This window comes from Heteronotia binoei, chromosome 11 (genome assembly GCF_032191835.1).
Source record: "Heteronotia binoei isolate CCM8104 ecotype False Entrance Well chromosome 11, APGP_CSIRO_Hbin_v1, whole genome shotgun sequence".
Lineage (NCBI taxonomy): Eukaryota > Metazoa > Chordata > Lepidosauria > Squamata > Gekkonidae > Heteronotia > Heteronotia binoei.
Genome location: NC_083233.1, coordinates 442,953 through 587,131, shown reverse-complemented (window position 1 = coordinate 587,131; position 144,179 = coordinate 442,953). Strand labels below are relative to the sequence as shown.

The 144,179-nt window shown below is 46.2% G+C and overlaps 1 protein-coding gene across 1 annotated transcript; it reads left to right on the top strand.

Annotated features, from left to right (window-relative positions):
* The first annotated feature begins 32,134 nt into the window (after window positions 1-32,134).
* Window positions 32,135-132,134, top strand: LOC132579549 (diacylglycerol O-acyltransferase 2-like). The gene is made up of 8 exons (XM_060249997.1): window positions 32,135-32,288; window positions 47,529-47,657; window positions 94,922-95,029; window positions 97,868-97,938; window positions 107,104-107,308; window positions 118,429-118,603; window positions 118,927-119,129; window positions 130,984-132,134. Exons 1-8 carry the CDS (start codon window positions 32,249-32,251, stop codon window positions 131,136-131,138), a joined length of 1,086 nt encoding a protein of 361 aa, XP_060105980.1. The 5' UTR covers window positions 32,135-32,248; the 3' UTR covers window positions 131,139-132,134.
* Window positions 132,135-144,179: the final 12,045 nt, after the last annotated feature.

Below are 144,179 nucleotides of genomic sequence, written 5' to 3'. Positions count from 1 at the left end.
GTTAGACAATATGTTAATAACAATACAGCAGACTTGACAGTAGTGGCCAAGTTTGCAGATGACACTAAATTGTTCAGGGTGGTGAGAACCAGAGAGGATTGTGAGGCACTCCAAAGGGATCTGTTGAGGCTGGGTGAATGGGCATCAACGTGGCAGATGAGGTTCAATGTAGCTAAGTGCAAAGTAATGCATATTGAGGCCAAAATATCCCAGCTACAACATAAGAACATAAGAGAAGCCATGTTAGTTCAGGCCAATGGCCCATCCAGTCCAACACTCTGTATCACACAGTGGCGAAAAATGTTATATACACACATACACTGTGGCTAATAGCCACTGATGGACCTCTGCTACATATTTTTATCTAAACCCCTCTTGAATCTGGCTATGCTTGTGGCTGCCACCACCTCCTGTGGCAGTGAATTCCACATGTTAATCACCCTTTGGGTAAAGAAGTACTTCCTTTTATCCGTTTTAACCTGTCAAGCAATGTTTTATCTTACTATGACTATGTTTATCAGAATATAACTGCCATGTTGTAACTATTACTAACCCGAAAACAAAGCTGTGGCATATCAAAGTAGAGAGTTAGCCGGCGCCTCCCTCCTGCGCCTCTTTCGCTTTTACTAACAAATGCAGGAATTTGTTCTTTGAAGATAAAGCCTCCAGGGACATTTTCCCAGGGCAGGCCTGGGCCCAGGAAGAATAACCGCAGGGAGATAAAGAAAGTAGTGTGTGAATTTTCACATGTGAATACAGGAGTGTTTAGTAATTGTAGCTTTGTTGATAGAACCTTTGATGTGCCATCTTTAAGTATGCCTTCTGCTATTACTCTGTATCAGTTCCAATTCTTGGCTCAATAGAAGCACATGGATTATCAATAAACCTATACTTTGTTTCAACTCAAGGACTGGTTACTTTGAGATCTGCTTGCTTGACATTTTGGAACTGATCCCACTAATAGGGTTTATCTGCACTGGCAACTTTTAAGCTGGATGGCTGAAAAGGTTCCAGATAGCAGAAAACCTACTGATCTCTGGGAAGGAGTAGAAAGACGCCCCCCCCCCCGGCACATCGTCGACGCCTGGAGAGTCGGGGGACGCGGGTCCTCATTACACATCCAGGAGCTGTTCATCACCCCTTGGAAGTGGGAGCCCCGCACCTCTACCACCCTGATGGACGAGGCTCTGGCATGGCACAAGACCTTCCTGATGAGGCCCGTGAAGGGGGGGAAGAGCGGGAACCCCAGAGACCACAGGGACGAAGGCTCCAGCCGAGATGAGGAAGAACGGAGAGGGCTGCGATCCGATGAGGACCGCCGCATGAGTTCCGACTCAGAGGAGGAGAATGGGAGCCCCCGAAGGAAAAGGGGGTCCTAAAAACTGTAAAGGGAGAGATGGCAACCATGGCTCGGGAGCTGCGGGATGAAATCCAAGTGAACGCCACCTTCATGGCACAAGAAATGCAGAGGCAAATCGACCGGCTGTTATTGCGTGAGTTCGGAAGGGCTCCACCGGCACCACCAGCTCTGCCGGCGCCGTCAGCGGCTCCAGCCCCACCAGCAGCTCTTGCAGCCCCAGCAATCCCAGCCCCGCCTGGGGTTTTAGCGCTGACGCTCCCCGGGCGGCGAGACTACGGGAGAGGCCGGGAGCTAGATGCCACCTTTGATGGCGACCCTGAAGAGGTGGAATATTTCACCATCCAAGTCAATAGTTACATGCACTATTGGGGGAACACATTCCCAGACGACTTCAGCCGAGTGGACTATCTCGGGTTCAAGTTAAAGGGGGCTGCTAGACGCTGGTATGTGAGTCTGTACAAAACGCGGGGTCCGGAACTCGACAGCGTAGCCGGGTTCCTACAAGCCCTACTAGTCCATTATGAGGACCCCTTCCAGGAGACCTGGGCCATCACCACCCTGCGAGACATGCACTAGGGGTCGAAATTGGTACACAAATACATGGCCGACTTCCGAGCGTAATGCGCCAAAATTCGAGGCTGGAGTGAGATAATGAATATCGAGACTTACCAGAGGGGCCTGAATGCCAGGCCCTTCAACAAGCCCGCCCCACAACTCTCGTGGGATGGGTACAACTAGCCGGTGAGGTGGAAACCAACATGAAGCAAGTGGCTCTCCAGAGCCAACTGCAGCCAGGGGGGCGGTCCTTGTGTTCTGTATTTTACTAGTAATAAACTCCAGCTGAATTATGAGAAGTCCAAAATCTTAGTTTTCTCAAAAAAGTGGAGACTTTCCAATCGGTTACTGATGGTAAAGAGATAGAGCAAGTTAAATGTTTTAAATACTTAGGTGTTTATTTTCAATATAATGCGACTTGGTTTAATGCGCAAGTATACAGTGAAGACAGCTAACATCAGTGCATCTACCATAGCATGCCTTTTTTATGGCAGAGGTAACCAATTTGTGCCAGCTGCCATAAAAATATTTAAAGCCAGAGTGATTTCACAATTTATGTATGGTTTCCCAATCTGTATTGGATCTTTTGAATGTGCTATCGAACATGCCCAATCCAAATTATTGTGTAAAATTCTGAGCATGCTGAAATGTGTCCCATATGCAGCTATCTGCTTAGAAACTGGCATGTCTTTAATGATTACTAGTGCATGGCTCATGACCCTCAAATTCTGGCTACGCTTGCACTATAAATCTGAACCGGGGAGCTATATCTATTAAATGCTCTCTGAACTTAACTTGTCAAATTGGTCAGCACATACTGAGGAAAAAAAGCAATGGATTTATCTCTAGAACTACTGTCCATGCTGTCCTTCACCACCGCAGTCCAACAAATTAAAAACAGGTTGCTAGATACTGAGCACCGAGACCTATACAGTCTGGCTAAGAAACCTTGTTCCTCACTGAGCTTTGAGATCACTCTTAGTACTGGGGAAATGGCCTCATATCTATCTGTCTTGCAGGTGCCACAGCAGCATAGAGCCTTTTCCCTTGCCGGATGCAACACCATACCCTCTGCCATTCTTTACGGCAGATTCAACAAGACAGCCTACTCAGTCAGATACTGCCTCTGTAAACAAAAATGTGTTGAGTCAGTTACTCATATTCTTCTGATTTTTAAAAAAGTTTTATTGATTTAAACTACAATAAAGAAGCATTGCAGATGATATATAAAAAGAGGGGAAAAGAGAGAAAAGGGAACTTTAAAGAGTGGGAGAAAAAGAAACAGAAGCCAGTACAAATATATCAGTTATAATTCCACCTCCCAATATATTACTCAATTCCTCCTACCCACAAGTATAAAAATCTCCTTAAGTATTACATCCTTTATTCTCTCACTAGTGTAAAAGGGAAAAAAAGTAATTCTTATAATAAACGAGTAAAGCAATGTAAGACCAAACAATTCTTCTTAACCACAAATTAAACATAAGACTGTCTCAACATCAAATTTCCTGATTTAACTTAAACCTATAATAGACACAGATTAGTTTATTAATTTAGCAAAATCATGAATTTTTAATAAAAAACCACATAAAAATTATTTATTTGTTCATAGCAAATTACATAAGATGCATCAAATACAACTGTATCTCCATCTAAACCATTTCTCCTGCTAACATATTAACAGCAAATCTACCATATTACCAAAACTATCAAATTCTGCAGCCTTTATACTGTTTGCTTCTAACCCGGTCCTATTCTCACATCATTAGAAGCAGTCTCTCTAAATATGCAAACTGTGAGTAGATCTACTATCTAGAAAGTTATGCTGATAAGCCTCATTAACATCATTTCTTCAAGATCTCTCTTAATCTTTTAAATTTTAACATCTGTTCATTAATATTAGTTACATGTTTGCTTATTCAGCAGGAAGAGAGAAAGGAGAAAAAACAAAAGAAAAAAAACTAAAAGGAAAACCCAAAATTCCAAAGTCCTTCCCAATTTTTTTAAAAAAAAAACCTTTTAAGTTCCTTTGCTTTCTACATCCGAATTGTATCTGAGGCAGTCCCTTTGTCCACAGCTTATCTTTTAAGTAACACATAAGAACATAAGAGAAGCCATGTTGGATCAGGCCCATCCAGTCCAACACTCTGTGTCAAACAGTGGCCAAAAGAATTTATACACACACACACACACTGTGGCTAATAGCCACTGATGGACCTCTGCTCCATATTTTTATCTAACCCCCTCTTGAAGCTGGCTATGCTTGTAGTCGCCACCACCTCCTGTGGCAGTGAATTCCACATGTTACTCACCCTTTGGGTGAAGAAGTACCTCCTTTTATCCGTTCTAACCCGACTGCTCAGCAATTTCATTGAATGCCCACGAGTTCTTGTATTGTGAGAAAGGAAGAAAAGTACTTCTTTCTCTACCTTCTCCATCCCATGCATAATCTTGTAAACCGCTATGATGTCACCCCACAGTCGACATTTCTCCAAGCTAAAGAGCCCTAAGCGTTTTAACTTTTCTTCATAGGGAAAGTGTTCCAAACCTTTAATCATTCTAGCTGCCCTTTTCTGCACCTTTTCCAAAGCTATGATATCCTTTTTGAGGTGCGGTGACCAGAATTGCACACAGTATCTCCATTGAGACCGCACCATGCATTTATACAGGGGCATTACGATACTGGCTGATTTGTTTTCAAGTCCCTTCCTAATAATTCCCAGCATGGCGTTGGCCTTTTTTATTGCAATCGCACACTGTCTTGACATTTTCAGTGAGTTATCTACCACGACCCCAAGATTTCTCTCTTGGTCAGTCTCTTCCAGTTCACACCCCATCAACTTCTATTTGTAGCTGGGATTCTTGGCCCCAATGTGCATTACTTTGCACTTGGCCACATTGAACCTCATCTGCTACATTGACGCCCACTCACCCACCCTTAACAGATCCCTTTGGAGTTCCTCACAATCCTCTCTGGTTCTCACTACCCTGAACAATTTAGTGTCATCTGCAAACTTGGCCACTTCACTGCTTACTCTCAACTCCAAATCATTTATGAACAAGTTAAAGAGCATGGGACCCAGTACTGAGCCCTGCAGCACTCCACTGCTTACCGTCCTCCACTGCGAAGACTGCCCATTTATACTCACTCTGCTTCCTATTAATTAGCCAGTTTTTGATCCACAAGAGGACCTGTCCTTTTACTCCATGACTCTCGAGCTTACTAAGGAGCCTTTGATGAGAAACTTTATCAAAAGCTTTCTGGAAGTCAAGGTTTCTGGAAGTCAATTTCTATCGGGTCTCCCTTGTCCACATGTTTGTTCACCCCCTCAAAAAAATGTAACAGGTTAGTGAGGCAAGATCTTCCCTTACAGAACCCATGCTGAGTCTTCCTCAATAACTCGTGTTCATCAATGTGCCTACTCATTCTGTCCTTGATAATAGTTTCTACCAACTCTCTCAGTATTGAAGTCAGACTGACTGGCCTGTAGTTTCCCGGATCTCCTCTGGAACCCTTTTTAAAGATGGGGGTGACATTTGCTACCTTCCAGTCCTCAGGAACGGAGGCAGATTTCAATGAAAGATTACATATTTTTATCAGAAGATCCACAAGTTCAACTTTGAGTTCTTTTAGAACTCTTGGATGTATGTCATCTGGACCTGGTGACTTATTAGTTTTTAATACGTCAATCAGTTGTAGGACCTCCTCTCTTGTCACCTCAATCTGACTCAGGTCTTTCAACACCCCTTCCAATATAAGTGGTTCCGGAGCAGGCAAACATTTGTCATCTTCCACAGTGAAGAAGGAAGCAAAAAATGCATTCAGCTTCTCAGCCATTTCCCTATCCTCCTTCAGTAATCCTTTGACCCCTTGGTCATGCAAGGGCCCCACTGCCTCCCTGGCTGGTTTCCGGCTTCTAATATTTTTGAAGAAATTTTTATTGTTGGTCTTTATGATTTTTGCAATATGTTCCTCATAGTCCCTTTTTGCCTGCCTGATCACAGTCTTGCATTTGATTTGCCACTGCCTGTGTTCCCTTTTATTCATCTCACTTGGACTAGCTTTCCACTGTTTTAACGAGTCCTTCTTACCTTTTACAGTTTCCATTACTTTGTTTGTTAACAATGCAGGCCTTTTCTTATTCCTGTTTGTGCCTTTCATACCTTTTAATTTTATTTTATTTTATCTGAGCTTCTAGGATTGTAATTTAAATAGCCTCCAAGCTTCCCCAAGGGTTTTGACTGTATTTACCTTTCCTTTCAGTTTCCTCTTCACATGCCTCCTCATCTCAGAGAATTTACCCCTTTTAAAGTTAAACGTGGTTGTGCTGGCCTTTTAGAGCAACTCTCTATTTATACAAAAGGTGAAATCAATAACATTATGGTCACTGCTCCCAAGTGGTGCGATCACTTCTACATCTCTCACCAAGTCTTGGGCATTACTTAGGACCAAATCCAGGATTGCTCCACCCCTGGTAGGTTCTGAGACCATCTGCTCCATAGCACAGTCAGTGAGAGCATCAAGAAACTCAATCTCTTTCTCTCGACCAGAACACATATTGACCCAATCAATCTGCGAGTAGCTAAGATCACCTATGATGACACAGTTTTTACGTCTAGCCACTATCTTTAAGCCTTCCATCATATTATAGTCGTCCTCTATCTTTCGATTTGGTGGGCGATAACGAACTCCCATAGTTACATTTCCTTTTGGGCCCTCTATTTCAACCCAAAGCATTTCTAGAAGGGGATCTAATTCTCTGACCTCAGTCTTACTGGACCGTATGCCCTCTCTGACATACAGAGCCATCCCACCTCCAACCCTTCCCTCCCTATCCTTCCAATATAACTTATAGCCAGGAATCACTGTGTCCCACTGATTCTCCTCATTCCACCACGTTTCTGAAATTCCGACGTCTATGTTTTCTCCCAACACAAAACATTCCAACTCACCAATTTTACTTTGAAGACTTCTAGCATTTGTGTACAAACATCTATAATTTCCCAGGCAAGCTAGGCCCACCACCTTCCTCCTGCCGTCTCGAGACTCTGGTAGGCAGTCCATTCTGTTTGTCACCATCTCAGTGGAGAACTCTGGTCCATTACCCGGTAGAAAAGTAACAACTAACCCTTCATCTCTTTGAGATGAGTTCTCCCGAACCAGAGACATTTCATCTCCTGTCGGTTTCCCCCCAATATTTAGTTTAAAAACTGCTCTGCCACCTTTTTGATTTTAAGCTCCAGCAGCCTGGTTCCATCCTGGGACAAGTGGAGGCCATTTTTTTTTTACAGCTCCCGCTTGTTCCAGAAAGCATCCCAGTGCCTAACAAACTTAAACCCTTCCTCCTTACACCATGGTCTCATCCACACATTGAGACTTCTAATTTGTGCCTGTTTCTCCAGCCCTGCACGTGGAACAGGTAGTACTTCTGAGAAGGCTACCTTGGAGGTCCTGGCCTTAAGTCTCCCTCCTACCAGCCTAATTTTTTCCTCCAGGACCTCACGACTGCATTTCCCCACATCGTTGGTGCCAACATGCACCACGACCACTGGCTCCTCCCCGGCACTGTCTATCAACCTATCTACTACACATGTAATGTCCTCTACCTTCGCACCAGGCAGGCAAGTCACCATACAGTCAGTACACGGTTTTGCCACCCAGCTGTCTACTTGCCTAAGGATTGAATCACCAACTACCAAGACCCCTCCTCTCTCCCTGCCCAGGGATGGTTCCTTGGCGTGAAAGGATTTCCACTCACCAACTGAAGAAAAGGTCCCTTCTGAGGGCATATTCCCCTTACCCTCAGCCCAGTGCCCTGTTCCCTCTCAACCCTCATGCTCCCTGGCAGCAACAGGCCTGCCGCTTTCAGAGCGGGGCTCATCTAACACGTCCCTGAGAGTCTTCTCTGAGTGCCTAACTGCTTCTCCAGGTTAGTCACCTCAGCCTCAAGGGTATGAACTCGTTCCCTGAGGACCAGGAGCTTCTTGCATCGAGCACACACCCAAGACTTCTGTCCTGTGGGCAGATAGTCATACATGTTACACTCAATGCAAAACACTGGAAAGCCCCCACCCCCCTGCTGGCATTCTACCTTCATGATAACTTTTTAAAAATATACAGTCCCCTTTTAAACCCTGTTTGTTTATGTGGCTCCCTGCCTGGAGAGTCTACTTACCTTATTGGGAACACAAGGAATCTGGGTTCCTGCTCCTTACACAGCCACCAGGCTAAGAGCCACAGGCCAAGAGCCCTTTATTTTTCTGGCAAGGGAACACCTTTCACTTCTTAGTCAAAGTTCTTTATTCAGCCATTCACCAAAGCAGAAGCAGAAAAACCAAAAACCTTTTTTACGGATAGTTTTCCAAATGCAGATGCGTTGCTCAAAGTGCAGCTTTACTCTTCTCAACATATCCTGCCCCCTCAACCACAGGAAGAAGAATTCGACATGTTACAATATTAAAGAGAACTGTTTCAAAATGTTGTATAGATGGTACATAACACCTAAGAAACTAGCAAAAATGAATAATCAAATATCAGATAGGTGTTGGAAATTTAAAAAACATGAAGGTTCTTTCTTCCTTATGTGGTGGACTTGTGAAACAGTTTTGGCAAATGATCCAACAAGAGGCCTCGAAAATTTTGGGTTATGACATTAAGAAAGCACCAGATATCTTTCTGGTGGGATTACAAATGGAAAAATTTCCGAAACAAGACAGGACATTGTTGTGGTACTTGCTTTCAGCTGCAAGAACATTATATGCGCAAATGTGGAAGCAAGATAAAATTCCAGAGAAATGGGACTGGATCTTAAAAGTGCTACACTGGAGTGAAATGGACAAACTTACTAGAATCTTAAAAGACTGTAATTCAGAAAAATTTAAGGATGATTGGAAGAAGTTTCAAGAATATGTTGAAAAACAATGGAAAATCAAGAGACACTTAGTGGTCTTTGATAATATTACATGAACTTTTAATGGGAAGATAAAGTTGTCAATATGGTTTTCTGATCTGATATACAATTTTATAGGTGGTTAGATTATGAGAAAAATAGAAAGTTAATTTTAATAATTACTAACGCATAGTCTTGGTTTATTTTGTGTTACGATAACTGGAAATGTAAGTGAAGATTCTATGCTTGTGAATTTTACCTTTTTTTCTTTTTTAATTATTTTAAGCACCGGTGGAGGTCAAGAAACTGAGGGTTGGGGGGAGGAGGAGATTTGTAATGTATTGGTTAAAATCTTAAAGTATGTGTTTAAATATATTTCAATATTTTGCAAAATAAAAATTTGTTATACAGGAAGAAGAATCAGTAGCTATTTTCCCTTCTCTGCTTGAGTGGTTTTAAAAGTGTGTCATAAGAGACCATCTTCTTTCGCCTTTGTTTGTTTCGCATAACAATTTCCCCTTCTGCTTTCACTGCCATCGATTCACTCTCCTTAATGCTGAACCCCTGTAGATTAGCTATTTCACTAGTTGTCGGATCTTCTTCACTCAAATCATTAGCAATGAGCATAAAGTAATCTCTAAGAAGCTGCATAAGTGAAATCAAATCTTCCTTTAAAGATCTGAGATTTGAGCAAATATCTTTTTCATGTGCCATTTTGTTAGAAAATGCCATACTCAGCTTATACATTCAAAAGTCAGTCTCTCAAGTCAGATTGTATTTTCACTTCCCTTCTGCTGAAGGTATTCTTTCAGTTAAAGTCAAATAAAAGAGACAGAGTTCTTTTTCTTTTGTTTTTTGTATATCTCCTTTGTGTTCAAATCATATTGCAAATTCTTGATAATCTCTGTAATATGTATCCAATTAAAGTCCGGGTCAATTTTAGTAATTATATTCAGTCCAATTCAAAAGGCTAAGACTGCTCCTGTCGGTCCGAGGCTGCTTGGAATCATCCATGAGCTAGTCTTTTGTAATTATGCAAAGTGACCCATCAGGGGGTAAAATTAGGAAAAAACACCTACTTGTTAAGTAGAATCATCGCTTTAGAAGTGGAAAGATATTGATTTGTAGATGTACTGGAGAAAAAGAAAGCATAAAAGCGATTGGGAGTTCTTTTTCTGCTGATAAGCAGCTTTCATAGCTGCGGAGCCTCAGGACACACAACAAGCATAGGGGGCAGTTGCCACTAACCCACCATGGGTGGCAGTTGCCACTAACCCACCATGGGATTCCCATGCCGAGAGAAAGCCCTCCAGGCCTTCCCTCCAATGACCAGACTCAGAGATGCCACAGAGAGAGCTCTGCAGGCAGCTCTGAAGCCAAGATGATGGATCCCGGAAGTCCATATTCTTCTTTACTGTAATCTGTATACAGATCTTCGTCACAAGTATTTACATCCTTTTTTAGTTAGCATGGTTGATTGTTCTGATGCACTTAAGGTCTATAGACTTTTGAACAATTCTTCATCTAGTGTCACTGAGAAGGTGGCTAAGTTTCTTTACTCTGTTTTAAAGGCATGTCAGAGGATCTCATAGAAACAGTTTATGCTTACTCTGATGCATATGTATGCAATTGTTCCTTTTTATCTCTTTTAACCAATTTATTTATATATTTTATCTATATATTTTATGCCAATAAAGACTAACTTGATTTGACTTGCCTCCAGAATCCAGCAACAGTTTCATTCAAAGGGTTCCTCCAAAGCATGTGGAGTCTCTCTATTCTGCTTTCAAAAATGTACAATTTTGTCACAAAACCATGAAATCTGATTCGCATGGGCAACACTTATTTATAAAAAAGCCATATAGAGGGTCGAATGTTCACTCTGGCATCAATGTATGGCCCAAATGAGAACCAGTTGTCATTTCTAGGAGATACCATTCCCTTGCTGCCCACATTTCACAAAGGTGAACTACTCCTGGGAGGAGATCTGAATTACATTGTTCCTAATGCACTCAACCACTCTTAGCCTTTGCAATCTAGATGTCCCAACAGGATTCAAGCCACAAAATTAGCCTCATTACTGGAGACCATCTTCTTGATGTCTGGCATAACATGCATCCAGGTGAAAAAACCTACACATACTACTCATCATGCCACAAAGTTTACACCAGAATTGACTTTATTTTAATCCGAAATACCTTGGCAAACAAAATTGTGAATTTGGACATTGGCAACATCACTTAATCTGATCATGGCTGGGTATCTTGTGTAATTTCATTGGACCACACTACACCTCAATCTAGTTCCTGGCCTCTGAACAAGTCACTTCTTTACTCAGCACTTTATACAGCAGAACTGGAAACTACTATTAATATTTATTGGACAACAAAAAGGAAGGTACTGATTTATCTGTCTGGTGGGATGCTCTTAAAGTGGTCATGAGAGGACATCTGATATCCATGACTTCTCATCTGAAAAAAAACAAAAGCAAGCAGTTATTACTGAACTTAAAAACTAGATTGCCCATCTTGAATCTATCCACAAAGAAAATGGAAGCAAAAAAATATCAATTATTACATCATCGCAAACTTTTAGAAATAATGGAGTGCTCAAGAATACAAAAGAACCTTGTCTTTCTGAAACAGAAAATTTGGAGTAATTCCCAAAAATGTTGATGGCGCCTCTCATGGAAGGTGAAGGATAAACGTTCTGCCACAATGATTACATCTATTAAGAACAACAATAACAAAATCAGTCACATCCAGTCACAAGACATAGCCAACACATTTGCTGAATTTTATCACACTATATACTTCTAAATGTCCTGCTCTGTCCAAGATAGAAGAATATCTAATCAGCATATTAAAAAGCTCTCAGAAACTCATCATCAATAGAAAAATTGAACCTCAGGAAATTGTACAGGCTACACAATTACTGGAAAATAACAAAACACCTGGTCTGGATGGATATCCGCCTGAATTCTACAAAAAATCTCTCCACTAGTAGATACCTGCAATGAGATCCTGTCTACAGGGTACTTGACATCTTCCTGAAAAGATGTTGTGAATGTGATGTTACCTAAACAGAGTAAGGACAACTCTCTTCCTGCTTCATATCAACCAATCTTGCTTCTGCATCAGGGCTACGACATTTTATCTCTCTTATGGCCAGGCGTTTATCCAATTTATCACCGAGTACATGCATCCTAATCAAGCAGGCTTCATGCCAGGTCATGATTTAACAAATAACATTTATAAGATGATCAGCATAATCTCTTCCTGTTCCAAACATATCCCAGAAACACTGCTGCTCTCTCTGGATATTGAGAAAGCATTCGACACTTTGGAAACAACTTATTAGCAACAACTACTTCTTCATATGGGCTTTGGGGATAACTTCATCAGACTGGTAACTGCTATATATGGCTCTCCTTTGGCTCAAGTCAGAATAAATGGGTTAACATCCAACTTGTTCAGTCTACAACATGGTATTCGTCAGGGCTGCCCGTTGTCACCTATATTGTTTGCTCTGACCCTGGAACCTCTAGCTTCAGAAATCAGACATAAAGACTCTATCCAGGGAGTTCAGATCAGCAACAAGACATTCACACTAAGCATGTTTGTAGATGGTATGCTGTTATATATTACAAATCCAAAATCCTCTCTCACCATCTATAAGAGGTACTACAGAACTTCAGTTAAATCTCTGAACTGAGAATTAACACATCAAAGTTTTGCCACTTAACCCCTCCTCTTCCATGACATCAAGACTCAAACAATGTTTCCCTTTTCATAGGTAAGTGGATTCTCTCCCTTACTTGGGAATTATCCTTTCACCTTCAATCAAAGATATTCTGAAAGTTAATTATTTGGCTAAAATTCAAGATATTAAATCAGACCTCCAAAAATAGAGTAAATTATCATTCAACTGGTTTTACTGTTACCATCTCATCAAGACTTGTTTTTCAAAAACTATTCTTCCTTTTCCAAACTCTGCCAATCATTATACTCAAGACTTTACTGTTGCAGTAGCATCCTCATTCTCAATAACTTCTTACGGGACTGCAAGAGACCAAGAACTGGTTTAAAATTCTATGCTTACACTTCACCCAAGGAGGTTTGAATTACCCAGATACAGTGATTTGAAGGGTGGACTCTATGGCATTATATTCAGCTGAAGCATCTCCCCTCCCCAAACTCTGGCTTCTGTAGATTCCACAACAAATCCTCCAGGAATTTCCCAACCTGGAGCTGGCAACCCTAGTTAGGACAGTGTCAAGCATGAGATTTCAACATAACCAGTCCTTGGGTTTTGAAACAAAGTTTGGTTTATTGATAATCCATGTGGCTCAGTTGAGCTAGGTATTGGAACTGATACTTAGTAACAACAGAATACATGCTTTAAAATGGCACATCAAAGGTTCTATAAACAATTTTACATTCACGTGTGAAATTCACACTCTAACTTCCTTATCTCTATTGCAGTTGGTGCATCCTGGGTCCAGGCCTCACCGGGCCTGGGAATGAGTCCCAGGAGGTCTTATCTTCAAAAAGGACATTCCTGCATTTGTTAGTGAAAGCGATAGAAGCAATAGAGGGGGTTTGCTACTTTGATGTGCCTGAATATAATTCATGGTTAGTAACAATTCTATGATCTGACAATTATAACAAATAGAAAATTCACAATGCTTGACAGACAGGCCCCAATGAGTTTTTCCTCAAAGCCAAAATAGGCCTAGAAAGAGCCTCATCCCCCCACCTTTTACTGACAGAACAAATCTTGGAATACTATGGTTGCCTAGCAACAGCCACTAAAGGAAAATGGAGGACCAGGCAGGCTGGGCCAATAGGATGTGAAGGCAGCTTCCCCAGTGGCCCAATTCTTGTCTATCTTGGGGCTGGAGGGATTGAGTGACATGCAGCTCAGCCAAAGGGAGGGCAGGTGAGTTGTCACCTGTAAGGCTTGGCTTTTTATATCTACAGGTTCTTTTCTCCTAATAACCCCACATAGAGTCATTTTCCTTTTTTTCACTTTTTCACTTTTTTCATTTTCCTTTTTTATCTTTGATTACGTTTTCTACTAATTTGCCTGGGACAGATGCTAGGCTGACTGCCCTGTATTTTCCTGGTTTCCCTCTGGACCACTTTTTAAGGTAAGGTAAGGTAAGGTAAATTTATTTTTGTATCCCACCCTCCCCCGCTGAAGGCAGGCTCAGGGCAGCTCATTTTTGGTGCAATATTTGCTACTCTCCTGGTTTTTGGTACGTTATTTAGTGATAGGTTACATATACAAGTAATCTATTGAAGTCTATTGTAATTGATAGGTTTATGTTGCAGACATGCTTATACACAGAGAACTTAGTGGCTAAATGCCATAAGCACCAGTCTTAATAGCCCACTAGTCTTAATAGCCCACATTGAACACATGATATACATAAACGAACGTGGAGAGAACATGCAGTACATCGATCTCTTTGTGTTGCAATTATAAAAGCCATTTATTAAAAATCTTTTACCATTAGAAAGATCTATGTGTGTAGTTACGTTGGCCAACCCACAGGCAGTGCAACTGCCACACCTAAACTGACTAAAAAAAAAAAAAAACAATTTTTTTTGTTAATAACATATGGTAACAATGTCTGTTTATATCATTACTATCCCTAACCCATATGATATTTTCTAATCCCCCCTTCCTCTGTTACTAGACTCCCGCCGGTTATATACTTGAGTTCACTTATAAAGGTACCCTTAACCAAACAAAGTTCAATTTCTCCCTTTTCTCATGTCCAATGCCTTTTTACATTCCATTCTTCCTCTATATATCCTCTAAATTTCTTCCTTTTAAACACTTCCAAATCATAGACTCTTAAAGATCTTCTTCGTGCTCTGTGCATCACACTGATGGGAGTAGGTGCCAGCGCCGATCTCGATCGGTAAACTTCAAAGCTGCAGATTTCCACATCACCGACCCAGTGCGCATGCCCAGAAGCCCCCACCGCGCATGCCCACTGGGACGGGAGCGAACATCCCACCAGTTCTCTTCTGACCGCCGCACTGATCAGTTGATTGCTCTGCTACGGTCGGTGAACTTCGTTATTTCTAGCTTTTTGCATAGTTAGCATAGTATAGTTAGTTGTAGAATAGTTGTATATAGTTGTTAGTATAGTTAGTGTTAGATTGTCTAGCTGCGGAAGAGCGGGGTTGTTGTTTTCCGCCCCTCGCCCCCCCCTTCTTCATTTTTCCCACCGGTGTCTTCTTCCTCGCATGGAAAGACGGTGGGGATTTTTTCGCCACTGCTCCTCGTGTGGGAGTAAAATTGCCCCCACCAGACGGACACTCGCTGTGCTTGTTGTGCCTGGGAGAGCGGCACCGGCCTGATTCCTGCGTGCACTGTGCCAAGTTTTCAAAACAAACTAGGAAGAACGGCGGCATCGCTCGCGGCGGCGCTGATGGAGCAGGCACTCTCCCCGTGCAGAACTTCCTCTGAACCGGCTGAACCTCCGACCGGTCAGGTGGACCAGTCGGTGTCGAAGTCGATTGATACCAATCACCCTCCTTCCAATGTCGATCGCCCTCGGAAGCGTTCGGGCTCGGCTGTGGCTTCAGAATCCTCAGTGCCGACAAAGAGGCATAAGGAGGATAAAGGGGTGCCTTCGGAGAAGGGGAAGAAGCAAAAGAAACCTGAGAAGCCAAGACGTAGCCAATCGGCAACTCAGTCGTCCCCTGCATCCCTGTCGGATCCGACGGCACCAGTCGACCCGCCACTGAAGCTCTTCGCCTCGCCCATCCGGCGGCCGAGTCCTCCATTGGCATCGATGTCGACTCAATTGGTCATTTCGAACTCGGACTCCGAGATCGAGCCCGCCCAACGTTTCAGCACCGACGGAAGTCCACATGGTCGACTTACTCCTTGCGCCCGAAGCCCCTCTTTTTGGCGGCGAGACCAGCATCGGGATCGATCCTCTAGTAGCCGCTCCCCTCGCTACAGGGAAGGAGATCGCTCGCCACGTCACTCGGCAGCCCAGATCCCATGGGACCAGAGGCAGTGGCAGTACTTATATGGGGCCTACCCCATGCAGCCTCCCTTCCCGTGGCTTCCACCGAGGCAGATGGACTGGGATCAGGCCTCAGAAACATCGTATCGGTCCTGAACATCTTATCGGACCCAGAAGCGCGCTCCATCGATGTCGAAGCCTCCCAAGGAAGAACGTCTTTGCCATCAGAAAGAGCCTGAACAGCGCACCCCTTCGGTGAAAGCGTCGGCTGCAGCGGAGGTTCACGGGGTCTCCACGGCTGCAGTGTCAATCCGAGCTCTCCGACTCCCCAGGGGCATCTCCAAGGTCCTTTGACGGCTCCTCGCCCGACAGAGAAGCATCTTCGCATGGAGAACCTTCCCCTCCATTGAAGACATTTGAGGAGCAGCCTATCTCGCCTTCGGAAGACCTCAAGTCTTATGGCGACCTTATCAGAAGGATGGCTCAAACGCTCTCGCTCCCCACGGTGCAGCTGCAGCCAGTGGTAACGGACACTGTTTTTGACATTGTCCAACAGGACACTTCCACGGGTGTAGCTTTGCCGCTCACTAATGTGATGTTGCAGACTGCTAAGTCCTCCTGGGACAAGCCAGCGTCCACGCCTGTGTCCTCATGCAGGCTGGACCATATGTACTGGATCCAAAACACCTCGGCAGAGTTTCTTTACGTCCATCCCAAGCCCAACTCTGTGGTAGTGTCATCGTCCTCCAAGGCAAAGAAAACACACTCCACACCACCAGATAAAGAGGGCAGAAAGCTGGATGCGATGGGCAGGAGGCTGTACTCTGCAGGGTCCCTGGGAGTCAAGATCACGAATTACGCAGCATGCATGGGCAGGTACCAGTATGCCCTGTGGGACCAAGTATCGGCCATCTTGAGTTCCCTTCCTGAGCAGAGCCGGACTGCTCTCAAGAAACTCCAAAGAGAAGGCATGACTGTGGCGAAGCAGCAGCTGAACTCTGCAAAACACTCAGGAGATATGTGTGCGAAAGCCCTAACTACTGCCATCTCCTTGCGAAGGCACTCCTGGTTGAGATTCACAGCTCTTCAGCCAGACACACAGGCCTACGTGGAAGATCTCCCGTTTGACGGCATAGGCCTCTTTAGCTCGAACATGGACTCGGTCCTTCAGGAGCTGGATAAAAGCATCAAGACATCCAGGAACCTGGGGGTTTCCGGGCCGCGTCAACAAGCCAAGCGACAATGGCCAAAGACATGGCAGAAGAAACCCTATTCAAAGTCCCCAGACAGGCCCTGGCGCTCTAAGCCTGCAACCTTATCAGGCCAAGCCAAAGTATTCTCCCCCTTCCACCCAGACGTCTCACCAGAAGGGTTCCAAGCAGCACAAACAGGGCCTTTGACTGCCTACCATCTTTGAGTAGCCCTGTGGACTCGGACCTTATCTGCCTTTCCAAGTTCTTCCCTGCGTGGTCCCGTATTACTTCGGATCACTGGGTGCTATCCATAATCCGTCTGGGCTATGGAATAGAGTTTTGCCATCCTCCACCCACCCCGAGGTTTGTCTCCACCGCACCCTCGCAGACCCTCTGGAAGAGGTCCAGTCCCTCCTCCTCAAGCAGGCTATCGAATGGGTCCCGACGAACCAGCGGGGTCTCGGATTTTATTCCTGATACTTTGCGGTTCTAAAAAGGGACGGCGGCCTTCGGCCCATTATGGACTTGCGGGCCCTGAACGTCTTTGTGAGATGCGACAAGTTCCGGATGGCTTCACCGCCCTACATTCTTCCTCTTCTGGGGCACGGGGATTGGATGGCAACGCTAGATCTGAAGGACGCTTACTTTCACATCTCTATCCATCCCTGCCATCAGAAGTTCTTGCGCTTCACAGTTGGAGACGATCACTTCCAATACCGGGCCCTACCCTTCGGGTTGTGCACAGCTCCAAGAGTATTCACCAAAACCATGGTGGTCATCGCCGCCCACCTGTGGCTGCAGGGAATAACACTCTTCCCGTACATTGATGATTGGCTCCTGGTTGTGGAGTCAAGGGAGACGCTGTTGCGGCACATCACCACCACCCTGGCTTTGGTGGACGAGTTGGGGCTTCAGATCAACCAAAAAAAGTCCCATCTTCAGCCTTCCCAGAGGATACAATTCATTGGGGCGATCCTGGATACACGCGCATGCAGGGCGTTTCTTCCTCCAGATCGGGCAGACGCCATTGTTCAGATGGTTTCCTCGTTTCAGCGGAATCCGACGGTCTCCGCCCGGAAGGTGCAGCACCTCTTAGGGCTCATGGCGGCGACAACCTCTGTTCTCACCTTTGCAAGGCTGCATATGCGAATCCTGCAGCTCTGGTTCCTCCGGAGCTTCAGGTGCAACCTCAAATCGCCTTCTCGTCTGCTGACGGTGCCGCCGGAGGTACTGTCGTCTCTTGTCTGGTGGGGGCAGAAGCATCGCTTGAAGGAAGGGGCACCCTTTCACAAACCAGAGCCCTCTCTCATGCTCACCACGGACGCGTTCCTTTGGGTCTGGGGAGCCCACATGGGAGGCCTGTGTGTGGGAGACCGTTGGCCCAGCCATCATGCCCACCAGCACATAAATTTTCTGGAGTTGCTGGCCATCTTCCATGCGATTCATTCCTTTCAGCCTCTCCTGGAAGGCAGGTCGGTGGCAGTGATGACAGACAACACCACCGCCATGGCGTACATCAACAAACAAGGGGGCACAGTGTCCCGCAGGCTTTGCCAACTGGCTGTGCTGATTTGGGAGATGTGCAAGACTCTGAGGGTCTTCCTGTTGGCGACCCACCTCCCAGGGGACCAGAACGTGCAGGCAGACTTCCTCAGTCGAGGGGGAGCCCTGCTCCACGAGTGGGAGCTCAATTGGGAGTTCCTGCGACCGGTTTTTCTCCGCTGGGGGACCCCGGAGCTGGACGTCTTCGCCATGAGGCACGATGCGAAGTGTGAGCTGTTTTGCTGCAGGGGGGGGCGGACCCCTTGGCCCTCGGGGACGGGCTCCTAGTGCCGTGGAGGTACCACACAGTGTACCTTTTTCCTCCCACACCACTGCTCACCAAGGTGGTGCAGAAGCTCTTGCGGGAATGACCGCAGGGAATCCTGGTGACGCCGTGGTGGCCGCGACAACACTGGTTCCCCCTGGACCTGCGTCTCTCCAATGGGACTTACCACCAATTTCTTCAGGTCCCGAATCTCCTGCTCTTTCATCAGGGGCAGGTCCTGCACCATGACGTTCTGCGTCTGCGCCTGACCACCTGGTGTCTGGAGCCTCCCAGATCTCAGGGAGGGCTCAGTTCGTCATGTTGAATTGCAGAAAGTCTTCTACAAGGTGGTCGTACGCGTCTAAGTGGGCGAAGTTTGCCAGTTTTGCCGCGGACCATACCTCGGAGCCTGCGACAGCGGGCTTACCTGTGATTTTTGACTTTCTGATTACTTTGCTGGACAAGGGCCTGGCACCTTCTTCGGTGCGGATTTACTTAGCCGCCATCTCATCGGAACATGCTCAGATAGATGGCCACTCAGCCTTTACCCATCCGGACACTAAGAGATTCCTCAAGGGTATGGCGAGGCTGTACCCGGCGGTGCGGGCGCCTGCTCCAGCATGGGATCTACCGTTGGTGCTTAAGGCTTTGGCGGGGAAGCTGTTTGAGCCGATGGCTACTTGCTCCTCTCAGCTCTTGGCGTGGAAGATGGCTTTTCTGGTGGCTATTACCTCCGCCAGGCGGGTCGGGGAGCTGGCAGCGCTTAGATGCGATGCCCCGTACCTGGTCTTCTCCGCTGAGGGGGTGATGCTCCGCCCTGACATCACCTTTTTGCCTAAGGTGATCTCGCCTTTCCATCTTAACACGGAAATTTATTTGCCAGTATATTTTCCTTCTCCGGCTAACGACTCCGAACGCTGTCTACTTGCCCTGGACATGAAGAGGGCGCTATCCTTCTATCTGCATCGTACCAGCCCTTCGAGGAAGGACTCCAGGTTGTTCATGTCCTATGCTACGTCCTCGCTGGGACAGCGCATCTCTTCTCAACGGTTGTCCAAGTGGATTACAGGGACTATCCGTCTGTGCTACCTCCTGTATAAAACGCCTCTTCCTGGTCCGCTGAGGGCCCATTCAACGAGGGCGGTGGTGACCTCAGAGGCATTTATGAAGGGAGTTCCTCTGCAGAACATCTGCAAGGCGGCCACGTTGTCCTCAGCACACACCTTCGTGGCGCACTACGCACTGGACCTGAGGCGCAGACATGCTTCTTTTGTGGGCTGTGCTGTGCTGCAGTTGGTTTCTTCTTGATGGACCGCCGCACCCTCCGCCAGGTAGGCCTTGAGCTTGTTAATCTCCCATCAGTGTGATGCACAGAGACCACGAAGAAGATAAACAGATTTCCTACCTGTAACTGATGATCTTCGAGTGGTCATCTGTGCAGTCACACTACCCGCCCTCCTTCCCCGCTGCTGATGGTCCCTCTGTGGGGCTAACACGGCGGCCAGAAGGAACTGGCGGGATGTCCGCTCCTGTCCCAGTGGGCATGCGCGGTGGGGGCTTCTGGGCATGCGCACTGGGGCGGTGACGCGGAAATCCGCAGCTTTGAAGTTTACCGATCGAGATCGGTGCTGGCGCCTACTCCCATCAGTGTGACTGCACAGATGACCACTCAAAGATCATCAGTTACAGGTAGGAAACCTGTTTTTCTTGTTAGTTTGTCCATCTCACTCCACGATAAAACTTTTACGATCCATTTCTCTGGTATTTTTTCTTGCTTCCACAACTGCGCATACAGTGTCCTAGCAGCTGAGAGCAAGTACCAAATTAGAGTTCTATCTTCTTTTGGAAATTTTTCCATTTGTAATCCCAACAGAAAAGTCTCTGCAACTTTCTTAAAATCATATCCCAAAATTTTAGATATTTCTTGTTGTATCATCTGCCAAAACTTTTTCGCTTTTCCACAAGTCCACCACATATGATAAAAAGAACCTTCATGTTTCTTACATTTCCAACATCTATCCGACATCTTTTTACTCATCTTTGCCAGTTTTTTCGGAGTCATATACCACCTATACATCATCTTGAAACAGTTTTCTTTAATGCTCTGACTGACTTTTTGGAAGGGTAAATTCCTCAGCAGGAGAAAATTGACATACACCCAACTTAACTAATGTGTCTTTTGAATTTCTAGTTTTCCTGTAATCAATTTATAATTGTCAGTTCCTGAGCAGTCCTCAATAATTAGGCCTCTTGCTGAGAATCAGAAAAGGTTTATTGATAGACACATTACAACAGGTATGACTCTTTTGTGTCAGATCTGGCTTTGACCCTTGAAGCCAAGGAAGAGTGAGTGAGTTGGAAGCAGAGGAAGAGAACATTTAGTTAGTTGTATCGGGGCTGTTATATTCTTTGCACCACCTTTTACTGTTTTTCCAGTTTTACTGTTGCCTTAATAATTAAAACCACTTGTTTGTTTCTGAGCACTTACAATAAAATTGCCGTCGTTCTGCTGCCTGGGTCCTCACATCTTTTTGGCCATGGGCAGAAGGTGTTCGGAAGGGAGACCCGGAGGTTGGGTGAGGGCTCTGGGCCCTCCCGGACAGACCCTCCCTTTCCAGAGCAGTGGCAGCCAGTAGAAGACCCTCCCTGGTCCCCTGCTAGGTGACAATTTGATTCACATCATTAAAAATAACAAGTCATCCATAAAATTCTTATAGTGTAAGAAATGTTTGAAAAAAAGGATTAGCAGCTGAATTCAGTAGCCACCTAACCTCAAAATTCTCCTTGAATAAGTTAGCAATGTTTGGGCAAACAGACTGCCCCGGCTGTCCCTTTAATTTGTAAATAGAACTGCTCCTGGTACTGAAAATAGTGGGACTGGAGGATCAAGTCAGCTAATGTGAAGGTGGAAAAGAATCAGATTTTGCCTCAAATATATTTTCTAATGTGGATCTTACTTCAGGATAATAACCTGTTTTTAAATAATATGTAATTTTGATAAGTATAATGAGCTGGTACGAATGGTGCAGAGTGGTAAAGCTGCAGTACTGCAGTCCTAAACTCTGCTCATGACCTGAGTTCGATCCCGGCAGAAGCTGGGTTCAGGTAGCTGGCTCTAGATTAACTCAGCCTTCCATCCTTCCAAGGTAAAATGAGTACCCAGGTGTAGATGACTGGGGAAGGCAGTGGCAAACCACCCCATTAAAAAAGTCTGCCTTGAAAACATTATGAAAGCAGCGTCACCCCAGAGTTGGAAAAGGCTGGTGCTTGCACAGGGGACCTTTCCTTGACCTTTTTACGATATACATATTTGATTTGTCCCTTTAAAACTCAGAACTCAGGAGACTGCCAAGAGCATCAGACCTGATCAGGTGTTGACCGTTGTGTCAAGAAAATGTGAAGAGGTGTTTGTGCTCCTATAGACTGTTTGTACCTAGTAGTATTGCTACTATATTTGTGTCAGGGCTAATGCAACTCCCATTTTTCAAACAGACATTTTATACAAGATCCCCTGATGAAACAATTAGTGAAACACTTAGGGATCTAGAAGAGTAGTAATATTCTCAACCTTACATCTTGTTCTTTTTTCTTCCTACTCACTGGTGTAGCCTTCACTTCTTTCAACCTGGAGTTGGTAAGCCTGTCTCCTTCCCACACAACAGCCAGTGTAACTTTGTCTGCAGCCTGTCTTCAGCTTTCTCTCCCCTTCCCTTCCTTGCAACCTGTCAAGTGCACTTATTTCTGTAACATAATTGTTTTTTAGACAAAAGGCAGGTCACCAGCTCTCTACTGCTCCCCCCTTATTTACAACCATTGGGCAAGTAATAAATCCATTTGGCCCAAGGATGTTTATGCTACAGCCTGGCTGGTATCACTTTCAAGTCACCTCTCCCACAGGTTCACACAGATAACTCTTATCTTCTGCTACAGAAGTGTGAGAATGGGAGATGTTTTTAATAGCCTAAATTCCTTAGTAATAAAAGAGATAGTTTTAGTAACCTTTGAACCCGTGACTCAAGTATGCATCTGTATGGTAACCTTTTAAGATATCCTATATAGCAACTGTGTAACCCTGTATACGTTATTACTCCCGAGGCTTGTGTCCTTGGTACAGCTTCTGAGTTTGTAACAATAAAACAGCTTTGATTTAAAACAAAAGACTGCTTATTGAGAAATATTGATGCTTGAAACAGCCTCTCTCGAGGGAAATGACTATTTCTCCACAGTGAGGGGGACCAAAGCATCTTATATTATTATTATTTCTTTTTTATTTGCACAACAGTCCTATGAGGCAGGTCACACTAAGTATGTGACTCACCCCTGATCACTGGTGAGCTTCCCTAGTAAAACAGGGATCTGAGTGGGGGCCTCCCAGGCCCTGACCTGAATCTCTCACTGCCTCCCCCACCATGGCTTTCCAGCCAGCCCTAGCTCAGTCAGGCATGTCAGGTAGTATCTAGTCACCCAGAGGGTGCTGCCAGGACTAGGGTCACCAAGACCCAAGTGAGACATAGAGTTGCAAGCCTCCAGGTGGGGCCTGGAGATCTCCCACTTTGAAAACTGATCTTCAGCTGGCAGAGATCAGCTCCCCTGGAGAAAATAGCTGCTGTGAAGGGTGGAGTGTCTGGCATTGCACCATGCTGAGGCCCCTCCCTTTCCCAAACAACGCCCTCTCCTGGATCCAACCCCAAAGTCTCCAGGTATTTTCCAACACAGACCTGGCCACCCTAGACCTGGAGATCCCCCAGAATTACATCTGAACTCCAGACAACAAAGATCTGTCCTGTCAAGCATGCGGGTTCAATGACGAGTCGAAGTTGATACAAAGACTACATTTATTGACAGACCGATACTTTGGCTCAAGCCGTTGCTTGAGAAGAATGAATCAATACATCGATACACAACTTTTAAGATACACTTCAAAGGGATTCCTACGGGGAGGGGAAGCAGGGAGACATTCACACATAGAATATCAAAACTACATACATTCCCAGGGCATTATCAGGCATTTGGCCTTGCAATGCCCAGATGGCTCATCCTCCCGGAGAAGGATTCATGGGAAGGTGCTGATTGCTTTGTTCCCTCTGATTAACAGTCATAAAACAAGAGAGGAGCCAGGAAAGAATAACAAACTAACAACATTTGGTTCTCTGGAATATTACCCAGGCCTACTTTTAGCCTAAAACCATCAGTTATTGATCAGAATTAGCCATGCTTGACATGTCCTCCCTGGAAAAGAAGAAGATATTGGATTTATATCCCGCCCTCCACTCCGAAGAGTCTCAGAGCAGCTCACAATCTCCTTTACCTTCCTCCCCCACAACAGACACCCTATGAGGTGTGTCAAGTCGGCTGATTCTGAGTGGACTTCCGGTTTCGGCAGAGCGAGGCGGCCGCGTCTCGGAGGAGCTCCGAAGAGACGAGCCGAACTTTGGCTTCACAGGGGGACGTTAGTCCGTACAGACCCTTGTTGGGGGGGGCAGTACACCGAGGGGGCTAGGGGAAGCGTCTGGAGGAGTTTCGCCCCGAAGACGCTTTCTCCCTTCCCTGTCCCGAAGCCAAGCGCACCTAAGGGCGACTTAGCTCCGACCTCCGGAAAGAGGAGGAGGAAGCTGTGGCAAGGCGATTTGTTGTACTTTGAAAATTTGAAGGCTTAGCTGTATACTTTCAAGCCCGGGTGGTGAAGGAGGTGCTGTTTATTTTACGGTCTCACGGTCCTGGAAAGAGCAGAAAAAAAAGGATAGATGGATACGCCCGTCCCTCGTTCTTTTTGGTTTGGATGTCGATGTGAGAGCGCAGGATTGACCACTCCCAGGAGCGGCGGACGGGTAGAACAAGAAGGTTTATATAAACTCGGAACACTTTTCTTTTGCTGACGGATAAGCATTTCATTGATGGTGTTGATGGTGAGCTACTATTTCGGCTTTGTGTGCTGTGGGCGGGACCCAAGGGTCGATTGAAAAGTCCGTGGAGAAGAAAAGCGGAGGGCGACGGCCTGCCAGGCAGCTGTAGTCGGAGATTTTGATTGGATTTTTACCTAAGGGGAGACTGAAGGAGACTAAAGGATTGTGCAATTGGAAGTGGCGGAGAGAAGAATGAAGGAGGACTTTTGTTTGATTTTGTTTTGTTTGTGAGCTAATTGTTAGTTAACTGCAGTTAATTGTTAACTTGTAAGCTAATTGTTAGTTAATCATTAGTGGGAGACTATAGGCTGGCTGGGGTATCATTACATAGATAAAATGTCACAACAAGCTAAATTTAAATTCTCCCCGGGTCAACCTAAAACGGTGGCAGCATCCATAGCTCAAGACTCCCTTAAAGAGATTCAACAGACTTTTTTAGAAGCGTTGAAACAGGTCCAAATAGAACTAAGTAATCAGATAGAGGGCTTAACAGGCAAGTTTGAGACCTTAGAGGAGAACTGTAAGGATACAAAGAAAGATATTATTGAGATAAAAAACATTACAAAATCAATAGAGGATAAGTTTAGTAAAACAGAGGATAGAATAGAAGAATTGGAGATAAAACAGGAGGAATATGAGACTAAATTAGCAAAGCTGGAGATGGTTCAAGCGGATTATATCATTAGGTTATTAAATATTCCAGAGGATAGAGCGGAGAATCTTTTGGAAATAACAGCAGAGGCGTTGACTAAGGTTATAAAGATAGAGAAGGAGGACATAATAAAAGAGATTGATTTTATACACAGAGTTGGTACGCAATACGCGAAAAAGAACGATTTACCAAGAGAGGTTCACATAAAGTTTGCTCGTAGGTGTATGAAAGAACGTGTTTGGCGTGAGTTAAGAGACCAGTCTCTCATGATTAAAGGTATCAAAATTAAAGTCATGAGAGAGATCCCGTGGACAATAAGGCATAAGAGGAGAAACTACACTAATTTAGTTGTCATGCTGCAAGATCGAGGGATAATCTATAGATGGTTGATCCCGGAGGGGGTGCTGTTTACATATGGTGGTGTAAGATATAAGATTGACTCCCTAGAGAAGGCAGAGGATTTTATACTCAATCAAACTAGAACGTGGGAGAAAAAAGTGGATAGAAGGAGTTCCAAAGGAAACTTAAGTTTAGGAAGGCAATCAGACCCAGCTGAGTTAGCAGACCACCGGCCACAAGAAGAAAAGACTGATAGTGAAATTGAACAAGCTCAAGAGCGATTGCAGAGAGAGACAAGAGCACAAAAGAAAAAGAAGAACTTTTAATGAAGATTAAGATACTGTCTAGACTTTTAAATGGCGAATAGTTTAAGGATTTTTTCTCAGAATGTAAATGGTTTGAATTCGCCTCAAAAAAGGAAACGTGTTTCTCATCAATTAATGAAACTAAATTTGGATATTATATGCTTACAAGAGACTCACTTAAGAAAACGGGATGAGGCATATCTTTGTAATAAGAAGTTAGGTAAAATGTTTGCGACCTCAGAGTCGGGGGAAAAAAAAAGGGGTTTGGTGACCTATGTTAATGAGCGATTGCAAGCTAAATTGATTTTTCAAACAGATGACGCGAGGATGCAAGGTATAGAGATAATTATGGAAACAGCAAAATTTTTGTTAGTTAACATTTATGCACCTAATGTTAAACAGAACCAATTTTACCGGGATTTATATACAAAGATCAGTGCATACAATTATGATGAGATCTGTTTATTAGGAGATTTCAATGCGGTCACTTGTCCTATTCAAGATAGAAGCTCCACAAGACATAAAAAAGGTAGGAAAAAGTCAGGTAGTAATACACTACCAGACATGTTTTTTAGGATGGTAGATGAGTATACGTTTGTAGATCCATGGCGAGCCATGTACCCAAATAAAAGTGATTTTACGTTCTTTTCAGGGAGACACAGTTCTTGGTCTCGCATCGACATGGTTTGGGTGACAGCCGGATTAATTAAGATACTGGAAGATATAGAAATATTACCGAGCACAATTGCGGATCATAATCCGATTATGATTTCCCTAAAAAATGTAAAGAAAAGACCAGGATGGAGGTTAAATATAAAGCTTTTAGAGGATAAACAATTTGTGAAATTCATTAAGGAGGAGATGAGGGCCTTTTTCCGGATTAACACACAGAAAGAGACCTCCTACAGGTTACTATGGGAAACAAGTAAAGCGTATATGAGAGGGCTAGCAATAAGTTTTAACGCTTTTAAAAAACGGGAAGAGAATAAAGCCTTAACAAATTTAACTGAAATGCTCAGACAGAAAGAGAGTTGTTTAAAAGAGAAACCTTCGGTTCAGCAAATTAAAGCTGAAATGAAGTTAGTGCAGCATAAGATACATTTAATATTCTTGGATGAGATGAAAAAGAAGATTCAGTATACTAGATCCCAATTTTTTGAAAATGCGAATAAGCCAGGTAAATGGCTGACCTACAAGATAAGAAAAGAAAAAGAAAAGAAAATAATAAGGGTCTTGAAAGATAAAGATGGTAGTCAGAAAGCAGCAACAGAAGAAAAGAAAAAAATAATATGGGATTTCTATTCTCAATTATATAGTAAAGATGAGGTAAATCCCGATAAGATAGAAGCTTACTTTAAAGAGAAAAAGATGATGCAGAACTTAACGGAAGAACAGAGGAGTAGTTTAGCAAATCCAATTACAATTGATGAAATTGAAGAAGTATGGGCTAGATTAAAAAAGAATAAGGCAGCGGGACCGGACGGGTTGCCAGCTGAATATTACATATGTTTTAGAGAAGATGTTATAACGCAGTATAAAAACCTGATTGAGGAGATTTGGAAAACTCAGGTAATCCCGGAGTCTTGGAAAAGGGCAAATGTATCACTTATCCCCAAAACATCAAAAGACTTAGAGGATATTAAGAATTACCGCCCGATCTCTCTATTAAACATAGATTATAAGATTTATACTTCTATTCTAGCGAACAGACTTAAGAAAATTTTAGGAAACTTAATTCACTCTGACCAGGCCGGATTCCTCCCGAAAAGATATATACGAACGAACATCAGGATTATATCTAATATATTAGAATATTACGATCTACATAGAGAAAAACAAATGATTCTCCTGTTTATCGATGCCGAGAAGGCATTCGATAATGTCAATTGGGATTTTATGATCAGAGTATTGGGAGAGATGAGTTTTGGTGAGATCTTTATTAAGAACATTCAAGCCTTGTATACAGAACAAGTAGCTAGATTTATTATCAATGGTGACCTAACAGAAGAGGTAAAGATATATAAAGGTACAAGACAAGGATGCCCACTTTCTCCATTGCTTTTTATCTTACTATTGGAAATTCTAAATAACTTAATCAGGGCCAACACCAAAATTAAAGGATTAGAAATCAAGAAAGAGTCGTATAAGGTTTTAGCATATGCCGATGATTTGGTACTAATATCACAAAATGATAGAGAATCCGTGGAGGAGATTTTAAAAGAATTAGAAGACTATGGACAAGTTGCGGGTCTAAGAATAAATAAGCAAAAATCTAAAATGCTTAATAAAAATATCTCCCCACAAGAGGTAAGAGAGCTTGAAAGATTAACAGGATTCAGTAATGAAGTAAAAATAAAATACTTGGGGATAACTTTCTCCAATAAGTGTAGTAATTTATATGACAACAATTATGCACCTCTTTTAAAGGAAATCGATTCTTCTCTAAAAAAATGGGTGAACATGAAATTATCTTTTATGGGAAGAATAGCATTAATTAAGATGATGGTTCTTCCTAAAGTCATGTTTCTGTTCCAAATGATTGGTTTTGGGGTAAGGAAACCCTTCTTCACCAAAATAGATCAATTAGTTAGAGCCTTTATTTGGCAAGGTAATCGACCTCGGGTAAAATGGAAAACGTTAAAAGATAAAAAGGATATGGGCGGATTGGGACTCCCAGATTGGGAAACATACCATGTTGCGTGTGTTACACTCTGGCTAAAAGAATGGATTCGGTTGGAGAATACGCGCATATTAGCCTTAGAAGGCTCAGATTTGCAATCGGGATGGCATGCTAATTTATGGTATGTGCAAAAAGGGCAGAAATATTTCAAAAATCATTTGATTCGTAAAACTATTTACGAGGTTTGGCTAAAAATTAGAAGACTGATTTATGTTAAGACACCAAGATGGATATCTCCCGAAGAGGCTTCAATTCTGCCTCAATTGTTTAACTCGAAAAAGATAATTAGATATCAGGATATTTTGGACGAAAAAGATAACTTGAGAGGAAAAGAAGATCTTGACTCTAGGGGGATAAGTATGGACTGGTGGACCAGGAATCAAGTAACAGCAAAATATAATTTAGACAAGGTGAAAGGATTTACAAAAACAAATTTCGATTTTGACAAACTTTTATTAAGAGAAGAGGAGAAAATAATTAAGAAAGTTTACAATTATATCCTGCAAATTAAATTAGAGGATGAAGTGGTCAAAAATTCTATGGTGAAATGGGCCCAAAATTTACAACGCAATATCAGCTTAGAGCAATGGTCCAATTTTTGGAAAATAAACTATAAAGTAATAAAGCCAATTAATTACAGGGAAAATTTTTTTAAACTATTCCATAGATGGTATCTCACGCCTGTGCAATTAGCTAAATTCAACCATTCAATGTCACCTGTATGTTGGAAATGCAAAGTAGATATTGGTTCCTTTTATCATATGTGGTGGAATTGTAAAGTGGCTAGAACTTTCTGGAAAAAGGTACATTGTATGTTAAAAGAAATATTAGTTAGAGATTTAATCTTTGAGCCAGAAGTGATGTTATTATCATTTATTAAGAACACAGTTCCACAAGCAGATGAACATATGACGATTTATATTATAACCGCGGCGAGGATAGTGTATGCTAAACACTGGCGTCAAGAGAGTTGCCCGGACTTGAGTGAAGTTATTGAAAAAGTTTTGGACGCTGCCGAGATGGATGTACTCTCAAACATGCTAAAAGGAGAGTCCAAAGACGAAGCTATTAGAAACTGGGGAAAGTTTTATGAATGGTATCAGAAAAAAGAAGGTATCAATTTTGACAACATTTAAAAATGATTTGCTGTAGCAATAAGTTTGCTGTTGTTCTTATTTTCATACTTATGTAATGATTTATATCTAAATACTTTTTGCATTTAGGCTAAGATAGAAGCCTCAGACATCCTCCTCAGGGAAGTTTAGTCAACTTTACTTATGAAAATACTATGTACATATTAATGCTGATAATAAGTTGATGAAGTTGGTTTACCAATGTTATTGCTAATGGTGCAAATAAAATAAAAATTATTAAAAATTAAAAAAAAAAAGTCGGCTGATTCAATAATGAGGCCTTGTTGATACAAAGTTTCTAGTTTATTGATATCATTGTTCTCGACTACAAGGAAAATTGAAAGACTGAGGACTATACAGTAAAGTGTAATCATATAAGGTATACTTCAAAGGGATTCTTTAGGGAGGGGGTGCTATGCAGGGCACATTCACACATTGATGTTACAAATTCGTTCTCAAGCCTGTTGTGGCCTTGGGCGTATCCTCCCCCGGAGCCCAGCCTGAGAAGGCACCATAATCTCTTTCACATATTCCCATTTCAAAGCAAAACTACATAACAAAGGAAGGGAGGGGAGAAAGGAGAGTTCGAGCTAGCAGCATTGGTATACAGTGTGGCTTTTACCCAGAATGCTCCCCCCTGAACCAAAGATGACATACAGGCTTGACCAGAGTAGAAGCAGACTTGACAAGGTGGGTGGGGCTGAGAGGGCTCTCACAGCAGCTGCCCTTTCAAGGACAACCTCTGCCAGAGCTATGGTAGACCCAAGGCCATTCCAGCAGCTGCAAGTGGAGGATTGGGGATTCAAACCCGGTTCTCCCAGATAAGAGTCCGCACACTTAACCACTACACCAAACTGGCTCTCTAAGGGATGTTTTGGAGGGTGGAGAAAAGGGATGTTTTGGAGGGTGGAGTCCATGGCATTATACCTGCTGAGGCCTCCCCCCTCAGACTTCACCACAAAAGTTCCTGGGATTTTCCAGTCTAGAGCTGACCCCCCTAATCAGACCTGGCCCTGATGAGTCCTCCCTCAAAGGACAAAGTAGACCTGGAAAGGGCACTGCTCCCTTCCCTTCCCTTTTACTCACTGAAACTGAAGCTGGAATGCTGTGGTTGCCTAGCAACAGCTACCGAGGGAATCCATTGCTTAGAGCTACAAGCAACTCTTTTATCATTTTGGGGTTTGTTTGTTTTCAATTTCACATTTTTCTGTAATCCACTCACAGCTCATCACCAGATTTAAGTATCCAAAGATTTGGCCTATGGCTATTTGAATATAAGATGTCGTCAACTGCCACCTTTAATGTGTGGAAATGGGCAGCTGAAATTTTTCATGGCACAGAGGTAAATAACACCAGCTTGCTAATAACATACCATTAAGCCTCTATTAAAGGGACAGGGCATTTTTTTCTCCAGTCCAGTTGGCAACTGTGTTTCCCAAACCCAGAGATAGGGTCAAAGGGCCTACAGTAAGTGAGGGCCACAGCTCGGCTCAGGGTTCCTCCAGCCCAATTGGGGTTGGGGCCATCCTGTGCCCAGGGAGAAGGGGCTCCAGGCAAGAAGACCTCAAGGGGAGATGCAGCAGATGTAGTTGAGGATTAAATGCTCTACTCAAGAGGAATCTGTTCTGAAATAGGGTTCCTAACTGCCTGGCCAAAAAAAGGCCTGTCAGATGATAGTTTATTTTATTCCTGAACTGCTTTGGTTGTCTTGTCTCTGAAACTTAAACTTCTATTCAAAAGACAGAACATTTCTCTCCAGGCCTGCGGGCAACCCTAGTTATACAAGAAGAAAGCTGTTAGTAGCAGGGTCAAAGTGCTTCCTGCATTTCATTGCCCTTTGACCCTGCTGTTTTCGATATTTTTTTTCTTAATAACATCACATACAGATGACTTGTCTGGTATGAATCCACTGGATGCATCTGATGAAGTGGCCCCTGTTGCATAAATACTGTGTGTGTGTGTGTGTGAACTGCCATCCAGTCACTTCCAATTTATGGCAACCCTATGCATTAATTAATGAAAAAGTGACCTCCAAAACATCCTGTTGTGAACAGCCTGGTTCCAACTGACCACAAAGGCTCAAGCTCTCATAAAATGTGTGAGTTGTTTAGGTTCCACAAATCTGCTCTGAATTCCTGAGAGCATGGCGTTGCTGCTCAAAGCATAGCTTGTTTTCTGACTAGAATATTTTGCAGTCTTTCATGGTGGGAAAAGCCATGCCTTCTCGGACAGGCTCTGGTTATCTCCCCATGCCTCCACCCCCCCCTCTGGATTTGTCTGTTTCCCTTCCCCCCCACCCCCTGTTCATTTTCCTTTGGCCAGGTGGTGGAGCTTGAAAGCGGTCAAAGGCTTCATTGCTGAGATAACTCTTTGTGACTTAGCTTTTAACCTCAGGAGTCAAGGTCTGAACAAGTTTGAAATCCGGCACCTGAACACCATGAAAACGATCATTGCTGCCTATTCCCAGAACCAGAGTGGTAAGAAAATGACCGGCAAAGATAACTGTGATTGGAAACGGGGTTGTCTTTCACTGTACTTTTCCCCAGTGTGGTTTACACTGCTTGTGTAGAATCTGCTTTCAGATGAACAAGCAGGTCTGATATAGAAGCATCTGCTCTCCTTTGGAAGAATTTGGTTCTGATAGCCAAGCCACTGTCATACCAAAGGAGATTTCTAACTACTGCCTGGGAATAAAAGGGAGCACAAACTGGAATTTTGTCAGGAAGAGTTGCATTGCCTTTTATGGGTTTTAAATGCTTTCAAATGAGACTGGAAATTTGATTTTGACAGATAAAAATCTTTTGCTGATAATGTTAAGTGCTATACTCGTCTCACATGCACAGGCAAAAAACCAAGTCTTTGGTATATTGGAACATTTTTAGCAAAGAAAATTGCTCTAATTAATTTCATCTCCGCTTGGGAAGTCTGTGAAACAAAAGCTTGGAGGTGGAAATTCTGGTAGCCTACAGCTGCAAAACTAAGACCACTTCCCTGGGAGTAAGCCCTATTGAATCCAATGGGATTTACTTCTGAGTAGACATGCTTAGGATGCTTGCTATACTCCAATATGGCATTTTCTGGTAAGGACAAGTCTTGGGTAACTTCATTTCTGGTATTATTTTTGCCTAACAAGCCTATTTGGAACTGATACAAACTTTATGCCTCATGATCCTCATTATGCTATGGCACATGAACTTCCTTTAGAAGTTGTCTCCAACAATTTTATTGGGCACTTTATAGTATGGACATGAAGTCTCATGATTCTAACAACCAACAGTACAATCCTAAGGAATTTTGTAAACCTGCTTACTGTTAGTCGTCTAAACCATATGAAATACTTAGAGCTGAGAGTGCAATGCTGCCAAAGGGCCATCGGCTCATCCTTGCTGAGAGCCTTCATTGGATGTTGCTTATCAGGTGCTGTTGTTGATTTCCATGCTGCAAATGGCTTCTGCTCCCTGTTTCCTAGGGTTGCCAAGTCCAATTCAATAAATATCTGGGGACTTTGGGGGCAGAGCCAGGAGACTTTGGGGGTGGAGCCAGGAGATATTGGGGTGGAGCCAGGAGCCAGGTTGTGATAAGCACAATTAAACTCTAATGGGAGTTCTAGCCATCACATTTACAGGGACCGCACACCTTTTAAATGCCTTTCCTCCACTGGAAATAATGAAGGATAAGGGCACCTTCTTTGGGGGCTCATAGAATTGGACCCCTAGTCCAATCATTTTGAAACCTGGAGGGTGTTTTGATGAGAGGCAGTGGATGCTACAAGGCAAATGTGGTGCCTCTACCTCAAAACACAGCCCCCCCCCAGATACCCAGATACCTGCGGATCAATTCTCCATTATTACCTATGGGAATCGGTCTCCATAGGGAATCATGGAGTGTCCAGCAGACATTTCCTCCCCCCCCCCCGGTTTCTGGTGACCCTGAAGCGGGGGAAGAGCCTCCAAACTGGGGGATCCCTTGCCCCCACATGGGGATTGGCAGCCCTACCATTTCCATTTCCACATGTTAAGCATTTATTAAAGTGCCACAACATTTTTCTCCGGGCCTGTTTGCAGCCCTATGAGAAAGCAAGACAGGCCCAAGTTCTTCCAGGGGAGAGAGGTACCAGCCAGAATCCCCACCCCGCGCAGCTGCTCCTCTGGTGGATCTGCCATGGGCCACACTCCAGGCTGGGAGACTGCAGATCTCGTGCATGGAAAAAAAGGAAACCTTTGGATCTACAACACAAAACACAATGCCTGAAGGACACAGCTGATACAATCCTGAAAGTTTCAACCATGATAAATCTGACAGTCCTACAAGACTGTCTGCAAAACAGTCCTTAGAAATCAGCAAACTCTGCTGTGTGTTAAAAAAAGGAAAGAAAAAAGGCCTGCCTTACAGTTAAGAGGACATAAAAACTGGGGATCCTACAGAGTCTTCATGCTAAAACAAATCCTGTGAGATGATGACTTCCAGCTCCCTCTCTGCCCCAGAACAGGACACTGAATTGTTAAAGTGTCCCAAGAATCCTTAAAAAAAACCCCACCCTCTTCTGGAAAAAGAGTCCATATGAAAAGTTCAAAAAAAAAAAAAAAAGCTATGCACGCAACTCTGCACAGAATATTGGGGTTTCAATCCACATCAAGCCATGAGACAAATTATCTGGACTTTATATGGCTCACCCCAAAAATGGGAGCATGGTTATTGTTGCCAACTAGCCTGGAAAAACAGATCCTGTTCCTTTAATGAAGGCGTAATTTTATCTTATTTTATTTATTTTAGTAGATTTATATTCCGCCCTTTCCCGTAATGGGCTCAGGGTGGATTACAGACATAATAAGAACAGTTAAAATCCAACAATAAAATAATATACAAACAAAAACAAACACAGCTCAATAATATATCACATAGGCGAAGTGGGCATATTCTGCAGATTAAAACATAAATATCATCCTGAATATATTTTTTTATTTATTTATTCGGGATTTATATCCCGCCTTCCCACGAACGGCTGAATATAATAGTCATTGTAGGGGACAATAGATGGTATAGGCAGTAGGGTAAGGACACCCTCTTGCCTCAACTGAATGCTTGGTGGGATAGCTCTGTCTTGCAGGCCCTATGGAATGGTAGTAAGTCTGGTAGGGCCCAAATCTCCATGGGGAGCTGATTCCACCAGGTTGGGGCAAGGGTCAAAAAAGCCCTGGCCCTGGTTGAGGCAAGTCAGACATCTTTTGGACCAGGGATGGCCAAAAGGTGTTGGTTAGCAGATCGCAACAGTCTTCGGGGCACATATGGAGAGAGGCGGTCCTGCAGGTATGTTGGTCCCAGGCTGTGTAAGGCTTTGGATGTCAGTAGAAGAAGACAACACTGGATTTATATCCCGCCCTACAATCTGAATCTCAGAGTATCAGAGTGGCTCACAATCTCCTTTACCTTCCTCCCCCACAACAGACACCCTGTGAGGTGGGTGGGGCTGAGAGAGCTCTCATAGCAGCTGCCCTTTCAAGGACAACTCCTGTGAGAGCTATGACTGACCCAAGGCCATTCCAGCAGGTGCAAGTGGAGGAGTGGGGAATCAAACCCAGTTCTGCCAGATAAGAGTCCACACACTTAACCACTACACCAAACTGGCTCTACACCAAGCAGATCCAGTACTTGATTGGTAATCAGCTGACTGCTTTCCTGTAAAGGCAATCCAGTTAACAACCGTGCTGCCGCATTTTGTACCAGTTGGAAAGAGATGTTATTTACCAAGAGATGTTATTTAATTCCATATCATGAAAACCTTCAATGATCCATCTCCACACATTGCATCTCTGTTAAAGGATATTTTTTTTCCAGGCCTGTTGGCAACCATTAACAGTATGGTTGCTCCTTTCCAAGAGCTGCATACCAAAGTGTGTGAGTAGATCATAGCTGTGGATAGGACAAAAAAGATTGTTTGTCCCCCCCCCCCCATTCCCTGTAACACCATATTTATTTTCTGTAATGAAATAGATCACATTTTGACTTGATCAGTTCTGTGTGGCAACTGTGGTCCACCCCTCCCTGCCCCCTCACAACAACCTTTTAGCTAGGATTGAAAACTCTTGTGGCTTTGTGTGTGTGTGTGTCTATGCTTGATAATTACTTAGAACCTAATTTGCTGTTCAGTCTCTTGACTTCAGAATCAGATTCCTTTGCAAAGGGAGGAATGATGAAACCCTTGTTTTGTCCCCTTTGCAGGGACAGTTAATGTTTCACCAGAGTTTGCTGAGAGGAAGGAAGATGCCGAAGCCAAAGGGAGCCAAGGCTGAGAGAGGGGCCGGGCCCAGGTCAGAGGCCTCTCTTATCAGTCCCCGTAGGGCAGACCACGAGGCACATGGAGGAGCCCAGAGAGGGCTGGTTTCATCTTCTTGAAGGGGGCAACCTTCGGCCGGCCTTGCTATCAAGTAGGAGGGATGTGGTGAATCTGTGGTACAGCTTTCAGAAGAGGCAGGTTTGGGGGGATTTGCTCACCCATTGCCCCAGTACCATCAGCTTCTGCCTTTTGTGGTGTCAGGCTCTGGCTCTCCCCAGCACTCTGAGGAGCTCCAAGTGAAATCCACATTTTTCAATGGCCACACTTAGCTGTACTACGTTCTTTGTTGAAATACATGTCAGTGGCAGCTAACACTGATCTCTAGGTGAAACCCCATGTCATTCGGTTCTGAGCAATGCCTCCAGACTGTGGATTAAGACACTCACACCACAGGGCCATGTCTGCATGGGGAGACAGCCTTTTCCACAGAGGACAGCCTGTTTATGCTGATTGGCTGCCCCTGTGGGCCTATTATTTTGTTTGGCAGGCTTCCATGCTTTAGACTTCTTTACTATCAAAGCAGAGGAAAGTACACACAAATATACACACCCTGCAAAGAATATTTTAAAGAGAGCTTCTTTTTTTTGGCTGGCACCTTGCCAGAAGAAGATCCTTACAGAGGATTCCTCTGCAGAATCATTCCAGGCCCCTGAAGCCAAGAGGCTGCTCAGCATTGTGCTGTTCGAAAGAGTTCCTCTAGCCTGGGTTCTTTTTGAGTGGTCATGTCAAGCAAGTCATCTGCTTATCTACTTTGAAGTAGATCTAAGTCCAGTAGGTTCCATGCTTTACTAGCCTATCTTTGCAAACATGTTGTTGGAATAAGTGTTGAGCTTAGGGTTTAGAGGGCTGTATTTATACACCATTTCTCAGCCTGATGCTTGAACCAACACTGAGTGCTCTTCTTCAGAGGGGGGTCATCTTGATCTGCAGTAGAAGAGCTGGATTCGAGTCCAGAAACACCTTAGAGAAACCAACATAGTTTCTACACTAGAATCTGTGGAGAGTCTCAGCCACCCCTTCATCAGATAGAATCATAGAATCACAGAGTTGGAAGGGACCTTAAGGGTCATCTAATCCAACCCGCACCTGCACAATGCAGGAAACTCACAAATACCTCCCCCTAAATTCACAGGATCTTCATTGCTGTCATATGGCCAGAGCCTCTGCTTAAAAACCTCCAAGGAAGGAGAGCCCACCACCTCCTGAGGAAGCCTGTTCCACTGAGGAATCGCTCTAACGGTCAGGAAGTTCTTCCTAATGTTGAGCCAGAAACTCTTTTGATTTAATTTCAACCCATTGATTCTGGTCCTACCTTCCAGGGCCACAGAAAACAATTCCACACCATCCTCTATATGACAGCCCTTTGAGTACTTGAAGATGGTGATCATATCACCTCTCAGTCACCTTCTCTCCAGGCTAAACATGTCCAGCTCCTTCAACCTTTCCTCATAGGACTTGGTCTCCAGATCCCTCACCATCTTCGTCACCCTCCTCTGGACCCGTTCCAGCTTGTCTATATCCTTCTTAAAATGTGGTGTCCAAAACTCAACACAATACTCCAGGTGAGGTCTTACCAGAGCAGAGTAAAGAGATACCATCACATCACGTGATCTGGACACTATACTTCTATTGATACAGCCCAAAATTGCATTTGCCTTTTTAGCCACCACATCACACTGTTGACTCATGTTCAGCATATGATCCACTAAGACTCCTACATCCTTTTCGCACATGCTACTGCTAAGATAAGTCTCCCCCATTCTATAACTATGCATTGGATTTTTCCTACATAAATGCAGAACTTTACATTTATCCCTGTTAAAATTCATTTAATTTTTTTAGGCCAGTTTTACAGCCTGTCAAGGTCATCTTTGACAGATACAAGCCAGACTGGAGATCTCTCTCTGAGTTCCAATGTCTTCTGAGTGGGGTATCAGGAGGACACAGAGATCTCTATCCCAGTTTGGGACAGTTTTGTTGGTCTTTAAGGTGCTGCTGGACTGAAATCAAGTTGTTCTTTGTATTCTTGTTTAAGAACATAAGAGAAACCATGTTGGATCAGGCCAATGGCCCATCCCATCCAACACTTTCACACCGTGGCCAAAAAAACCCCAGGTGCTATCAGAGCCAGTTTGGTGTAGTGGTTAAGTGTGCAGACTCTTATCTGGGAGAACCGGGTTTGATTCCCCACTTCTCCACTTGCACCTGCTGGAATGGCCTTGGGTCAGCCATAGCTCTGGCAGAGGTTGTCCTTGAAAGGGCAGCTGCTGTGAGAGACCTCTCCAGCCCCACCCACCTCACAGGGTGTCTGTTGTGGGGGGAGGAAGGTAAAGGAGATTGTGAGCTGCTCTGAGACTCTTTGGAGTGGAGGGTGGGATATAAATCCAATATCTTCTTCTTCATCTTCTTCTTCTTCTTCAGGAGGTCCATCAGTGGAGCTAGGACACTAGAAGCCCTCCTCCTGTGCCCCCCCTCAAAAGCACCAAGAATACAGAACATCACTGCCCCAGACAGAGAGTTCCAACAATACACTGTGGCTAATAGCCACTGGTAGACCTCTGCTCCATATGCTTATCCATTCCCCTCTTGAAGCTGTCTATGCTTGTAGCTGCCACCACCTCCTGTGGCAGTGAATTCCACATGTTAATCACCCTTTGGGTGAAGAAGGATTCCTTTTATCCAATCTAATCTGACTACTCTATTTAAACCCCCCTTCCCTCTGTAGGGCCCCTCCATTGGCTACTGGCATGTTCCTCCCTCTCATGCCGAGATAGAAGCCAAGGAGCTTCCACCCAAGATTCCACCCAAAGACAGACGATAGGCTCAGACCGTGTGTTTTAATATTACCCAGGCTCCAGGGACAGCACCAGCAACCCCCCCTCCCTCCCCACTACTTGAGTAGCAGCCCAACCCCTGCAACTGCCGCAAGGCATAAGGGAGGGCGAGAGAGAGAGAGAGTGCAGGAGAGCAGCAGCAAGGGAGAGAGAGCACACACGTGGCAGTGAGAGAGAGAGCACAAGATGAGAGAGCGACAGCGAGGGAGAGAACAGCAGCACGTGAGAATGGCAAAGAGAAAGACAGGGAGAGGGGAGAGAGAAGGGCAGTGAGAGAGAGGAAGAGAGCGCATGCACGGCAGTGAGAGCAAGCAAGCATGAGATGACAGCAAGGGAGAGAATGGCAGGGAGAGAGTGAGAGAACACCAGCAAGAGAGCTACAAACAGAGAGAGAGAGAAGAAGCAGCCAAGCCCCACATTTTCTCCTGGGCCCCTCCACCCAAAATTTTCTAGCTAAGGAGCTGGTTTTGCCTGTTTGCACCTTCAGGAGCAGGAGAGGCCGTCCTGCAGGCGCTTGTGGGTCCGAGGCTACTGAGGGCTTTGTGGGTGGCACCTCGTGACTTGGACTGAGACAGGCAGCCAATGGGGAGCCTGTCAAGTCTGCTGTATTGTTATTAACATGTTGTCTAACTCTGGCTCAGAAGCAAGGGATTCTGGGCTCTTACTGAACACCGAATGCTGCTAGCTACCTCTCCTCCCCCCCTCCTCCTCTTAGCGATGCCTTTGTTGTGTAGTCTGCTTTGAAATGCTGATATGTGAACAAGATTGTGGAGCCTTCTCAAGCTGGGTGTCTGTGCGAGTGTTAAGCGCCAAGATCTTGGCTTGGGAACGAGGGAGTAACATCCTTGTGCGAAAATATACTGCATAGAGTGCCCTGCCTGTAGGAATCCTTTGATCTATACCTTAAATGCTTGGTTAATGTCCATGTACCCCAGTCCTTCAATCTCTATCATGGTCTTCAGTTCTGCCACTTTGTTTCAACCAAAGACTCGTTATTGAATCCAGCCGACTTGACATTTTGAAGGACTCCCTGTTTTGGAGTTCAACCTTTCCGGCAACTGAAAAGGCAATGTCCGACCAGCCTCCGGACAACGGAGAACTCCCAACAAGAGCGGAGGGGGCCGAGACACCCTGGCACATCCACACTGCCAGAAGGACCGCGGCTTCCCCTCCCCAGTTTCAGCTGGTAGTTACTCCCCAGCAATACCAACCGAGGACCTCGACCACGCTAATGGACCAGGCCCCGATCCACCGGGAGGCGATCATGATCCGCCACACCAAGCGGGTGCAACTGGCCGAAGCCGCGGCTACCAACCCGGGCGAGCCGGAGGAAGGAGCCGAGGCGACCGTGACACACAAGCCCTGGGCAGCGGGAGCGAAGGCGCGGAGTGTGAAGAGGAGGACGGGGGGCCAAAACCCAAGGACCCGCACGACGAGGACTACCAGATGTTCCGGTCAATGGTGTGCCGTGAGGTCGACGGGGCAGTGAAGGACCTCAAGGACCAACTGCAGACCCTAACCGCCCAGCTGGGGAGAGCGTTGGGGGTAACCGGGACCCGCCAGCAACAGCCGGCGCCAGCGGGGCCGCAAGGACGGAAAAGCCTACCTCCACCCGTCGCCCCGGCGGCCCCCCAAGTGCTGGCGGCGCCCCAAGCGCCTGCAGCCCCCGCCCCGGTCAGACAGCGAGACCTAGGGGGGGCCGAGAGCTGGATGCAACTTTCGACGGGGATCCGGAGGAAGTGAACTATTTTGCAATCCAAGCGAATAGCTACATGTACTACTTGGGAGATCTGTTCCCTGATGAGGTGAGCCGAGTGGACTATTTGGGGTCGAAGCTGCGGGGTCCTGCTAAGAAGTGGTATGTGAGCCTGTGTGAAACCAACAGCCCGCTCCTGCACTTCGTGAACACGTTCGTGCAAGCCCTACTGACCCAGTACGAGGACCCCCTGCAAGAGGCCAGAGCGCTTTCGGCACTGCGGAACATGAAGCAGGGGGCCCGATCCATCCGAGAATATGCGGCAGATTTCCAGGCGAACGCCGCCCGAGCCCCGAACTGGAATCAAGTGATGAAGATCGAGCACTTCACCAACGGGCTGAACCCTAGCATCCTGGATTGGGCTCTCACCCAAGCTCAACCAGACACGCTAGTGGGGTGGATCCAGCTCGCGGGAGAGGTGGAAACCAACCTGAAAAGAGTGGCCATGCTGCGCCAGGCACTGGCGATGGGCAAGGGGGGACCCAAGACCACCCCGGGGAGGGTCGAGCCCCCTAAAGCCAAGAAACTGCCGGTGGTCGCTCCGGCAGGGCCCCGCCGTTGCTTCCGGTGCGGCGACCCAAGTCACCTCGCCTCCAACTGCCCTCAGCCTCCCTCTGGAACCGCCCCAGCGCCGGGGTCAATCAGACAGAGCACCCCGGGCCCCAAGAAGGCCCCTGGCCGCCCTAAGGATGCGGCGAAAAGCAGCGCGTTGATGGTGCAGGAGGAGCTGCAGGAAGAAGAGGTCCGCCTGTCCGCGGAACTGGCCGACCTCGCGGGGGAAGAGGAGCTGGCGGGAAATGACTCCGACCTGCTTTGAGCGGTGCCAACCAGCAGGTCGATCGGGAAAAGGCACCACTAACGGTAAAAACCACGGGAAGACTGTACTTTGTGATGGTAAAACTATTGAACCCAAAATTGAAAAGATTCCTGCAGATTTGAGCCCTCATAGACTCAGGGTGCAACCGGGAAATAATCTCCCCCAAGGTGGTAGAGGCTCTGGGACTAGAGCGCTCGCAGCTTCCCCACCCCATGCTGTTCGAGCAGATGGACGAGTCAGTGATGGGGGGGGAGCCCTGTACACAGGAGACAGAACCATGCCCCATGGGGGTTGAGGGACATGGAAACTTTTGTCATCGCCCAGGCTTGCGGCTACCCTGTGGTGTTGGGAGTGGGGTGGTTGGAGAAACACGAGCCCCTCATCCGCTGGAAAGCGCAAACCATTCACTTCCCCGACCCCGACTGTAGCGGGCACTCATGGAACCCGGCGTGGGGGCCGCGAGAGAGGGCGTGCGTCCTGGTAGAGGAGGTGCACCAGGTCCCGAGCGCATACCGAGACCTAATGGAAGTGTTTAGCGAACGGGAAGCCAACCAATTACCCCCCCACCGGAACACGGACTGTGCCATAGAACTGATCCCCGGGGAAAGCCTACCCCGAGCCAAGCTCTACCAGATGGGGTGGGCCGAGAAAAAAGAACTGCGGAAATTCCTAGACTTGAACTTGGAGAGGGGCTTTATTAGGCCTGCCACGGCCCCCCATGCGTCCCCGGTGCTGTTTAGAAAGAAGAAGGACAATACGCTTAGACTTTGCGCGGATTTTCGCGGGATAAACGCGATATCAATGTCCAACGCCTACCCCATCCCCCTGATCAAAGACTTGCTGAGCACGGTGGCGGTGGGGAAGATCTTCACAAAGCTTGACTTGAGAGATGCGTACTTCCGAGTGCGCATCAAAAAGGGGGATGAGTGGAAGATGGCGTTTAATACTCCGATGGGCCAATTTGAGTACTTATTCATGCCATTTGGTTTGCAGGGGGCGCCTGGGGTGTTCATGAATTTTATAAATGATGTGTTGAGAAAATTTCTGTATAAGGGGGTGGTGGTGTACCTGGATAACATCATTATTTACTCACAGGATGAGCAGTCCCATGTAAAATTGGTGAGGGAGGTGCTAACCACCCTGCTGGAGCACCAACTATATGCCAAACTATCTAAATGCGAGTTTCACCGCACTGAATTAGACTACCTCGGGTTCCGAGTGTCTAAAGATGGATTAGCCATGGACCCCGCGAAAGTGCAGGCAGTCGTAGAGTGGGCCCCCCCGAGGACACATAGACAGCTCCAATCTTTCATCGGATTCGCAAATTTTTACAGAGGATTCATTGCGGGGTTCGCCCAGATCGCCCTGCCCCTGATAGACCGCCTAAAGACAAAAGGGAAAGGGGAGGACGCGAAGCGACCCGGGGCGAAGCTAAACTGGACGCCCGGCTCAAGCAACTGTTCACTAGCGAGCCGGTCCTGAGCGACCCAAACGAGCTCAAGGGCTTCGTGGTCCAATGCGACGCCTCCGATGATGCCGTAGGAGCCATACTCATGCAGAGGGATGGGGAAGGGAAGCTGCGACCCTGTGCCTATATCTCGAGAAAATTCTCAGACGAGCAGAGAAATTGGTCAGTGTGGGACAAGGAGGCTTTCGCGGTCATGTTTGCTCTAAAAACCTGGAGATCGTGGCTAGAGGGGGCCAGAGTGCCATTCGAGATATGGACGGACCACAAAAACCTCGAGGCACTGACTGGGAAAAGGAAGCTAAGTGAGAAACAAATCAGGTGGGCGGGGTTCTTTTCCAAGTTCGATTTCACTCTGAAACACATCCCAGGGACACGGAACTTCTTAGCCGATGCCCTGTCCAGGCTCCCCCAGCATGAGAGCCAGAAGGAAGAGGTGGTTGACTCGTTAATCTCCCCCACGCAAGTGGAGGCCATGGTCACTACCCGCTCGCAGAAACGGAGAGTGCTGGACCGGCTCAGCCGTGAGCGCATCGCCTTGGAGACCGAAAGGGAGGGAGGTGGGCGGCCCGAGGGGGTGCAGAAGGGAAAAGATGGTCTGTGGTATAAGGGGGAGAAATTATACATCTCGATGACCCTGAGAAAAGAAATCTTGCAATCTTGCCATTCATCTAAATTGGCCGGGCACTTTGGCTATGTAAAAACCTTGCACTTAGTAAACCGGCAGTTTTGGTGGCCATCCCTTAGAAAGGATGTGTCGGAATTCATAACCAGCTGCCCGATATGCATAATGGCAAAAAAGAGAGGGGGGAAGCCCCCCGGCCTGCTGCAACCACTAGAAACAGCCAAACGCCCCTGGGCCATTGTGTCTATGGACTTTATAGTAGAGCTTCCTTCTTCACGGGGGAAGACAGTCATTTTAGTGGTAGTAGACACGTTCTCCAAGCAGGCTCATTTCATCCCCTGTGCCCAACTACCCACCGCCAAGAAACTGGCCGCCCTATTCTTTGATCACATGGCCAAACTCCACTCAATTCCAGACAAGGTTATTAGTGACTGGGGGCCTCAGTTCGTTGCCACCTTTTGGCGGGAGTTCTGCAAACTGTTAGGAATGGAGCAGAGGCTAAGCTCAGCATACCATCCCCAGACGGACGGACAGACGGAGAGAGTGAACGGGGTGCTGGAATAGTATTTGAGATGCTTTGTAAGTCAACGCCAGTCTGACTGGGTAGACCTCCTCCCGTTCGCAGAATATGCCTATAACAACAGTGCTCACAGTTCCACTAAAGCCTCCCCCTTCTCCACAGTGTTTGGGTATGAGGGAAAACCGATCCCGATGCTGCCGGGGGGGGGGGGAAGATTCAGGGACGGGCTCTGCTTTCGAGCAGTGGTGGCAGGGTCCTAGCCAATGCTGGCCAGCTATCCAGGAAAACGTAAAGACAGCAAAAGAGGCTTACAAGAGGCAATATGACAAGTCTCACGTGCCAGTCTGGGAACTAAAAGTTGGGGACTCAGTATACCTGTCAACGAAAAATCTACCCCTTTCCCAACCATCTAGGAAGCTGGCTTTTAAATTCGTGGGGCCCTTTACGATCAAGCGGGTAATTAACCCAGTAACGGTGGAATTAGATTTGCCTCCGGCTCTTGGTAAAATCCACCCTGTATTTCATTGCAGCTTACTTCGTCGAAGCCCGCACTCGACCGATGGGCACCAACCAGAGTCACCGAAACACAGAGCCATAATCAGGAGCAACCTCGAGCCCGCGCCGTAAGGGGGACTTAGGGGGGGCAGTATGTCAAGTCTGCTGTATTGTTATTAACATGTTGTCTAACTCTGGCTCAGAAGCAAGGGATTCTGGGCTCTTACTGAACACCGAATGCTGCTAGCTACCTCTCCTCCCCGCCTCCTCCTCTTAGCGATGCCTTTGTTGTTTAGTCTGCTTTTAAATGCTGATATGTGAACAAGATTGTGGAGCCTTCTCAAGCTGGGTGTCTGTGGGAGTGTTAAGCGCCAAGGTCTTGGCTTGGGAACGAGGGAGTAACATCCTTGTGCGAAAATATACTGCATAGAGTGCCCCGCCTGTAGGAATCCTTTGATCTATACCTTAAATGCTTGGTTAATGTCCATGTACCCCAGTCCTTCAATCTCTATCATGGTCTTCAGTTCTGCTTTCAATAAACTAGCCACTTTGTTTCAACCAAAGACTCGTTATTGAATCCAGCCAACTTGACAGAGCCTGCAGAAAAGGAATGACATGCAGATACCACTTGGCACCCAATAGGGCCTGGGGTTCAGCACTCTGTTTGCCTCCAAGTGGCCATGGATTGTTTTTATCTCAATAAAACCAGAGCACTCACAACCTCCTGTGGCAGTGAAAATTTATTGAACTTTCATACATTTTACATGCTCAAACTTGATTTCTGAAAACACACCACAGAGGTAAAAATGGCCAGTGGATCAGTTTGCCATCAATTCGGTGTGATGGCTTGAACAAAGGATTTTCTCTCCACCCTCTTGTAGGAGCAAAGTGGAAGCTGTGGTAACTAGCTGGAGTTTCTAAATGGCAGTGCAGATAAAGAGTGCTAGCTGTGCAAATCTGTCTAGCAGGAGATACTCTCAGATTTGCTGGTTGCAGCAGTTACTATCTTGTGAGAAGTTTGGTACCCCAGGAATAAGGGAAATGGGCAACCTTGCCAAGGGAACCCTTTGATGGCAGCCAGGGTTTTTTTCTGTCTTCCTGAAACCAAGAAGAAACGGAACTTGTGAGTCCACTCCTCCACAACTTTGTTGGGACTACCATGTACTGTTCTGGTGACTGAACATTGAACGACCAATACTGTAATGCCTTTCTGTAGCAGGTATTGTGTGTGTTCTGTACTATAGAAACTTCTGGCTGCTTCATCTCAAAAAAAATGGGGAAATGTGCAGGAAAAAGCATCTAAAATTAGGCTTGTGGATAGAAAAAAAGTAAACTGGGAGTCTTAAATTTGGGGGGGGGGGAGGAGTAGCCACCTTGATGGCCTTGATGAGGGCATAAATGAAGGGTACAAATTTTGCAAATAAATAATATCCAAAGAGACAAGTCCAGGGAAACCTGGGACGCCATTTTTGCTTCCTCTTGGTTGCCAGTGGATGCTGACAGGTGGTGGTGGCTCCTCCCCAAACAGTCCACTCCCCCCCCCCCGACCTCTGTCACAGCAAAGGTCCTACCTGAGATGCAGAATCTCTAGAGGTCTGGCCAGGGGTTAGTGGTTTGGCCTGGACTGTGGGGACTCAGACATTGCAGGGGAAGAATTTCAACCTTTCTGAATAATAGACTTAGGTGTAAAGAAAATCTCTAGTAAGAAACTGCTGGGTTGGGAGTGAGTTCCAGACATGATAGTGACAGGTGGCAGGGTGAGGGGAGGGGTGTTTTTTTTGGGGGGGGGCTAGCTCACTACAAAAAGGAATTGGCCTTCCTCACCCAGTTATTTGCACTGTAAAGGTACACCCTATTTTTTTAATTGATCAGTAGTTGGGAGTGGTCTCCAGCCATGCTGATTCTCTTTGTTTTCAGCTGGATTCAAAACATGCATTTGGCCCCCTTCTCCCTTGTGGAACTCAAAGTGGCTGACAATAGAAATAAAACATAAAAACATCACTTATAAAACCCTTAAAAGTCAATCAAAACTCCAAATAGGACTATCAATAATAATGGCTAAAACCATCAGGTGAAGTCCGAAATACAACCACTTTCTGCTGCCTTCTGAAGAGGGGAGAGGAGGAGAGGGGCAGCCCCTCCGCCCTGGGGAGGCTCTTCCAGGGTTGGGGAGCTGCCTGTTTCCATCAGGGCTCTGCAGTAAAATCTTGCACACTTTGACCTTGGCAACCAGTTCCCTCCCCTCTCTCTTCCCCTGCCCCCCCCATTGCCTTACTGTCTGTAAGTCTGGGTATAAATCTGTCTGCAACACTACTTCTGATGGCAGTATTGGAGCAATGTCACCTTGTTGCACAACACTCTAAGGATTCCTTGAAACTCCATGGTAAAAACCATAGAGACTGGCAAAATTTCATGAATGTTGCATGATGCAATGTCATTTTTGAGTTCCCAGCTACAAGTAATGCTGTGACATCACGTGATACTGTTCCCCTGCTGCTCCATGAAGCACCAGAGGTGACTGATGGCAACGTTTCGTGCATCCAGCTCCGCTTCACAAGCTAGCCAAGACCTTATGCCACAATACATTTCTTGGTCATTAAAATGGCACCTGAGTTTTTCTTGTTTTAATTGGACATGATAGAGCCTGTCCTTGGTCTCTCCGGATGCACAAAGTGTGGAGAGTGTGTGTGTGTGTGTGTTTGCGTGGGGTGCACCACAGAAGGTGAAAGACAGACCCCATTTCTGGGAATGAGCCCAGCTGTAAAGGGAGGGGCTGGGAGCCACAGGTGATAAGGGAAATCAAGTCAACAGAGGAGTGTGACCTGACCAGAAGCAAGGTGGGTGAGTGCCAACATTGCCTTTCGTTTGCAGGGAGTCATGCCAGCATCCAGGCCGCACTTCGCACTCTGCTCCGTGTGCCCTGGCCCTCCCAGAAGGACTTCAAGGCCTGCCTCCAGCTGATCTCCGTCCTCCAGTGGCTGCTCAGCTTCCTCTTCATGGGTGAGTAGGGAGCGGGAAGGAAGGGGGAGGATCAGGGTTGGTTTGTTTTTTAGCCTCTGCTCTCTAATTTTGCTTAATTTTTTCTGCTTTTGTTTGTCGCTGCGGGGGGGGGGAAGAAGCAGCATTATTCTCAGGTACTGACAAGCCTAGCGAACTGTGCCCACAGGCAGACACCAATACCTTCACAATCAGAAGGGGCAGTGTTGTATATGTGATCGGAATTGTGACTAATATATGGAGTTCTTGCCTGGCTCATTGGAGTCTGTAGGACTGAGCTTGGGGGCTCAGGAACAATAGGCAGCAGGGTCCAAATCCTTGCTGCCCTGCTCCAATCACGAGTCCCCTGCTGGTTTGAATGGTCCAATAGCATGCTAGCATGGGAACCTTGAGTGTATATATAGTTGGCCCAGTCTTCAGTCTTGAATGCAGTGCTATACTATGCTATATATAATAAAAGATCTATGATTACTATCACCTTGCCTCCTGATTGCATGGAACCAACAGTATTATAGTGGTGATGAAGGTGGGATCCGGGCAAGCAAGCCCAGCAGCAACCAGCACCGCACCGTGCACCGCTGTCTCCTCATCCAGCTCCGCGCACCACATCACCAACGCTGACAATGGCCGCTACGCCAGGAATGATTCCAGAGTTCAATGTAGCCAACCCAGAGCAGTGGGAGACATGGCTGGAGCAGCTGGAGAACTTCATCCGTTACCACGGGGTCAAGGGGGCCAAGAAGAAATCGCTACTGCTCAGCTCTTGTGGCATGAACACCCTGGAGCTGGTGTAGGGTCTAATGGTGCCCATCACCCTCAAGGAAGCCACCTTTGAGAACATTATGTCCTCCCTTGTGATCCACTTCGGCCTGCCACTTTGATTTCTCTGAGTGCTGCCAGCAACCCAACGAGTCTGTGAGACACTTCATCACAGCCCTATGCCAGCTGTCGCTCCACTGCGACTTTCCCCAGCTGGATGAGGCTCCGGTTCTGAGGCACCGGTTCATCTTCGGCGGAAGCTGCTTGAAAAGGATGACACTGACCTCACCAAGGCTATCGGGGAGGCCACAGCCTACGAGAAGTCGTGGAAGGAGCACACGATGGCTGTCGCACACCAAGCCGCATCCTCATCATCGGACTCAGAAGAATCGGGGGAAGACAACACTCTCAAGCTGCACCACGCGGCACCGAAGTGCCAGCCACCACGTGCGACTGAGACTGCACCTGCCTGGGAGTGCGCCAGCTGCAGGGAGCCACACGAGTGCCATTCCTGCAGATTCCAGGACTCCATCTGCCAACAGTGCAGAAAGACAGGTCAGCTGGCTTGAGTCTGCCGCTCCAAATCAACTCCAAACCGAGAGAGTGGCACCCGATGCAAGACTGGCAGGAATGGTTGCTGCCACGAGGTCGCCATCATGCAGGATGTCAATGCCCTCACCACATCGGTTGGACAGGTATGTGAAATCACCATGCCATCCCCTGATAAACTCAAAATGACTATTCATTGAGGGCACTCCATGCAAAATGGAGATTGACTCAGGGGCCACCCATACCATCATATCAGCCCAGACCCTTAAGAAACTGTGCCCGAGGGGGGGAACCAGGCTGCATCCATCCCCTGTCGTTGTCCAGGACTTTCATAAACAGGTGATAGGTGTTCTAGGGGATGGGATAGTCAATGTAAAATATGGGAACTTCTCAGGGACCCTTCCCTTGCTATTGACGGAGAGGGACCTGAGCAGTCTGTTAGGCCGGACTTGGTTTGCCCCTTTGGGGATCTGGGTGGAGGGAGTCCACCACACTCCGAAGAGTATGGATTTCCAGAACATTTGTGGGAAGTTCCTGTCTGTTTTTGATGGAACTCTTAAGACCCCATGATGTTGTAGATCAACCCCAACGTGCCCATATGGCTGAGGACGTGATGGGTACCCTTTGCATTGAAACCAGAGATCAAGGAGGAACTAGACCGCCTCATGGCACAAGGGGTCCTGGAACTGGTTGCCAACACACGTCGGGAGATCCTGATCATCACCCATGTGAAGCCTAACGGTAGTGTCTGCATCTGCACGGACTATAAATGCACAATCAACAAGGCGCTGCAGGACCATGCCTACCCGATCCCGGTGGTCAGTGATGTTCTAGTTTCTCTAGCAGGTGCTAAGATTTTTGGAAAGCTGGATCTGGCCTAAGAATACCAGCAGCTCCCTGTGGACGCTCCTATGGCTGAGGCTCAAACCATTGTTACACATCAGAGTGCTTTCCGGGTAAAGCGCCTTCAGTTTGGGGTCAGCGTGGCCCCAGGGATTTTTCAAAACTTAATGGATTCTCTTTTAAAAGGCATCCCCGGGGTCCAGTCATTCTTTGACGATGGGCTGATTGCTGCAGCCACCGAAGAAGAATTCGCCTTCTGTCTCCGTGCAATGCTTCAGTGATCGCAAGGTAAAGAGGGAGAAATGTATGCTGGGCGTCCCTATGATAGACTTTTTGAGCTACATGGTGGATGCAAGCAGAATCCACTCAGCTAAAGACAAGATCATGGCCATCTGCAACACACCAGCCCCCACCAACAAGGCCGAATTACAAGCATTCCTTGGCCTTCTCAATTTTTATCATGCCTTCCTTACCCACAAGGCGGTGGTAGCAGAGCCCCTGCATAGGCTCCTGGACAAACGGGCTCTGTGGGTTTGGGGTTGCCAGCAAGGCACCACCTTCCAGGCAATAAAGGACATTTTAACATCAAATAGCTTGCTGGCACACTTCAATGAGTGGCTGCCCTTCATCTTGGCCTGTGACGCCTCTCTCTACGTGGTGGGTGCATTCCTGGCTGTATGGCCATGAGGTCCAGGTAACCTACTATTCAAGAACACTGCAGAAACCGGAGCGTAACTATGAGCAAACAGACAAGGAGGACCTGGTAATCGTGGCGGGGGTTAAAAAAATCCAAGATTACCTTTACAGCCAGCCCTTCACCATTTTAACGGACCATAAGCCCTTTTTCAGCCTGTTTGCCCCCAACTACCAAACGCCCCAGATGCTGTATAATCCTGCCTGATTGGACCCAGGCCCTGGGAAGGAACTGAGACAAGAATAAGTTAGTGGTTCTGCTATAAGCATCATTGTTCATAGTTTGTTGACTTTGTTGAAAGCCTGTCTTTCTTGCTAATGTGCAAGGCAGATAACACAGTACAAATTAGGGCTGCCAGTCCCTTGGGGGGTGGAGGATCCCCCAGTTTGGAGGGCTTCCCCCAATGCCAGCCAGTTGGTAGGCGAGGGAAAGCCCCACAGCCAATGGTCCCTGGGTGCTTGCTCTTTCCGATCAGGGAGCTGCCTCTCTTGCATTGCAAGCCTGGATCTCTGGATTTACAGGGCAGGTGTCAGGTGGAAGTCTCTGGCAATGTTGGGTTTTAGGTTTGTGATTCAGAAACAACAAAGTGGTTTTCTTGTTAGTATTGTCATTGCTAATGAATGGTCAGTTACTAAAAGCATATACATGTTTTATTTATTTGTTTATTTATTTAGATTTTTATCCCACCCTCTCCGCAAGTGGACTCAGGGTGGCTAACAACAGTTATCGGTAATTACAACGTAAAACCAATAAAACAATTTAAAGCTTTTTAGAACGTTTTATGGTGCTGATTTAACTTCAATATAGCTGGGAACTTTCTTTCTTCTGACGGTGATCCTATGATGGTAGTTTCTCAGCAGCATAGGGTGGCAGTCCTCTCCCGGTTTAGATGTTGAAGGCCTGTCAAAATAGTTCAGTTTTGCAGGCCCTTCAGAATTGAGAAAGATTCCGCAGGGCCCTTTTGGCCTCATATATACTCATATAATTACTTATACCTATTTACATATCCACATATATCAATGTATTCATATCTATATTTCCACCTGTATTGTTTCATATAGTATGTAACTATCCACATACATTCATAACTGTATTAATCTCTGTATTTTAATATCAGCATTGATTAACCTTTGTATATATTCATTATAGTTTTATAGTGTGATGTAGAATAGTCTGGGGCCCCAATAGAGGGTAGATTCTTATGAGAAGCCTGGGCCTAATCTTGTCTCCCTGGGAACGAGAGATGGGTACCAGCAGAAAGATATCTGCAGAACTGGAATGCAACCTTGAGAAAAAGCAACACCATGATCTGGGAATTAATTCAAAGACTTTTAGGTGGCAGAAGTTCAGGTGGGAGAATTGATGGGCCATTAACCTGTAACCTATATTTGAACTGTGACATTCAGTTATTGTCCTTCTTGCATGCACCTACAAGTGTTTGCTAAATGATGCGCCATTAAAAGCTTCTTTTGCATTTACTCAAGAAGCCTTGTGACAGATTCTGGGCAAAACCTTACAGCAGGAGCATGTGGGCATGGCATTGTGTCCCCAGTACAATGACATCATTCTACATAATGTCATCATGTAGAGGACAGCCCTGCCCCCTCCTGGAACACCCTCCAAATCCACCTGCTGGGGAGAAGTTGAGACCTGGCAACCCTGGTACAAATCAATGCTATCAAATATCATTATAGAATGAGGTACCTAATAAGCAATGAAATAAGGCTAGGATTGCAAAATTAGCAACACTTTACTTTAAACTTATATTTACTTTAAACTTATATCCTGCCTTCTCTGCGAACGGACTCAGGGTGGCAAAAATATCACAGTGCAGCAACAGCAGCATAATCCTATCCTACATAATCCAAGTCATACTGGCGACAACTCACTTACCCTCCCTTTGGCTGAGCTGTGTGTCATTCAGTCCCTCTAGCTGAGGACTGGGTCACTGGGGAAGCTGCCTGTTGACCTGTCTCACCATGTCTTCAGTTTTCTCTCAGTGGCTGTTGCTAGGCAACCCCCCAAGCACTACCCTCTGTCCCGAACCATGGAGAAAGGAGGCCAGCCCCTGCAAGGCGAGCCCCCATATCCCCATTTCAGAGAGTAGAATGATATAAGCTGCTTTGGTCCTCACTGCAGAGGAAGACTGTCCTTTTCCTAAGTAGAGGCTGCAGGGGGTGGGGGAGGAGATGGAAAGATGAAGTCAGAAGGGCAGATAAAGGTAGGTTGATGGTTGGCTGGGAAGGAGATAGAATCACCAACTTTAGGTTGGGAAATTCCTGGAGATATAAGGCGTCGAGCTGAAGAGGGTGGGGTTTGAGAGGGATGGGAACTCAGACAGGTACAATGTCATAGGCCCCACCCTCCAAATCAGCCATTTCCTCCTGGGGAACCATTGTAGCCAATCTCCAGGTGAAAACCATTAAATACAAAGCACCATGTGCAGAAAGATAATTCTAACTATAATGTTAGAAGTAGAACAACATACAATACCACTTTACCAATATACATAGGTTGTTGTCAAAGTCACTTTACAGTATAAATTTTGTTACAATACAATGTTCCACCCTCAAATACTGTTCCTTATTTTAGCAAGATAATGAACCTCACATATTAAACAAGTATTAATTCCATAAAAATCTATCTTCATTTAGCATTGCATGGACAACATCTTTAAATAGCAATTTTTTGAGGGGCTTGATGATTGATAGAGGAAACAGATGTTTTGCTTGGTAACTAGCATTCATATTAGGATTTTTTCTCCTTGTATTTAGATCCCTCCCCCCAAAAGGAATGTATAACATTCCTAATATAATTAGGTATGGATAGTGTTACACAAGGAAGTGATATTTTTGTATTTGTATTAAGCATTGCATGCCAAGCATTGTAATTGACTAGATTACACATATGGAAATGATTGTTAGTGAAAATTCTTTAAAAAATGGTGCAGTTTCAGTTACACCTGCAGCACATCTTTAATGCAGTAGGCCACTGTGCAGATAACTTTCAATACAAGCCACATACAGATAACATCTCATGGACACTGTCGGAAAAAGAAGCAAATTTCAGACCGTAACTCCTGAAGGTCTTAATTAAGCACTGGCGCAGAGCGTTAGAGCTGCAGTACTGCAGTCCTAAGCTCTGCTCACGACCTGAGTTCAATCCCCAGCAGAAGCTGTGATTTCAGGTAGCCGGCTCGAGTTTGACTCAGCCTTCCATCCTTCCGAGGTCAGTAATATGAGTACCCAGCTTGTTGGGGGGAAAGTGTAGATGACTGGGGAAGGCAATGGCAAACTACCCCATAAAAAAGTCTGCTGTGAAAACGTTGTGAAAGCAACATCACCCCAGAGTCAGAAACGACTGGTGCTTGCACAGGGGACCTTTCCTTTCCTCATCTTCTTTCATTTAGCTCTGCAGAGGCAATGGACTTGCATAACTATTGAAACAATTCTTTTGAGTGGCTTGATAACTGACAGAGGGAATGGATTTTTTATGGTAACTAGTATTTAGATTAGGAGCATTTTCTCCTTATATTTGTCCAATAAAAGGGAGTGTATAACATTTCTAATGTAATTAGGAATGAATAGAGCAATTGTTGTTGTTCAGTTGCACAGTCGAGTCCAACTCTTTGCAACCCCACGGACAAAGTCACACCAGGTCCTCCAGTCTTCCACCATCCTCCGAAGTCTACTTAGTAATGCTATCCAGCCATCTCATCTTTTGCTGTCCCTTTCTTCTTTTGTCTTCTGTCTTTCCCAGCATCAGGATCTTCTCCAGGGAGTGCTTCCTTCTCATTTGGTACCAAAGTATTTGAGCTTCAGCTTCAGCATCTGACCTTCCATGGAACAGTCTGGGTTGATTTCCCTTAGGACTGACTGATTGGATCTTCTTGCAGTCCAAGGGACTCTCAAAATTCTTCTCCAGCACCACATCTCAAAAGCTTCTATTCTTCTGCGCTCAGCCTTCCTTGTGGTCCAGCTCTCACAGCCATACATTACTACTGGGAATACCATCGCTTTGACTATACAGACTTTTGCTGGCAGGGTGATGTCTCTGTCAGACACTGGAAAATTACTCTGAGAAATATTTAGCTTAGTTAACTGAAATGAAATGCTTAGCCTAACTGACTCCATTTTCCAACCTCTGCTACTAACCATGGGAAGGGAACCTGCATATCAAAGTAGAAGCATAGTTGTTACTAACATTAGTGTAAATTCCTGTCCCTGGAACTAACAAAAGCAACTTCCCTTTGAAGATAAAATGTCTCCTGGGAAGGCGGTTTGGCTGTCCCTTTGAGATCAAGGACCATTCAGAGATAAGAGAAAGTAACCGTGTGAAATGTATCACTTCAGGCTTAGAATGCATGGGAATGTAGGATTGTTTAGAAACCCTTTGATGTACAATTCCTTAAAGTAATTCCTCGCCCGCAAAATTGTATCAGTTCCAATCTTTCCACGCTCAGAAACTATGAACTCTCAAATAAAGCCTTAAACTTTTTATCGAATGGAGTCTGGTTGATTTGAAGTTCCATTGTCTGACATTTTGGAACTGATCCAATTTTGGTTTATCCGAACTGGCAACTTTTAAGGCGGATGGCTGCAAAATTTCCGGATAACGGAGAACCTACCGAACCTGTGGAGGAGCCAAAGACCCCACCCGGTGTCACCACCACTCGGCGGACGGGAGGGTCCCCGCTGCCCTTCCAGACACTTTTCATCACCCCGCAAAAGTGGAAGCCCCGCACCTCAACCACCCTAATGGATGAGGCGGCGAGCCGTTACAAGAACATACTTGTCAGACCGGACCCCGGCGGAAATGGTACCCCAAGGAGGGAGGGGGCCGAGGAAGAACGAGGCCGAGGAGACGACCATGACCGAGAGGGTGGCAGAGTTTCGAGAGGGGAAGGAGGCATCGAACAACTGAGGACTGAGATGTGGGATTGGGTGAGGGAGCTCCAGAATGAGATCCAGGACAACACGGTGCACATTTCCAGAGAAGTGCAACGGCAGCTGGACGAGATGCGAGTGCAGGCACGACCCGTGCCCTACCCGCCAGCGCCTCAACCCGATCCACCGGCGCCACAACCCAACCTGCCGGCATTCCCCTTGGGCGAGCCAGCAGAACCACCGGTCCCACCTGCGCCAGTGGGACAGCCACGCCTCCGGCTCCAGCAGGGCTGTCGGTAGTGCCCCAAGTCCCAGCAGCGCCACCTGCATGGCCGGTTGCGCCCTTCGCCCCAAGACCACTGGCTCCAAGGCCCTGGGATGGGGGCAGAGGCAAGGGTCTGGATATAACCTCCGATGGTGACCTCGAAGAAGTGGGATACTTCACCATCCAGGGCAACAGCTATATGCATTATTGAGGGAAGACATTCCCTGATGAACCCAGCCAAGTGGATTACCTCGGGTCGAAGCTGAAAGGCGCCGCCCGATGATGGTAAGTGAGCCTATATGAGAGCCGAGCACCCGAGCTGACAAGTGTGGAGGGTTTTCTACAAGCGATGCTACGCCAGTACGGAAACCCCCTCCAAGAAATGAGAGCTCTCACCGTGCTACGCGACTTGCAGCAGGGATCGAGGTCAGTGAGGGAGTACATGGCCGACTTCAGAGCCCACTGTGCCAAGGTCTGGGGCTGGAACGAGAGGATGAAGATCAAAGCCTACCAGCGGGGCCTCAACGTGAGCCTACTGGATTGGACCTTTCACCAAGCCCACCCCACCACGCTGGTGGGGTGGATACAGCTAGTGGGAAAGTTCGAGACCAACATGAGACACATCGCCCTACAATGACAACTGCAGCAAGGGGCGAAGGGGGGACGAGAGGCTCGGCCAGGGGCCAAAGCTGAACCAAGGAAGGCGCCAGCTCCAAGGGGCCCCCCAAGCCAGCGCAGAGCCAAAAGTGCTTCTGGTGCAGCGATCCGGGGCACCTAGCAGCCAACTGCCCAAAGAAGCCTCGAGCCCCCCCCGAACCCGAAGGCAGCAGGACCAAAGAAAACCCAGGGAAAGTCCAAGGAGTCCAGTTGGGGCAGTGCCGCCACTTCGTTGGTGCTTGACGAGGATACTATAATTATCGACAACTTGGGCGAAGAGTCGTGGGAGCCAGAGCCAGAGGGAAACGAGAGCGACCTGCACTGAAAGGTGCCAGACGGCAGGTTGTGGATTTAACGGTACCATTACGGGTGAGAATAACCGGGGCCCTACTCTTTGTACCTTTGACTCTGTTGAACCCTAAATTCAAGTGGTTTATGCATGCCCGGGCCCTGATGGATTCGGGGTGCACCCACAAGATCATAACCCCAAGACTGGTAGACACACTAGGGTTGTCTAGAACTCCCCTGCCTCACCTGATCCAATTCAACCAATGGACGGGTCAGCCATGAGGGGGGAGCCGTGTACGTAAGAGACCCAAGGGTTGCCCGTGGGGATAGAGGAGCACTGGGAGGTAGAAGTCTTCGTCATCGCCCCCTCTTCCTCTTTCGATGTGGTACTGGGGGTGGGCTGGCTCGCTCGACACCAGCCGGACATACAGTGGGGGGAGCAGACAATAGACTTCACTGACCGAAGGTGTACCCATCACCACTGGCAGGAGAAATGGGGGCCGACCCCATCCCCCAAGAATGAAAAGATGCGTGTGTCGGTGGAAGAAGTCCGATCGATCCCAAAGGACTATTGGGACTTGCGTAGGGTGTTTAGTGAGGAGAAAGCGAATGAGCTACCGCCCCACCGGGACACTGACTGTGTGATCGAATTGATCCCGGGGCAAGAGCTACCAAAAGCAAAACTGTACTCGATGGGGTGGGCCGAAAAGGCAGAGTTAAGGAAGTTTATCGACAAGAACTTGAAACAGGGTTTCGTTAGGCCAGCCAACGTGCCGCATGCCACCCCAGGCCTCTTCCAGAAGAAGAAGGACGGGAGCCTCCGGCTTTGCACTGATTTTCGCAGGATAAACAGGATTTCAATGTCTAACGCCTACCCCATCCCGTTGATAAAAGACTTACTAAGCACAGTGTCAGAAGGGTCCATTTTCACAAAACTAGATCTGAGAGATGCCTACTTCAGAGTAAGAATCAAGGAGGGGGATGAGTGGAAGACGGCGTTTAACACACCCATGGGACAGTTCGAGTACTTGGTGATGCCATTTGAACTACAAGAGCCCCCCGGGGTCTTTCTGAACTTTATAAATGAAGTGCTCAGGGAATACCTGTAGAAGGGGGTGGTGGTGTATCTGGATGACATCATTATCTATTCGAAGGATCTACCATCCCATTTGTAGCTAGTCAGGAAGGTGCTCTCCACCTTGTATCAGCACAAACTGTATCCGAAGCTGTCTAAATGTGAATTCCACCAGACGGAACTTGATTACCTGGGGTTCAGAGTGTCCAGGAGAAGTTTGGCGATGGACCCAGCTAAAATACAAGCGGTGTTAGACTGGGAACCCCCGAGAACACGTAGACAGCTTCAATCCTTCCTCGGATTCACAAATTTCTACAGGGGGTTCATTCAGGGGTTCGCACAAGTGATGCTGCCCCTAACGGACTTACTTAAGACTAAAGGAAAGGGGCCGGAAGCTAAAAAACCCGGGGCCCGACTGCCGTGGTCACCCAAATGCCAGGCAGCCTTCGATGAACTAAAAAGACTGTTCACTAGTGAGACGGTGCTTGCCCACCCGATCGAACTAAAGCCCTTCGTGGTCCAGTGCGACGCCTCCAATGTAGCCGTCGGAGCCATATTGATGCAAAGGGATGATGAGGGAGGTTGAAACCGTGTGCTTATATCTCTCAAAAATTCTCACAAGAGAAGCGCAACTGGTCGGTCTGGGACAAAGAGGCGTTCGCAGTAATGTTCGCCTTAAAGACCTGGCGGTCTTGGCTAGAGGGGGCGAGAGTACCATTCGAGATCTGGACTGACCATAAAAATTGAGAGGCGCTCACGGGCCATCAGAAACTGACCGTCAAACAAATCCGGTGGGCTGGGTTTTTTGCAAAATTCAATTTCACCCTCCGGCACATCCCTGGCTCAAAAAATTTCTTGGCTGATGCTCTATCACGGCTGCCCCAACATGAGAGTCAGAGGGAAGAAGTCATAGACTCCATGATTCCTCCTTCAGCCATTGCTGGGGGGATGACCACTCGTTCTGGGAAGAAAACGGGACGAGCGGAGCCCTGGGGGGGGGGCAATAGATTAATTGAGGAAACTGAAAAAGAAGGGGAGGAAAGACCGGAGGGAATTGTAAAAGGGGAGGGAGGCTTCTGGTACTACAAGGGGAAATTGTACGTGCCCAAAGCCCTCCACCGGGAAGTACTGCAGCACTGTCACTGTAGCAAGCTGGCTGGCCACTTCGGCTATGTAAAAACGTTACACCTAGTGAATAGCCAGTTCTGGTGGCCGCAAATGAAGAAAGACATTTCCGAATTCGTAGGATCATGCCCCATTTGTATCATGGCAAAACGGAGGGGGGAAGACCACGGGGCTTCTCCAACCCACCCCCACGGCCACAAGACCCTGGTCAGTGGTGTCAATGGACTTTATAGTGGAGCTTCCGGACTCACAAGGGAAAACGGTGATTTTAGTGGTGGTGGACACTTTTTCAAAGCAGGTGCATTTTATCCCTTGCAAACAACTCCCCACCTCCAAGAAATTGGCTTATTTGTTCTTTCAGCACATTGTTAGACTACACTCATTTCCGGACAAGGTCATTAGTGACCACGGGCCGCAGTTCGTTGCCAACTTCTGGCTGGGATTTTGCAAGGTGGCGGGCATATAGCAGGGGCTAAGTTCCACCTACCACCCACAGACGGACGGACAGACAGAGCGTGTGAACAGCCTTCTCAAGCAATATCTAAGATGCTACATAAATTACCAGCAATCAAATTGTGTGGAGTTATTCCCGTTTGCAGAATACGGATACAATAACAGTTTGCACAGCTCCACCAAAGCGTTGCCATTTCAGATAGTAAATGGCTATGAAGGGAAAGTGTTCCCATTGCTGCCCAGTCCTGAGGGAACATCGCCACCTACCTCTTGCCAACAATGGTGGGAGGACATTAAAAAGGGCTGGGCAGTCATCCAGGAAAATTTAGAAGTGGCCAAGAAAGACTATAAAACCTATTTTGACAAAAAACACTCCCTGGAGTGGGATTTCAAAGTGGGGGAGTATGTGTTTCTGTCCACCAAGAACCTGCCACTGCCACAGACTTGTCGAAAGTTGGCATACAAATTTCTGGGTCCATTTAAAATAAAACGGGTGATAAATAAAGTGACTGTAGAATTGGAGCTGCCTAAAATGTTTAGTAATATTCACCCTGTTTTCCATTGCAGCCTTCTTCGCAAAGATCCTGGAATTACGTCATGGCACCCCCGCCCTCAAGAGCCCACACCTATTCAAGTGAAGGGTCAGAGTCACCATGAGGTGCAGGAGGTGCTGGACTCAAAAATAAAAAGGGGGGTATTGCATTATTTAGTACGTTGGAAATATTTCCCTCCAAGCTGTTATGAGTGGGTCAAGTCATCAGACCTTCGGGTCCCCCTCCTCCTCAAAAGATTTTACCTACTGCACCCAGACAAACCCCGAGCAAGAGCTTGGGGGGGGCAGTATGTCAGACACTGGAAGATTACTCAGAGAAATATTTAGCTTAGTTAACTGAAATGAAATGCTTAGCCTAACTGACCCCATTTTCCAACCTCTGCTACTAACCATGGGAAGGGAACCTGCATATCAAAGTTGAAGCATAGTTGTTACTAACATTGGTGTGAATTCCTGTCCCTGGAACTAACAAAAGCAACTTCCCTTTGAAGATAAAATGCCTCCGGGGAAGGCGGTTTGGCTGTCACTTTGAGATCAAGGACCACTCGGAGATAAGAGAAAGTAACCGTGTGAAATGTATCACTTCAGGCTTAGAATGCATGGGGATGTAGGATTGTTTAGAAACCCTTTAATGTATAATTCCTTAAAGTAATTCCTCACCTGCAAAATTGTATCAGTTACAATCTTTCCACGCTCAGAAACGATGAACTCTCAAATAAAGCCTTAAACTTTGTATCGAATGGAGTCTGGTTGATTTGAAGTTCCATTGTCTGACAGTCTCTGCTTTTTCTTATACAGCTATACATGGAAGTAAAAGCTTGTGATCTGTAATAAGCATTGTTTACCAAGCATTGTAATTAACCAGATTACGCATAAGGGAATGACAGTTCCTCATCTTTAATGAGAACTCTTCAAGAATCAGTAAATTGATATTATACATGTAATGCATCTTCATGATGAGTTAGGCATTTTTAAATATACTAACGAAGACTTAAGCTTTAGGAGATCTTGGCCTAACTATAATCTGCAAAGGCAGCTGCCGCAGTGAAGACTCTTTGGCTACTCCCTCCAAGCATCTAAAAAGGGTGTGTATCAATGGCAGAAAATGCCAGGTGTTCCTTATATTCCTTCTCTCCCCCGCCACTTTTCCTGGTTTTTTTCCTTCTGTAACAACAACCACCACCTTTATTGGCATAACTTTTCCTTCTGTATTTATGTTATTATAAATTTATATTATTATACCTTTTTATTATAGTTTGGAACTTCCATTGGTCCTGCAAATAAGTTTCTTAAATGAAATAACAGTATACAGCAGATAGTTTACTTCTGTATATACGGAGGAAAATTTGTTGAATTTTTTTGAGTTTTTATATAGTTATTTGCTGGATACATACTTTGCATATTATGTTCATTTGTAGATTGTGAAGCCTTTTAGATGAAAGGCAAACAGATATGGGCAACAGTAGCAGCTCCCTCTAGTCTGATATGCTTCTGTTTCTCACTAAATTCTGCTGATTATCAACTGTACAAATAATCAAGATATTGAAGACCTACATTGGGTCTTTCTAATTGTGAATGAGAAGGATTTTTAATGGAGTTGATACTTGTTTAATATGTGAGGTTCATTACCTTGTTAAAATATGGAACGGTATTTGAGTGTGGAACATTGTATTGTTGTAACAAAATTTATACTGTAAAGTGACTTTGACAACAACCTATGTATATTGGTAAAGTGGTATTATATGTTGTTCTACTTTCTTTTAACATTATAGTTAGAATTATTTTTCTGCACATGGTATTTAATGGTTGTGATCTTTACACTGTGGTCAGTTTAGTAATAGTATTTCCAGGTGAGCACTAGAGATCATTCAAAATTACAACTGTTCTCCAGATGGCAGAATTCACTTTCCCTGGAGAAAATTACAGCTTTGCAGACTTTTTGTCATTTGCAGACTTTGTGTCATTTTACCTTGATGAAGTTGCTTCCCTCCTCCTGTGTGGTCCCCACTGTGGAGAAAGACTGTATTTTTCCTAGGCAGAGGCTGCAGGCAGGGGGACATGATGGAAAGGTGAAGTCAGATCCCTTTCTCTACAGAAAACAATTGCCTTGAGGCACATACCCTATGGTATACCATAACACAACTATGCCAGGGCAAAAACGACAGATCACACCACAAGCACACACTGATGATAAACACCACAAGGCTGAATATGGCAGGAAAAGGTAGCAACAATGCATTGCAGATGAAAAGAATGCTGAGCTTCAGTGTCTGTGTGATCATCCTCATACTATGATGCCACAGCAAATTGGTGCTGAGTGCCTATGGCCAGGGCACTCACCAAGAGCCTCTTTCTCAAGCCCATTGTATTTATTCCTAGTACATAACAATAAACAGATAACACATGCCATAAACTAGTGGCATAGACTATAGTCCTGTTCCCTCTACAAAAGCACTTTCTCTTTTTAAATATTTTATTATACATTTTTAAGGAAATACAGAAAAAAGAATGGGAAAAGAGAAGAGGGGGAAAACATATGATAATTACTGAAAATGCCTGTTCCTTCTGTTAGTTCTTCTGTTAATTCTTCTGCAAGTTGTTTTGCTTGTATTATTGTAGTTATGGTTTTCCTGCCTTTTGGTAGGTGCACTTCCAGTGCAAATGGTATCTTCCTATGGTGCTTTATTTCATTCTTCCAGTGGTACTTTATTTCTTTTGTAAAATCTGCATTAAGAAATCAAAGTCTCTACTCTTTTTGAAAGAGTGGAGGAAATTTCTGTCTCATGAATCTTAAGAGGTGAAGTTCTGTTTTTGTTTAAGATGAGGTCCCTTGATTTTATATGCGTGAATTTCACCAAAATGTCACATGGAAGTTTATTCTTGATCACAAATCTAGAATTAATTCTATATATTTGATCAATGTGCATAAAATCTTCTTTGATCTCATAGTGGTCTTGTAGCAATTTATGAAAGTCTTCTTGCCAGGTCCAACTCAGAAAATACCTGGGGACTTTGTAAGTGGAGCCAGGAGACTTTCCCATTCCCTAAAATAAATAAAAATACAGCAATGCAATTCCCCTGAATACAGTCTTTATTTCCTTGTCCCCCGAGCTGAAGAACATGCACATGCACACTCTCACAAAGCAGCCAAAATAAATGCATTTTGCAAGCACACACTTTTGTGATCTTACAGGGACAGTTTACTCACTGGAGTTGCTGACTGTAACTATCTACTGTATTTCCACCAATTTCTTTAGACTAACACAGGAAACAAAAGATTCTTGTTTACTCCTTACTATGCAAACAACTTATGAAAGGAATGTAAAACAAACCGAGGGTATTTGGCTCTTCTCGCTCACTCCATCCCCATTCAGCCTTAACCTACTGAAATTTAAAGACACACACACCTTCCAAGCACCTGGGCTTCCCCCCCCCCCGCTGGCCAGCTGGCTGGCAGTGGGGAGGAGCCTGCAAAACCAGGGGATCTCCCACTGAGACCTATTCAAAATCCACTTTACCAAATTCCTCTGGAACCAAACAAAATTTAAGATTACAGCTTCTATTTTCAACTTCAAGAGGTTTTGGTTGGCTTTTCCCAGTAAATGTTTTTGAGATTCTTGACAATATTTCAGTTCTTTGTATTGCCTCTGGATATGAACAACTTTTGCAGTATTTTCTTGAATCTTTTTGCGTCTGTGTCAATTCTGTGACTATTTCTTGTCTTAATGATAGTTCCTTTTTTATATGATCTAAAGTATTCTCTGGACTACTTTTACTTGTGTGATCTGTTGTGAATTCCTTCTTCTACCGCACCTCAAAAAGGATATTATAGCCTTCACGCAAACCCCGGCTTTGATTGCGTTCCGCTGCTCCTGCAGCTTCCTCTTAAGTCAACTGTAAACAACAAAGGTGACCGAAAAAAACCACCCTAAACCAAAGCAATCTTAACAAAAACATACAGGAACAGTTGATAAAACAACCTGAAACCTCCAGCCAAGTTCTCTCTCAAACGCCCATTTTGGTATCTTAATTTGCGGCTTGGGCTAACAGAGCCCAGGCTTTTTTAAAAAAGGACGGTCACAGCTGTTGTTACTCAACCATTTAAAGGAGACCTTACCACAATCTAACAACATACCCAAGAAACAAAATACATTATATATAACAAGAAAAATCATTGCATTGATTAAGGCCAGAAGGTTCAATACTGTTTAAACGATGTATCCACCGTGCCTCTTTTTGTAACATGGTCCTTTGTAAATCACCACCTCTACTTTCACAAATTTCACCAATTTTCTGAATCACAAAGAATTTTAAGGCTTCTAAGTTATGATCAGTCTCAGTAAAATGTTGAAGGAGAGGAACACCAGGAACTTGATGGCGAATCCTTGAGATGTGTTCCAAGATACGTGTCTTAATCGCCCTACGGGAACATCCTATGCACATTTTAGAGCAATCTCCACAGACCAGGGCATAGATGACCCCTTTAGAGTCACAGTTAGTGAAACCTGTTAATTTAATAGTTGTTTGGGATCTAGGATCCACATACTCTTTTATTTGTAGAGAGTATTTTCATGCTTTTCAACCCTTGCAACGGAAATGACCAGGGGGCAATCGAGAAGACGTCTGTGCAGTATTCAAATCAGTATGCAACAAATAGTCCCTTAGATTCCAAGATCTACGGAAACCAACTATAGGTGGGGAAGCACATCCTGCAATGCTGGAAACAATACCCCAGTGGCGCAAAATGATATTTTTAATCGCTAATGCCTTCGGAGTATATTGTAATGAACAAAATAATCTTTGATTTTCCCTAGCCTCTCCATTCTGTTTGTTTGTACGCTGAAGCATAAGGGAACATTCTTGTTTGGCAGCCCTAGTCTCCGCCCCTTTGATGACTGTTTCTGGATAACCCCGTTCCTTAAACTGCACTGTCAGTTGATTACACGATTTTTTATACTCAGTGACTGAGGTGCTGTTTCGTTTCATGCGTAAGAATTGCCCATAGGGTATATTATTCTGCAAAACGGGAGGATGGAAAGAATCATTCTTAGCCACTGCCTTTCTATGATTCTTAATAGCTAGAGTATTAACACAATGGTATCAGGATCTCTATTAAACGAAAACTTAATGCTAGGGTGACAAGAGTCCATCCATTCAACTAAACTCTCCAATCTTTCTGCATGTTTCATCACCATAAAGATGTTGTCCACAAACCTAACAAAAAACAATATGTCTTAAAAAAAAGGGTTAATGTCTCTGTTACAATAAAAATCATTTTCCAGCACAGCCATAAATAAACAGGCAATAGATGGCGCCAGAGTGCTGCCCATCACAACCCCCTTACGTTGCAGAAAAAAATTCATGATCAAAACAAAAATAGTTATTTTCAATAATCAGGTCCACTAGCTCCAACAGAAAAGGTGTTGGTGGATCCAAGTCCTCTCTCTGATCCAAATAACACTGAGCTGTACTTCTCAAATCCTCAAAGGGGATTGAACATCCAATCTTACTAATGAGGCATCTGCAGGGATATAGAAATCCTCGATCTTAGAGACAAAATCTGTCGTGTCTCTAATAAAACTGGGAATCTTACAAACAAAAGGCTTCAAAAATGATCCACAAATTTAGATAGGGGTTCTAGTAACGAACCCTTTCCTGACACAATTGGACGACCAGGAGGAGGTCTGATTTCTTTATGTACCTTAGGGAGGGCATAAAAAATAGGTACTTTAGGGTGGGGATTATCCAAGAATTCAAACTCTTTATTGGAGATATACCCCATTTCTCTAGCGTCTACAAGTACCATCCTCACCAATTTAGATATTCTTTCAGTGGGATCAGTGTTAAGACGTGTATAGTATCCCACATCCGATAATAATGATCCTACCATCAAGAGATAGTCCTGCCTGTCTTGAATCACAATCCCACCTCCTTTATCAGCTGATTTAATTACAAAATCGGGATTATCAGATAGTTGGGATAAAATGTCCCTTTCATATTTATTTAGATTGTTGAAGTAAGGGTTTTGTCGACGCTCTAGTTGTTCAAGATCCTGAAGCACCATTCTCTGAAAAACAATAATTCGTGGGTCATCATTAGTAGGAATAAACATAGACTTACGTCTAAAATGTGTCCTCTGTTCACACACCCCCTCATCTTGTCCAAACATATGTTTCAGTTTTAACAGGCGACATAATTTAAATAAGTCAACTCTAGTGCAAAAAGAGTCATAGTAAGGAGTGGGAACAAAGCTTAGACCCAGGTTCAAAACCCTACGCTCATCATGAGAGAGATGGTGGGATGATAAATTTATAACTAAGTCCGATGTCTCCCCCTCCTTCCTGATGGTCCTCTGTAAAAATCCCGACCCTCCCTAGATCTGCTTCTTGTGTTTCTATATGGTCTATAACGATCAGTATCATCCTCCTCTCCAGAAGTATAAATAGAATCATCAGCCTCTGATTCTAAATCAGAGAAACGCCCTGCCTGGTCTGCCCAATAAACTTTTTTCTTCAGAGTAGTATTAGTTTGCCACCAGTTATAAATCTTCGACTCACTATAATCCTTCTGGTTCCTTGCAAATTTTTTCACTTTAACTTCTCTTAATTTCTTCTCAAAAGCCTTAACTTTCCCTTCTAACTCTTTCATGTTCAGCTCCCACGTATTATTAGATACCTTGCTCTTTAACGATTCCTTCAGTGTTAGTATTTCCTCTTTCACTTTCTTACCCTCCTCCAAAGATTTCTCTATAATTAGAACCATAAGGTCTAGGGAGCATTTATTAAGTATCTGTCAGAACTTGAAGAACTTCAGACAATTCCCAAGCTGGTTACAAAGTAAAGGATCTTTATTGAGAACTATAGTGCTGGAGGTACGAGATAACAGTAATGCCAGTACTGGCATTTGGTTACATTTTATGCAGTCAGAAGAGATACCATAAAGTCATCTTTCACACGGATTGCAGACAAGTGTCTCCTTCCCAGGCTCTGTTATCAGGAAGGAGGATACTTCCCTGCTGTGAAGGCCAAGCGGCTTGGCTTCAAAAGGCCACCTGCAGATGTGGACCCTAAGCTATCGGTTACCCTTCAGTGATCACAGAATATTGCCAGGCTCTGGGATCTGGTGTTAGTTGTTTATACAGCATAGCATGGGTTAGTATCAGGTTACAGCATGGAGTTGGTCTGGCTAACAGCACATAGGAAAGTTACAAGTTCTGACATACTGCCCCCACTAAGCTCTTCGCCTTGGGCTTGTGTGGGTACAGTAGGTGGAATTTCTTTAGCAATTGCGGGGCTGATACATCTTTTGCTTTGACCCATTCATCACAGCTTGGGGGAAAGTATTTCCACCTAATAAGGGTGGATCTTACTCAGTAACTTGGGTAGCTCTAATTCTACGGTCACCTTGTTGATTGCTTTTTTGATTTTAAAGGGGCCAAGGTATTTAGAGGTTAGCTTGCGACACCCTTGAGGCAGGGGGAGGTTTTTGGTCGATAAGAATACCGTTTCCCCCTCCTTAAGCTCCCATTGGGGGGAGTGCTTTTTATCAAAGTAGCGTTTGTACTCCTCCTTCGCTTCCTCTAGGTTTTCCTGTATCACCTTCCAGCCCTTGCGCACCCCTTCCCACCACTGCTGGCAGGACGTTGGTTCGGGTGATCCTGCTGGGAGGGGGAGGTGCGGGAAGGGCTTCCCCTCGTAACCATTCACTATCTGGAAGGGGGAGGTTTTTGTGGAGCTATGGAGGCTGTTGTTGTACCCATACTCTGCGAAGGCTAGCAGTTCGACCCAGTTCGTCTGTTGGTAGTTGACATAGCAGCATAGGTACTGCTCCAGAAGCCCGTTCACCCTCTCCGTCTGTCCGTCTGTCTGGGGGTGGTAGGCAGAGCTAAGCCCCTGCTCGATGCCTGCAATTTTACAAAACTCCCGCCAGAAGTTGGCAACGAACTGCGGCCCATGGTCACTAATGACCTTGTCCGGAAATGAGTGAAGGCGGACCACGTGGTTAAAGAATAGTTGAGCCAGCTTCTTAGCAGTAGGGAGTTTTTTGCACGGGATGAAGTGCGCTTGTTTTGAGAACGTGTCCACAACCACCAAGATGACAGTTTTCCCCTGGGAGGGCGGTAGCTCTACTATAAAGTCCATAGAGACAACCGTCCAGGGTCTGGCCGCCGTGGGGAGGGGGACTAAGTGACCCGGCGGCTTCCCCCCCCTGCGTTTGGCCATAATGCACGTGCGGCAAGAGATGACGAATTCTGACACGTCTCTTTTTAGCTTGGGCCACCAGAATTGCCTACTTACTAAGTTCAGTGTTTTTACGTAACCGAAATGCCCGGCTATGCGACTGGAGTGGCACTGTTCCAGCATGTTTTTCCTCAGGCTCTTGGGAACGTAAATCTTGCCGTTGTGGAGCCAGAGTCCCCCCTCCCCTTTCTCGAGCCCTTCGGGCCGTTCATCCCCTTCCGCCTCTGCTTCCGCTGCGAAGCGCTCTTTTTGTTGGGGCTCGGGGGCTCCCGTTTGTTTCCCGGAGCGGGTGGTGACTCCTCCGGCTACAGCCGAGGGGGGAATAAGGGAGTCTATCACATCTTCCTTTTGACTGTCGTGCTGGGGCATGCGAGATAGTGCGTCAGCTAAAAAGTTTTTGGTGCCGGGGATGTGTTTCAGCACGAAGTCAAATTTGGCGAAAAAACCGGCCAAGTGAATCTGTTTTGCAGTCAGTTTGCGGCGGCCGGTCAGGGCTTCTAGGTTTTTGTGGTCAGTCCAGATTTCGAAGGGGACACGGGCTCCCTCTAACCATGACCACCAAGTTTTTAGGGCAAACGTGACTGCAAAGGCTTCCTTGTCCCATACCGACCAATTTCTTTGTTCATTGGAAAATTTGTGCGAGATATAGGCGCAGGGTCGGAGCCCCCCCCGCTTCATCTTTCTGCATCAGTATGGCCCCCACCGTGACGTCGGAGGTGTCGCATTGCACCACAAAGGGTTTTAGCTCATTGGGGTGGGCTAGGACGGGTTCGGACGTGAACAACCTCTTGAGTTCATCGAACGCCCGTTGGCATTCGGGTGACCACGTTAGGCGTGCGCCTGGTTTCTTTGCTTCCTCCCCCCTCCCCTTTGTCTTTAGAAGCTCGGTGAGTGGGAGCATGACCTGGGCGAAGCCCTTGATAAATCCGCGGTAGAAATTTGCGAACCCGATGAAAGATTGGAGCTGCCGTCAGGTTCGGGGTGGCTCCCAGTCTAACACCGCTTGGATTTTGGCAGGGTCCATGGCTAGTCCCTCCCCCGACACCCTGAATCCCAGATAGTCTAGTTCCGTTTTGTGGAACTCGCACTTGGACAGTTTAGCATACAGTTTGTTTTGATACAAGGTGGTTAACACTTTTCTCACTAACAGTACATGCGATTCAAGGTCTTTCGAGTAAATAATGATGTCATCCAGGTACACCACCACCCCCTTGTACAGGTATTCTCTCAACACTTCATTGATAAAGTTCATAAACACCCCCGGCGCTCCCTGTAGTCCAAAAGGCATTACTAAGTACTCAAACTGTCCCATGGGTGTGTTGAACGCTGTTTTCCACTCATCACCCTCCTTGATCCTCACGCGGAAGTACGCGTCGTGGAGGTCGAGTTTGGTAAACACCTTGCCCTCAGCCACAGTGCTCAACAGGTCCTTTATCAGTGGGATCGGGTAGGCGTTGGACATAGAAATCCCGTTTATCCCGCGAAAATCTGTGCAAAGTCTCAAACTGCCATCCTTTTTCTTGCGGAATAGGACGGGGGCAGTGTGGGGGGCCGTGGCCGGCCGGATGAACCCCCGCTTTAAGTTTTTGTCAATAAACTTTTTCAGTTCCTCCTTCTCCGCCCAGCCCATCGAGTAGAGTTTAGCTTTTGGCAGTTCCTGCCCTGGTATCAGCTCGATGGCGCAGTCGGTGGGGCGGTGGGGGGGTAGCTCGTCCGCCTCCCACTCGCTAAAGGCCTTTTTCAGGTCTCGGTACTCCATCGGGATCGCCCCCACCTCCTCCATAGTGAGGCACAGTCTTTCGTTTTGGGGTGGCGCTTTGGGGCCTCAGTCGGTTCTCCAGTGGTGGTGCTCGCATCGCCAGTCAGGGAAGCTCACGATTTGCTCTTCCCACCGTATGTCCGGCTGATGCCTTGCTAGCCACCCCGCCCCCACCACCACGTCGAAAGAGGATGAGGGTGCTATTATAAAAGTTTCTATCCCCCAGTGGTCCTCCGTCCCCATAGGGGTCGCTTGGGTCTCTTGGGTGCACGGTTCCCCTTCCATCGTCGACCCGTCCATCTGTTCGAATTGGATCGGGTGGGGCAGGGGGGATCATTTAAGGCCCAGCGCCTCAACAAGGCGGGGTGTGATAATGTCCCGCGTGCACCCGGAGTCTATCAGGGCACGGGTGTGCATGAAGCGTTTTAGGCTAGGGTTCAGTAAAGTCACCGCCATGAACAACAACCCCCCGGTAGTTCTCACTGTTACTGGTGCCGGCGTCTCCCGGACCTGCTTTGCGGCACCGATTAAAGCAGGTCGCTGTCGTTTTCCGCCGGCTCTGGGTCCCAGGACTCCTCGCTCGACTCCTCAATGGTGGTAACATCCTCGACAATCGCCATGGAAGCGGCGACGGTGCCCCGACTGGGCTCCTTGGCGCGGCCCCCCCTTTCTTCGGGGTGCCCGTGGACGGCTTGGGCTGAGTGGGGGTCGGTGTTTGCTTCACGGGGCAGTTGGTGGCCAGGTGCCCGGGGTCGCCGCACCTGAAACACTTCCTGCTGGCTGCAACGGGGGTGGAGGTGGTGGGGGACCGCTTCCCTTCGGTCTTGCCGGCGGCGGGGCCCGATTTCCCCCCTTTCTTGCTCAGCTGTTGCTGGCGGCGCATCCCGACATGTTGCAAGTTGGTCTCCACTTCTCCTGCGAGCTGGATCCACCCCACCAAGGTGTCGGGTCGCCCTTGGCTGTAGCACCGGTCGAGGATGTTCGCGTTCAGTCCATTTTTGAACGCGGTGTACTTCATCACCTCGCTCCATCCCCTCGCTGCCGCACAGTGCCCTATGAACTCGGTGGCGTATTCGCGGGTCGAGCGGTTCCCTTGCTCGATCCTCTGTAGGGCCTCAATGGCTTTCTCCTCTCGTAGGGGGTCCCCGTACTGGCGGAGCATGGCTTGAAGGAAGTTGGCTACTGTGGCTAACTCGGGTTTGCGCCCGGCGTACAACCCCACGTACCATTTCCGCGTGGCCCCCTTCAACCTGGAAGCGATGTGGTCCACCCGGCTCGCCTCCGTGGGGTAGCTTGCTCCCCAGTGCGTGAAAAAATTGTTGCACTGGATAGTGAAGTATTCCACTTCGTCCCCATCTCCATCGAACGTGATTTTCAATTCTTGGGTTCCCCCCCCATCCGCCCCCGCCGGGGTGGCCGGCGCTGCCGGTGGCGGCCCCGCGGGGGCTGAGGCTGCCGGGGCGGCTGGAGCTCCTGGACCCACCGGGACGGGTGGCACCGCAGGGGGTCCCGGGGCTACGGGGCCGGCGGGCGGTGGTACCGGCGGGGCAGCGGGTGGTGGAGCCGCGGGGGCCCCCCCTCCGTCACCGGGTCCAACCGGTGCTGGCGGCGCCGGGGCCGGCGGTGGTGCCGCAGGGGCCGCGGGTAAGGCCCCTTGCAGGGCGCGGATCTGGTCGCAGATTGCGCCCAGGTTCTGCTGCATTTCCTCGGCCATCTGCACTCGGGACATGTGGACCTGGTCGTGGATGTCTTTCACCCAGTCAAACAGCTCGTTGCGTAGGGCTCGGATCAGGTCCCCGCCTCCGGAGCCGGCGCCTGGACCTTCTTCTCGGTCGGCGTCCTCCTTGTCTCCCCCCGCGCCGGTCGCGAGGGCCCGGTACCTCAGGTCCGCGGCCTCCATTGCAGCCGTGGATTTTCTTGGGCTCCAACTCCGCAAGGGGAAGACGTCTGTAGAGAAATGCGCGGGGTTTCTGATCTTGCGTCTCACCGCGTTCACCCCCGGGTCTAGTGGCCTCTCCTCTGGGGGAGTGTTGGATTCTCCGTTGTCTGGAGCCTTTGCTGCTATCCAGCCAGGTTGCTGGTTTGGATAAATCCCGAAAAGAAAAGTTTACTGTTATAATGTCAGAACTTGAAGAACTTCAGACGATTCCCAAGCTGGTTACAAAGTAAAGGATCTTTATTGAGAACTATAGTGCTGGAGGTACGAGATAACAGTAATGCCAGTACTGGCATTTGGTTACATTTTATGCAGTCAGAAGAGATACCATAAAGTCATCTTTCACACGGATTGCAGACAAGTGTCTCCTTCCCAGGCTCTGTTATCAGGAAGGAGGATACTTCCCTGCTGTGAAGGCCAAGCGGCTTGGCTTCAAAAGGCCACCTGCAGATGTGGACCCTAGGCTATCGGTTACCCTTCAGTGATCACAGAATATTGCCAGGCTCTGGGATCTGGTGTTAGTTGTTTATACAGCATAGCATGGGTTAGTATCAGGTTACAGCATGGAGTTGGTCTGGCTAACAGCACATAGGAAAGTTACAAGTTCTGACAGTATCGCTATCCACCTGTTTTTGAAGGCCACATCTTCACTAAACATAGCAGGAGGCTTCTGAATACGCAAGCTTCTTGGAATACGTTTGGCCTTTATGTAGTCTGTAAGCGACACGGAATGTAAGTCCATTCTAATCGCCTTTCTCAACATAAACTCCAGTTGAGGGTGGTAGGGCAGGCCTGCTGGAAACATCGGTTGAGGATGCTTGCATTAAGGCCACGGTGGAAAGCCTCGTACTTCATTCTCTCGTTCCAACTGTGGACCTTGGAGCAGTGTGCCCGGAAGTCGGCCGCGTACTCCCTCATGGTTCTCGACCCCTGCTGTAGCTCCCGCAAGGCGGTAAGGGCCTGCACCTCCTGCAGCGGGTCACCGTACTGCTGAAGCATGGCTTGCAGGAACCCCGCCACGGTGGTCAATTCGGGGCCCCGGGTTTCGTACAGGCTGACGAACCACTGCCTCGCTGCTCCCTTTAGCTTCGACCCTAAGTAATCCACTCGGCTGAGCTCGGTAGGAAAGGTGTTCCCCCAGTGAGTCATAAAGCTGTTCCAGTGGATAGTGAAGTACTCTACTTCCTCCGGATTGCCATCGAAGGTGATCTGCAGCTCTCAGCCCCAGGCCCCTGCCCAGGGTACTAGGGGCTGTGGGCCCGAGGGTCCCATCGGCCACCCGGGAGGAAAGATAGGCCTGGGAGGCGCTGCAGGACCAGGGATTGGTGGTGGACCTGCCGGGGCTGGTGGCGTGGCTGGTCCACCAGGAAGGCCCCTCGGTTGGTCTGGCTGTGGGGCTGGTTGGTCTGGAGGAGGCTCCGCCAGCTCCCCTGGCTGGTCAACCGGCGGGTCTGCCAGCGGCTCTCCTGGCTCTGGGTGTTGGGCTGGTTCTCCTGGCGGGGCTCTCATCTGCTCTCGCATCTGGTCCAGTTGCCTCTGCACTTCGTGGGAGATGTGCATGTTGCTCAATTGGATTTCGTTCCGGATCTCTCTCATCCAGATCCGCATCTCGTTCCTCAGCAACTGGACGTCCTCCGTCCCCCTTGGGCCCCGGCTTTCGTCTTCCCCCGGGCCGCAACCTTGGTCCTTCCTAGCCAGTGCTTCTTCTCCTTCCACCCCCATTCCAGTGAACAGGTTGCTGAAGCGTCCAGCTGCCTCGTCCATGAGTGCGGTCAAGGTGTGGGGCTGCCACTTCTTCGGAGTGAAGAGTAGCGTCAAGAAGTGCAGCGGCGATCCCCCTTTTCTCCGGTCAACTGTAACACCTGGCGGGATCCCCTGCCCCTCTGTTAGTTCGGTGGGTTCTCCATTATCCGGAACCTTGGCGGCCATCCAGCTAACAGGTTGCTGGTTTGGATAAACCCATATTGGATCAGTCCCAAAATGTCAGACGTTGGAGCTCAAAGTAAACGGACCATATTTTGTTGCAAAAGTAGTAGCGTTTATTTGGTATCTCAAAGTTCTGAATAGGCAGTCATTGGAACTGATAGCAAACATTGAAACATACATGGGTTTTAAGGCCTTACATCAAAGCATTCATAAACAACTCTACATTCTCACACTCTAATGTTGCAAGTAACACTTTCCCTCCTTCTTATCGCTTGTGGCTCCCTTTCTCATGGAGGAGCCCTGCTGGCTCTTCTTGAGGCTTGCTATCTTCAAAGGGCTATTGCTTTGTTAGTGTTATGCAGAGGAATTCACAGCCAGGGTTAGTAACATTTCTAAGACCTTTTGATATGCAAGGTCTTCTACTTCATATTTAGTAATAGGAGTTCAAAATGGAGTTAGTCATGTCAAGGAACAAGTTACAGAATACATTCAGCATAATGACACAGTAATACTCTCCAATGTCTGACAACACCTGGAGGCTAGCAGACTACATTTTCACCTGTCAATCCAACCCTGGAGGTTGGAAAAGTACATTTTCCCCTTTCAATCCAGTCCGGGAGGTTGGCAGAGTGCCTTTTCGCCTGTCACTCCAGTCCTGGAGGTTGGCAAAGTACATTTCTCCCTATCAATCCAGTCCTGGAGGTTGGCAAGGTACATTTTTCGCTGTCAATTCAGTCCTGGTTGTTGGCAAAGTACATTTTCCCCTGTCAATCCAATCCTGAAGGTTGGCAAGGTATATTTTCGTAATAAACAATTTTTATTAGTAACATATGGTAGCAAAACTATATCTACATCTTATAAAGACTTAAAAAAGAGAAATTCTTCTACCCCATATCTTACTTTCCCCCCACCCCTCTCCCCGTTACTTGACCCCCGCCAGTGTTATTTACTTAAAAAAAACAAATATTAAAGGTACCTTTAACTATTAAAAAACCAGAAATTATACTTTTGTTTAAAAAAATAGAAAAAACTTAATCATTATCAAAAATTGTCCAATATCCTTTTATTTTCCACTCTTTTCCTACGTATCTTCTGAACTTCTTCCACTCCAATTTAAAAAGCTCCAAATCATAGTCTCTTAATTTTCTTGTTAATTTGTCCATTTCACTACATGACATAACTTTTATAATCCAGTCCCATTTCTCTGGTATTTTTTCTTGCTTCCACAGCTGCGCATATTATGTCCTAGCAGCTGAGAGCAAGTACCATATTAAAGTTCTATCTTCTTTTGGAAATTTTTCCATTTGTAATCCCAGCAGAAAAGTCTCTGCAACTTTGTTAAATTCATATCCCAAAATCTTAGAAAACTCTTGCTGAATCATTTGCCAAAACATTTTAGCTCTTTCACAAGTCCACCACATATGGTAGAAAGAACCTTTGTGCTTTTTACATTTCCAACACCTGTCTGGCATCTTGTTGTTCATCTTTGCTAATTTTTTTGGAGTCATGTACCATCTATACATCATCTTTTTTTTTTAAATATTTATTTATTTATTTTACACTATATTAAGACATACAACATAAAACACCCAGTGTCACTTTTCTCCACACCTTGTGCATTTCGCCATTCGTAGACCTTTAGTTATCTATACATCATCTTAAAACAATTTTCTTTAATACTTTGACATGTTGCGAGTTTCATAGAGTTCTTCCACAAATATTCCCAAGATTCCATCTTTATTTCTTTATTTACATTAATTGCCCATTTTATCATTTGAGATTTCACTACTTAATCTTCTGTAGACCATTGTAAAAGTAATTTGTATACTTTTGAAATTAATTTCTCATTATCTCCGAGCAGAACTCTTTCCATTTCTGTTTGTTCTTTCCTTATTCCTTCGGTTTTAATATCATTCTCCACCAAACGTTTTATTTGTTGCATTTGAAACCAGTCATATTTATAACTCAATTCTTCAGCAGTTTTCAGTTCTATTTTTCCACTTTGTATTTTTAATAGCTGATTGTATGATAGCCATTTTTCTTTGGCTGTTTTAGCTGTTATCTTTATCACTTCGGCTGGCACTATCCATAAAGGTCTCCTCGCATCACCATATTTCTTATACTTTATCCATGTATTTAATAGATTACTTCTTATATAATGGTGAGAGAAAAGAACATCCATCCTCTTTTTCCATAATACAAGTATGCATGCCAGCCAAATTTATTTCCGTGGCCTTCCAACACTAAAAGTTTTTTTTATTTAACAACGTTATCCATTCTTTCATCCATACTAAACAAACTGCTTCATGATACAATTTTAGATCTGGTAATTGGAATTGGGGGGGGGCAGGGCTCCCTCAGGGTGTCCTGCCCCCCCCCGGGAAAATGTATGCACAATACATCGCCTCTCCTTTCCCGGTGTAGTGAACGCTGCGTGGTCACTGTCTGGCTACGCCTGGCAGATGGTCACTGCAATGGCCTCTCCTACATTACTGCATCCCTGGCAACACCTTCTTGCTGGTCCCACCTGTTTTTCACAGAGTTTGCCACGTCATGGTGCGACCGAATGTCCGGCGGTATAACCGGATGGGCAGGCTGGGCTCACCAGCCTCGCCAGCCAAGAGAAGGAAAACTCTAACATCAGGCCCGGGCAGACAGAGCTTGTTAATGTAACATCTACCATCTGGAGGACTTGCTGTCGGCGTCCCGGCTTACTGGGCCATGGCAGATGACCCAAAGGTGAAAGGGTGGAGCGAGTACTGCGCACACTACGCTTCACCTAAAAATTCCTCTGCACAGGCCTGAAGGGTATCCACATCCACAACCCACAACATATCAAGTCCTGCAGCGATGGGCAAGGGGCGAAACGGCAGGTGGAAGATGCCACTGGAAGCCACAGTCCCGATCCTGAATGTAGGCGGTTCAGGGTATTGGTCGCCTGATGCTGACCCAGAGATGAAAGCATTTTTCGGCAGCACCCTGAATGACCAAGCAGCCTTATATAGGGACAGCACTGTTTGCTCCGTATGGAGAGGGGCCTAAAAAAGGTGGCCTAAACAAAGCTTGTCTCCTCCCCCCCCCAGTTGGCTAGCCGCGGTCAACGGGCATCCTTACTTGCGGTCGAAAAATAACAACAAAGGCATGCGCCTGCCTCACAAAGTGTGCAAAGACTAAAGCTTGCGTGTTGGAACATCAGAACCATGCTTGACACAGTAGTTAGCAGTCGCCCTGAACTAGTTGCTCTGCTCTAGTTGCCCACGAACTTCTCAGGTTGAATATCGACATAGCAGCTCTAAGTGAGGTCCGTTTCCCTGAGGAAGGTAGTCTTCGAGAACACGGTGCTGGCTATACCCTCTACTGGTCGGGTAAGTCAAAGGCTGAGAGCTGCCTTTCTGGCGTTGGCTTCATGGTCAGGAACTCCATTGCCTCTAAACTTGAAAACCTGCCAACAGGTCACTCAGATTGCATCATGGCCATGCGCCTCCCACTTCAAAACAAGCAGCATGCAACACTCTTCAGTGTGTATGCCCCAACCCTTCAAGCAGATCCTGCAGAAAAGAACAAGTTCTATGCTGATCTACGCAACCTCATACGGAAGACCCCTACAGAGGACAAGGTGATCATCCTTGGCGACTTCAATGCCAGAGTAGGTAAAGACTCGGAAGCCTGGAAAGGAGTACTTGGCAAACATGGCATTGGCAACTGCAATGATAACGGGCGCCTCCTGCTAGAATTCTGCACGGAGCATCACCTCACCATTACCAACACTATCTTCCAGCAGAAGAACAGTCTGAAGACAACCTGGATGCACCCACAGTCCAAGCACTGGCACCTTATCGACTACATTCTGCTGCGCCAGAGAGACCTTCGAGATGTCTTACACACCCGAGTAATGCCCAGTGCAGAATGTCATACGGATCATCGTCTTGTACGCTGAAATCTCCATCTTCACTTTAAATCTACACCCAGGAAAGGCGGTATCCCCCGGAGGAAGTTTCAGGTTGGCAGCCTTCAGTCAGCCAAAGTTAAAGCTGCCTTCCAGGCAAAACTCCAGTCAAGAATTGAGGACCTCAGTTGCCCCACAGACCCTTCTCCAGAAGCACTCTGGGAACACCTAAAAACTACCATCCTGTTGATCTCTGAAGAAGTCCTTGGGTTCTCCACAAGGAAGAACAAGGACTGGTTTGATGAGAACAATCAAGAGATCCAAGAACTACTGGCGAAAAAGAGATCTGCCTACCAAGCACATCTTGCTCAGCCCTCCTGTCCCGGGAAAAAAGCAATCTTTCGTGCTGCATGTAGCAACCTCCAGCGCAAGCTTCGAGACATTCAGAACGAGTGGTGGACCAAGCTTGCAGAGAGAACCCAGCTGTGTGCAGACACTGGTGATTTAAGAGGGTTTTACGAAGCCCTGAAGGCAGTATATGGTCCATCATATCAGGCTCAGAGTCCCTTGCGTAGTGCAGACGGCCAAGTGCTCCTCACAGACAAGGTATCCATACTGAACCTGTGGTCGGAGTATTTTCAGGTTTTCTTCAGTGCCAATCGTGTAGTTCAAGATTCAGCAATCCACCTCACCCCACTTCAACCAGTGAAAACAGAGTTGGATGTGATCCCCACCCAAGAGGAGACTGTTAAAGCCATCAAGCAACTGAAAAGTGGCAAGGCAGTGGGAGTTGATGGAATCCCACCAGAGATCTGGAAGCATGGGGGCACAGTACTACATAGCACACTTCACAAAGTATTTGTCACCTGCTGGGATCAAGGCAAACTACCAAAGGACTTCGCGATGCATTCATCATTACTCTACACAAGAACAAAGGGGAAAATTCAGACTGCTCCAAGTACCGGGGGATAACCCTGCTCTCTATCGCAGGCAAAATCCTTGCTAGAATACTCCTGAACAGACTGGTGCCCACCATTGCAGAAGAACTCCTTCCAGAGAGCCAATGTGGCTTCAGAGCTAACAGGAGCACCACAGACATGGTATTTGTTCTCAGGCAGCTCCAAGAGATATGCAGGGAACAGAACAAGGGTCTATATGTGACTTTTGTCGACCTTACCAAAGCTTTTGATACCGTTAGCAGGAAAGGCCTGTGGCAAATCTTGGAACGTTTAGGATGTCTCCCAAAGTTCCTCAGCATGATCATCCAGCTACATGAAGACCAGCGAGGCCAAGTCAGACACTGCAACGATCTCTCGGAGCCCTTCCCAATAGGCACAGGTGTAAAGCAAGGCTGTCTTCTTGCGCCAACTCTCTTTATGATCTTCTTTAGCATGATGCTTCAAAGAGCTACAGTAGATTTAGATGATGACGATGGTGTCTACATCCGCTATCACACCGATGGCAGCCTGTTCAACCTGAGGCGACTAAAGGCCCACTCCAAGACAATGGAAAAACTCATCCGAGAGCTACTGTTTGCTGATGATGCTGCACTCGTCTCCCACTCGGTATCAGCTCTGCAGCATATGACGTCCTGCTTTGCAGAGGCCGCCAAGCTATTCGGCCTAGAAGTTAGTCTGAAGAAGACAGAACCCCACCAGCCTGCACCCCAGGAAGATTATCACCCTCCTTGCATCACTGTGGGTGAATCAGTTTTGAAGACAGTTCAGCAGTTCAGCTACCTGGGGTGCATCATCTCCTCAGACGCCAAGATCGACAAGGAGATTGACAATAGGCTGGCAAAGGCAAACCATGCATTTGGCCGACTGCATAAAAGAGTGTGGAGCAATAAGCATCTGAAAAAAGGCACAAAGATCAATGTTTATAAAGCGGTTGTGATGACAACCGTCATCTACGGCTCCGAATCGTGGGTTTTATACCGTCATCACCTGCGACTCCTTGAGCGCTTTCATCAGCGCTGCCTTCGCACCATCCTCAACATCCACTGGAGTGACTTTGTGACCAACACTGAAGTCCTCAAGCGGGCGGAGGTTACAAGCATCGAGGCACTGCTGTTGAAGATGCAGCTGCGCTGGGCAGGGCATATTTCCAGGATGGAAAACCACCGCCTTCCCAAGATTGCCCTGTATGGTGAACTTTCCACCGGCCATCGAAATAGAGGGGCACCAAAGAAGAGGTACAAGGACTCCTTGAAGAAATCCCTAGGTACCTGTTGCATCAACCATCACCAGTGGTCTGACCTAGCCTCAGATCGCAAAGCATGGAGGCACACCATCCACCAGGCTGTCTCTTCCTTTGAGAACGCACGCATAGCTGGTCTTGAGGACAAAAGGAGATTGAGGAAGAATCGCACTGCTACAGCACCAACCCCAAATCAGACTTTTCCCTGCAGCCACTGTGGCCGGACCTGCCTGTCCTGCTTTGGTCTTGTCAGCCACCAGCGAGCCTGCAGCAGACGTGGACTACTGCACCTTTCTTAAATCTTCGTTCGCGAAGTCAAGCCAAGAAGGAAGAAGAATTGGAATCCACCTCTCTCTTTTACATCTGTCAAAATTTTCATTTTAATCCTTGGTTTCTTCCCAGCCCACATAAATTCTGAGATTTTCCTTCGCCATTTATCAAACTTTCACAATAGGAATAGTTTGAAACAGATACATTATCCTTGGTAGAATACTCATTTTTATTGCAGCTATTCTACCCAGAAATGTTCCATTTTAGCATATCTTCCTCCATTTTACACCATAACTTCTCATAATTATTCTTAAACAAATCAATATTTTTCATTGTTATCTCCACCCCTAGGTACTTTACCTTGGAAGTGACTTCACAGCCAGTTTTTGTAATTCTTGTTGTCTATTCATCTGCATATTCTTGCACAGAATTTTAGATTTTTCTTTATTTATATAAAGTCCCGCCAACTCCCCAAACTCTTGTATTTTTATTAACAACAAAGGTGTAACTTGTATGGGGTTATGAACGTTATATCATCAGCAAATGCTCTATATTTGTAAGTACATCCTTTTATTTGTAATCCTTCTACATCTTTTTCTTCTTGAATCTGCATCAATAAAATTTCAAGAGTCATTATAAACAACACTGGTGAAAGCGGGCAACCTTGTCTAGTACCTTTGTTAATTTTCATTTCTTCTGTAAGATCTGCATTAACACACAACCTTGCCCTTTGTGGCGGAACCGGCCCGATTCTGCCTTCAGACCCGGTCCCGTCAGCTCCCTATTGAGTCGCCAACTCCTGGAGGGAGCTATTTCTCCTCCTGCCCCTTGGGCTCGCTGCCACCACCTGCTCAGTCCCGGGGTTCAGATTGAGAGGAACAGGACTCCCAATCCCCCTCTCCAGCTATGAGGCTAAGCCTCCAGGTCCTCTGCCACCCTGCACTTGGGTTTCACAGAGACCTCAGCGCTTCTTTGGGGCACCCCTGGAGGATTGGCACCTTATCCAACTGCATGCCTTCCCCCCTTCACCTGGGGCCCCCTTCTTAACACAGCGTGGTCTAAAGCGGTCTGGGGATCTAGGTGGTACAGAGATTGACTGCCAGCATTTAAACAGTAAAAATATATTTATTTAAAAAGAGAAAAAGATAGGAAAACAAAAACAAAACAAAAACAGTTGCATTTAAAAAGTTAGCACAGCACAGCACAGCTCAGCACCCGTACAGCACACAGCATACAAAGAAAAGTTGATTATAAACGCATCCTGCTGGCCCTGATCTAAACTTGCCCTGCCCTTTTGGAATTACTTACTTAGTCTGCCTGCCTGGGCCTCCCAGGCAGGAGCCTCCATTGCTCACCACATGCTCGCTCGAGCGCTGGCTTCCAACTGAGCCTCTCTTCCTGCCTAACACATGGCAAGAACAAAAGCACTTCCTGCCTCTCTAGGAGATTTTCCCCCTAGCGTTGTTGGTTTGGTTCTGGAAGGGAGGGGGGGGAGTGAGGGGAAGGCTACAACGCCTGCTGAGGGATTTACTGACCCCTGCCAAATGAAGCACCACCACTGACTAAAATGGCGTTTCTCCACACTTCCTCCTCCTTAAATTCTGAGCCGGAGGGGTTGCCTCCTACAGAGGTGACCCCGTAGCAGAATCCAATCAAACAAGGAGAAACCCATTAACCAAAATATTACACAAACATTCAGGTATTTCTCCAATAATACACAAAGTCCAGCACCCTCGGTGCCCATGTCCCTTCTGGACAACAAGTCGCATTGCTGCATTCAGAAGGAATGTCCAGTCTTTAAGATGTACTCCTCCATCTCCCAGGACCACCTCTGGAGTTTGGTGCTCTCCCTCAGTTGCTGCTGTTGCTGGGATGAGTGGTCCATCAAAGGAGGAAATCCCTGGCCCCACATATGGGGTTGGAAACTGCCCAGTTCCCACACAGTTGCCTCTTCTTTATTCCTCATTGGTGGAATGTTCCCTCTGTCCACTCTGTCCTCCCAGAAAACTACCTCTGGTCCTGCAAACAATTGCTGTCCCAGCTTCTTTTTGTCTCCTTCCTTCCTACCTATGGGCAACACCATGGACCTCGCAGAGAATGGCTGTGGTATATTCACCTGCACCACTTTAACTGCCTTTCCTATTTCCTCCATAGCCACCACATAAGTAGCCTCGTCTAGGTCATCCACAATCACATGGGGTCCCTCCCATTCCATTTTCCATTCACCAGTATGAAGGGGCAGGAAAACCATCACCCTATCCCCTGTCTCCGCTTCTGAGAACTCCACTTTCTGGTCCCTTGCCACCTCACACAGTGGTTCCAGCCTAGGGTCACTTTGAACCTCAGACAGGAACATTTCTGGCTCCCCCAGACTTCCTATCATCTGTTCCTTCAAGCCACCCCTAGTCCCACTGTTTCCAGAACACCCAGCCAACGTTTGATCTGGGTTCTCCGCCCCCTCAGTTGGTTTTTCAGTGTCAGCCAACTGAGCTCCTTCCTGCCTGGAAGGCTCCACAGCATCCTGCTGCCCTTGCGGAAATTGGCACCCCTCTTCCCATTGGGCACACCCTCCTGCAGGGCTTGAGACAGGCTGGTCCTCCCCCTCCCTGGTTGGTGGTGAGGTGGCTTCCCTAAAGTTGCCTTCCTCCCCCCACCTTCCCCTGAGGGTTTGGCTTGGGTTCTCAGTCCCCTTGGTTGGTTTTTCAGCACTACCCAACTGACCCCCTTCCTGCCTGGACGGTCCCACAGCTTCCCAGGATTCCTGTCTGCCCTGCTTCAAGACGACCTGTTTTGAGAGCGTCTCGGACGATCCCACTTCCTGATCCACAGCTACTTGGTGAACCGGTTCCAACCTAAGGCCGCTCTGGACCCCCTTCTGGAACCGCTCCCGTCCCCCCAAGCCTTCAGCTATGTGCTCCTTTGAGCCCACATTAGCCTTGCTGCTCTCAGAACCTCCCGTGAAATCTCCACCCTCCACCTCGGTCTCTTCAGCATGCACATCCTTTACGCTAGACAGGTTCCCTTCCTCGCTAGGAACATCCACAGCCTCTTGCTGCACTTGGGGAAAGCTACACCCCTTTCCCCCTTGGGAACACCCTACTCCAGGGCTGGAGACAGGCTGGTCCTCCCCCTCCCGGGTGACTGCCCTCTCTTCATCCTCAGTAACCTGGGCTATTTCCCCCTCCCTGGTTGGTGGTGAGGTGGCTTCCTTAAAGTTGCCTTCCTCCTCCCACTTTCCTCTGAGGGTTTGGCTGCGGGTTACAGCATTGATAGTGTACTGGCCAACCAACAAATCCCGGCCCAATAACACTGGAACTGTTTGTTCCTTCATTACCCCACATTCAGAATAGGATTTACCTTCTTGTGGAGCCAAACCCCTGAACTGCTTTCGGGAGTAGTCTGGCCCCAGTTTAAACCTTTTAAATACAGTGGCTTTGTAGCCTGCAAAAGTTATCCCCCCATCTTCCATAGGCATGCTGTGATAGATGGCTGAGAGTTCTCCAGTCAGGAGGCTACAGAGGTGAGACATATAGTCCTCCTCTGCAATCCCCCACTGTTTGGCTGCCCTCTCAAAGTTGGAGAGGTATATGGAGGGGTCTTCTCCCTCTTGGTACACTGCAAAGTCCTTGGGGGTGACTTGGATCTCTTTGCTTAGTTCAGCTTCCAGACGTAGCACCTCAAGCTCATGGCGACGTTGCTCTTCCTGCTCCCATCTGTAGATTTCAGCTTTCTCTCTTTCTTCCTGTCTGCGGATCTCATCCCTCTCTGCTTGTCGTTCCTCTCTCTCTCGTTCCTCCCGTCTGCGGTCTTGGTCCGCCTCGATACGCATTCTCTCCAGTTCCATCTGTAGCCGCAAGGTTGCTTCTGACTGGGTAGGGGGCACTTTTGCAGGTGCCCCTGCATGCTTATGATACTCCAACAGGAGGTCTGTCATATCTACTACAGTCATGTTGTCACACTCCAGCTTGTGCTTGGCACACTCTTCCTGGAGCTGTGGCTTTGTCATCTCCAGGATTTCCAGCCTCTTAACACGCTCCATCCTAACTAACTAAACTTTCCCTACTCCAGTTGACCCGAAAATAAAACAAAACCTCTGTTGCTTTCTCTGGGTGCCTGCACGTATCAAAAAAAACAAAAATGCCTGGCCAATCAAGTTCTCTGTTTGTTCTTATCCCACCGCTGCCACCAAGTGTGGCGGAACCGGCCCGATTCTGCCTTCAGACCCGGTCCCGTCAGCTCCCTATTGAGTCGCCAACTCCTGGAGGGAGCTATTTCTCCTCCTGCCCCTTGGGCTCGCTGCCACCACCTGCTCAGTCCCGGGGTTCAGATTGAGAGGAACAGGACTCCCAATCCCCCTCTCCAGCTATGAGGCTAAGCCTCCAGGTCCTCTGCCACCCTGCACTTGGGTTTCACAGAGACCTCCGCGCTTCTTTGGGGCACCCCTGGAGGATTGGCACCTTATCCAACTGCATGCCTTCCCCCCTTCACCTGGGGCCCCCTTCTTAACACAGCGTGGTCTAAAGCGGTCTGGGGATCTAGGTGGTACAGAGATTGACTGCCAGCATTTAAACAGTAAAAATATATTTATTTAAAAAGAGAAAAAGATAGGAAAACAAAAACAAAACAAAAACAGTTGCATTTAAAAAGTTAGCACAGCACAGCTCAGCACCCGTACAGCACACAGCATACAAAGAAAAGTTGATTATAAACGCATCCTGCTGGCCCTGATCTAAACTTGCCCTGCCCTTTTGGAATTACTTACTTAGTCTGCCTGCCTGGGCCTCCCAGGCAGGAGCCTCCATTGCTCACCACAAGCTCGCTCGAGCGCTGGCTTCCAACTGAGCCTCTCTTCCTGCCTAACACATGGCAAGAACAAAAGCACTTCCTGCCTCTCTAGGAGATTTTCCCCCTAGCGTTGTTGGTTTGGTTCTGGAAGGGAGGGGGGGAGTGAGGGGAAGGCTACAACGCCTGCTGAGGGATTTACTGACCCCTGCCAAATGAAGCACCACCACTGACTAAAATGGCGTTTCTCCACACCCTTTGTTCAGAATATATTGCTTTTATCATTCTTATAAAGCTTTCTCTCAGCTCCATCTTGTCCATTGTCCATTACTGCAAACATAAAGTCCCAGTTTAAATTGTCAAATGCTTTCTCTGCATCCGCAAAGAATAATGCTACTTCTTTTTCTGGATGTCTTTCATAATATTCTACAATATTTACAAGAGTCCTAATATAGTCTCTTATTTGTCTTTTGGGAAGAAAACCAGCTTGATCTTCCTTTATAAAATTTATCAGATGTTGTTTAAGTCGTGTCAAGATGTGGAACTTCAAACAGAGACGGATCATAATGTTGCAAAATTAATCCATTTATTTGAGAACAAACATGCTAGTTAGGAGGCAGATTGAGTTTGAGTTTGATGCCCTTCAAGGCTAAAACCAGCCTTTTCTACATTTCAAAAGCAGGAAACAATACAGTCTTTTTATACCCCCAGAGACAGTCCGGGCTCCCTCTGGGCTTATCTCCTTCCCTAGGGAATGGAACCTTAGATGTGTTAACTTCAAAGGCCACAGATGGTTTCTAGGCCGGGTGTGATATTTTACTCCTTGCGGTTACAGAATGCTTTGGGTAGAGGTGCTTGCTACATTTCTCACGGTTAGTAAAGCAGGGGTCACATTAGAACACATCATGGCATTAGTCATGTCAAGGATTTCTAAGCTACAGTTTGGTTCCAAGAAGTTACACGTCTGAAAAGTCGTTCTGCTAGGATTCTTGTAAATATTTTATAGTCATTATTTAATAGCAAAATTGGTCTGTAATTTTTCACATTCGTGGCGTCTCTATCTTCTTTAGGTATCAAGGAAATAACAGCTTCTTTCCATGTATTTGGTACATTCCCTTTTATTCTTATTATATTCATCAACTTCTGCAATTTTGGTATTAATTCGTCCTTAAAAGTTTTGAAATATTTATCTGTATATCCATCTGGCCCGGGAGCTTTCCCATTTTTCATTGCACGGATTGCTGCTTCAATTTCTATTTTTAAAATTGGGTCATTCAAAACTTTTCGCATATTTTCAGCTCAATTTTTAATTTTTGTAAATATTCATCTACCTTCTCTTTCTATATATATATATATAGATCTGAGATTTATATATATATATCTGAGATTTATATCTTTACTTCAACACTTTTAAACAGCTTGGCATAGTACTTAAAAAATTCTCTTTTTATTCCCTCTTGAGTAACGAATATCACAATTCTACTAATTATTTTATTTTCTCTCGTTTTCTTCAATTGCCAAGCCAAATACTTTCCCGTCTTGTTTGCCCCTTCAAACGATTTCTGCTGAAGTCTTTTCAAATTCCATTCCACTTCTTTATTTAACAAATGTCTCAATTGAGTTTGTAATATTGAAATTTCCCTTAGAATTTTCTTTTACCCTGGTCTTTTTCTCAGCTCCCCTTCTTTTTTCTTTATTTCATTTTGAATGTCCAATAATTTTTTTTCTTTTTTTTCTTTTGTCCTTATTGTTCAAAGTGATCAACACCCCTCTCATTACTGCTTTGTAAGCATCCCAGACCATCTGAAAATCTATATCTTCTTTATCATTCACTTGGAAAAAAGCCTTAGTTTCTTTTTCTAGAAATGTCACTGTTTCTTTGTTCTGTAGCAAATCTTCATTCAAGCTCCATCTCCTCGATTTCTTGGACAATTTTGTAATCCACATTATTGGGTTGTGATTGGCCCCAGTTTTAGGTAAAATCTCTATCTTCCTTGTTATAAGACTTAAGTCTTTAGTTCCCCACAGCATGTCAATTCTAGAGAAAGTTTTATGTCTTGCAGGAAAAAAAGTATAGTCCCGAACTTCAGGATTAAACTTCCTCCATATATCTTCTAAATGTTCTTGTTTAACCAATTCAAAGAAAGACTTTGGCAATTTCCCTTCTTTCCCATCATTTTTTCCCCCTCCAGATCTGTCCAATGAGTTCTCAGCTGTTCCATTAAAATCTCCCATTAACAATACTTGATCGTAAGAAAGCTCATCTAACTGTTGTGTAATGTCTTTAAAAAAGGCATCCTTTGCACCATTAGGCGCATATAGTCCCAATAACAACGTTTTTTGCCATTTAATATTATCTCCACTGCTACAAATCTTCCGTCCTTATCTTTAAATACTGATTTTGGCTCCAATTCTTGTTTAATATATAAAACTACTCCCCTTTTCTTCTGTTCAGCTAATGAAAAAAACTCCGTTCCCAATTATTTGTTCCATAAAAATTTATAATCCTTTTGTTTAATGTGTACTTCTTGCAAACAAATTATATTGCAATTTTGTTTCTTAATCCAATGAAATGTTGACCTTCTTTTTTGTGGTGAATTTAGTCCATTAACATTCCAAGACAGTAATTTGTAATCCATCATGGTGTAAATTCCTTATTTTCTTCAAAAAATCTACTCAGCTCTTGAGCATTTGTAATTGTGACTCTCTTCTGGAGTTCAAAATTCAAACCTTCAGGACTTCCGGGGTTGAAGCTTGGTGAGCTGACCTGTTTCCCTGTGTGGAGCAGACCAGGATCTTTGTTTTTGGACAGAAAATGCTTTATAAAGCCTACTGTCTACTTTTTCCAGTAAAGGAAATTGTCTACGGCATGCATGTTTATTTCGAGGGGGATTCACTTTGGCTGACGAAAGATCCCAGGAGGGGGGTTTTTTCGGCTTTGAAGATTCCCCCGATGAAGAATTGCATTCTATCGCCTACAAAGAATCCTTGGAGTCATTAAATTGACATAAACTCACTAAGGCTTCAACTTCCTATAGACTATAACAACATCTGAGATAAAGTGGACGGGATAATGAGAGAATAGACATCGTTAATAAGGTAACGATCCTTATCTGCTACTCCAGGTTCAATTTAAGCTTGTTAAAAGGGAAGATCTGGGACCCAGAACTATTTTTCAAAGTGGAAAATCAAGGAGAAGTGGAAGGGGGTAGAAGTGGTTTTTTTGGACTCAAAAGAAAGCAGAAAAGTGCAGAAAAATACTTGCTGTTATGAATTCCTGTGGCTTCGGAAAAAACCCCCAGTCATAACAAAGCTGCAGTCTCTCTCCTCAAAACAGGAAGTGACGCTTTCTGCAATCATTATGAGACTTCAATGCTAGAGAGTCAGGAAGTAAGTGTGGAGTGAAGAGGAGCATCCAAGTATCTGGGTACTTGCAAGAGTCAGTAACCATAGAGAAACATTGGAGGCTAATTACAGAAAGGCCAAAATATTTTCACTAAATAACTTGAAAGTGGACTATAAAAGGATTCAAAATTTATATAAACAATCCCCTAAGGGCTAAATAACATGGACTATGTGCTTGAAATTGGAAAATAAGCCCTAGAGGGTAAAAGGAAAACTTTTTAAAAAGAGAGGCTTGGAACTTTAAAAATTAATATCTTGAGCTAGGAAGCTTTGAGGACAGCGTTTTTAGGCTTGTTGAAAAGGGCATGCTCTGTTCTGTTAAATGCAACTATCAGATTGGGGAGTGAAGATACCAACTAAAAACCCATTATTTGTAATGGGCAATCAGTAATGTCTGAGTAAAAGTTGGAATCAAGAATTACAAGGTTAAGAGCTGCCTTAGTGAGAGAGGGTAAAATGTCTAAACAAGTTTATGATCAACTGTACGCTATGGAAGGAAGAATATTGAAGGCAATGAATGATTTAATAACTGGAAGTGAGAAGAAATTAACTAAGGAAATAAACTCCAGTGCTGAAGAGGTAAAGAAAGAATTTAAGAAGGAAATTGATGACCTAAGGAAAGAGTCTCAAGCAATAGCTAAAAAGACTGTTGACACAGAAGTGAAAATTAGAGATCAAGATGCCACCATTAAGAAAATGCAAGAAAAAGCAATACTACAAGACTGTAAGTTGATGGAAAATATGATTCGGCTAAGGGGAGTGCCTGAGAATGAACAAGAGGATGTGAAGACTCATATTGTCACAATTACAGCTGAATTTTTGGAAGAAGATCCGGAGGAGATGGAGCGTTTATGTGATGATGCATACAGAGTCAATTTAGAGCTTGCCAGAAAGCGTAAACTACCCAGGGATGTAGTGAAACAATTTTGGATAATGATTCAACAGGAGATCTCGAAAATCTTGGGTTATAATATTAGGAGAGCACCAGATGTCTTTCTGGTAGGATTACAAATGGAAAGCTTTCCGAAGCAAGACAGAACATTGTTGTGGTATTTGCTTTTAGCTGCGTGAACACTGTATGCGCAAATGTGGAAGCAAGATAGAATACCTGAAAAATGGGACTGGGCCTTAAAGGTTCTTAACTGGAGTGAAATGGACAAACTTACTAGAATCTTAAATGACATAATTTGGAGAAGTTTAAAGAAGACTGAAGTAAATTCCAAAGTTACATGGAAATATAATGGAGGGTGAAGAGTCATTTAGTCTTTTATGACAACATTAACTGAACCTTAAATGATAAAGAGGAATTGTGATTATTTAGTTAGTAAGATATACCGTATTTTTTGCACCATAAGACTCACTTTCCCCCCCAAAAAAGTGGAGGGAAAAGTGTGTGCGTCTTAAGGAGCGAATACTGCAAAAAATTCACACAAATGCCTCTAAATTCACACAAACAGCTCTAAAAACTAGGTGCGTCTTATGCTCAGGTGCGTCTTATGGAGCGAAAAATACGGTAGTTACATGGTAATTATACATATATGAGTTAAAGTAAGAATAAGATAGCTGGAATTCCGGAGGTGATTTTAGAACTATGAGTTTTGTGCGTAATGAATACCAAGCGAATTATAGAGAAAAGGTTATTGAAAAATTACTTTTTGTATAAAAATTTTATAATGGTGAAAAGATATTTAGTAGTGTTTGATAACATTAATTGAACTTTTAATGATAAAGAGAAATTATGATATTGTGATAAAAGCATTAGTAGAACATGGTTATTTGGTAAACATATATATATGAGAGATAAGACTAAGATAGGGGGAACTCTGGAACTGAATCAATAACTATGAGCGTTGTGTTCAATAAGTGTTAAGTGATTATTAGAGAATAGGTTAGTGAATGATAATTTTTTTTTCTTTTTAAAGATTTTACAAGTGTGAATTTACCTTTAATATGCTTTTAATTTGTTTTAAGTACCGGCGGAGGTCATGAATAAGAGTGGGGGGGGGAGGAAAATATGTAATGTATTGGAGAAATATATTTGAATTTGTAGAGATAAATTTATCTCGATATATTGCAAAATAAAAAGTTTGGTCACAAAAAAAAAGAAAAAACTCAAACCTTCAGGTATTATCCATCTGAACCTCGTGCCATTGTCTCTCAGTTTTTCTGTCAACTTTTTGTATGTTCTCCTATCATTTATCACTTGTCTTGGCAGCTCCTTCATGATTCTATCTTTACTGCCACCCACTATCAGTGTCTTTTCAAAGTTTTTATTCATGATCCTTCCCACCATTTCCTTTGTCATATATCTTATAACAACATCTCTTGGTAGGTTATTTTTCTTGGCAAAAAGTGAATTCACTCTGTACATATAATCATACATATTTTTGGTCCCATCAGGGTCTTCTTCTAAAAATTCTGCAATTATTTTTATTATATATCCTTTCAAATCACCATTCTCTGCTTCAGGTACTCCTCTCAGACGTATCTGAGTTTCCATTAATTTGCAGTCGTGGATTGTCACTTTTTCTTGAATTTTCAACAAGGTGGTATCATATACTTTTATTTTCTCTTCCACCTCCTGCACTTTCTTAGCTGTTTCCCCAGTTTCTTTTTTGAGATCTTCCATTTCTTTTTTAATCTCTGTAATAATTTCTTCCTTTGATTCATCTATCATCTTCCTAACTCCTTTCATTATTCTGGCTTCCATGGCATCCAATTGGTCTTGCATAATGAAAGAACCCTTTGTCGGGTCTGCTTGGATTCAGACATTTAGGCAAAGAAAAAAAAAACCCAAAATACCAAAAATTTTGGTCTCACAAATTGCAAGTTTAGCTATCAAGTTCAGAAGATCTAAATTTACACTTTATAATAAACGTTACTCCATCTTCCTCTGAGCTTCCTAGGCCAAGATATGAATTTTTTTAAAAAAATTAAACCTTCAAAAAATGACGAAATTTTTGACCTCACCAATTTTCAATCTGACAGTCAGATTCAAAAGATTAGGACTTTCCAGCAAGCCCAATTTCGCTGGTCTCTGAGCCCCCAAAGTCCAAATATTTACTAAAAAAGTCTTTAAAATTTCCAAAATGGCGGCCATGACTTTTTACTCCTTCTTCAAATTTTTCTTTCCTTTTAAAGCTTCCCTAGGAGCCCACAAATAATGTGACCAATAGTACTTGTCTTCTTACCCTTTTCCCAGTTGGTTCTGACAATTTTTAGTGTCCCAGATTCTTTTAAAAACAATGTTTTGAATTTAGCCTCCCAGCAATGGCCGCCAATGTTTCTCTATGGTATATTTTGCTAGAGTAGGTTTTTTTCTTACTGCTTCCTGTCTTTGTCACCATCAACTCACATGAAGATCTCACGATACTTGACGTACTTCCTGTCTTGCTCAGATGTGCTGCAGGTCTGTTCCAGAGTGACGATGTTGCTTTTACTTCCAAACCGCAGGTAGACAAAACAATAAATTCCTTCTCCCTTTTTAGCAGTTTTTAGCACTGTCCTTCAACCCTTCCTTCTTCTTCTTCCAAGCTTTCTATATTTCCTTTTCCCACCTTTTAATTTTGTCCCTTTAAGCTATAAATAGCTCTGGAATGAAAAAAAAAACTTCTGTACCTTTTCTTCCAATTATCCAAGTTTCCACTGGTCTTTCAAAGCTTTAAGTGTTTAGAAATGTCCAAGAAGCTTAGGATCCTGATGAGCTTATGTCAAATAAATGTATCTGGGCACTTCTGCAGATGATGACTATGCAAGTTCCCGAGACCCCTAAAAGCCTCAAAGAAGACCCTCTCCAGGGCTCCCTTTAAGCCAAGGTAAATCTCTTTTCAAAGTTTCCGTGCATGTCTTGGACTCTTCTCTCACTGAGAAAAGTAGGCAGGAGGCATTAATTTGCCTTCTACTACCCCGAACAGAAGTTCCAGCCTGCTCCCGTTATGAGAGACAGCTCAGCTCGGCATTTTCCTTCCCCGGAAGTCCGGCAAGGTACATTTTCCACTGTCAATCCAGTCCTGGATGTTGGAAGAATACCTTTTCGCCTGTCAATCCAGTACTGGTGGTTGGCATGATACATTTTCCCCTTTCAATCCAGTCCTGGAGGTTGGCAAATTACATCTTTCTCTGTCAATCCAGTCCTGGAGGTTGGCAAGGTACATTGTCTCCTGTCAATCTAGTCCTGGAGGTTGTCAAGGTACAGTTTCCGCTGTCAATCCAGTCCTGGAAGTGGGCAAGGTACATTTTCACCAGTCACTCCAGTCCTGGAAGCTGGCAAGCTCCATTTCCCCCTGTCAATCCAGTCCTGGACGTTGACAAGGTACCTTTTCCCATCAATCCAGTCCTGGAGGTTGGCAGGATACATTTCCCCCATTAATCCAGTCCTTGAGGTTGGCATGGTATATTTTCCCCTGTCAATCCAGCCCTGGAGGTTGGCAAGTTACGTTTTCGCTTGTCAATCCAGTCCTGGAGGTTGGCAGAGTACATTTTCCCCTGTCAATCCAGTCCTGGAGGCTGGCAGACTACCTTTTGCCTGTTGATCCAGTCCTGGAGGTTGGCAGGTACATTTTCACCTGTCAATCCAGTCCTGGAGGCTGGCAGAATACTTTTTCACCTGTCAATCTAATCCTGGAGGTTGGCAAAGTACCTTTTCCCCTGTCAATCCAGTCCTGGAGGATGGCAGAGTACCTTTTTGCCTGTCAGTGCAGTCCTGGAAGTTGGCAGACTACCTTTTCGCCTGTCAATCCATTGCTGGAGGCTGGCAGACCACCTTTTCCTCTGAGAATCCAGTCCTGGAGATTGGCAAGATTCGTTTTCTCCTGTCAATCCAGTCCTGGAGGTTGGCAGAATACATTTTTCCCTGTCAATCCATTCCTGGAGGCTGGCAGACTACCTTTTCACCTGTCGATCCAGTCCTGGAGGTTGGCAGACTACCTTTTGCCTGTCAATCCAGTCCTGGAGGTTGGCAGAGTACCTTTTTGCTCATCAATACAATCCTGGAGGTTGGCCAAGTACATTTTCCCCTATCAATCCAGTCCTGGAGGTTGGCACAGTATCTTTCCCCTTGTCAATCCAGTACTGGAGGTTGGTAAAGTAAATTTTCGCCTTTCAATCCAGTCCTGGAGACTGACAGACTACCTTTTACCTTGTCAATCCAGCCCTGGAGTTTGGCAAGGTAAATTTACCGTTGTCAATCCAGTACTGGAGGTTGAAAAGGTACCTTTTCCCCTGTCAATCCACTCCTGGAGTTTGGCAAAGTACATTTTCCCCTGTCAATCCAGTCCTGGAGGTTAGCAAAGTACATTTCCCCCTGTTAATCCAGTCCTGGAGGTTGGCAAAGTATCTTTCCCCTGTCAATCCAGTCCTGGAGGTTGGCAAGGTACATTTGCCCCTGTCAGTCCAGTCCTGGAGGCTGGCAAACTACCTTTTCCTCTGACAATCCAGTCCTGGAGGTTGGCAGACTACCTTTTCGCCTGTCAATCCATTCCTGGAAGTTGGCAGAGTACCTTTCCACCTGTCAATCCAGTCCTGGAGGTTGGCAAAGTACATTTTCCCCTGTCAATTCAGTCCTGGAGGTTGGCAAAGTACATTTCCCCCTGTCAATCCAGTCCTGGAGGTTGGCAAAGTACCTTTTCCCTTATCAATCCAGTCCTGGAGGTTGGCAAGGTACATTTCCCCCTGTCAATCCAGGCCTGGAGGTCTCTGATAGTGGGCTCGGTGGAGCCATTTTGGTCTAGTGAACAAAGAGATTATTAAGCCCTCCTTATGCAGGCTTTATAAATACTGTAGCCTGAGTGACCAGAATTAATCACAGGCAAAAATCGCTCTTTCCCTTCTTTAATGAAGGCAACTCTGATTCACAAATCTTTATTGCCAGTATGGATTGCATTAGTCTCTAAGGCTACAAACCTAAGAATCCTTTCCTGGGATTAAGCCCCACCTTCTGTCAGACGATGGGATCTCAAATTGACCAGACCTTGAATTGTTGCAAAATTAGGCTTTATTTGATAATCCATAAGCATCGGAATGAAGGAAAATTGAGACTATTGTAGCATTAGATGGCAGGCTATATTGGGGTACATCAAAGGGAACTCTACAAAGCCACAATTCTAAACATTGCTGAGGTGAGGTGCAAAGTTTCACACGGTCTCTCCTTCTTATCTTATTGTTACTGTTAGTCTTCCGGGGATGGCCAGGCGGCTGTCCCTGGAGGCGCTTTATCTTCAAAGGGGGGAATTTCTGCCTTTGTTAGTATCAAGGGAAAGAAATGTTCACATCAAGCATTGGCAACATCTGCATTTTCTACTTTGATATGCAAGGTCCTTTCTCATGGTTAGTAACAGCGTTTAAAGATGGCGACAGTTCAGCTAAGCATTTTATTCAGTAAAGTTACATCGGCTGACACCTTCAATAAAGTGGAGCTTACTCCTGAGTATACCTACCTAGGTTGGCTTCCTGAACTGTGACCGAGCTACAGATAAAGATTGCTACTCATCTGGAAGTACCTTTCATACCATGGAGTGCTCTGAAAAAAGGTCCATCTGTCTCTGGAGATGAGCCTCCAAGGCCAGTGGCTGCCATATTTATGTGAACCAGTTTGAAGTCATCAATAGCACAGCTTCCAAATGTAACCTCTGAAAAGTGGGGAGATGCTTGTGGGGCCCATGGGGGGCTTCTGGAAAGGGAAGACAAGCTCTGACTGACTGACATCTTTGCTTTCCCCAGGGATTGTTTTCCTGCTTCTTCTCATCTATCTGCTTTTCACCAGTTTCTGGCCTATTCCTGCCCTCTACCTGGCTTGGCTTATTTTTGATTGGGACACACCTGAAAAAGGTAAGGAAGGACCCAAACCTAACAGCTGTGGTGTCAATTAGTACCAGTTGCAATGCACTTTGACTGGCAATTGGGCGGCACTCAGTAGATAGGTGGGGAAGCCATTGATGCGTGAGATCAAGGGTGAATATTCTGTCTGGGTCACAGATGTACTGAAGGTCCAGGTTCAAGTTAACTTTTATTGTCATATACTATCCATACTGATTGTTATGTCCAAAAAACAATTTTAAAACAGATTTTAAGAACAGAACAACAGATACATATGTCCAGTCACAAATTACCACTGTTGGATCCTTTGACACAACTTCAGAGCAGAGTGGAGAAACTTAGCCACCTTCTCAGTAACATCAAAGAAAGAGTCATTCAGAAGTCTGTACACCTTGGCACATCAGGGCAATCCATCATATTAACTATAACAGGATGTAAATATGCATGACATAAATCCACATACAAATGACCATACAAAAGGACATGAGTAAATGACGCGACACATTTTTGTTTACAAGAAGAGTATCTGCCTGTCAAGCATTGTATACTTATTTTATATTAAAGAAGCCAGATCTTAGAATTGTTACTTTTATATTATAGAATTCAGATTGTAGAGTTGTTACTAACCCAGAATTAAATGTGAGCACATCAAAGTAGCAGCCCCCACCTTTCTTCTTTCACTTTTACTAACAGATGCAGGAATGTCCTCTTTGAAGATAAGACCTCCTGGGACTTGTCCCCAGGCCCAGCCAGGCCTGAACCCAGGATGTGCTAGTCGCAATATAGATAAGGAACCAAGCGTGTGAATTTCACACGTGAATGTAGAATTGTTTATAGAATCTTTGATGTGCCATTTTAAAGCATGTATTCTAGTGCTACAAAGTATCAGTTCCAATCTTCAGATCAAATGAGCCACATGGATTATCAATAAACCTAACTTTGTTTCAAAATCCAAGGACTGGTTATTTTGAAATCTCATGCTTGACACTGCCTGAGTAGGCTATCTTACTGAATCTGCCATATAGAATGGCAGAAGGCATAGCATTATATCTGGCTAGAGACAACACTCTACACTGTTGTCACAGATGTACTGAGGGTATAAAAATCTATAGCAAGCCTTTGTATCCAGGACTGGAGGCATCCCAGTGATAGGAAATCCCCTGCTAACCAGGAGAGTGCCGCAGGTTGCTGTTTTGTTTTGTTTTAATCTGTTCATTTCTGGGTGCAAAGAAAGCCCAGTGATTTGCCCAGGCCTGAGAAATGGAGCATCCTTGGTTGGCCAGGACAAAGTGTGCTCAATAAGTTGAGGGTCTTCTTAAAGAAACAGAGTATAATGTTGTTCAGAAGAAATGGTATAAAACAAAGAAAGAAGAAGGAGGCCTACCAATGTCCATGGTAGGTGCAGCCTGGAGTGAGCTATAAATAAAACCTGGCTTGGATCTACTCAAGATTCTGGTACCCTGAAACTGCAGCAAATCATGGGATAGATCACAGGTGCCACCAATATGAGGATGGCCCCCAGCTCTGTTTCTCCCTAACCATTGAGTTGGTTGGGTCTATGGGTGTCCTGGACAGGTGCCTGGAGAAAGTAACATGAGGGCCAATAAACTAAAGCTCAATCCAGACTAGATTGAGGTGTTGTTGGTCAATGACAGCACCTGGAAGCTGGTCCTGGAAGGAGGAAGCTTGAAGGTTGTAGGTGCTGCTGGATTCTGCAGTTGAAGTCTCCCATCTCCTCAGTGTTTTGATCACACATAGGACATAGTGCCTTTTGTCATCTTCTACTAATACAGAAGTTATGGCAATTCAGCAAAAAGCATTATCTGCTCACATCTAGATTGGATGATAGTGTGTGGATCCAAAAATGCAATTATTTCAAAATGCTATATGGCAAGACTCTCATCACACAGGGATTGTATCACCACTCTGTTAAAAGTGGCAGCCGATCCATTTCCAGGCAAAATTTCCAGGCAAAATAGTGCCAGTTCTTAACTTTAAGGGCCTAAAAAGCTTAGGGACGAGGTATTTGAAGGCCCACTTCCTCTTCTGGTATTTAGTCTGCAAATTTTTGTTCTGGTCTCAATGCCCCTGCAAGGGGTGACCAGAAACAGGGATTTTTCCACCTCACTTGTGGAATGCCCTCCCCTTGGAGGCCTACCTGGCTCCTTGAGGTAAGAGGCCAAAATATGCCGGCTTCCGGTCCCAAGGCTGATTTGTAGGTATTAAGGTGGCTTCGCGCTGTTTCATGGCTTGCTTGTATTGACACAAAAATTTTCGTAGCTGCTGTTTTCTTGATTTTCTTGTATTTGTTTTTATTTTGTAAGCCTCCTTGATCAGGTGTCTGGAGAGGCAGCACATCCATTTCCTAAATAAATGAAGCAAAACTATGCATGCTGTCCAGACATTTGGGTAAAAATGGGTAAATAAATAGACTGACATCAAAAGGCTTTCATGGTCTCTGACATACAAGCACACCTGGAATTCAATAAAGCAAATTTAAATATTAAAGGCCACCACAAGAACAAAAAGTAGCAAGTACTTAAGTCCTGACAATCTATTCACATATGCCAATTTTCTGTAGCTGTGAAGCTTAGTAAAAATTTTATCCCAAATTAGCCTTTCTAATTGTCATGATTGGGGCTGGATCTTTGTTTAAACACCGGAAGGCCATGCCCAAGTTCTTGGGAGTGCAGCTCTAACCACCCCCCTGGGGCTCCCCAGCTCTTTCTTCCCTGAGAACGGTCTCCAACAGTGAGGTGGTTCTTGTTCGGCTTTCATCTTGGGGGCATATTATTTTCAAGAGCATTTCCAAAGTTTAAATATTCAGCTCCTGTCTTCTGTCTCTTGCAGGGGGGAGGAGCTGTGCCTGGATACGGAGCGGGTCCATCTGGAATAATTTCCGAGATTATTTTCCTATTCAGGTAAGTCTTGGAGAGTAGACAGGCATGTTCTCTAATGGTTACAAACCAAGATTTTTCAAGTGCAAATTGAATTAGGTTCTGTGTATCAAGAAGTGTTTGATATTAAAGAATTAATAGTCTGTCTAGGCTGACCTGTAACAAAGTTAGAGTCCAAGAGCACCTTTAAGTCCAACAAAGTTTTGTTCAGGATGTGAACTTCTGTGTGCAGGCACACTTTGCCAAACAAGATGGATCTCGTGTACATGCACCCAGAAGCTCACAGCCTGAATAAAACTTTGTTGGACTTAAAGGTGCTCTTGGACTCTAACATTGTCCCATTGACCAACACAGCTACGGACCTGGATCTGGACTGACCTGGACAGAGTGGGGTTCTCAAATAAACTGTCGTATGAGCTTGACCTGCTGAATTAGCATTCCTGGAGGGTGGGAATGGGCAAACCGAATGACAGTGGCTCCTTCATGTTTCTTAAGGAGGGCAGATCTTTCCTCCTCCTTCTCCAAGGACTTTGAGTTTTAGGAAGTGGCCTTGTCCAAACAGCACCCCTCTGAGCCCTCTGCTGCTGCTGCCGCCGCTGCTGAAGTGAGAGGGAAGAAACAGGGATTTGGGATTCTGGCAGAGTCAGAGAGAGAGAGGAGGAGATAGACACTGGCTGCCTGGAAGCCCCTCTTGGAGGAGGGGGGCAGGGTCTTTAGGCTGTTTGGGGATTTGATGTGGTGGGGGAACTTCTGCTTCTTTGCTTCCACCTGTGCGCTGCTTCTGTTATAAAAAGCAAATATTTTTAAAAATGCCACAGGGCTCTCTCCTTCCAAAAGGAACTAAACTGGGAAGCCACTGTCCCTGGAATTTATCCATGCTCACTGAAGCAGGGAGTGTGTAACAATAAAATGCACTGAGGTAAAATATACAAAATTACTTCCATGTTTTTGTGAAACCAAGGTGGACACACTCATCTTTTCTAATGTTCTAAGCCACATTGAACATGTGGGACAAACTAGTGGTGATATACATTGATACTCTGATATAAGTAACCAAACAGTTGTATTTTGCTGAGGCTCTTGGGAAATGCGGGAATGGTGCCACTCTCCCAACCACATTCTTCTCTGTCTCCCTGAACACGGAGAGTTGCCTTTGGGGATGCAGGGCGTGGAGTCCTCCTGGGATCAGTCCTCTCACCCGTGCTGGTGAATATCTTGGTCAAGCCACTCCTGGAGACTGCCCATAGTTTGCCCCAACTCTGTCTTTCCTTAGCTGAGTGCCGAGAGGCAGACGGTCTTCTCTCCTCAAGGCCACAGCCTGGCCTGGAGGATGCTGTGTGCAAAGGGCTGCTAAGAGAAACAAGATTTTGTTAAATCTTAGCTTATTAACTGGGAAGACTGTTGAGGGTATTATTTTGTTAATGACGCTAGGATCGAACTTATTAGGTTTTTAACTAATCAATTTGAGGGAATATTGAGGGAGGGCTTTTATATTAATTAATTAATTAAATTGGGGTAGCTGAACTGCTGGACTGTCTTCAGAACTGATTCACCCACAGTGATGCAGGGAGGGTGATAATCTTCCTGGGGTGCAGGCTGGTGGAGAACTTCTGTCTTCTTCAGACTAACTTCTAGGCCGAATAGCTTGGCAGCCTCTGCAAAGCAGGACGTCATATGCTGCAGAGCTGATACCGAGTGGGAGACGAGTGCAGCATCATCAGCAAACAGTAGCTCTCGGATGAGTTTTTCCATTGTCTTGGAGTGTGCCTTTAGTCGCCTCAGGTTGAACAGGCTGTGCATCATCTCCTCAGATGCCAAGATCGACAAGGAGATTGACAACAGGCTGGCAAAGGCAAACCGTGCATTTGGCCGACTGCACAAAAGAGTGTGGAGCAACAAGCATCTGAAAAAAGGCACAAAGATCAATGTTTACAAAGCGGTTGTGATGACAACCCTCATCTATGGCTCCGAATCGTGGGTTTTATACCGTCATCACCTGCGACTCCTTGAGCGCTTTCATCAGCGCTGCCTTCGCACCATCCTCAACATCCACTGGAGTGACTTTGTGACCAACACTGAAGTCCTCAAGCGGGCAGAGGTTACCAGCATCGAGGCACTGCTGCTGAAGACGCAGCTGCGCTGGGCAGGGCATATTTCTAGGATGGAAAACCACCGCCTTCCCAAGATTGCCCTGTATGGCGAACTCTCCACCGGCCATCGAAATAGAGGGGCACCAAAGAAGAGGTACAAGGACTCCTTGAAGAAATCCCTTAGCACCTGTCACATCAACCATCACCAGTGGTCTGACCTAGCCTCAGATCGCAAAGCATGGAGGCACACCATCCACCAGGCTGTCTCTTCCTTTGAGAACACACGCATAGCTGGTCTTGAGGACAAAAGGAGATTGAGGAAGAATCGCACTGCTACAGGACCAACCCTAAATCAGACTTTTCCATGCAGCCGCTGTGGCCGGACCTGCCTGTCCCACATTGGTCTTGTCAGCCACCAGCGAGCCTGCAGCAAACGTGGACTATTGCACCCTTCTTAAATCTTCGTTCGCGAAGCCAAGCCGAGAGAGAGAGAGAGAGAGAGAGAGAATTAAATTGGGGGAATAGGTAGTGAGTCTGTAACTGGGAGACCAGAGTGGTTGTAGGTTGGGAGAATCTGGGGGGGGGGGGTGAAGCTGTCCAGTACTGGCAAGACCATCCCGGGCACAGGCGCGGATGCTTGGCCTAGGGATTCCAGTGCTCTTGGGGAGGGGAAGGTATGACGGTGGGAATAGACAGAGGTGTAAGGGAAGGGGACGGAGACAATATGGCGCTCGGCCCCCTTCCAGTCTACTTCCCATCCCAATGGTGACAGGTAGTGGGGCCAAGAGGAGTAGCCCGTCTCCATCATTGGTGTTATGCAACGCCAGGTACGTAAATAATAAGACCATGACCCTCAGGGAGTTCCTGCTTTGGCAGGACGTGGACCTGGCCTGCATGACCGAGATGGGGAGACAGTGGCTCTTTCCCAGATGACCCCCCCAGGTTACTGGGTCTTTCACCAATCGCGGAATAGCGGGCGGGGGGGAGAAGTGGCATTATTCAAATGGGAGGGTTACTCCTTCCGGGCTCTCCCGGGCCCAAAGATCGAGGGTATTGAATGTGCCGGTCTGGCGTGGGATGTCAGAGAGGGGTTGGCGATCTGGCTGATGTACCGTCCGCCTAACGCACCGGCCAGCGCCTTACCATCCCTGATGTAGGCGGTGGCGGGCTGGGCTTTGGAGTACCCAGGGCTCATGGTCCTGGGTGATTTCAACGTCCATGCCGATGACGCGGCCTCCACTCAGGCGATGGACCTAGTGTCTTCCAAGGCGACGCTGGGACTCTCTCAATTTGTTACGACACCCACGCACCAGGCCGGGCACACTTTAGACCTGATCTTTGCGTCCGGGATTTCGGTGAACGATATCACGGTAGAAGCGGTACCATGGTCGGATCACCTAGCCCTCAAGGCCTGTGTGGGGATGCCACCCCAACCCTGTATGGGCGGAGAGCCTATTTTGGCTCGCCCCTGGAGCCTGATGGACCCAGAATGGTTCCAAATGGCACTGGGGGATCCCTGGCCCCCTGGCGATTCCCTCAATGACCTGGTGGAGGCCTGGCAAGGCCGGCTAACCAGGGCTATTGATGAGATTGCACCTCGACGTCCTCTGCGCCCTCTTAGGAGGCTGGCTCCATGGTACACCTTGGAGCTACGTCGGCTGAAACAGGGGCTCATATAGAACGTTTATGAAGTCTTATGAGATGGCAGTCAAGGCTGCAAAGAAAGACTACTTTGCAGCCAAGATTGCATCTGCAAATTCGCGCCCAGCACAATTATTTAGAATAATTGGAGATCTTACCACATTGCCCCAAGGCAAACCAAATGTTAGGGAATTAGAGATAGGCTATGAGGCTTTTGCAAAACACTTTGCAGATAAAATCACGTCGCTCTGCCAAGACCTGCCTATCACATTGGATGCAGTATGGGAACTTGAGACTCCGCACCTGTCTTCTAGTTTGGAGTTGGGTCGGTTCGACCCACTCAGCCTGGAGGAAGTCGACGGAATTCTCTCTGTTGTGCGCCCAACAACTTGCGATTTGGACCCTTGCCCCTCCTGGCTGATTAAATCTTGCCAGAGGGAGCTTAGATGTCCTTTACGGGACATAATAAATAGATCCTCCTGAAGAAAAGTAGAGCAGACCCAGCCGAATTGGCAAATTACCGACCGGTCTCTAATTTACCGTTTTTAGGTAAAATTATTGAGAGGGCAGTGGCGTTGCAACTACAGGGTTTTCTGGATGACGCTTCCATCCTAGACCCTTGCCAGTTCGGCTTTCACCCGGGTCACGGGACGGAGACAGTACTGGTCGCCTTGGCAGATGACCTCCAGCGGCAACTGAACCGAGGTGGCATGGCGGTGCTGATGTTGTTAGACCTGTCGGCGGAGTTCGACACGGTCGACCATCAGCTACTGACCCGCCGCCTCGCTGACATAGGGGTTAGGGGGCTGGCCTTACAATGGCTTTCCTCCTTCCTCAAAGGTCGGGGACAAAGGGTGGCAATCGGGGGTGAGCTCTCCCGGAGGCGCACACTAGATTGTGGGGTGCCTCAGGGAGCAGTTCTTTCTCCAATGTTATTTAACATCTATATGCACCCCCTTGCCCAGATTGCCCGGAGTTTTGGACTGGGTTGTCATCAATATGCGGATGACACCCAGCTCTATCTGCTAATGGATGGCCGGCCTGACTGCGTCCCAGTGAATTTAGACCGGGCATTGCAGGCCGTGGCAACTTGGCTTAGGCTGAGTGGGCTGAAGCTGAACCCGATGAAGACAGAGGTCCTTTGCGTGGGTCGCGGCGCTCTGGGGAAGGAAATACCTCTCCCGGTTTTTGACGGTGCGCCGCTGAAAGCGGCGGGCCGGGTCAAGAGCCTGGGAGTTCTACTGGAGCCTTCACTATCAATGGAGGCCCAGTGGCGGCCACTGCCAAGTCGGCGTTTTTTCATCTGAAGCGGGCAAGGCAGTTGGCTCCTTTCCTGGAGCATCCTTTCCTGGATGCATGCGATGGTCACCTCAAGATTGGACTACTGTAATGCCCTCTACATGGGGCTGCCTTTGTGTCGAACCCGGAAGCTGCAGCTAGTGCAGAACGCAGCGGCCAGGCTGTTATTAGGACTCCCGAAATGGGAGCATATACAGCCGGGGCTGCGTGAACTGCACTGGCTGCCAGTTACATACCGGGTCCGCTACAAAGTGCTGGTCATCACCTTTAAAGCCCTATATGGTCAAGGACCTGCCTACCTGAGGGACCGTCTCTCCCCATATGAGCCCCAAAGAGCACTGAGGTCAGCAGGGAAGAACAAGCTGACTATCCCTGGGCCAAAGGAGGCAAAATTACAGAGTACCCGTGCACGGGCCTTCTCTGTTACAGCCCCGTGCCTCTGGAACCAGCTCCCGGAAGAGGTGCGGGCTCTGCGGAATCTGGACCAATTCTGCAGGGCCTGTAAGACCATTCTTTTCAGGCAAGCCTTTGTAGACTGCTGACAAGGATGGCTGTTCAACCATTTGGTTCAACCCACCAAATGATTCCATCTAATGACCTCTGCCATTATATAAATGGACAGAATAACACCAGGAACATAACCGCTGCTGTTAAATTGTGGAATGGCTTAGACAACTGGAATGGTTTTAGATATTGTTGTTTTAAATTATTGCATAATTTAAATGTTGTTTTAAGCTTACCATATATTGTATAATTTTATCGAATTTGTTGTTAGCCGCCCTGAGCCTGCCTAGGTGGGGAGGGCGGGATATAAATAAAATTTATTATTATTATTAAGAGGAAGCTGAATCCAGACGAGGCAGAGATGCTGCTGGCAGAAAAGTCTAGGCAATTGTGCTGCCAGCACTGGATAGAAGATGGTGGAGATGCTTTTGGACCATCTTTGCTGATGGAGAAGGAAATAGGTGCTTTTGCAAAAAGTATCCTTTCCCATTTGTGCCTTGTGCATCAGTTGGTTGGCTGATTTGGACATAGTCTTACTGAGAACCTTAAAGTTGGATTGCTGCAATGCAGTCTACATGGGGTTGCCCTTAAAGGCAAACAAGAAATTCCAGTGCCTTCAAAATACAGTGAGTGGCTCAGCCATTAACTAAGACATACCATTTTTATCCTATTTTAGGCTGAATTTTAGGGAATTGGAAAGTCTCCTGGCTCCACCCCCTAAGTCCCCAGATATCTTCTGAGTTGGACGTGGCAACCCTAGAGATTAAGGAGTTGAAGGCCATATTCTAGAGCTGCCATTATCCATGGTGCAGGGTTTGATTTTTTCCCTGTCCCAGCTTAATCTGTAGACAAATGAGGTATGTGAAAAATTTTCATAATACCTAGAAAAAGGTCAAACAGGGATCCTCAAGCCTTTTAAACCCTTTAAGTGACTCAAAATGGATAACAAAAATTAAGCACTAATAATAAATACAATGAAAGCTTCTACCCTGGAAAATATTATTGGCCTTAAGGTGCTACTGGATTTAAGTTTTGTTCGATTTATACAGAACTGCCCACCTGAAAATAAGCACAGTAAAAAGATTGTAAGTTTCAGCCCACAAATTGTTAGGCTCTTTGAAGCCCAGCATCCTCCTGGGTCAGAAGGGTGGTTTCTGGCGGAGTTCTCCTAGGCTGGAGGTCGCACGGCAGGGAATCCCTTCCGTCTCTTCTCCAGGAATCATACTGACCATTGCATCTCTAGGCACCACTTTGGGGATCACTGAGTTAGAAATTATTCCCTTCACTAAAAACAAGCAGTCTTCTCCATTATTAATGATTTTGACTCAATAAACAAAGTCTACATATCCACTTGCCCACTCTTTCAAAAGGAAGAAGCCAGTTTTGGCATGCTGCACCCATTCTGAGTTCTCCAAGTAGTTCAGTGAAGGGCCACTTTCCTTGGTAGGCAGCTGCTCCTTCACCACTGAATTAGGTCTCAGCTTGCAGGGGCTGATGGGATCAAACAGCCGAAGCAAACGGGACCTCTGCTGGAGCCCCCCAGTGGGTACGTTGATGTGGAGACTGAAAAGAGACCTTCCTATCCCTTTCCGTGTTCATTTTTTAAAAAATTTTAAACACTTTTATTAATATTATATAGAACATATAACAAACAAACAAAAACAAAAACTTACAACTGTAACATTATCCATAACTTTAGCTATCCTGCTTTGATTACAATATTGAGGTAAGAATCTTAGTAAAATACAAAGTTTAGATATTTTTCCGGTAGTTTACATAAAGCATTCTGCTGTTTTTGTACAAACTCAAAGAAATAAAACCATTTTTCTACAAACGTATTGTTTTCATTTCCTCTTTCTAATATTTCTGATTGCTGTATAGTGCTTGCTATCTTGCCCATAACTATTATGTCCCAGATTTTCAAGAACCATTGTCTTTTAGAAGGCAAAGCCATTGACTTCCATTGATGGGCTATTAATATTTTTGCTGCTAATATAAGCAGAGACGCCAATTCTGATTTATGTTTCGGCATCTCTTCATTTTTCCATAAATTTAGTAGAATTGATTCCGGGGAGAAAGGTATCTTATGATTTATAATTCGTTCGATGAGTGGCAAAATTTTTCCCCAGAAATTCGAAACTCTAGGACAATCCCACCAACAATGAATAAATGAGCCAATATGACCACATCCTTTCCAACAATTGGCGTCTTTCGATCTCTTAGCATGGAAAATCTGTAATGGTGTTAAGTACCATCTAGAATAAATTTTAAAGTTTTGTAATCTTAGATTCAATAAGGGAGTGTGAAATAAATTAAATTGCCAAATGTTAGACTAATTTTCTATAGGTATTTGTGTACCACAGTCTTTATTCCATGCTTTTAAAAGAGGACTTTCCGTTTTCATGTTAAATTTATTAAGAGTTTTGTAAATAACCGCTGTTTTACCTTTTAATGTATTAACGGAGTCTGTCAAGGCTTCTTCAAAGGTGCTCATTGGCCTATTAATTTGGGATAAAATATTGGGATTATGTAATAAGTGGTGAACCTGATTATATTGCATTCAATCAGCCTTGAGATGAAGTTTCCTTTCTAAGTTTTTGTTCGTTCTCATAAGATTATTTATAATTAGATGTTTAAATCTGAAGACTTCTTTATCCCTCCAATTTTGAAAACTTGATTTATCTTTTGCTGCCAGGAACCAATCTTGGCCCAGAAAAACAGTTGCCGGAGAAGGATTAGGAGCTAACAATGATCTATATTTATCCCAGACATTCAAGGTTAACTTTAAAAAGGGGTTAAGGAGGATGTTTGAAGTACAAAATTTAGGTATATTCCAAATAGTTTCATACATTAAGTCCGGTTCTATAAATGTTTGTTCTATTCGAATCCAGTCTTTTTCGTGAGAGGGTGAAGAGTAAAGGATAACATATTATAGTTGAGCTGCTAAATAATATTTTTTCCAGATCAGGTAAGGCCAACCCTCCTTGAGCTAGTGGTTTAACTAATACTGAATATGTTATTCTGTGTTTTTTCCCTGCCCAGATATAATTTAATATCAACGATTTCCATTTTTTTAAAAACTATGCTTTAATTAAAATTGGGAGGTTTTGAAATAAAAATATAAATTTAGGTAGAATAAAAACTTTGACTTGTTCGATTTTTTCTAGTAGGCTTAATGAGAGCTTCCCCCATTCCTTGAAGTTATCTGTTATAGAATTTATCAATGGGTCAAAATTTGCCCTAAATAAATTTTGCAAATCTAGAGGGATTAAGATACCTAAATGTCTAAAAGCAGATTTAACCCATTTAAAAGGAAATAATTTTTTTATCTTTACTTCCAGTTCTACACTCAACCAAATGGGATATATTTCAGATTTCCCAAAGTTTATAGTGAACCCTGCCACATTGCCAAATTCTTTAATTAAGTTCATTAGTCTAGATAAAGAAGTTATTGGATTTGTACAATAAAAAATAGTGTCATCAGCAAATAAACTTAACTTATATGAAACTTTCTGAGAACCTATTGACACTCCTGTAATTTGAGGATTAGATCTTATAGCCTCCGCAAGAGGTTCCAGTAACAAAGCAAACAAAATTGGTGATAGAGGGCATCTTTGTCTAGTGCCTCTTGTTAAAGTTAATTTTTATCCTTCAGCTGGTGAAGACTCATAACTTGCTCCCAAGCCAGAATTATATTGTTGGCATCCACCCCCATGGGATCCTCGCTGTCGGTGCTTTCTGCAACTTTGTCACTTGTTCCACGGGCTTCTGTGAAAAATTCCCAGGCATCAAGCCCTTCCTGGCCACCCTCGCGGGCAACTTCCGCTTGCCAGTTTTCAGGGAATACCTCATGAGCGGAGGTGAGTCCATCCACATCCTTCAATGACTTTGTTGTCATTTTAGCATTATTAAGCTGTGCCTTGCCAGAGATGGAGCACATTGCAGAGACCTCTGGAAAAGAGCAGAGAGTGCTTCAAGGGTGAGGCCTGGCAGCTGGGGGAATTGCTGAAAACTTTTGAGTTCGTGTGAAGGGCTGAAGGACTGAAGGTGGCTGATTGATTAGAGTGGCTGTGTTGCCCACCCTCTTTGCATTATTAAGCTGTGCCTTGCCAGAGATAGAGCACATTGCAGAGACCTCTGGAAGAGAGCAGAGAGTGCTTCAAGGGTGAGGCCTGGCAGCTGGGGGAATTGCTGAAAACTTTTGAGTTTGTGCGAAGGGCTGAAGGTGGCTGATTGATTAGAGTGGCTGTGTTGCCCACCCTCTTTGCATTATTAAGCTGTGCCTTGCCAGAGATAGAGCACATTGCAGAGACCTCTGGAAGAGAGCAGAGAGTGCTTCAAGGGTGAGGCTTGGCAGCTGGGGGAATTGCTGAAAACTTTTGAGTTCGTGTGAAGGGCTGAGGGTGATTGTGACTGATTGATTAGTGGCTGTGTTGCCCACCCTCTTTGCATTATTAAGCTGTGCCTTGCCAAAGAGCTAAAGGGCTCTTGGCCTGTGGCTTTTAGCCTGGGGGCTGTGTAAGGACCAGGAACCCAGATCCCTATTTCCTTGTGTTCCCAATAAGGTAAGTAGACTCTCCAGGCGGGGAGCCACATAAACAGGGTTTAAAAAGAGACTGCATGTTTTAAAAAAGCTATCATGAAGGTAGAATGCCAGCAGGGGGGTGGGGGCTTTCCAGTGTTTTGCATTGAGTGTCACATGTATGACTATCTGCCCACAGGACAGAAGTCTTGGGTGTGTGCTCAATGCAAGGAGCTCCTGGTCCTCAGGGAATGAGTTCGTACCCTTGAGGCTGAGGTGACTGACCTGGAGAAGCAGAGACAGTCAGTTAGGCACTCACAGAAGACTCTCGGGGACATGTTAGTTGAGCCCTGATCTGAACGTGGCAGCCCCGTTGCTGACAGGGAGCGTGAGGGTCAAGAGGGAACAGGGCACCAGGCTGAGGATAAGGGGAATGCGCCCTCAGAAGGGACCTCTTCTTCGGTTGGTGAACGGAAATCCTTTCGCACCAAGGAACCATCCCTGGGCGGGGAGAGAGGGAGGGTCTTGCTAGTTGGTGATTCGATCCTTAGGCAAGTAGACAGCTGGGTGGCAAAACCATGTACTGACCGTATGGTGACTTGCCTGCCTGATGCGAAGGTAGCGGACATTACGCGTGTAGTAGATAGGCTGATAGACAGTGCTGGGGAGGAGCCGGTGGTTGTGGTGCATGTTGGCACCAACGATGTGGGGAAATGCAGTCGTGAGGTCCTGGAGGAAAAATTTAGGCTGCTAGGTGGGAGACTTAAGGCCAGGACCTCCAAGGTAGCCTTCTCGAAAGTGCTACCTGCTCCACGTGCAGGGCTGGAGAGATAGGCACAAATTAGAAGTCTCAATGTGTGGATGAGACGATGGTGCAAGGAGGAAGGGTTTAAGTTTGTTAGGCACTGGGATGCTTTCTGAAACAAGTGAGAGCTGTACAAAAAAGACAGTCTCCACTTGTCCCCGGATGGAACCAGGCTGCTGGCACTTAAAATCAAAAAGGTGGCAGAGCAGTTTTTAAACTAAATCTAGCGGGAAAGCCGACAGGAGATGAAATGTCTCTGGTTCGGGCAGACTCATCTCAAAGAGATGAAGGGTTAGCTGATACTTTTCTACCGGGTAATGGAACAGAGTTGTCCACTGAGACGGTGACAAACAGAATGGACTGCCTGCCAGAGTCTCGAGGCGGCAGGAAGAAGGTGGCGGGCCTAGCTTGCCTAGGAAATTATAGATGTTTGTACGCAAAAGCTAGAAGTCTTTGAAGTAAAATTGGTGAGTTGGAATGTTTAGTGTTGAGAGAAAACATAGACATTGTGGGAATTTCAGAAACTTGGTGGAATGAGGAGAATCAGTGGGACACGGTGATTCCTGGATATAAGTTATACCGGAAGGATAGGGAGGGAAGGGTTGGAGGTGGGGTGGCTCTGTATGTCAGAGAGGGCATACGGTCCACTAAGACTGAGGTCAGAGATTTAGACTCCCTTATAGAAATTCTTTGGGTTGAAATAGAGGGCCCAAAAGGCAATTTAACTACGGGAGTTTGTTATCGCCCACCAAATCAAAAGACAGAAGACAACTATAATATGATGGAAGGCTTAAAGATGGTGGCTAAACGAAAAAACTGTGTCGTCATAGGTGATTTTAACTACCCGCAGATTGATTGGGTCAATATGTGTTCTGGTTGAGAGAATGTGACTGAGTTTCTAGATGCTCTCAATGACTGTGCTATGGAGCAAATGGCCACAGAACCTACCAGAGGCGGGGCGATCCTGGATTTGTTCCTAAGTAATGCCCAAGACCTGGTGAGAGATGTAAAAGTGATCGCACCACTTGGGAGCAGTGACCATAACGTTATTGATTTCACTATTTGTATAAATAGGGAGTTGCCCAAAAGACCAGCACAACCACGTTTAACTTTAAAAGGGGTAAATTCTCTGAGATGTGGAGGCATGCAAAGAGGAAACTGAAAGGAAAGGTAAATACAGTCAAAACCCTTTGGGGAAGGTTGGAGGCTCTTTAAAACTATAATCCTAGAAGCACAGATAAAATATATATCACAAGTTAGGAAAGGTACAAACAGGTATAAGAGAAGGCCTGCATGGTTAACAAACAAAGTAATGGAAGCTGTAAAAGGTAAGAAGGACTCCTTTAAGCAGTGGAAAGCTTGTCCAAGTGAAATTAATAAAAGGGAACACAGGCAATGGCAAATCAAATACAAGACTGTGATCAGGCAGGCAAAAAGGGACTATGAGGAGCATATTGCAAAAATCATAAAGAACAAAAATAAAAATTTCTTCAAATATATTAGAAGCAGGAAACCAGCCAGAGAGGCAGTGGTGTCAGACGATGGAACTTCAAATCAACCAGACTCCATTTGATACAAAGTTTAAGGCTTTATTTGAGAGTTCATAGTTTTTGAGCGTGGAAAGATTGGAACTGATACAATATTGCAAGCGAGGCATCACTTTAAGGAATTGTACATCAAAGGTTTCTAAACAATCCTACATTCCCATGCATTTTAAGCCTGAAGTGATACATTTCACATGGTTACTTTCTCTTATCTCTGAGTGGTCTTTGATCTCAAAGGGACGGCCAAACCGCCTTTCCCGGGGGCATTTTATCATCAAAGGGAAGTTGCTTTTGTTAGTTCCAGGGATGGGAATTCACACCAGTGTTAGTAACAACTATGCTTCTACTTTGATATGCAGGTTCCCTTCCCATAGTTAGTGTCAAGTCGGCTGGATTCAATAACGAGTCTTTGGTATCAAAGTTTACTAGTTTATTGAAAACAGAGCTGAAGACCATAATAGAGATTGAAGGACTTGGGTACACAGAAATTAACCAAGCATTTTAAGGTAAAGATCAAAGGATTCCTACGGGAGGGGCACTCTATGCAGTATAGTTTCACACTAGGATGTTACTCCTTCGTTCCCAAGCAAAAGGCCTTGGCGCTTAACACTCCCACAGACACCCAGCTTGAGAAGGCTCCGAAATCTTGTTACCATATCAGCATTTCAAAGCAGGCTACACAACAAAGACATAGCTAAGAGGGGAGGGGGGAGGAGAGGTAGCTAGCAGCATTCGATGTTCAGTAAAAGTCCAGAATCCTTCGCTTCTGAACCAGAGTTGGATAACATGTTAACAACAATACAGCAGACTTGACATACTGCCCCCCCTAAGACCCCCCTGCAGCGCGGGCTCGAGGTGGCTCCTGATTATGGCTTTGCGTTTCAGAACTGTGCTTCGTTGACTCTGATTGGTGCCAGTCGGTCGGGTGCGGGCTCCGACGAAGTAAGCTGCAATGAAATACAGGGTGGATTTTACCAAGTGCCGGAGGCAAATCTAACTCCACCGTTACTGGATTAATTACCCGTTTGATCTTAAAGGGCCCCACGAACTTAAAAGCTAGTTTCCTGGATGGTTGGGAGAGGGGTAGATTTTCCATTGACAGGTATACTGAGTCCCCCACTTTTAGTTCCCAGACCGGCACATGCGACTTGTCATATTGCCTCTTATAAGCCTCTTTGGCTGTTTTTAAGTTTTCCTGGATGGACGGCCAGCATTGGCTGGGTCCCTGCCACCATTGCTCGAAGGCAGAGTCTGTGCCCGGATCTCCCCCCCCAGGCAGCATCGGGATCGGTTTTCCCTCATACCCAAACACTGTGAAAAAGGGGGAAGCCTTGGTGGAGCTGTGGGCACTGTTGTTATAGGCATACTCTGCAAAGGGGAGGAGGTCTACCCAGTCGGACTGGCGTTGGCTCACAAAGCACCGCAAATATTGTTCCAGCACCCCGTTCACTCTCTCTGTCTGTCCGTCCGTCTGGGGGTGGTATGCTGAGCTCAGTCCCTGCTCCATCCCTAACAATTTGCAAAACTCCCGCCAGAAGGTGGCAACGAACTGAGGTCCACGGTCACTAATGACTTTGTCGGGGATTGAGTGGTGTTTTGCCACGTGGTCAAAAAATAAGGTCGCCAGTTTCTTGGCTGTGGGTAGCTGGGCACAGGGGATGAAATGTGCTTGTTTGGAAAACATGTCCACCACCACCAAAATGACTGTTTTTCCCCTCGACGAAGGGAGTTCTACTATAAAATCCATGGACACAATGGACCAGGGGCGTTTGGCTGTTTCCAGTGGCAGCAACAGACCCGGGGGCTTCCCTCCCCTCTTCTTAGCCATTATGCACACCGGGCAACCGGTCACAAACTCTGACACGTCCTTTCGCAGGGACGGCCACCAAAACTGTCGGTTCACTAAGTGCAAGGTTTTTACATAGCCAAAGTGACCGGCCAGCTTGGACGAATGGCACAGTTGCAAAATTTCCCTTCTCAGTGACATCGGTATGTAGAGCTTCTCCCCCTTGTACCACAATCCGTCCTTTCTCTTCTGCACCCCCTCGGGCCGCCCACCTCCCTCCCTTTCGGTCTCCAAGGCGATGCGCTCACGGCTGAGCCCGTCTAGCTCCCTCCGTTTCTGTGAGCGGGTGGTGACCATGGCCGCCACTTGCGTGGGGGAATTAGTGAGTCAACCACCTCTTCCCTCTGACTTTCGTGTTGCGGGAGCCTGGACAGGGCGTCGGCCAAGAAATTCCGGGTCCCCGGGATGTGTTTTAGGGTGAAATCGAATTTTGAAAAGAATCCTGCCCACCGGATTTGCTTTTCACTTAATTTCCTCTTTCGGGTGAGGGCCTCGAGATTTTTGTGATCAGTCCAGATCTCGAACGGCACTTTAGCTCCCTCCAACCACGATCTCTAGGTTTTTAGTGCAAACATGACTGCGAAAGCCTCCTTGTCCCACACTGACCAATTTCTCTGCTCGTCAGAGAACTTTCGCAAGATGTAGGCACAGGGCCGTAGCTTCCCCTCCCCATCCCTCTGCATGAGAATGGCTCCTAGGGCGACATCGGAGGCGTCGCATTGAACCACGAAGCCCTTTTGCTCATCTGGGTGGCTCAGGACTGGCTCGCTAGTGAACAGTTGCTTGAGCCTGTCGAAAGCCGCCTGGCAAGCGGGCGTCCAGTTTAGCTTGGCTCCGGGGCGTTTCATGTCCTCCCCCTTCCCTTTTGTCTTGAGGAGGTCAGTCAGGGGTAGGGCGATCTGGGCGAACCCCTCAATGAATCCTCTATAAAAATTGGAGAATCCGAGAAATGATTGGAGCTGTCTACGTGTCCTCGGGGGAGCCCATTCTAAGACCGCCTGGACTTTCGCAGGGTCCATGGCTAGCCCGTCCCTAGACACTCGGAATCCTAGGTAGTCCAGTTCAGTGCAGTGAAACTCACATTTAGACAGTTTGGCATACAGCTGGTGCTCTAGCAGGGTGGTCAGCACCTCCCTCACCAATTTTACATGGGACTGTTCGTCCTGCGAGTAAATAATGATGTCATCCAGGTACACCACCACCCCCTTGTACAGAAATTTTCTCAACACATCATTTATAAAGTTCATGAATACCCCCGGCACCCCCTGCAACCCAAACGGCATAACAAGATACTCAAATTGTCCCATTGGGGTGTTGAATGCCGTCTTCCACTCATCCCCCTCCTTGATGCGCACTCGGAAGTACGCGTCTCTCAAGTCGAGCTTTGTGAAGATTTCCCCCCCCGCCACCATGTTCAATAAGTCTTTGATGAGGGGGATGGGGTAGGCATTGGACATTGATATCGCGTTTATCCCGCGAAAGTCAGTGCAAAGTCTAAGCGTATTATCCTTCTTCTTTCTAAACAACACTGGGGCCGCGTGGGGGGCGGTTGCGGGTCTGATGAAGCCTCTCTTCAGGTTCAAGTCTAAGAACTTGCGCAGTTCCTTTTTCTCCGCCCACCCCATCTGGTAGAGTTTGGCCCGGGGTAGACTTTCCCCGGGGATTAGCTCTATGGCACAGTCTGTGTTCCGATGGGGGGGGGTAATTGATTGGCTTCCCGCTCGCTGAAAACCTCCATCAGGTCGCGGTAGGCGCTCGGGACCTGGGGCACCTCCTCTACTTGGACGCACGCCCTTTCTCGGGCGGCGGGCGCTCGCGGCCCCCATGCTGGGTTCCATAGGTGCTCGCTACAGTCTGGGTCGGGGAACCTGATGGTTTGTGCCTTCCAGCGGATAAGGGGCTCGTGTTTCTCCAGCCACCCCACTCCCAACACCACTGGATAGCCGCACGCTTGAGCAATGACAAACGTCTCTAGGTCCCAATGCCCCTCAATCCCCAAGGGGCATGGCTCTGTTTCCTGCGTGCACGGCCCCCCCCATCACCGACTCGTCCATCTGCTCAAACAGCATGGGGTGGGGCAGTTGTGCGCGCTCCAGCCCCAGGGCCTCCACCACCTTGGGGGAGATTAGTTCAACACCCCAATGGGAGCCCTGAGTCTATGAGGGCTCGAATCTGTAGGAATCTTTTCAATTTTGGGTTCAACAGCTTTACCATCACAAAGTACAGCTTTCCCGTGGTTTTTACCGTTAGTGGTGCCTTTTCCCGATCGACCTGCTGGTTGGCACCGTTCAAAGCAGGTCGATGTCGTTTCCCACCGGCTCCTCTTCCCACGCGAGGTCGGCCAGTTCCGCGGACAGGCGGACCTCTTCTTCCTGCAGCTCCTCCTGCACCATCAACGCGCTGCTTTTCGCCGCATCCTTAGGGCGGCCAGGTGCTTTCTTGGGGCCCGGGGTGCTCTGCCGGATCGACCCTGGCGCCGGGGCGGTCCCAGAGGGAGGCTGAGGGCAGTTGGAAGCGAGGTGATTTGGGTCGCCGCACCGGAAGCAACGGCGGGGTCCCCCCGGAGCGACCGCCGGTGGTTTCTTGGCTTTAGGGTGCTCGCTCTTCCCCGGGGTGGCTCTGGGTCCCCCCTTTCCCGTCGCCAGCGCCTGCCGCAGCATGGCCACTCTCTTCAGATTGGTTTCCACCTCTCCCGTGAGCTGGATCCACCCCACGAGCGTGTCTGGTTGGGCTTGGGTGAGAGCCCGATCCAGAATGCTAAGGTTCAGCCCGTTAGTGAAGTGCTCGATTTTCATCACTTCGTTCCAGTTCCGGGCTCGGGCGGCGTTCGCCTGGAAGTCTGCCACATATTCTCGGATGGATCGGGCCCCCTGCTTCATGTTCCGCAGTGCTGAAAGCGCTCTGGCCTCTTGCAGGGGGTCCTCGTATTGGGTCAGTAGGGCTTGCACGAACGTGTTCACGAAGTTTCACACAGGCTCACATACCACTTCTTAGCAGGACCCCGCAGCTTTGACCCCAAGTAGTCCACTCGGCTCACCTCATCGGGGAATAGGTCTCCCCAGTAGTACATGTAGCTATTCGCTTGGATTGCAAAATAGTTCACTTCTTCCGGATCCCCGTCAAAAGTTGCATCCAGCTCTCGACCCCCCCCTAAGTCTCGCTGCCGGGCCGGGGCGGGGGCCGCCGGCACTTGGGGCGCCGCTGGCGCTGGGCGGGCCGCTGGGGCGGCGGGTGGAGGTTGGCTCGGCCGCCCTTGCGGCCCCGCTGGCACCGGTTGTTGCTGGCGGGTCCCGGTTACCCCCAACGCTCTCCCCAGCTGGGCGGTTAGGGTCTGCAGTTGGTCCTTGAGGTCCCTCACTGCCCGGTCGACCTCGCGGCGGACCATCGACCGGAACATCTGGTAGTCTTCGTCGTGCGGGTCCTTGGGTCTCGCCCCCCCGCCCTCCTCTTCACACTCTGCGCCTTCGCTCCCGCTGCCCGGGGCTTGGGTCACGGGCGCCTCGCCTCCTTCCTCCGGCTCGCCCGGGTTGGTAGCCGCGGCTTTGGCCAGTTGCACCCGCTTGGTGTGGTGGGTCATGATCGCCTCCCGGCGGATTGGGGCCTGGTCCATAAGTGTGGTCGATGTCCTCGGCTGGTATTGCCGGGGAGTGAACACCAGCTGAAACTGGGGAGGGGAAGCCGCGGTCCTTCTGGCAGTGTGGATGTGCCAGGGTGTCTCGGCCCCCTCCGTTCTTGTTGGGAGTTCTCCGTCGTCCGGCGTCTGGTCGGACATTGCCTTTTCAGTTGCCGGAAAGGTTGAACTCCAAGATAGGGAGTCCTTCAAAATGTCAAGTCAGCTGGATTCAATAACGAGTCTTTGGTATCAAAGTTTATTAGTTTATTGAAAACAGAGCTGAAGACCATAATAGAGATTGAAGGACTGGGGTACACAGAAATTAACCAAGCATTTTAAGGTAAAGATCAAAGGATTCCTACGGGAGGGGCACTCTATGCAGTATAGTTTCACACTAGGATGCTACTCCTTCGTTCCCAAGCAAAAGGCCTTGGCGCTTAACACTCCCACAGACACCCAGCTTGAGAAGGCTCCGAAATCTTGTTACCATATCAGCATTTCAAAGCAGGCTTCACAACAAAGACATAGCTAAGAGGGGAGGGGGGGAGGAGAGGTAGCTAGCAGCATTCGGTGTTCAGTAAAAGTCCAGAATCCTTCGCTTCTGAACCAGAGTTGGATAACATGTTAACAACAATACAGCAGACTTGACAGTTAGTAGCAGAGATTAGAAAATGGAGTCAGTTAGGCTAAGCATTTCATTTCAGCTAACTAAGCTAGATATTTCTCAGATTAATTTTTCCAGTGTCTGACAAGTGGGGCCCTTGGATGACCAAGGGGTCAAAGGATTACTGAAGGAGGATAGGGAAATGGCTGAGAAGCTAAATTAATTTTTTGCCTCCGTCTTTACTGTGGAAGATGAGAAGTGTTTGCCTGCTCTGGAACCACTTCTGTTGGAAGGGGTGTTGAAAGACCTAAGCCAGATTGAGGTGACAAGAGAGGAGGTCCTACACCTGATGGACGAATTAAAAACTAATAAGTCACCAGGTCCGGATGGCATATATCCAAGAGTTCTGAAAGAACTCAAAGTTGAACTTGTGGATCTTCTGACAAAAATATGTAATCTTTCATTGAAATCTGCCTCCGTTCCTGAGGACTGGAAGGTAGCAAATGTCACCCCGATCTTTAAAAAGGGTTCCAGAGGAGATCTGGGTAACTACAGGCCAGTCAGTCTGACTTCAATACCGGGAAAGTTGGTAGAAATCATTATCAAGGACAGAATGAGTAGGCACATTGATGAACACGGGTTATTGAGGAAGACTCAGCATGGGTTCTGTAAGGGAAGATCTTGCCTTACTAACCTGTTACATTTCTTTGAGGGGGTGAACAAACATGTGGACAACGGAGACCCGATAGAGGTAGTTTACCTTGACTTCCAAAAAGCTTTTGATAAAGTTCCTCATCAAAGGCTCCTTAGTAAGCTCGAGAGTCATGGAGTAAAAGGACAGGTCCTCTTGTGGATCAAAAACTGTCTAATTAATAGGAAGCAGAGAGTGAGTATAAATGGGCAGTCTTCGCAGTGGAGGACAGTAAGCAGTGGGGTGCCGCAGGGCTCGGTACTGGGTCCCATGCTCTTTAACTTGTTCATAAATGATTTGGAGTTGAGAGTAAGCAGTGAAGTGGCCAAGTCTGCGGATGACACTAAATTGTTCAGGGTGGTAAGAACCAGAGAGGATTGTGAGGAACTCCAAAGGGATCTGCTGAGGCTGGGTGAGTGGGCGTCAACATGGCAGATGAGGTTCAATGTGGCCAAGTGCACATTGGGGCCAAGAATCCCTGCTGCAAATACAAGTTGATGTGGTGTGAACTGGCAGAGACTGACCAAGAGAGAGATCTTGGGGTCGTGGTAGATAACTTACTGAAAATGTGTTATGCGATTGCAATAAAAAAGGCTAAAGCCATGCTGGGTATTATTAGGAAGGGAATTGAAAACAAATCAGCCAGTATCATAATGCCCCTGTATAAATCGATGGTGCGGTCTCATTTGGAATACTGTGTGCAATTCTGGTTCACCGCACCTCAAAAGGGATATTATAGCATTGGAAAAAGTGCAGAAAAGGGCAACTAGAATGATTACAGGTTTGGAACACTTTCCCTATGAAGAAAGGTTAAAACACCTGGGGCTCTTTAGTTTGGAGAAACGTCGACTGCGGGGTGACATGATAGAGGTTTACAAGATTATGCATGGGATGGAGAAGGTAGAGAAAGAAGTCCTTTTCTCCCTTTCTCACAATACAAGAACTCGTGGGCATTCAATGAAAGGGTGATTAACATGTAGAATACACTGCCACAAGAGGTAGTGGCAGCTATAAGCATAGCCAGCTTCAAGAGGGGGTTAGATAAAAATATGGAGCATTTGGGCACTGTGTGATACAGAATGTTGGACTGAATGGGCCATTGGCCTGATCCAACATGGCTTCTCTTTTGTTCTTATGTTCTTATCATTCACAATGCAGGATTTAATTTACCCTTTAATTATATTGTTCTATTTCATATTTGGCTATTGGTTTAAAAGTTTAAAACTTATCTTGATCTTTTTGGATAAAGTGGGTGAAAGGGTGATGTCATTGAAGAAACAACAGCCTGACTCAGTGGAAGGCCACAGACAAGTTGACACTTTGGGAGACAGTTCTCAGCCTTTTCTGCTCTGTAGGTCTTTGTCCTGTGACCCGTGCAGCCATTGGGCACCTGATCTCCATGAACGGCACCGGGAACGCTGTGGGAATTGCCATTGGGGGTGCAGCTGAATCACTCACCTGCCAGCCAGGACTGATTACATTAATTCTGAAAAATCGCAAAGGCTTTGTCCGAATGGCCCTCCAGCATGGGTAAGTAAATTCAAATGCCAGGTCATTCGACCACTTGGCTGAGTTCAAAGGCTGTGTCTGAAATAGTCCAATGACCCAACTAACTGGAAACTATTTGCCAAGATTCTTTAAAGAAAGACACAAGGAACTGTTAAGTCAGATCCTGCCAGTGGGATGGAGTGAATGTGTGGGTGGCCCCTTGTTTCTGCACTCTCAAGGCATTGCGGGTTAATGAAGACACTGTTCAACGTGAGGAGTCACAACATCATGCAGACACAATGTAAGCTGTGACTCTTAAGACTGCCAGTTGCCCTCACTTATTTGTGACGGTCTCTCCCACACAGGGCCCACCTGGTTCCTGCCTTCACTTTTGGAGAGAATGATCTTTTCCAGCAGGTGGTCTTTGAAGAAGGCAGCCGCATGAAGAGCTTTCAGAACAGAGTCCAGAAACTGCTGGGCATTGCTCCCTGCCTCTTTTATGGAAGGGGGTTTGGCTCTGTCCATTCCCGAGGCTTCCTGCCTTTCCCCAGGCCTATTACCACTGTCAGTGAGTATCTTCTGACCCACTCTTCTCCTGCCTGAACTGAGATGCACTCTTCCTTTGTCCTGTGGAACCTGGAAACAGGCCCAGGCCCTGTTTGCCCAGAGTGAGTTGGGCAGAGAATACCCAGATGGGCTAGGATGAAATGCTATGGCAGAGAAGCCTTAGCAAGCGTCATCTGCTAGGAACTGGATAGCAGTTCATAGCAAGGAGTGGAGAGGGATTTCGCTCTCATACACACACTCTGCATATTTCACTGCACAATAAATCCCACCTGTCCGGGGTTCTGGAAAGCAGGGAGAGCACAAGAAGTGCTGCCAGTCCTGCATCGTCACTGGTGGGTCGTTGTATTAGACAGGGCAGGTCACAGTCCTGAGTGGGCAGGTCACAGTGGCCAGCTGCTCTTTGGGTTGAGTGCTTTTAACAGAGGGTCAGCTCTGTGCTAGTGCTGCCCCCCCTTCCAGGCAGAGAGATGGACCTGCCTGCACAAATACAGCTGACTTAGGTTTGGGGGAGGGGATTCCAGAGGCTGAGGGATGTGCAGGCCAGCTCCTTCCCCCCCTCCCTATTTTGAAGCCATCCCCTGTACCTTGTACTGGGCAAATCCTACTTGCCCCTGCCTCACTCCACACTCCATTATGGGCTGGGACATTCCACTCACTTCCGGGGGAAGGGGCAGGGGGATGCATTACTTGGACTAAGCCTTTCTTCCCTTTGCTGTCAGGGTTGACTCTGGGGCTGCTCTGTGCTTTTAAAGGCGGAGTGGAGAAGCTGGCAGGCTTCCGTCAGCCCTTCAAGTCATCCAACAGTGAACAGGCTATGGATACAGGATTGCAGAGTGCAATCCTGGTGTGCAGAGTGTGGGAGAGTCTCTTAGTGCCTGGGAAATTATTGTGCAGCTTTGTGCAGGAACCGGAAACATGTTCAGAGCAATCCTCCCTCTAAGCTGTGGAGCCTTGTGAGCAAAATCCTACTTCCTCACTACTGACATTAAAGTTGTGAGCTCCTGCATAAATTAATTTGCTTTGGGGCCATTTTCCCTGAACTAAGACAAAAATGTATGAGCCAGAGGCTAAAAAACTGTGAGCTAGCTCACCCCAACTCAGGATCAGAACGGTTGACAAGAATGCTGACTGAGGCTGATGTGGAGGCAAACTTTGTCCCACTGTCCTCTCTGGTCAAACAAGTTTGGGAGGTTTTGAGGCATTATAAAAATGTGATGAATATGCACACTATTAAGCATGCCTCAGATTTCTTGCCCTCTGTTCTATCTTGATCCCAGTCAGGCCTCAGATCCAGCAGGAGCTCACAGGAGCGCAGCTCCTGAACCTTTCTGTGGGTTCCACCTCCTCCTCCCCCCCACCTACCTTCTCCATTGAATAGTTGGTGCAGCTGCATAACAATCCCTGGCTTAGGAGAGCGGGCAGCCAGTCAGCCACCAAGGGGTTTGCTACGCCCCCAGCAGCCCACATTAACCCCTGGAGAAGCCCGCACCACCCTTTCTCCATTTTGGGCAGCAGGTAGCCTGCTGGCCTTTTGACGAGGGAGGGGGCAGCCCAGGAGAGCCCCAGGCAAACAAGTGGAGAAGCTGGCAGGCTTCCGTCAGCCCTTCAAGTCATCCAACAGTGACTTGGGCTGCTTGGGCTGGATGGATCTCTAGCCAGCCCAAGCAGACTTCGCTCACCCAGGGCTCTCCTTTCTTGTATCGGTTTGCTTTTGGCTGAGGGTGGGGGGGCAGCATATGCTAATGAGTTATGCTCATGAGCTCTGCCATCAACTTTTCTACATTAGTGTGAGCTAGCTCACAATTCGTTAGCCTCCAGCTCACACGTTTGTGTCTTAGCTTAGGAAAAATTGCCCCAGAGGAAACTAATTTATGCAGTTGCTTACAACTTTAATGCCAGTAAGAGAGCCAGTTTGCTGTAGTGGTTAAGTGTGCGGACTCTTATCTGGGAGAACCGGGTTTGATTCCCCACTTCTCCATTTGCACCTGCTAGCATGGCCTTGGGTTAGCCATAGCTCTGGCAGAGGTTGTCCTTGAAAGGGCAGCTGCTGTGAGAGCCCTCTCCAGCCCCACCCACCTCACAGGGTGTCTGTTGTGGGGGAGGAAGGTAAAGGAGATTGTAAGCCACTCTGAGACTCTTCAGAGTGGAGGGCGGGATATAAATCCAATATCTTCTTCAGTACTCTTGTAGTAGAATATTTGCTCACAAGACCCCACAGCTTAGAGGAAGTATTGCTTAGGGGAGATTTTAGATCTGCCACTGGCCTATGTGCTGGGCAAGAGACTACCGTGGTGGGGTTCCCCAAGGGTACCATCATCATCTTCATGTCAGCACAAAAAACCTGCTGAAAAGAGCAGATGCTGAAAGGGGGAAAAGAGCAGCCAGCGGAGAGGAGGCTTTCAGAGGGTTGGAATCATTTGGCACGAGGAAAGAGCCTGGACTGGAAGATGAAACACAGACTCAGCTTCATTCTTTTGTCCATTCTTGATGGAAAACTGGAAAGCTGGTATTGTCACAAACCCCTTCAGGTCTGTCCTCTCTTTTCCTGCTCTGTCACCCATCCATGACAGACACTGAAAGAGACAGAGAGAGCACAGCAGCACCTGGAGGGTTTAGTGGTGTTATTTTTCTTTAGGATCTTGTCAGGACAGGACCCTGCCTTGGTGTGGTAACACAACCAAGCTGTACCTGAGTAACACACCACATAAAGCAAAATAAAGCTTTAATGAAGAAATTTAAGGGGAAAAAGGTTTACAAACAAGGCACATAGTTCTGTGTCAGTAAAATGCAGAAGAAAATCAACTAGCAACCTCTTACTGGAGTCCTTGCACAGTGCAGATGGTTCTGGAAGCAAAGAATCCTTGAGCATGAGATAGATGTCCTCTTGGAAGCATGGTAGCCCAGAGAGGAAAGGGTGAGGCCTAAGGATAACGCTGCTTCTCACTTACGACTTTTATCAAAAGTCTTCTGACCTTCTGACCTCAGCCAGTCACTGGAGACTCCCATTGACTTTCCCCCCTCCCCTTCCAGATCTATAGCTGAACTATGTGGGCTCAATTAGCAGGCCTGGATGGATGTCCCTGCCCAACATCTGCCCATGTGGGAATTACCCGGCACCTGCAGCAAATCAATGGACCATATGGAACAGGGAACAGCAGGGGGAACAAAGTTGGAGTCCAGTAACAGCTTTAAGACCAACAAAGTTTTATTCTGAATATAAGCTTTGGTATGCATGCATACTTCTTCAGACAATGGAATGGGGTACAGTGAGCAGAGCTATATATGGTTGGTAGGCAGTGGTTAAGAATGCAAAGTGGTACAAAGTTAGAATCCAGTAGCAAAATAGTGAAATTAACATATTGAAAGAACATTTGGTCTGGATAAAATTTGTGTGGGAAACCAATAAAAGGTAATAAAAGCTGTCTGTTAATTTCTTTATTGCTAGAAGTCTGAGTTAAACAAAGGACATGTTTTTCCTAGCAATGTTCCTGTCCACCAAGTTTCATAATAATTTATAATTCAGCAGTTTCTCTCTCCATTCTGTTCTTGAAGTTCCTTTGCTGTAAAACAGCTACTTTGAGATCACCCATTGAATGTTCTGGAAGGTTAAAGTGTTCTCCCACAGGTTTCTCAGTACTGTAATTCCTGATGCCAGATTTGTGTCCATTTATCCTTTGGCGTAGGGTTTGTCCTGTTTCCTTATGTAGAGAACTGTGTCAGACGATGGGACCTCAATCAACCAGACTTTGAAATGTTGCAAAGTTAGGGTTTATTCGATAATCCATAAGTATCTGAACGAAGGGGAAATTGAGACTGATACATTGTAGCATTAGGAGGCTGGCTATATTGGGATACATCAAAAAGAACTATACAGAGCCACAATTCTAAACATTGTTGAGGTGAGGTGCAACAATTCACACAGTCTTTCCCTCTTATCTCATTGTTGTTGCTATTCTTCCGGGGATAGCCAAGCGACTGTCACTGGAGGCGCCTTATCGTCAAAGAAGGGAATTTCTGCCTTTGTTAGTATCAAGGGGAAAAAAGGTTCACACTGAGCATTGATAACATCTGCATTCTCTACTTTGATATGCAAGGTTAGTAACACAGTTCAAAGATGGTTACAGTTCAGCTAAGCATTTTATCAGTAAAGTTACATCGGCTGACAAACTGAAGGGCATTGTTGGCATTTAATGGCATATATAATGCTGGAAGATGAACAAGTGAATGAGCCTGAGATGGTGTAATTAATGCTGTTAGGTCCAATGATTGTGTTTGGGTATATGTGGCAGCAAAGTTGGCACTTGGGTTTATTGCAAGCTCCGGTACTGGTGTCCATGCTCAGATGATATGTTGCATTGTTGTGGGTGAGGTGTTGTTTGAGCTTAGGTGACTGTCTGTATGCAATAAAAGGTTTATCCCCCAGTACCTTTGAAAGAGAGCTGTCACTGTCCAATAGAGGTTGTAAGTCATTGATGATATATTGAACTGCTTTCTGTTGAGAGTTGTGTGTGACACTAGTGGTGTTCTGTTATTGTCGTTTTTTAGGTCTGTCTTGTAACAGGTTTTCTCATTCTGGCTTTGTTAATCTGTTTCCTGACTTCATCAGATAGGTACTTTAGTTCCAAAAAGGTTTGTTGTAGATCCCTCGGATGAGAATCTGTCAGTAGGATTGGAGCAAATGCAGTTGTAGCATAGAGCCTCGCTGTACACAATGGATCGTTTGGTATATTTGGGATGGTAGCTGGAGGCATCTCATCTTCCAGCATTATATATGCCATTAAATGCCAGCAGTGCCCTTCAGTTCTCTACTTAGGGCAAACAGGACAAACCCTACGCCAAAGGATAAATGGACTCAAATCTGACATCAGGAATTAAAAAGCTGAGAAAACTGTGGGAGACCACTTTAACCTTTTAGAACATTCAATGAGTGACCTCAAAGTAGCTGTTTTACTGCAAAGGAACTTCAAGAAAAGAATGGAGAGAGAAATTGCTGAATTACTACTTATTATTGGAACAAACACCTCCCCAGGACTGAACAGGGATATTGGTTGTTTTTAATCTTATTACATATGCTAAATCCATTCTCACTGATAGCTATATATCCACAGTATTCCAATGTATTTCTCTTTCAGTATAGTGTATCAGAATAATGTTTTTTGTATTGACGTACTCAAATAAGGGATAGAGAAAAGGTTAGGAAAGCTAAAGCTCAGTATGAACTTAGGCTGCCCAAGGATGCTAAAACAATAAAAAAGGGTTCTTTTCTTATGTTCAGAGTAAGAAAAGAGCAAAGACATGGTAGGCCCACTGCAAAGGCATGAAAGTGAAATTGTAGTGGGTAATGAGGAGAGGGCGAAACTGCTCAATTCCTACTTTTCCTCAGTCTTCTCGGCTGAGGAAAACAGTGCTCAACATCTACTTCCCAGTCTACTTCCCATCCCAACGGTGACAAGTAGTGGGACCAAGAGAAATTGCCTGCGTCCGACATTGGTGTTATGCAATGGCAGGTCTATAAATAATAAGATCGATGATGACTCCCCCGGGCTACTCGGTCTTTCACCAATCGTGGATTAGCGGGCAGGGGGGAGGGGTGGCGGTATTCATACAGGAGGGTTACTCCTTTCGGGCTCTCCCGGCCCCAATGATCAATGGTATTGAGTGTGTTGGCCTTGCGTGGGATGTCGGAGAGAGGTTGGCGATCTGGCTGGTGTACCGTCCGCCTAACGCACCGGCCAGCGCCTTACCATCCCTGATGGAGGCGGTGTCAGGCTGGGCGCTGGAGTACCCAGGGCTTATAGTCCTGGGCGACTTCAATGTCCATGCCGATGACGTGGCCTCCACTCAGGCGATGGATCTAGTGTCTTCCATGGCGACACTGGGACTCTCTCAATTTGTTACGACCCCTACGCATCAGGCGGGACACATATTAGATCTGATCTTTGCGACCGGGATTCAAGTGAACGAAATCGCAACGGAGGCGATACCATGGTCGGATCACTTAGCCCTTAAGGCTCGTATGGAGACGATACCACAACCCTGTAAGGGCGGAGAGCCTATTTTGGCTCACCCGCGGAGCCTGATGGACCCAGAATGGTTCCAAATGGCTCTTCGGGATCCTTGGCCCCTGGCGATTCCCTTGATGCCCTGGTTGATGCCTGGCAAGACCGGCTATCTAGGGCAATCAACGAGATCGCACCTCGACGTCTTCTGTGCCCTCGTTCAAGGCTGGCTCCTTGGTACACCTTGGAGCTACGCCGACTGAAACAAGGACTCCGACGACTAGAGAGGCAGTGGCGGTGCACTCGTGATGAAGCGGCAAGAACATCCTATAGAACATTTATGAGGTCTTACGAGATGGCAGTCAAGGCCATGAAGAAAAACTACTTCACGGCCAAAATTGCGTCTGCAAATTCGCGCCCGGCACAATTTTTTAAAATAATTGGATATTTAACTACACTGCCTCAGGGCAGACCAAACGTTAGAGAATTAGAAATAGGCTGTGAGGCTTTTGCGAAATTTTTTGCAGACAAAATCACGTCGCTCTGCCAGGACCTGCCCATCACATTGGATACAGTACATGAGCTGGAGGCCCCGTGCCTGTCTTCTGGTTTAGTTCTGGATCATTTCGACCCACTCAGCCTGGAGGAAGTTGACGGAATTCTCTCCTCTGCGCTCCCTACCACTTGCGATCTGGACCCATGCCCCTTCTGGCTAATTAAATCTTGCCCGAGGGAGCTTAGATGTCCTTTACGGGACATCTAGATCCCTCTTGGAGGGGCACTTTCCAACGCCTTTAAAAGAAGCTTTGGTCCGTTCCCTCCTGAAAAAAAGTACAGCAGACCCTGCCAAATTGGCAAATTACCGACCGGTCTCCAATTTACCGTTTTTAGGTAAAATTATAGAGAGGGCAGTGGCATTGCAGTTGCAGGGCTTTCTGGATGACACTTCCGTCCTAGACCCTTGCCAGTCTGGTTTTCGCCCGGGCTATGGGACGGAGGCAGTACTGGTCACCCTGGTAGATGATCTCCAATGGCATCTGGATCGGGGTGGTGTGGTGGTGCTGACATTGCTAGACCTGTCGGCCGCGTTCGACACGGTCGTGCCAGGTCAGGAACCTTGGAGTTTTACTGGAGCCTTCATTATCAATGGAGGCCCAGATTGCAGCCACTGCCAAGTCAGCCTTCTTCCATCTGAGGCGGGCAAGGCAGCTGGCTCCCTTCCTGGAGCGCCAAGATCTGGCAACGGTGATTCATGCAACGTTCACCTCGAGACTGGACTACTATAATGCCCTCTACATGGGGCTGCCTTTGTACCGAACCTGGAAGCTGCAGCTGGTGTAGAACGCAGCGGCCAGATTGCTGTTGGGGCTCCCAAAGTGGAAGCACATACAGCCTGGGCTGCGCAAACTGCACTGGCTGCCAGTTGTATACTGGATTCGTTACAAAGTGCTGGTTATCACCTTTAAAGCCCTATATGGCCGAGGACCTGCCTACCTTAGGGACTGTCTCTCCCCATATGAACCCCAGAGAGCACTGAGGTCAGCCGGGAAAAACCTGTTGACCATTCCCGGGCCGAAAGAGGTGAAGCTGCAAAGCACCCATGATCGGGCCTTCTCCACTATGGCTCCACGCCTATGGAACCAACTTCCAGAGGAAACGCAGGCCCTGCAGCACCTTGAACAGTTCTGCAGGGCCTGCAAGACTATCCTCTTCCGACTGGCCTTCACTAACTAAGAGGGAAGCTGCTAGGGGACTTGCCATCGGAAAATAGCACTAACATATCATATTATACTATTTTATTAATTTTAGATTTTAATCAGAATTTTAATTAAACTGTTAATGTAGTTGTTTAAAAATTTTGTATAACTAATGTATGGAATTTTGTTGTGAGCCGCCCTGAGCCTGCTCCGGCAGGAAGGGCGGGATATAAATAAAATTGTTATGTTATGTTACGTTATGTTCAACATGGCAAAAACAGAACGTATAAGGAGGGTATGAAGTTCCAGCCTAGCATCAGCATAGTGGTAGTATATAAACACCTAGTTTCTTTAAATGAAACTAAGTCCTCAGGGCCAGATGAATTGCATCCAAGGGTTCTAAAAGAGCTTGCAGATATGATTTCTGAGCTTCTGGCTATTATTTTTGAGAATTCTTGGAGAACAGGAGAGGTGCCAGAAGATTGGAGGTGGGTGAATGTTGTCACCATCTTCAAGAAGGGGAAAAAAGAGGATCCGGATAACTACCGACCTGTCAGCTTGACGTCTATACCTGGATAAGTTTTAGAACAAATCATCAAACAGTCAGTCCTGGAACATTTAGAAAGAATGGATGTGATTACTAAGAGCCAGGATGGGTTTCTCAAGAACAAGTCATGTCAGACTAACCTGATCTCTTTTTTTAAGAAAGTGACTACCTTGCTGGATCAGGGGGGATGCTGTAGACGTTGTTTATCTTGATTTCAGTAAGGCTTTCTATAAGTTCCACATACTATCCTTGTTGACAAGTTGGTAAAATGTGGTTTGGATCCTGTTACTGTTAGGTGGATCTGTAACTGGTTGACAGATCATACTCAAAGAGTGCTTGTGAATGGTTCCTCATCCTCTTGGAGAGGAGTGACAAGTGGAGTGCCTCAAGGATCTGTCCTGGAACCTGTTTTGTTCAACATTTTTATCAATGATTTAGATGAAGGAATAGAGGGAATGCTTATTAAATTTGCCGATGATACTAAATTGGGAGGAGTTGCAAATGCAGTAGCATACAGAAACAGGATACAGGATGACCTTGATAGGCTGAAAAACTCGCCTAAAACCAATAATATTAATTTTAACAGGGATAAATGTAAAGTTCTGCATTTAGGCAGGAAAAATCCAATGCATGGTTATAGGATGGGGAGACTTGTCTTAGCAGTAGTATGTGCGAAAAGGATCTAGGGGTCTTCGGGGATCATACGCTGAAGAGACAGCACAAAGGCCTTGGTTGGTAGTCTCTTTAGATTTTATCATGGGTCTCCCCCACCCTTGCAAGGGAAGACTGTAATATTTGTAGTGGTGGACACCTTAGTGGATAATACGCTGAACATGAGTCAACAGTGTGATGATGTGGCTAAAAAGGCAAATACAATTTTGGGTTGTATCAACAGAAGTATAGTGTCCAGATCACATGATGTGATAGTATCGCTTTACTCTGCTCTGGTAAGACCTCACCTGGAATATTGTGTTCAGTTTTGGGCACCACATTTTAAGAAGGACATAGACAAGGTGGAACGGGTCCAGAGGAGGGTGACGAAGATGGTGAGGGGTCTGCAGAAGAAGTCCTATGAGGAAAGGTTGAAGGAGCTGGGGATGTTTAGCCTGGAGAGAAGGAGGCTGAGAGGTGATATGATCACCATCTTCTAGTACTTGAAGAGCTGTCATATAGAGGATGGTGTGGAATTGTTTTCTGTGGCCTCAAAAGGTAGGACCAGAACCAATGGGTTGAAATTAAATCAAAAGAGTTTCCGGTTCAATATTAGGAAGAGCTTCCTGACTGTTATAGCAATTCCTCAGTGGAACAGGCTTCCTCGGGAGGTGGTGGACTCTCCTTCCTTGGAGGTTTTAAACAGGGGCTAGATGGCCATCTGACAGCGATGAAGATCCTGTGAATTTGGGGTACGTATTTGTGGATTTCCTGTATCGTGCAGGAGGTTGGACTAGATGACCCTGGAGGTCCCTTCCAACTCTATGATTCTATGATATTTACTGTTTATCTCATTACACATACTTAACCCATTTTCACTATATTTTAATGTATTCTTTTTTTCTAATGGCAAACTAGAATGATGTTTATAATGTATAGAATGATGTTTATAATGTATGTTACATTATAAATTGTAAAACATCTCTAGGAAAAACATGTCTTTTTGTTTAACCTAGACTTGTAGCAATAGAGCAATTAACAGGCAGCTTTTATTACCTTTTATTGGTTTCCCACACAAATGCTATCCAGACCAAATGTTCTTTCGATTTGTTAATTTCACTATTTTGCCATTGGATCCTAACTTTATATCACTTTGCATTCTTAACCACTGCCCACCAGCTATATGTAGCTCTGCTCACTGTACCTCATTCCTTTGTCTGATGAAGTGTGCATGCATATGAAAGCTTACGTTAAAAATGAAACATTAAAGTTGCTACTTGACTCCTACTTTGTTCTACTGCTTCAGACCAACCTCCTGGAGCTAATCATAAATAGTTACACACATGGCTCGGCGCAACATGGCCCGGCCTGAAAAGGTCTCATTTATGACAGATGAATGACACCCCTGAGTTGGATTCTTCTGTCTGCAATTGTGCAATCAGTCTGCAGCCAAGCCAACCAGTCACACTGCATTTAATCACTCTTTAAAGACTGACATTTTGAGACAGATAGGTGACATCTTAAATAGCTGGGGGTTTTGATTCCAAGGAACAGATATTATAACCTAAAACCTTACTTCCATTCTGAAACAAACTGCCAATGACTTGAATAGACAGAAACATTAACACTAACAATGTGGGGGAAATCAGCCTTTTAAAAATTAACATTATTTCGCTATCAATCCATGTCCGGGGTTCCATTTTATATCCCAAAGACGTCCCTTCACCATACAGTTTCGACATTTTTTATCCTTAAACAAAATATAGTATAGGAGTAGCAAAATACCATAGATAGCAGATAATAAGAAGAAAAAGACTGCAGATTTATACCCCACCCTCCTATCTGAATCAGTCTCAGAGTGGCTTACAATCTCCTTCATCTTCTTCCCCACACAACAGACACCTTGTGAGGTGGGTGGGGCTGAGAGAGCTCTTACAGCAGCTGCCCTTTCAAGGACAACTCCTACGAGACCTATGGCTAACCCAAGCCCATTCCAGCAGGTGCAAATGGAGGAGTGGGGAATCAAACCCAGTTCTCCCAGATAAGAGTCCACACACTTAACCACTACACCAAACTGGCTTCCAAATGATGAAAAACAACATCTTCCAACTGATGAAGAAGTTTTTTGTCTCCCCAGTTTTAAAATATACTAGAGTGCAGTACAAGGAGGAGGGACCCTTCAGGATCACTGGGCTCCTGATACATCCCCATAGACTTAGTTTCATGGACCACAGTAATTGCTGGAGATGGAGGGATGTTGTTTCCTAACTTCCGTGTTTGCCCGGTCCTCATACCTGCCATGCTGGTGATGAAATTACCTTTTCCTGGACTCAACTTTTCAGTTCTCAGCTGTCAGCCTACTCCTAAGTTTTGGACGTGGAAACTTCTAGTGGGCCAGAATCTTTAGATTTCAAGGACTGCTGCTATTGTTAAATGTCCTATCCTGCAACACTGGAAACCTGTAACTGCATGTGCAGGATCCTAGAAGGAAAAATGGTTGACTCTATGATCGAAGGGGAAATAGCATTTAATAGACAGGGTGAAGAATGAAATAGGATCTGGGCTGACGTTTTACAGGTTTTTCAATAGATCTTACTGGAACCTGATTGGATGAGTTTCAACCCCACATTTCCCCTCCCTTTTCCTTTTTAAATTGATTGGTATTTTGCTTCCACTCCATCCCTTTCTCCCCTCTGCTTACAGTGAGAGAAGGAGGAGGGAGGGAGAGCTTGTTTAATAGTCAGCATTTTATATTATGTTCAAAAACAACAAAAAACTTTTTTTAAAGTATGGCTGACGCCACATGCATGCAGCTGCACCTTTTCCATGGAATTATTATGTAGGGTGTGAATTTCCTGGAATGCTTACTCCTCCTTTTTTGTAGATGAGAATCTAGTAGGTGAGAGAAAATCTTTTGGGTAGCCACAGTTCTACCTCACCCTTTCTCCTCTTTGCCACCAGTTGGAGAGCCTGTGACAGTGCCCAAGATAGAGCGGCCAAGCTGTGGGACTGTGGACGCATACCACGCCATGTATGTCAGAGCTCTGCTCAAACTCTTCAATGACCACAAAGTCAAGTATGGTCTGTCGGAGACGGATGAGTTGCAGATCCTGTGACTGAGGCCAGAGTCATGGGGGAGACTGGGTTGCCAAGACCCCCCCCCCTTCCCCCGAGGCCTCTCTATCTGAGGGGCTTCTCTTTGGCAAATGCTCCCATGCTTCCTAGTGTGTGACTATTTCATCTAAAAAGCTGCACTTTTCCTCCTTTCTTCATTTCCAGCTTTAGAGGAGAGGCCAAATCCAGGTTCAGGACCCAGTACTAGCAGGGGAAGGTGTCAAGGCCTTGGTTCCAGTATAGGCAAAATAGTTGGGTTTGCGCAGCTAAATTGGGGTTTCCAGCTAATACAGAAAGAACAGGAAGGGAAGACTTGGACCAAGGTCAGGATCGTAGAAAGACAGTCCAGGAGCAACAGCAACATGACTTGGTACAAAATATGCTGTGTTTCTTCCTGTAGTGTGCCTGATCTTCTGATGTGGTGCTCTTTTCAAATTTCCCTCTATTGAGAAAACCAGAGGTGCTTCCCCTAAATGCAGGGATCAGGTGGAAAGGAAAGACCAATCTTTTGGGTGTGTGTGTGTGTGATGTGCTTTCAAGTCATTTCTGGTTTATGGCAGCCCTTTGAATTAATGACCTTCAAAACATCCTATCATTAACAGTCCTCCAAACTGAAAGTCATGGTTCCGTTATTGAGCCAATCCACTTCATGTTGTGTCTTTCTCTTTTCCTGCTGCCTTCAACTTTTGTGAGCATTTTTGCCTTTTCTAATCAGTCTTGTCTTCTTGTGATGTGGCCAAAATATGATATCCTCAGGGAGAGTTCAGGCTTGATTTGATCTAGAAACCATTTATTTGTCTTTTTGGTGGTCTATGGGATTTGTAAAACTCAGTTTTCTTTCTGTTAGATATTTTCACTATCCAGTTTTTACACCCACATGTAGTAATAGGAAATACAAATTGACTATAGTTTCCAGTGACAGTTCCTTACAGTTAAAGCTCATCCACCTTTCCTTATGCTATGTTCTGCAGGGAAATAAAATGCATCCTTGTCTGACACTTTTGCCAATGGAAAACCATTCTGTTGTGCAGTGAGAGTTGTTCAAGGGTGGACTCAGCTACTGAGAGAGGTGGTCCACTTCCTGGCCATCTTGAAGCAGCAGCTGGATGAACCCTGATCAGGGATGCTTAGGCCAGGGGTGTTGAACTCATTGGTTATGAGGACCAGATCTGACATAAATGAGACTTTGTGGATGGACCATGTGTGGCACAAAATGTTGTGCCAGGTAGTGGAGATATAAACTTTATAAGGGACACAAACACAATTAAAGATATTAATTTTAATTTAAAATACAAACATGTTTAAAACTCTTGCAATATGTTGCTTAAAATTGAAAGGTCAGGGAATAGTGGGAATTGGCAATGCAATTTTAAAAATAAAACATCAAGAAAAAGCACAAGGATTACAGCTGAAACTAGAAATATAAAATGCTCTGAGCCTGGGAAAATATGAAATGGCTGGGCATTGCAAACTTCTCCCCCCCACCACCCATCTACTCAGGTTAGCAGGGGTCATTTTGTAGAAAAATAGGTGGTGGAGCTCATCCAGGGATTGTTATGCAGCTGCACATACTATTCAATGGACAAGGAGCTGGAACTCTCAAAAGGAGGAGCTGGAACTCTCAGAAAGGTTCCGGAGCTGTGCTCCTGTGAGCTCCCACTGAATCTGAGGCCTGCAGGTTAGCAACAGTTCTCCAGTATAATATCCCCTTTTGGCTGTAGGTTTCCAGATGAGAGTACTCACTAGGCACTAGGTTCTCAGGTCCATTCAGCAGAGACAAGCTGGCTCAAAGCATCAACCCTTTATTTGCAAGGAGACAACTCTTGGAAGCATGAACTTCAGGTGGCCTTTCACTTGGAGTCTCAGAGTGGCTTACAATCTCCTTTCCCTTCCTCTCCCCACAACAGACACCCTGTGAAATAGGTGGGGCTGAGAGAGCTCTTTTGAGAACTGCTTTTGAGCAGAACAGCTCTGAGAGAGTTATGACTGACCCAGTTGCATGTGGAGACTGAGGGATCAAACCCAGTTCTCCCAGAAACTGCATACTTAACCACTGCATCAAACTGGCTAAGTTAGGAACTGTGTTGCTCGACTACCAGTGTATAAAGATAAGTGCTGCTTCCTGTGGGGAAAGCAGTAGACAGAAAAGAACGTACTATCCTGGGTCCGAAGAGTGACCCACAGCTCATTGTCTCCTGCTGGGAGATGGGGGGGTTGGTGTCATGCATGGGATAATCTCAGCTGTATCCTAGAGCAGGGGTGGCCAATGGTAGCTCTCCAGATGTTTTTGCCTACAACTCTCATCAGCCCCAGCCAGCATGGCCAATGGCTGGGGCTGATGGGAGTTGTAGGCAAAAAACATCTGGAGAGCTACCATTGGCCACCCCTGTTCTAGAGACTGGAGGCCATTCTGTGGGAATGCAGCTCAGCGGGGCAGCACCAGCCTAGTACATGTGACCCTGAGCTCAGGCTCCTAAAAAGCAGGGCAGAGGTGATGTCTAGCCAAAGTGATGTCTAGCCACCCTGAGCCCGCCTCAGTGGGGTAGGGTGGGATATAAATCAAATTTAAAAAATGAAAATGAGATGAAAGGTTGAGAGGCATGATGGCCTCAGTCATGTCAAGACTTTGCATCGGGTTGGTCCCCCCCCACATGGTGTCAGTTCAGTAGTTACTTCTTGCCTCACCTTCTGTTTCTCCCCTGCAAGCGGTTCAGTGGCCTCCCGGAGGAGCTTTCTCGTGCTGAGGATGGGAAAGCTGCTGGGAGGAGGCTGCCAGGCTCTCCTTCTCTGGTACCAGATCTCCTCCTCTTCCTTCTCTCCTCTTTCTCCTCCCCCTCCTCCTTCTCTTCTTCCTCCCCCTCCTCCTCTTCCTTCTCCTCCTCCCCCTCCTCCTCCCTCTCTCCTCCTTCTCCTCCTCCTTTTTCTCCTCCTCCTCCCCCCTCCTCCCCCTCCCCCCTCCTCCTCCTCCTCCTCCATGTTCCTGAGGCATCTGGGCTTCATGGGAGAAAGAGCACTGCACATTCCCTATGACATTTGATGGTTTGTTTTATGGAGACATCAGTGATTTGGCTGCTCTCCTGTATTGGTTTGGCTGCTGTGACAGGACTGTGCTGTTACTGTCATTTTGCCTGGATGTTTTTATTGTATTGGTTCATGTTGTTTCCTGCTCTGAAGCTTTGACTTGAAGTGGGATGTAAATTGGAAATGAATAAAAGGAGCAAGTGAGTCCATTTCTTAAACTTCTACACAACTGGGTTTTTTTTCATGCAGGAATGAGAGACATCAGAGAACTGGATTGAACCAAAAGTTTTCAGACAAGGAAGTCAAGGTGTTATTTCAGCAATAGACATGAGCACAAACAGGTTGAGACTCAGAAGTCTGGACTGAACCTCAGTCAGTTTGAGGTTCACAAACCACAGATTGGGAACTGCCTGTTCAGGAGGGACCAGTACAAGGTTTTTGGTGCGACTCAGAAGCAGTCCGGAAAAGAAAACCCACCCAGACACTTTTGTGCATTTCAGCTCATGGGGGTGGTCTTCTGCAGCCCTGGAAATGCCAAGAGGAGCCTCCCCCAGCCTGGCAGGCTCTGCTGCTTGCAACTTGCAAAAGGCTGTCTCCTCTTCTCATGAGGGGCGGGGGTGGGGGGTATATAAGAGGATGGAGCTGCACACAATGGGGTTGGGAAGTTCTGGGGGTCCTTGCATGCTCCAAATAGTGTTGCTGGTGAGGGGGGGGTTGCTGGATTCCCAGGCCCCAATACACACAGCCACATGAGATTTCTCATCAGCAGCAGTCTGTCAGGAAGGGGGGAATCTCTGCTGCCCCCCCCCTTTCGATTTCTCCATGGCAAAGAGTGCGGCTGTTTGTCATTCCCTCCCCACTCCACCTCAGTTGCCTGTGACTGGATCACTTCAGAGGAATTGGTTTGGGTTCCCTCGCTGTTCTCCATCTCAACCTCCCCTCCGCACCTGGGTTTCTTGCCCAAGGCTTTGCACAGCCACTCCTGGCAGACCACCATGCCGCGCCCCCCTCAAGCTCCCTGTCAGATTTTTTTCCTCGCATGTGTGTAGGGCGACTTGGGGGAGAGAGAGTGCACAAGAGTGTGGCCACGCTGCCTCTTTCCCCTTGCACTGCCTTGCCGCTTTCAAGCCAAAAGCAGCCACCACACTCTTTGGAGGCTTCCTTGGAAACGTCTGAATAACGCAGTGCTTTAGCGGTGCCTGCCCACTTTCCGGGCACGGCTAAAATGCCACTATTCGGAGGCTTCCAAGGAAGCCTCCAAAGAGTGCAGTGGCTGAGTGGCGCCCTCCAGCCAGGGAAGGGGCAAGTTGTCCAAGAGAAGGGACAGAGTGATCATGGGAGATTTCAGTTACCTGGACATCTGTTGGAAGTCCAACTCTGCTAAAAATGAAAGGTCAAATAAATTCCTGATTTGTCCTGCTAACAACTTCCTTTTCCAGAAAGTGGAAAAGGAAACAAGGGGATCTGCTATCTTGGATATGATTCTCACCAAGGAATAATTGGTTGATGAAGTGGAAATAGTGGGCACCCTGGGCAGTAGTGACCATGTGATTTTGGAATTTACAGTCTTAGGGAAGGGAAAAGCTGTATGTTGTCAGACATATACGTTGGACTTCAGAGAGGCAAACTTCAACAAACTTAGAACTGTGCTGGGTAAATCCCATGGCCACAAATACTTAAGGAGAAGGGGGTTCGAGAGGGGTGGAAGTTTTTTTTAAAGTGAAATATTGAAAGCACAATCACAGATGATTCCTCTGAGAAAAAAAATAGAAAAAGCTGAGGTGGCTCAATAAACAGCTCTCTAAAGACTTGAGAAATAAAAAAGACTCATTTAGGAAATGGAAGGATGGCCTTATAACCAAGGATGAATAAAAACAAAAACTCAGTTCTTGTAGAGAAAGAGTTAGGAAAGCTAAAGCTCAGTATGAGGTTAGGCTGGCCAAAGATGCTAAAAACAACAAAAAAGGGTTCCTTTCTTATGTTCAGAGTAAGGAAAAAAACAAGGACATGGTTGGCCCATTGTGAGGGCAAGAAAGTGAAATTGTAACAGGGATGAAGAGAGGGCAGAATTGCTCAATTCCTACTTTTCCTCAGTCTTCTCTTCTGAGGGAAACAGTGTTCAACATGGCAAAAATAGAACATATAATGCGGGTGTGGAGTTCCAACCTAGGATCAGCATAAACATAAACATTTCGGATATAAACCAAAAACATTTTGGATATCAACATTTTGGATATAAACCCAAAATCTTCTTAAACACCTAGTTTCTTTAAATGAAACCAAGTCCTCAGGGCCAGATGAACTGCGTCTAAGAGCCTGCAGATGTAATTTTTGAGAATTCTTGGAGAACAGGAGAGGTGCCAGAAGACTGGAGGTGGGCAAATGTCCCCATCTTCAAGAAGGGGGAAAAGGAGGATTTGGGTAACTACTGATCTGTCAACTTGACATCTATACCTGGAAAAGTTTTAGAACAAATAATCAAACAGTCCTGGGTCATTTAGAAAGGATGGCTGTGATTACTAAGACCCAGCATGGGTTTCTCAAGAACAATCATGTCAATTAACCTGATCTCTTTTTTTTTTTGAGAAAGTGACTACCTTGCTGGATGAGGGGAATGCTGCAGACATAGTTTATCTTGATTTCAGTAAAGCTTTTGATAAGGTTCCACATACTATGCTTGTTGACAAGTTGGTAAAATGTGTTTTGGATCCTGTTACCGTTAGGTGGATCTGTAACTAGTCAGATTGCACATTTTACCAACTAGTCAGATGGCACATTTAATTTCAGCCTACTGGATTCAAGAGATATTTTGGCACACAAAGGAGCATTGGAGGTTGCAGGACTGATGGGCACTCTTTCATTTTTTTATTATTTCAATTTACATCACAAAAACAAAACAAACTATCTACAACATTCTGTATCATACATACGATGTAGATGAAATGTTGATACATAGATCATCATCTATAATCATCATCTATAATCATCTACAATATCAAATCATATATTTAACTTAAAGTACAATCATCCATTTCATATATCATTGTCAAGTCTGCAGATTCAATAAAGAGTCGATGTAGATGCAAAGAAGCTAGTTTATTGATACTGGATGCTTGTGGCCTGAGCCAGGGTTTGAAGAGACTAAAACCATACAGTAAATACATTGCATATAAAGATCACTTCAAAAGCATTCCTACGGGCAGGGAAATTGTGCAGGGGACATTCACACATAGATGTTACTAGTACATTCTCATGTTGATTAGGCGGAGTGGCCTTGATGTTTTACAAGGCTGCTACGACTCCCACAGGCCTGGGCTGAGAAGGTTCAGATAAGACTTTTCACACATCACCATTTCAAAGCAGGGAGAGCTTCTAAGAAAAGGGAGGGGAAACAGTAGAGAGGCACTAGGAGCATTTGGTTCTACCCAGCATGCTCTCTAGTTGAGCCAGAGTCATATTCAGACTTGACATACTGCCCCCCTAAGCTGCTTCTACTGCCCTGTTAGAGCATTTCTGATGAAACCTTTTAATCAGGTCTGGGGCTGATATATCTTTCTCTGCTACCCATTCATTCTCGCTGGAGGGAAAGTGTCTCCATTTTATTAGGTAGTGTAGGACCCCTCTTTTGACTTTAGAGTCCAGGATTTCTTGGACTTCGTGATGGTTCTGATTCCCAACCATGATAGGTTGTGGGGCAGGGTGCCAAACCGAAGCCCCGGAGTCCCAACGGAGTAAGCTGCAATGAAATACAGGGTGCACTTTACTAAACATTTTTGGCAGCTCTAACTCAACTGTCACCTGATTGATCACCCTTGAGATTCTAAAGGGTCCCAAGAATTTGTATGCCAGTTTTTTAGAAGGTTGACTGAGAGGCAAGTTCTTAGTAGACACGAACACCGAGTCCCCGACCTTGAAATCCCATGTGGGGACATGTGACTTGTCATATTTATTTATTTATTTTTATAATTTCTATCCCGCCCTTCCCAACAAGTGGCTCAGGGCGGCTCACAGCACAAAGTTCCACATAAATACAGTTTAAGCATAAAACAGTTAAAATAATTAATACATTTAAAATTTTAAAGCATTTAAACCATTTAAATATTTAAGACATTAGGGACAGCAACCTCTATTATAACTACACCTGATTTCTTGTTTCTTGTTGCTTGTACCAGCTAGTCATAGGCCAGCCGGAAGAGGGTTGTCTTACAGGCCCTGCGGAACTGGGCAAGGTCCCGCAGGGCCCTCGCCTCTTCCGGCAGCTGGTTCCACCAGGAGGGGGCCATGACAGAGAAGGCCCGGTCCCTGGTGGATTTTAAGCGGGCTTCTTTTGGCCCGGGCATAACTAGGAGATTTCGAGTTCCCGATCTCAGTACTCTCTGGGGAAGTTTTTGCTTCTTATAGGCTTCTTTGGCCGCCTCTAAGTTTTCCTGGATTGTTTTCCAGCTTCCGCTCGGCCCTTGCCACCATTGCTCGAAGGGTGTCGATTCAGGGGAAGGGGTCCCCCCTGGCAATAGTGGCATCGGCTTCCCTTCATACCCATGGACGGTTGAGAAGGGGGAAGCTTGGTGGAACTATGCATGCTGTTGTTATACCCATACTCAGCAAAAGGGAGCAGGTCCACCCAATCGGACTGTCTGTGGTTAATGAAACAATGTAAATATTGTTCCAGAAGCCCGTTCACGCGTTCCGTCTGTCCGTCCGTCTGCGGGTGGTAGGCGGAACTCAACCCCTGCTGTATTCCGGCCAGTTTACAAAACTCCCGCCAGAAGTTGGCAACGAACTGCGGCCCGCGGTCGCTAATGACCTTATCAGGAAATGAGTGAAGCCAGACTACGTGGTTGAAAAACAGGAGGGCCAGTTTCTTTGCTGTGGGCAATTGGGCACACGGGATAAAATGAGCTTGTTTGGAAAATGTGTCTACTACCACTAAGATCACCGTTTTCCCATGGGAGGGCGGCAGCTCTACGATAAAGTCCATTGACACCACTGACCAGGGGCGCTTGGCCGTTTCCAGGGGTTTGAGCAGCCCCGGGGCTTTACTGCCCCTTTTCTTGGCCCTGATGCGGAAGGGGCAGGAGGCCACGAATTCCGACACGTCTTTTTTAAGGGACAGCCACCAAAACTGTCTACTCATCAAATGGAGCATCTTGACGTAGCCAAAGTGCCCGGCCAGTTTATTTGAGTGGCAGAATTGCAGCACTTCCGCCCTTAGGCTCTTGGGAACATAGAGTTTCTCCCCTTTATACCACAGTCTGTCCCCTCTCTTCTGAACATCCCCTGGACGGGCATCCCCCTCCCTCTCCGTCTCCACGGCCAGTTTCTCGGCTCCCAGTTCCCCTAAGTCCCTCTTCTTCTGTGACCGCGTAGTTACTGTGGCGGCCACCTGCGAGGGGGGAACTAAAAAGTCGACAACTTCCTTCCTCTGGCTCTCATGTTGCGGTAGGTGGGACAGCGCATCCGCTAGGACTTTTTTTGCCCTCGGGATGTGCTTTAGCATGAAGTCGAATTTGGAGAAGAATCCCGCCCACTGAATTTGCTTCTCGCTCAGTTTTTTCTTGCCTGTAAGGGCTTAGAGGTTTTTGTGGTCGGTCCAGATCTCAAACGGCATTTTGGCTCCCTCCAGCCAGGACCGCCACGTTTTCAGAGCGAACGTCACTGCAAAAGCCTCCTTGTCCCACACTGACCAGTTCCTTTGTTCGCCTGAGAATTTTCTAGAAATATAGGTGCAAGGTCTTAGCTGCCCCTCCCAATCTTTCTGCATTAGTATGGCTCCGACGGCCACATCAGAAGCGTCACATTGCACATGAAGGGTCGTTGTTCATCGGGTGGCTCAGGACTGGCTCACTAGTGAATAAGCGTTTCAGTTTATCAAAGGCCGTTTGGCACTTCAGGCTCCAATTAAGTCAGGGCCCCAGTCGCTTCGCCTCTGGCCCCTTCCCCTTGGTTTTCAGTAACTCTGTCAGAGGGAGGGCGATCTGGGCGAACCCTTCTATGAAAGTCCTATAGAAATTTGCGAACCCGAGAAATGATTGGAGCTGTCTACGTGTTCTCGGGGGAGCCCATTCCAGTACTGCCTGAACTTTTGCCGGGTCCATGGCCAACCCCTTCCCCGATACCCGGAAGCCCAAATAATTCAATTCGGTCTTATGGAATTCGCATTTAGACAACTTGGCATACAACTGATGCTTCAACAGAGTGCTTAGTACCTCTCACACTAACTTCACATGAGACTGTTCATCCTGGGAATAAATAATGAAGTCATCCAGGTACACCACCACCCCCTTGAATAAAAACTTCCTTAGTACATCGTTTATAAAGTTCATAAACACTCCCGGGACCCCCTGTAGTCCGAAAGGCATGACTACATACTCAAATTGTCCCATGGGCATGTTAAATGCAGTCTTCCACTCGTCCCCCTTTTTAATGCGCACTCGGAAATACGCGTCTCTCAAGTCCAGCTTGGTGAAGATTTTGCCCTCAGATACCGTACTTAACAAGTCCCGGATGAGGGGGATGGATGAGGGGGATATGCAATGTATTTACTGTATGGTTTTAGTCTCTTCAAAATGTCAAGTCTGCAGATTCAATCATGAGTCGATGTAGATATAAAGAAGCTAGTTTATTGATACTGGATGCTTGTGGCCTGAGCCAGTGTTTGAAGAGACTAAAACCATACAGTAAATACATTGCATATAAAGATCACTTCAAAAAATCATAACTTAATAAATACATACTTATTTGTAACTGGCTTGTTTATACTCTTGTATTTTAGCTTCTATATTTAAATATCTTTATTCTATCTTCCCAACTATCATGCTCCAGGTGTTTTGCTGGAGGAGGAGATGAGGGCTCAGGCTCTCGGGTCTTTGCACACCTCAGAATGCGGGTAGGAGGGAGGTTACAGGCACCTCTTGTCCCTCTCTATCCCACCCTGTGTCTTAGCCACCCTTCTCTCTGGGTTATCGCTCTGGATATGGCATGGGTTCTTCCTCCCTGGTGTCCAGCTGTGTATCCCCCTAAATCCCTCACCCCGCTTGCCCCACCCTCGCCTTCCTCCAATCCTGTGGAAGGTGAAGGCCATCTCAAATGTTCTATACACCATCTCGGTTGCTGTACTCATGAGGAATCCAGGTGGGTGAGCCTAGGGCGTGGAATGTGCTGCAGACCAGCTGACACCTCCATGCAAGCCCTGGTCCCCTGGTGTGGACCCATTGGGGGCCTGGCTGGGAGTTCCAGGAGGGGGGCGGGAACTCTGATGCTGGACAGTTTATTATTACATAGATATGTAGCCTGGCTCTTTCCTTTTCCCCATCTCTGTCTTAAATTCATTCTTGATTCTCAGCCATATAATCAAAAACTACTTTCCAACTTTCTTGGAATTCTGAAACTGGTTTGTTGTGTATGTAAGATGTTAATTTTGCCATTATCGCATATTCATATAATTTATTCTTCCATTCCTTCAAATCTGGGCATCTTTCTGGTTTCCATTTTGCTGCAAATATTACTTTTGCCACTGACACCATATCCCACCCTCCCTCTCTCCCTCCCTCCCTCCGTCTCTCTCTTTCCCTCTGGGCAGATGATGGCTGAAGTGACAACGGAGACAGATTTCATGGGAACCACCCCCTGCCATGTATGTAGCCAGGGGGTCTGCCCAAGCAACCTACCCTGTTCCTCCTAGGCCTCTTGGCTGGTGCCTGGGGACACCAGCTGTATCCAATCCAGAGTGGGAAGCTGAAATCCTGGCCCAGGGACAAGACCTCCATTTCAGATTCAGATTCAATGGATTCAGATTCAGACATCTTTGTTTTAGCTATCCCACCACAGCTCCCAAACAACTGGCCAGATCTTCTGGGGTGGAATCTGGTTGGCTGTCCATTATCAGGTACAGCTGTCCATTAACAGGTACAGTCCAAACCTCCAGCCTAACTGGGCAAGATGTTAAAAGCATTGGGGGGGGGGAGGATTATCCCCTTGGGGGATATGACATACCAATGGGTGTTGTGACAAAACCATCTCCCTGAGCACCAGCCTCTGTTTCCCCCTTGTAGAGATGAGCACAGCCATTGTAAGGCCAACATTCCAATAGCAGCAATGCAGTGGGTCAACAGATAATGGTTGACCATGTCAAACACTGCTGAAAGATCTAATAACAATAGCATGCTGACCTGCCTATGGAGGTTATCTGTAAGGGTAACCAAAACTGTCTCCATCCCATGACCAGGTCTGAAGCTGGTCTGGAATGGGTCCAGAGCTGATGTCTCATCCAAGAAGGCCTGCAGCTGCTCTGCCACTGCCCATTCAAGCACCTTGTCCGGAAATGATGGATTCATGATTGGGCAGTGCTGTAAGACTTGCAAGTAATACTCACACAGACTTCTCTGTGTTAGATTAAACTTTATTTATGACTTGCTACAAACTATTTAATCCCTTTGGTGCATTTGGCAGGAATGGCCAATGTAAAACAAGGCATGCTAAAGGATCTCAAATTCCCCCTCCCCTTACTATCCCATCTTCTAATCAGACTAATCAATGCTACTTTCACTTTTAGCAAAACAGGACACATTTCAAAGAGACAAGATGTTATCATGAAGGACTGGACTGGATGACAAATTGGGGGGGAGGGAACCAATAGATGAGAGGTTCCAGTTTTGACAGTTTACACAGGAGTGTGATTCACATTGTTGTCACCCTCCTCACCTTCCAAGACATGAGAGGACTCCAAATGGTCAGATGATAAACCAAGCAGGAGGGAGGAGGGTGGGCAAAAGGAAGGGGAAGGGACAAAGAGAAGAAAGAAAGGGAATCCCATATGCTGCAAGACAGGTGGGGCTTCCCATACAGTTATACAGTTATGCCAGCACCCATCATATTCAACAGCAGCAGAAACCATAACCAATGGCAGAAACCTGAGAGGGATTCTGACAAGTAGTTGGGCAGATCAGAAGGATCTAGTGATGGTTTCTTCAGCAGTGGCCTCACTACTGCTTCCTTCAAAGTTCCTAGAAAAACCTCTGAACTCAGGGATAGATTAATAATGCCTTCCAGGGAAGTCTGTAATCTACCCACACTGGCTTCAACCAGCCAGGAGGGGCACAGATCAAGGGGGCAGGTGGTGCATCTAACAAATAACAGGATCTTGTCCACATGAATCTGCAAGAGTCACTTGAACCCGATACTAAACCCAAAGATGGCCTCTGGTTCATAGTAGTCTCTCTTTGTGGCCTTCTCTGCCATCTCACAGGACCTCATAAACATCCTATAGGATGTTCTTGTGGCCTCATTGTGAGCATAGCACCACCACCCTTGCTCTTAGATGACCACCCTTAGTCATCTAAGTCCCCATTTCATCTCTCTCAGTTCCCAGGTATACCAAGGAGCTAACTTGGAACAGGAAAGAAGACATTGGGGGGCTATCTCAACAATGGCCTCTGAAAGATGGTTATACCAGTCTTCCATCAACCTATCTAGTGAGTTGTCGAGGGGTATCAGATGCCTCAGTGCATTCTGGAAACCAATTGGATCCATGAGTCTCCATGGGCAAGTGCAAATCTACTCACGACTTATGCAGAGGAGCATTGGAATATCCAGATGGACCTTCAGGGCAAAATGGTCCAGCCATGGCACTCTGTCCTTAGAAATCTGGCCAAATTGTTGGTATATATCTTGGCTCTTGTATTATCTTTTATTTAGAATATGTTTATTTATTTATTTGATTTCATTTTTAGCCTGACCTTCCCATAGGACAGACTCAGGGTGTGTTACATCATAAAAACAATCAACAATAAAAACAATAAAAGACCAATTTAAATATATAACATCTAAAACTACAGAATGAAAATACACTAAAATGGCAGGTTCTGCCTCATAGACATGGCCTATTATCCAGGTCCAGTAGATCTTATAGCACTGGGATGAAATGAAGGGGGGAGGCCGGTAACAAGTGACGCCCGCTGCCTCAGCTGAAAACCTGGTGAAAGAGCTCTGTTTTTCAGACCCTGCAGAACTGGAGCAGATCCCAC

Bases quoted from the DNA above. Each gene is read 5' to 3' on its own strand.
- LOC132579549 (XM_060249997.1), top strand. From the start codon at position 32,249: ATGAAAACGATCATTGCTGCCTATTCCCAGAACCAGAGTG. The intron at 32,289-47,528 runs GTAAGAAAATGA...TTTCGTTTGCAG, and splicing joins CTATTCCCAGAACCAGAGTG to GGAGTCATGCCAGCATCCAG. The intron at 118,604-118,926 runs GTAAGTAAATTC...TCTCCCACACAG, and splicing joins CGAATGGCCCTCCAGCATGG to GGCCCACCTGGTTCCTGCCT.